Source organism: Lissotriton helveticus, chromosome 5_1 (assembly GCF_964261635.1).
Source record: "Lissotriton helveticus chromosome 5_1, aLisHel1.1, whole genome shotgun sequence".
In the NCBI taxonomy this organism is placed as follows: domain Eukaryota; kingdom Metazoa; phylum Chordata; class Amphibia; order Caudata; family Salamandridae; genus Lissotriton; species Lissotriton helveticus.
Window position 1 is genome coordinate 374,357,847 of NC_136065.1, and position 144,179 is coordinate 374,502,025.

General features: G+C 46.6%; 1 protein-coding gene across 2 annotated transcripts; it reads left to right on the forward strand.

The window, feature by feature from the left end:
* The first annotated feature begins 27,978 nt into the window (after positions 1-27,978).
* On the forward strand, positions 27,979-108,117 carry FBLIM1 (filamin binding LIM protein 1). Of its 2 annotated transcripts, none has more exons than XM_078642527.1 (8): positions 27,979-28,366; positions 74,489-74,781; positions 80,197-80,396; positions 89,244-89,373; positions 92,042-92,211; positions 101,442-101,620; positions 104,462-104,579; positions 106,599-108,117. In XM_078642527.1, the coding sequence occupies exons 2-8, from the start codon at positions 74,505-74,507 to the stop codon at positions 106,710-106,712; spliced, it is 1,188 nt and encodes a 395-aa protein (XP_078498653.1). In that variant the 5' UTR covers positions 27,979-28,366; positions 74,489-74,504; the 3' UTR covers positions 106,713-108,117. The 2 variants fall into 2 exon arrangements, with proteins under 2 accessions (XP_078498653.1, XP_078498654.1); XM_078642528.1 differs by having other exon boundaries at positions 28,082-28,366; positions 89,247-89,373.
* Positions 108,118-144,179: the final 36,062 nt, after the last annotated feature.

Consider the following 144,179-nt stretch of genomic DNA (forward strand, 5'->3'; position numbering starts at 1 on the left):
ACATCCACCACGGTACACATTACACCCAGAGTTCATCACACACTCACCACAGGGCACATTAAACCCCCCAGAGCTCACCACTTACCCACCACGGTACACATTACACCCCAGAGTTCATCACACACTCACCACAGGGCATATTAAACCCCCCAGAGCTCACCACACACCCACCACGGTACACATTACACCCCAGAGTTCATCACACACTCACCAGAGGGCACATTAAACCCCCCAGAGCTCACCACACACCCACCACGGTGCACATTACACCTCCTAGGGGTCACCACACACCTGCCACAAAGCACATTATACCCCAGAGTTCATCACACATCTACCATAGGGCACATTACACCCCCCAGAGCTCACAACACATCCACCACGGTACACATTACACCCCAGAGTTCATCACACACTCACCACAGGGCACATTAAACCCCCCCAGAGCTCACCACACACCCACCACGGTACACATTACACCCCAGAGTTCATCACACACTCACCACAGGGCACATTACACCCCCCAGAGCTCACCACACACCCACCACGGTACACATTACACCCCAGAGTTCATCACACACTCACCACCGGGCACATTACACCCCCCAGAGCTCACCACACACCCACCACGGTACGCATTACACCCCAGAGTTCATCACACACTCACCACAGGGCACATTAAACCCCCCAGAGCTCACCACACACCCACCACGGTATACATTACACCCCAGAGTTCATCACACACTCACCACAGGGCACATTACACCCCCCAGAGCTCACCACACACCCACCACGGTGCACATTACACCTCCTAGGGGTCACCACACACCTGCCACAAAGCACATTATACCCCAGAGTTCATCACACATCTACCATAGGGCACATTACACCCCCAAGAGCTCACCACACATCCACCACGGTACACATTACACCCCAGAGTTCATCACACACTCACCACAGGGCACATTAACCCCCCCCAGAGCTCACCACACACCCACCACGGTACACATTACACCCCAGAGTTCATCACACACTCACAACAGGGCACATTACACCCCCCAGAGCTCACCACACACCCACCACGGTACACATTACACCCCAGAGTTCATCACACACTCACCACAGGGCACATTACACCCCCCAAAGCTCACCACCCACCCACCACGGTACGAATTACACCCCAGAGTTCATCACACACTCACCACAGGGCACATTACACCCCCCAGACCTCACCACACACCCTCCACGGTGCGCATTACACCTCCTAGGGGTCACCACACACCTGCCACAAAGCACATTATACCCCAGAGTTCATCACACATCTACCATAGGGCACATTACACCCCCAGAGCTCACCACACACCCGCCACGGTACACATTACACCCCAGAGTTCATCACACAATCACCACAGGGCACATTAAACCCCCCAGAGCTCACCACACACCCACCACGGTACACATTACACCCCAGAGTTCATCACACACTCACCACAGGGCACATTAAACCCCCCAGAGCTCACCACATCACCACAGGGCACATTAAACCCCCCAGAGCTCACCACACACCCACCACTGTACACATTACACCCCAGAGTTCATCACACACTCACCACAGGGCACATTAAACCCCCCAGAGCTCACCCCACACCCACCATGGTACACATTACACCCCAGAGTTCATCACACACTCACCACAGGGCACATTACACCCCCCAGAGCTCACCACACACCCACCACGGTGCACATTACACCTCCTAGGGGTCACCACACACCTGCCACAAAGCACATTATACCCCAGAGTTCATCACACATCTACCATAGGGCACATTACACCCCCAGAGCTCTCCACACATCCACCACGGTACACATTACACCCAGAGTTCATCACACACTCACTACAGGGCACATTAAACCCCCCAGAGCTCACCACACACCCACCACGGTACACATTACACCCCAGAGTTCATCACACACTCACCACAGGGCACATTACACACCCCAGAGCTCACCACACACCCACCACGGTACACATTACACCCCAGAGTTCATCACACACTCACCACAGGGCACATTAAACCCCCCAGAGCTCACCACACACCCACCATGGTACACATTACACCCCAGAGTTCATCACACACTCACCACAGGGCACATTACACCCCCCAGAGCTCACCACACACCCACCACGGTACGCATTACACCCCAGAGTTCATCACACACTCACCACAGGGCACATTACCCCCCAGAGCTCACCACACACCCACCACGGTACACATTACACCCCAGAGTTCATCACACACTCACCACAGGGCACATTACCCCCCAGAGCTCACCACACACCCACCACGGTACACATTACACCCTAGAGTTCATCTCACACTCACCACAGGGCACATTACACCCCCCAGAGCTCACCACACACCCACCACGGTACACATTACACCCCAGAGTTCATCACACACTCACCACAGGGCACATTAAACCCCCCAGAGCTCACCACACACCCACCACGGTACGCATTACACCCCAGAGTTCATCACACACTCACCACAGGGCACAATACACCCCCCAGAGCTCACCACACACCCACCACGGTGCACATTACACCTTCTAGGGGTCACCACACACCTGCCACAAAGCACATTATACCCCAGAGTTCATCACACATCTACCATAGGGCACATTACACCCCCAGAGCTCACCACACACCCGCCACGGTACACATTACACCCCAGAGTTCATCACACACTCACCACAGGGCACATTAAACCCCCCAGAGCTCACCACACACCCACCACGGTACACATTACACCCCAGAGTTCATCACACACTCACCACAGGGCATATTAAACCCCCCAGAGCTCACCACACACCCACCACGGTACACATTACACCCCAGAGTTCATCACACACTCACCAGAGGGCACATTAAACCCCCCAGAGCTCACCACACACCCACCACGGTGCACATTACACCTCCTAGGGGTCACCACACACCTGCCACAAAGCACATTATACCCCAGAGTTCATCACACATCTACCATAGGGCACATTACACCCCCAGAGCTCACCACACACCCGCCACGGTACACATTACACCCCAGAGTTCATCACACACTCACCACAGGGCACATTACACCCCCCAGAGCTCACCACACACCCACCACGGTACACATTACACCCCAGAGTTCATCACAACCTCACCACAGGGCACATTACACCCCCCAGAGCTCACCACACACCCACCACGGTACGCATTACACCCCAGAGTTCATCACACACTCACCACAGGGCACATTAAACCCCCCAGAGCTCACCACACACCCACCACGGTACACATTACACCCCAGAGTTCATCACACACTCACCACAGGGCACATTACACCCCCCAGAGCTCACCACACACCCACCACGGTGCACATTACACCTCCTAGGGGTCACCACACACCTGCCACAATGCACATTATACCCCAGAGTTCATCACACATCTACCATAGGGCACATTACACCCCCCAGAGCTCACCACACATCCACCACGGTACACATTACACCCCAGAGTTCATCACACACTCACCACAGGGCACATTAAACCCCCCAGAGCTCACCACACACCCACCACGGTACACATTACACCCCAGAGTTCATCACACACTCACCACAGGGCACATTAAGCCCCCCAGAGCTCACCACACACCCACCACGGTACACATTACACCCCAGAGTTCATCACACACTCACCACAGGGCACATTAAACCCCCCAGAGCTCACCCCACACCCACCACGGTACACATTACACCCCAGAGTTCATCACGCACTCACCACAGGGCACATTACATCCCCCAGAGCTCACCACACACCCACCACGGTGCACATTACACCTCCTAGGGGTCACCACACCCCTGCCACAAAGCACATTATACCCCAGAGTTCATCACACATCTACCATAGGGCACATTACACCCCCCAGAGCTCACCACACATCCACCACGGTACACATTACACCCAGAGTTCATCACACACTCACCACAGGGCACATTAAACACCCCAGAGCTCACCACACACCCACCACGGTACACATTACACCCCAGAGTTCATCACACACTCACCACAGGGCACATTACACCCCCCAGAGCTCACCACACACCCACCACGGTACACATTACACCCCAGAGTTCATTACACACTCACCACAGGGCACATTAAACCCCCCAGAGCTCACCACACACCCACCACGGTACACATTACACCCCAGAGTTCATCACACACTCACCACAGGGCACATTACACCCCCCAGAGCTCACCACACACCCACCACGGTACGCATTACACCCCAGAGTTCATCACGCACTCACCACAGGGCACATTACATCCCCCAGAGCTCACCACACACCCACCACGGTGCACATTACACCTCCTAGGGGTCACCACACCCCTGCCACAAAGCACATTATACCCCAGAGTTCATCACACATCTACCATAGGGCACATTACACCCCCCAGAGCTCACCACACATCCACCACGGTACACATTACACCCAGAGTTCATCACACACTCACCACAGGGCACATTAAACCCCCCAGAGCTCACCACACACCCACCACGGTACACATTACACCCCAGAGTTCATCACACACTCACCACAGGGCATATTAAACCCCCCAGAGCTCACCACACACCCACCACGGTACACATTACACCCCAGAGTTCATCACACACTCACCAGAGGGCACATTAAACCCCCCAGAGCTCACCACACACCCACCACGGTGCACATTACACCTCCTAGGGGTCACCACACACCTGCCACAAAGCACATTATACCCCAGAGTTCATCACACATCTACCATAGGGCACATTACACCCCCAGAGCTCACCACACACCCGCCACGGTACACATTACACCCCAGAGTTCATCACACACTCACCACAGGGCACATTACACCCCCCAGAGCTCACCACACACCCACCACGGTACACATTACACCCCAGAGTTCATCACACACTCACCACAGGGCACATTACACCCCCCAGAGCTCACCACACACCCACCACGGTACGCATTACACCCCAGAGTTCATCACACACTCACCACAGGGCACATTACACCCCCCAGAGCTCACCACACACCCACCACGGTGCACATTACACCCTAGAGTTCATCACACACTCACCACAGGGCACATTAAACCCCCCAGAGCTCACCACACACCCACCACGGTACGCATTACACCCCAGAGTTCATCACACACTCACCACAGGGCACAATACACCCCCCAGAGCTCACCACACACCCACCACGGTGCACATTACACCTCCTAGGGGTCACCACACACCTGCCACAAAGCACATTATACCCCAGAGTTCATCACACATCTACCATAGGGCACATTACACCCCCAGAGCTCACCACACACCCGCCACGGTACACATTACACCCCAGAGTTCATCACACACTCACCACAGGGCACATTAAACCCCCCAGAGCTCACCACACACCCACCACGGTACACATTACACCCCAGAGTTCATCACACACTCACCACAGGGCATATTAAACCCCCCAGAGCTCACCACACACCCACCACGGTACACATTACACCCCAGAGTTCATCACACACTCACCAGAGGGCACATTAAACCCCCCAGAGCTCACCACACACCCACCACGGTGCACATTACACCTCCTAGGGGTCACCACACACCTGCCACAAAGCACATTATACCCCAGAGTTCATCACACATCTACCATAGGGCACATTACACCCCCAGAGCTCACCACACACCCGCCACGGTACACATTACACCCCAGAGTTCATCACACACTCACCACAGGGCACATTACACCCCCCAGAGCTCACCACACACCCACCACGGTACACATTACACCCCAGAGTTCATCACAACCTCACCACAGGGCACATTACACCCCCCAGAGCTCACCACACACCCACCACGGTACGCATTACACCCCAGAGTTCATCACACACTCACCACAGGGCACATTAAACCCCCCAGAGCTCACCACACACCCACCACGGTACACATTACACCCCAGAGTTCATTACACACTCACCACAGGGCACATTAAACCCCCCAGAGCTCACCACACACCCACCACGGTACACATTACACCCCAGAGTTCATCACACACTCACCACAGGGCACATTACACCCCCCAGAGCTCACCACACACCCACCACGGTACGCATTACACCCCAGAGTTCATCACGCACTCACCACAGGGCACATTACATCCCCCAGAGCTCACCACACACCCACCACGGTGCACATTACACCTCCTAGGGGTCACCAGACCCCTGCCACAAAGCACATTATACCCCAGAGTTCATCACACATCTACCATAGGGCACATTACACCCCCCAGAGCTCACCACACATCCACCACGGTACACATTACACCCAGAGTTCATCACACACTCACCACAGGGCACATTACACCCCCCAGAGCTCACCACACACCCACCACGGTGCACATTACACCTCCTAGGAGTCACCACACACCTGCCACAATGCACATTATACCCCAGAGTTCATCACACATCTACCATAGGGCACATTACACCCCCCAGAGCTCACCACACATCCACCACGGTACACATTACACCCCAGAGTTCATCACACACTCACCACAGGGCACATTAAACCCCCCAGAGCTCACCACACACCCACCACGGTACACATTACACCCCAGAGTTCATCACACACTCACCACAGGGCACATTAAGCCCCCCAGAGCTCACCACACACCCACCACGGTACACATTACACCCCAGAGTTCATCACACACTCACCACAGGGCACATTAAACCCCCCAGAGCTCACCCCACACCCACCACGGTACACATTACACCCCAGAGTTCATCACGCACTCACCACAGGGCACATTACATCCCCCAGAGCTCACCACACACCCACCACGGTGCACATTACACCTCCTAGGGGTCACCACACCCCTGCCACAAAGCACATTATACCCCAGAGTTCATCACACATCTACCATAGGGCACATTACACCCCCCAGAGCTCACCACACATCCACCACGGTACACATTACACCCAGAGTTCATCACACACTCACCACAGGGCACATTAAACCCCCCAGAGCTCACCACACACCCACCACGGTACACATTACACCCCAGAGTTCATCACACACTCACCACAGGGCATATTAAACCCCCCAGAGCTCACCACACACCCACCACGGTACACATTACACCCCAGAGTTCATCACACACTCACCAGAGGGCACATTAAACCCCCCAGAGCTCACCACACACCCACCACGGTGCACATTACACCTCCTAGGGGTCACCACACACCTGCCACAAAGCACATTATACCCCAGAGTTCATCACACATCTACCATAGGGCACATTACACCCCCAGAGCTCACCACACACCCGCCACGGTACACATTACACCCCAGAGTTCATCACACACTCACCACAGGGCACATTACACCCCCCAGAGCTCACCACACAACCAGCACGGTACACATTACACCCCAGAGTTCATCACACACTCACCACAGGGCACATTACACCCCCCAGAGCTCACCACACACCCACCACGGTACGCATTACACCCCAGAGTTCATCACACACTCACCACAGGGCACATTAAACCTCCCAGAGCTCACCACACACCCACCACGGTACACATTACACCCCAGAGTTCATCACACACTCACCACAGGGCACATTACACCCCCCAGAGCTCACCACACACCCACCACGGTGCACATTACACCTCCTAGGGGTCACCACACACCTGCCACAATGCACATTATACCCCAGAGTTCATCACACATCTACCATAGGGCACATTACACCCCCCAGAGCTCACCACACATCCACCACGGTACACATTACACCCGAGAGTTCATCACACCCTCACCACAGGGCACATTACACCCCCCAAAGCTCACCACCTACCCACCACGGTACGCATTACACCCCAGAGTTCATCACACACTCACCACAGGGCACATTACACCCCCCAGAGCTCACCACACACCCACCACGGTGCACATTACACCTCCTAGGGGTCACCACACACCTGCCACAAAGCACATTATACCCCAGAGTTCATCACACATCTACCATAGGGCACATTACACCCCCAGAGCTCACCGCCACGGTACACATTACACCCCAGAGTTCATCACACACTCACCACAGGGCACATTAAACCCCCCAGAGCTCACCACACACCCACCACGGTACACATTACACCCCAGAGTTCATCACACACTCACCACAGGGCACATTAAGCCCCCCAGAGCTCACCACACACCCACCACGGTACACATTACACCCCAGAGTTCATCACACACTCACCACAGGGCACATTAAACCCCCCAGAGCTCACCCCACACCCACCACGGTACACATTACACCCCATAGTTCATCACGCACTCACCACAGGGCACATTACATCCCCCAGAGCTCACCACACACCCACCACGGTGCACATTACACCTCCTAGGGGTCACCACACCCCTGCCACAAAGCACATTATACCCCAGAGTTCATCACACATCTACCACAGGGCACATTACACACCCCAGAGCTCACCACACACCCACCACGGTACACATTACACCCCAGAGTTCATCACACACTCACCACAGGGCACATTAAACCCCCCAGAGCTCACCACACACCCACCATGGTACACATTACACCCCAGGGTTCATCACACACTCACCACAGGGCACATTACACCCCCCAGAGCTCACCACACACCCACCACGGTACGCATTACACCCCAGAGTTCATCACACACTCACCACAGGGCACATTACCCCCCAGAGATCACCACACACCCACCACGGTACACATTACACCCCAGAGTTCATCACACACTCACCACAGGGCACATTACCCCCCAGAGCTCACCACACACCCACCACGGTACACATTACACCCTAGAGTTCATCTCACACTCACCACAGGGCACATTACACCCCCCAGAGCTCACCACACACCCACCACGGTACACATTACACCCCAGAGTTCATCACACACTCACCACAGGGCACATTAAACCCCCCAGAGCTCACCACACACCCACCACGGTACGCATTACACCCCAGAGTTCATCACACACTCACCACAGGGCACAATACACCACCCAGAGCTCACCACACACCCACCACGGTGCACATTACACCTCCTAGGGGTCACCACACACCTGCCACAAAGCACATTATACCCCAGAGTTCATCACACATCTACCATAGGGCACATTACACCCCCAGAGCTCACCACACACCCGCCACGGTACACATTACACCCCAGAGTTCATCACACACTCACCACAGGGCACATTAAACCCCCCAGAGCTCACCACACACCCACCACGGTACACATTACACCCCAGAGTTCATCACACACTCACCACAGGGCATATTAAACCCCCCAGAGCTCACCACACACCCACCACGGTACACATTACACCCCAGAGTTCATCACACACTCACCAGAGGGCACATTAAACCCCCCAGAGCTCACCACACACCCACCACGGTGCACATTACACCTCCTAGGGGTCACCACACACCTGCCACAAAGCACATTATACCCCAGAGTTCATCACACATCTACCATAGGGCACATTACACCCCCAGAGCTCACCACACACCCGCCACGGTACACATTACACCCCAGAGTTCATCACACACTCACCACAGGGCACATTACACCCCCCAGAGCTCACCACACACCCACCACGGTACACATTACACCCCAGAGTTCATCACACACTCACCACAGGGCACATTACACCCCCCAGAGCTCACCACACACCCACCACGGTACGCATTACACCCCAGAGTTCATCACACACTCACCACAGGGCACATTAAACCCCCCAGAGCTCACCACACACCCACCACAGTACACATTACACCCCAGAGTTAATCACACACTCACCATAGGGCACATTAAACCCCCCAGAGCTCACCACACACCCACCACGGTGCACATTACACCTCCTAGGGGTCACCACACACCTGCCACAAAGCACATTATACCCCAGAGTTCATCACACATCTACCATAGGGCACATTACACCCCCAGAGCTCACCACACACCCGCCACGGTACACATTACACCCCAGAGTTCATCACACACTCACCACAGGGCACATTACACCCCCCAGAGCTCACCACACACCCACCACGGTACACATTACACCCCAGAGTTCATCACACACTCACCACCGGGCACATTACACCCCCCAGAGCTCACCACACACCCACCACGGTACGCATTACACCCCAGAGTTCAGCACACACTCACCACAGGGCACATTAAACCCCCCAGAGCTCACCACACACCCACCACGGTATACATTACACCCCAGAGTTCATCACACACTCACCACAGGGCACATTACACCCCCCAAAGCTCACCACACACCCACCACGGTGCACATTACACCTCCTAGGGGTCACCACACACCTGCCACAAAGCACATTATACCCCAGAGTTCATCACACATCTACCATAGGGCACATTACACCCCCCAGAGCTCACCACACATCCACCACGGTACACATTACACCCCAGAGTTCATCACACACTCACCACAGGGCACATTAAACCCCCCCAGAGCTCACCACACACCCACCACGGTACACATTACACCCCAGAGTTCATCACACACTCACCACAGGGCACATTACACCCCCCAGAGCTCACCACACACCCACCACGGTACACATTACACCCCAGAGTTCATCACACACTCACCACCGGGCACATTACACCCCCAAGAGCTCACCACACACCCACCACGGTACGCATTACACCCCAGAGTTCATCACACACTCACCACAGGGCACATTAAACCCCCCAGAGCTCACCACACACCCACCACGGTATACATTACACCCCAGAGTTCATCACACACTCACCACAGGGCACATTACACCCCCCAGAGCTCACCACACACCCACCACGGTGCACATTACACCTCCTAGGGGTCACCACACACCTGCCACAAAGCACATTATACCCCAGAGTTCATCACACATCTACCATAGGGCACATTACACCCCCCAGAGCTCACCACACATCCACCACGGTACACATTACACCCCAGAGTTCATCACACACTCACCACAGGGCACATTACACCCCCCAGAGCTCACCACACACCCACCACGGTGCACATTACACCTCCTAGGGGTCACCACACACCTGCCACAATGCACATTATACCCCAGAGTTCATCACACATCTACCATAGGGCACATTACACCCCCCAGAGCTCACCACACATCCACCACGGTACACATTACACCCCAGAGTTCATCACACCCTCACCACAGGGCACATTACACCCCCCAAAGCTCACCACCTACCCACCACGGTACGCATTACACCCCAGAGTTCATCACACACTCACCACAGGGCACATTACACCCCCCAGAGCTCACCACACACCCACCACGGTGCACATTACACCTCCTAGGGGTCACCACACACCTGCCACAAAGCACATTATACCCCAGAGTTCATCACACATCTACCATAGGGCACATTACACCCCCAGAGCTCACCACACACCGCCACGGTACACATTACACCCCAGAGTTCATCACACACTCACCACAGGGCACATTAAACCCCCCAGAGCTCACCACACACCCACCACGGTACACATTACACCCCAGAGTTCATCACACACTCACCACAGGGCACATTAAGCCCCCCAGAGCTCACCACACACCCACCACGGTACACATTACACCCCAGAGTTCATCACACACTCACCACAGGGCACATTAAACCCCCCAGAGCTCACCCCACACCCACCACGGTACACATTACACCCCAGAGTTCATCACGCACTCACCACAGGGCACATTACATCCCCCAGAGCTCACCACACACCCACCACGGTGCACATTACACCTCCTAGGGGTCACCACACCCCTGCCACAAAGCACATTATACCCCAGAGTTCATCACACATCTACCACAGGGCACATTACACACCCCAGAGCTCACCACACACCCACCACGGTACACATTACACCCCAGAGTTCATCACACACTCACCACAGGGCACATTAAACCCCCCAGAGCTCACCACACACCCACCATGGTACACATTACACCCCAGAGTTCATCACACACTCACCACAGGGCACATTACACCCCCCAGAGCTCACCACACACCCACCACGGTACGCATTACACCCCAGAGTTCATCACACACTCACCACAGGGCACATTACCCCCCAGAGCTCACCACACACCCACCACGGTACACATTACACCCCAGAGTTCATCACACACTCACCACAGGGCACATTACCCCCCAGAGCTCACCACACACCCACCACGGTACACATTACACCCTAGAGTTCATCTCACACTCACCACAGGGCACATTACACCCCCCAGAGCTCACCACACACCCACCACGGTACACATTACACCCCAGAGTTCATCACACACTCACCACAGGGCACATTAAACCCCCCAGAGCTCACCACACACCCACCACGGTACGCATTACACCCCAGAGTTCATCACACACTCACCACAGGGCACAATACACCCCCCAGAGCTCACCACACACCCACCACGGTGCACATTACACCTCCTAGGGGTCACCACACACCTGCCACAAAGCACATTATACCCCAGAGTTCATCACACATCTACCATAGGGCACATTACACCCCCAGAGCTCACCACACACCCGCCACGGTACACATTACACCCCAGAGTTCATCACACACTCACCACAGGGCACATTAAACCCCCCAGAGCTCACCACACACCCACCACGGTACACATTGCACCCCAGAGTTCATCACACACTCACCACAGGGCATATTAAACCCCCCAGAGCTCACCACACACCCACCACGGTACACATTACACCCCAGAGTTCATCACACACTCACCAGAGGGCACATTAAACCCCCCAGAGCTCACCACACACCCACCACGGTGCACATTACACCTCCTAGGAGTCACCACACACCTGCCACAAAGCACATTATACCCCAGAGTTCATCACACATCTACCATAGGGCACATTACACCCCCAGAGCTCACCACACACCCGCCACGGTACACATTACACCCCAGAGTTCATCACACACTCACCACAGGGCACATTACACCCCCCAGAGCTCACCACACACCCACCACGGTACACATTACACCCCAGAGTTCATCACACACTCACCACAGGGCACATTACACCCCCCAGAGCTCACCACACACCCACCACGGTACGCATTACACCCCAGAGTTCATCACACACTCACCACAGGGCACATTAAACCCCCCAGAGCTCACCACACACCCACCACAGTACACATTACACCCCAGAGTTCATCACACACTCACCATAGGGCACATTAAACCCCCCAGAGCTCACCACACACCCACCACGGTGCACATTACACCTCCTAGGGGTCACCACACACCTGCCACAAAGCACATTATACCCCAGAGTTCATCACACATCTACCATAGGGCACATTACACCCCCAGAGCTCACCACACACCCGCCACGGTACACATTACACCCCAGAGTTCATCACACACTCACCACAGGGCACATTACACCCCCCAGAGCTCACCACACACCCACCACGGTACACATTACACCCCAGAGTTCATCACACACTCACCACCGGGCACATTACACCCCCCAGAGCTCACCACACACCCACCACGGTACGCATTACACCCCAGAGTTCATCACACACTCACCACAGGGCACATTAAACCCCCCAGAGCTCACCACACACCCACCACGGTATACATTACACCCCAGAGTTCATCACACACTCACCACAGGGCACATTACACCCCCCAAAGCTCACCACACACCCACCACGGTGCACATTACACCTCCTAGGGGTCACCACACACCTGCCACAAAGCACATTATACCCCAGAGTTCATCACACATCTACCATAGGGCACATTACACCCCCCAGAGCTCACCACACATCCACCACGGTACACATTACACCCCAGAGTTCATCACACACTCACCACAGGGCACATTAAACCCCCCCAGAGCTCACCACACACCCACCACGGTACACATTACACCCCAGAGTTCATCACACACTCACCACAGGGCACATTACACCCCCCAGAGCTCACCACACACCCACCACGGTACACATTACACCCCAGAGTTCATCACACACTCACCACCGGGCACATTACACCCCCCAGAGCTCACCACACACCCACCACGGTACGCATTACACCCCAGAGTTCATCACACACTCACCACAGGGCACATTAAACCCCCCAGAGCTCACCACACACCCACCACGGTATACATTACACCCCAGAGTTCATCACACACTCACCACAGGGCACATTACACCCCCCAGAGCTCACCACACACCCACCACGGTGCACATTACACCTCCTAGGGGTCACCACACACCTGCCACAAAGCACATTATACCCCAGAGTTCATCACACATCTACCATAGGGCACATTACACCCCCCAGAGCTCACCACACATCCACCACGGTACACATTACACCCCAGAGTTCATCACACACTCACCACAGGGCACATTAACCCCCCCCCAGAGCTCACCACACACCCACCACGGTACACATTACACCCCAGAGTTCATCACACACTCACAACAGGGCACATTACACCCCCCAGAGCTCACCACACACCCACCACGGTACACATTACACCCCAGAGTTCATCACACACTCACCACAGGGCACATTACACCCCCCAAAGCTCACCACCCACCCACCACGGTACGAATTACACCCCAGAGTTCATCACACACTCACCACAGGGCACATTACACCCCCCAGAGCTCACCACACACCCTCCACGGTGCGCATTACACCTCCTAGGGGTCACCACACACCTGCCACAAAGCACATTATACCCCAGAGTTCATCACACATCTACCATAGGGCACATTACACCCCCAGAGCTCACCACACACCCGCCACGGTACACATTACACCCCAGAGTTCATCACACACTCACCACAGGGCACATTAAACCCCCCAGAGCTCACCACACACCCACCACGGTACACATTACACCCCAGAGTTCATCACACACTCACCACAGGGCACATTAAACCCCCCAGAGCTCACCACACACCCACCACGGTACACATTACACCCCAGAGTTCATCACACACTCACCACAGGGCACATTAAACCCCCCAGAGCTCACCCCACACCCACCATGGTACACATTACACCCCAGAGTTCATCACACACTCACCACAGGGCACATTACACCCCCCAGAGCTCACCACACACCCACCACGGTGCACATTACACCTCCTAGGGGTCACCACACACCTGCCACAAAGCACATTATACCCCAGAGTTCATCACACATCTACCATAGGGCACATTACACCCCCAGAGCTCTCCACACATCCACCACGGTACATATTACACCCAGAGTTCATCACACACTCACCACAGGGCACATTAAACCCCCCAGAGCTCACCACACACCCACCACGGTACACATTACACCCCAGAGTTCATCACACACTCACCACAGGGCACATTACACACCCCAGAGCTCACCACACACCCACCACGGTACACATTACACCCCAGAGTTCATCACACACTCACCACAGGGCACATTAAACCCCCCAGAGCTCACCACACACCCACCATGGTACACATTACACCCCAGAGTTCATCACACACTCACCACAGGGCACATTACACCCCCCAGAGCTCACCACACACCCACCACGGTACGCATTACACCCCAGAGTTCATCACACACTCACCACAGGGCACATTACCCCCCAGAGCTCACCACACACCCACCACGGTACACATTACACCCCAGAGTTCATCACACACTCACCACAGGGCACATTACCCCCCAGAGCTCACCACACACCCACCACGGTACACATTACACCCTAGAGTTCATCTCACACTCACCACAGGGCACATTACACCCCCCAGAGCTCACCACACACCCACCACGGTACACATTACACCCCAGAGTTCATCACACACTCACCACAGGGCACATTAAACCCCCCAGAGCTCACCACACACCCACCACGGTACGCATTACACCCCAGAGTTCATCACACACTCACCACAGGGCACAATACACCCCCCAGAGCTCACCACACACCCACCACGGTGCACATTACACCTCCTAGGGGTCACCACACACCTGCCACAAAGCACATTATACCCCAGAGTTCATCACACATCTACCATAGGGCACATTACACCCCCAGAGCTCACCACACACCCGCCACGGTACACATTACACCCCAGAGTTCATCACACACTCACCACAGGGCACATTACACCCCCCAGAGCTCACCACACACCCACCACGGTACACATTACACCCCAGCGTTCATCACACACTCACCACAGGGCATATTAAACCCCCCAGAGCTCACCACACACCCACCACGGTACACATTACACCCCAGAGTTCATCACACACTCACCAGAGGGCACATTAAACCCCCCAGAGCTCACCACACACCCACCACGGTGCACATTACACCTCCTAGGGGTCACCACACACCTGCCACAAAGCACATTATACCCCAGAGTTCATCACACATCTACCATAGGGCACATTACACCCCCAGAGCTCACCACACACCGCCACGGTACACATTACACCCCAGAGTTCATCACACACTCACCACAGGGCACATTAAACCCCCCAGAGCTCACCACACACCCACCACGGTACACATTACACCCCAGAGTTCATCACACACTCACCACAGGGCACATTAAGCCCCCCAGAGCTCACCACACACCCACCACGGTACACATTACACCCCAGAGTTCATCACACACTCACCACAGGGCACATTAAACCCCCCAGAGCTCACCCCACACCCACCACGGTACACATTACACCCCAGAGTTCATCACGCACTCACCACAGGGCACATTACATCCCCCAGAGCTCACCACACACCCACCACGGTGCACATTACACCTCCTAGGGGTCACCACACCCCTGCCACAAAGCACATTATACCCCAGAGTTCATCACACATCTACCATAGGGCACATTACACCCCCCAGAGCTCACCACACATCCACCACGGTACACATTACACCCAGAGTTCATCACACACTCACCACAGGGCACATTAAACACCCCAGAGCTCACCACACACCCACCACGGTACACATTACACCCCAGAGTTCATCACACACTCACCACAGGGCACATTACACCCCCCAGAGCTCACCACACACCCACCACGGTACACATTACACCCCAGAGTTCATCACACACTCACCACAGGGCACATTAAACCCCCCAGAGCTCACCACACACCCACCACGGTACACATTACACCCCAGAGTTCATCACACACTCACCACAGGGCACATTACACCCCCCAGAGCTCACCACACACCCACCACGGTACGCATTACACCCCAGAGTTCATCACGCACTCACCACAGGGCACATTACATCCCCCAGAGCTCACCACACACCCACCACGGTGCACATTACACCTCCTAGGGGTCACCACACCCCTGCCACAAAGCACATTATACCCCAGAGTTCATCACACATCTACCATAGGGCACATTACACCCCCCAGAGCTCACCACACATCCACCACGGTACACATTACACCCAGAGTTCATCACACACTCACCACAGGGCACATTAAACCCCCCAGAGCTCACCACACACCCACCACGGTACACATTACACCCCAGAGTTCATCACACACTCACCACAGGGCATATTAAACCCCCCAGAGCTCACCACACACCCACCACGGTACACATTACACCCCAGAGTTCATCACACACTCACCAGAGGGCACATTAAACCCCCCAGAGCTCACCACACACCCACCACGGTGCACATTACACCTCCTAGGGGTCACCACACACCTGCCACAAAGCACATTATATCCCAGAGTTCATCACACATCTACCATAGGGCACATTACACCCCCAGAGCTCACCACACACCCGCCACGGTACACATTACACCCCAGAGTTCATCACACACTCACCACAGGGCACATTACACCCCCCAGAGCTCACCACACACCCACCACGGTACACATTACACCCCAGAGTTCATCACACACTCACCACAGGGCACATTAAACCCCCCAGAGCTCACCACACACCCACCACAGTACACATTACACCCCAGAGTTCATCACACACTCACCATAGGGCACATTAAACCCCCCAGAGCTCACCACACACCCACCACGGTGCACATTACACCTCCTAGGGGTCACCACACACCTGCCACAAAGCACATTATACCCCAGAGTTCATCACACATCTACCATAGGGCACATTACACCCCCAGAGCTCACCACACACCCGCCACGGTACACATTACACCCCAGAGTTCATCACACACTCACCACAGGGCACATTACACCCCCCAGAGCTCACCACACACCCACCACGGTACACATTACACCCCAGAGTTCATCACACACTCACCACCGGGCACATTACACCCCCCAGAGCTCACCACACACCCACCACGGTACGCATTACACCCCAGAGTTCATCACACACTCACCACAGGGCACATTAAACCCCCCAGAGCTCACCACACACCCACCACGGTATACATTACACCCCAGAGTTCATCACACACTCACCACAGGGCACATTACACCCCCCAAAGCTCACCACACACCCACCACGGTGCACATTACACCTCCTAGGGGTCACCACACACCTGCCACAAAGCACATTATACCCCAGAGTTCATCACACATCTACCATAGGGCACATTACACCCCCCAGAGCTCACCACACATCCACCACGGTACACATTACACCCCAGAGTTCATCACACACTCACCACAGGGCACATTAAACCCCCCCAGAGCTCACCACACACCCACCACGGTACACATTACACCCCAGAGTTCATCACACACTCACCACAGGGCACATTACACCCCCCAGAGCTCACCACACACCCACCACGGTACACATTACACCCCAGAATTCATCACACACTCACCACCGGGCACATTACACCCCCCAGAGCTCACCACACACCCACCACAGTACGCATTACACCCCAGAGTTCATCACACACTCACCACAGGGCACATTAAACCCCCCAGAGCTCACCACACACCCACCACGGTATACATTACACCCCAGAGTTCATCACACACTCACCACAGGGCACATTACACCCCCCAGAGCTCACCACACACCCACCACGGTGCACATTACACCTCCTAGGGGTCACCACACACCTGCCACAAAGCACATTATACCCCAGAGTTCATCACACATCTACCATAGGGCACATTACACCCCCCAGAGCTCACCACACATCCACCACGGTACACATTACACCCCAGAGTTCATCACACACTCACCACAGGGCACATTAACCCCCCCCAGAGCTCACCACACACCCACCACGGTACACATTACACCCCAGAGTTCATCACACACTCACAACAGGGCACATTACACCCCCCAGAGCTCACCACACACCCACCACGGTACACATTACACCCCAGAGTTCATCACACACTCACCACAGGGCACATTACACCCCCCAAAGCTCACCACCCATCCACCACGGTACGAATTACACCCCAGAGTTCATCACACACTCACCACAGGGCACATTACACCCCCCAGAGCTCACCACACACCCTCCACGGTGCGCATTACACCTCCTAGGGGTCACCACACACCTGCCACAAAGCACATTATACCCCAGAGTTCATCACACATCTACCATAGGGCACATTACACCCCCAGAGCTCACCACACACCCGCCACGGTACACATTACACCCCAGAGTTCATCACACACTCACCACAGGGCACATTAAACCCCCCAGAGCTCACCACACACCCACCACGGTACACATTACACCCCAGAGTTCATCACACACTCACCACAGGGCACATTAAACCCCCCAGAGCTCACCACACACCCACCACGGTACACATTACACCCCAGAGTTCATCACACACTCACCACAGGGCACATTAAACCCCCCAGAGCTCACCCCACACCCACCATGGTACACATTACACCCCAGAGTTCATCACACACTCACCACAGGGCACATTACACCCCCCAGAGCTCACCACACACCCACCACGGTGCACATTACACCTCCTAGGGGTCACCACACACCTGCCACAAAGCACATTATACCCCAGAGTTCATCACACATCTACCATAGGGCACATTACACCCCCCAGAGCTCACCACACATCCACCACGGTACACATTACACCCAGAGTTCATCACACACTCACCACAGGGCACATTAAACACCCCAGAGCTCACCACACACCCACCACGGTACACATTACACCCCAGAGTTCATCACACACTCACCACAGGGCACATTACACCCCCCAGAGCTCACCACACACCCACCACGGTACACATTACACCCCAGAGTTCATCACACACTCACCACAGGGCACATTAAACCCCCCAGAGCTCACCACACACCCACCACGGTACACATTACACCCCAGAGTTCATCACACACTCACCACAGGGCACATTACACCCCCCAGAGCTCACCACACACCCACCACGGTACGCATTACACCCCAGAGTTCATCACGCACTCACCACAGGGCACATTACATCCCCCAGAGCTCACCACACACCCACCACGGTGCACATTACACCTCCTAGGGGTCACCACACCCCTGCCACAAAGCACATTATACCCCAGAGTTCATCACACATCTACCATAGGGCACATTACACCCCCCAGAGCTCACCACACATCCACCACGGTACACATTACACCCAGAGTTCATCACACACTCACCACAGGGCACATTAAACCCCCCAGAGCTCACCACACACCCACCACGGTACACATTACACCCCAGAGTTCATCACACACTCACCACAGGGCATATTAAACCCCCCAGAGCTCACCACACACCCACCACGGTACACATTACACCCCAGAGTTCATCACACACTCACCAGAGGGCACATTAAACCCCCCAGAGCTCACCACACACCCACCACGGTGCACATTACACCTCCTAGGGGTCACCACACACCTGCCACAAAGCACATTATATCCCAGAGTTCATCACACATCTACCATAGGGCACATTACACCCCCAGAGCTCACCACACACCCGCCACGGTACACATTACACCCCAGAGTTCATCACACACTCACCACAGGGCACATTACACCCCCCAGAGCTCACCACACACCCACCACGGTACACATTACACCCCAGAGTTCATCACACACTCACCACAGGGCACATTACACCCCCCAGAGCTCACCACACACCCACCACGGTACGCATTACACCCCAGAGTTCATCACACACTCACCACAGGGCACATTAAACCCCCCAGAGCTCACCACACACCCACCACGGTACACATTACACCCCAGAGTTCATCACACACTCACCACCGGGCACATTACACCCCCCAGAGCTCACCACACACCCACCACGGTGCACATTACACCTCCTAGGGGTCACCACACACCTGCCACAATGCATATTATACCCCAGAGTTCATCACACATCTACCATAGGGCACATTACACCCCCCAGAGCTCACCACACATCCACCACGGTACACATTACACCCCAGAGTTCATCACACCCTCACCACAGGGCACATTACACCCCCCAAAGCTCACCACCTACCCACCACGGTACGCATTACACCCCAGAGTTCATCACACACTCACCACAGGGCACATTAAGCCCCCCAGAGCTCACCACACACCCACCACGGTACACATTACACCCCAGAGTTCATCACACACTCACCACAGGGCACATTAAACCCCCCAGAGCTCACCCCACACCCACCACGGTACACATTACACCCCAGAGTTCATCACGCACTCACCACAGGGCACATTACATCCCCCAGAGCTCACCACACACCCACCACGGTGCACATTACACCTCCTAGGGGTCACCACACCCCTGCCACAAAGCACATTATACCCCAGAGTTCATCACACATCTACCATAGGGCACATTACACCCCCCAGAGCTCACCACACATCCACCACGGTACACATTACACCCAGAGTTCATCACACACTCACCACAGGGCACATTAAACACCCCAGAGCTCACCACACACCCACCACGGTACACATTACACCCCAGAGTTCATCACACACTCACCACAGGGCACATTACACCACCCAGAGCTCACCACACACCCACCACGGTACACATTACACCCCAGAGTTCATCACACACTCACCACAGGGCACAATAAACCCCCCAGAGCTCACCACACACCCACCACGGTACACATTACACCCCAGAGTTCATCACACACTCACCACAGGGCACATTACACCCCCCAGAGCTCACCACACACCCACCACGGTACGCATTACACCCCAGAGTTCATCACGCACTCACCACAGGGCACATTACATCCCCCAGAGCTCACCACACACCCACCACGGTGCACATTACACCTCCTAGGGGTCACCACACCCCTGCCACAAAGCACATTATACCCCAGAGTTCATCACACATCTACCATAGGGCACATTACACCCCCCAGAGCTCACCACACATCCACCGCGGTACACATTACACCCAGAGTTCATCACACACTCACCACAGGGCACATTAAACCCCCCAGAGCTCACCACACACCCACCACAGTACACATTACACCCCAGAGTTCATCACACACTCACCACAGGGCATATTAAACCCCCCAGAGCTCACCACACACCCACCACGGTACACATTACACCCCAGAGTTCATCACACACTCACCAGAGGGCACATTAAACCCCCCAGAGCTCACCACACACCCACCACGGTGCACATTACACCTCCTAGGGGTCACCACACACCTGCCACAAAGCACATTATACCCCAGAGTTCATCACACATCTACCATAGGGCACATTACACCCCCAGAGCTCACCACACACCCGCCACGGTACACATTACACCCCAGAGTTCATCACACACTCACCACAGGGCACATTACACCCCCCAGAGCTCACCACACACCCACCACGGTACACATTACACCCCAGAGTTCATCACACACTCACCACAGGGCACATTACACCCCCCAGAGCTCACCACACACCCACCACGGTACGCATTACACCCCAGAGTTCATCACACACTCACCACAGGGCACATTAAACCCCCCAGAGCTCACCACACACCCACCACGGTACACATTACACCCCAGAGTTCATCACACACTCACCACAGGGCACATTACACCCCCCAGAGCTCACCACACACCCACCACGGTGCACATTACACCTCCTAGGGGTCACCACACACCTGCCACAATGCACATTATACCCCAGAGTTCATCACACATCTACCATAGGGCACATTACACCCCCCAGAGCTCACCACACATCCACCACGGTACACATTACACCCCAGAGTTCATCACACACTCACCACAGGGCACATTACACCCCCCAAAGCTCACCACCCACCCACCACGGTACGCATTACACCCCAGAGTTCATCACACACTCACCACAGGGCACATTACACCCCCCAGAGCTCACCACACACCCACCACGGTGCACATTACACCTCCTAGGGGTCACCACACACCTGCCACAAAGCACATTATACCCCAGAGTTCATCACACATCTACCATAGGGCACATTACACCCCCAGAGCTCACCACACACCGCCACGGTACACATTACACCCCAGAGTTCATCACACACTCACCACAGGGCACATTAAACCCCCCAGAGCTCACCACACACCCACCACGGTACACATTACACCCCAGAGTTCATCACACACTCACCACAGGGCACATTAAGCCCCCCAGAGCTCACCACACACCCACCACGGTACACATTACACCCCAGAGTTCATCACACACTCACCACAGGGCACATTAAACCCCCCAGAGCTCACCCCACACCCACCACGGTACACATTACACCCCAGAGTTCATCACGCACTCACCACAGGGCACATTACATCCCCCAGAGCTCACCACACACCCACCACGGTGCACATTACACCTCCTAGGGGTCACCACACCCCTGCCACAAAGCACATTATACCCCAGAGTTCATCACACATCTACCATAGGGCACATTACACCCCCCAGAGCTCACCACACATCCACCACGGTACACATTACACCCAGAGTTCATCACACACTCACCACAGGGCACATTAAACACCCCAGAGCTCACCACACACCCACCACGGTACACATTACACCCCAGAGTTCATCACACACTCACCACAGGGCACATTACACCCCCCAGAGCTCACCACACACCCACCACAGTACACATTACACCCCAGAGTTCATCACACACTCACCACAGGGCACATTAAACCCCCCAGAGCTCACCACACACCCACCACGGTACACATTACACCCCAGAGTTCATCACACACTCACCACAGGGCACATTACACCCCCCAGAGCTCACCACACACCCACCACGGTACGCATTACACCCCAGAGTTCATCACACACTCACCACAGGGCACATTACACCCCCCCCAGAGCTCACCACACACCCACCACGGTGCACATTACACCTCCTAGGGGTCACCACACACCTGCCACAAAGCACATTATACCCCAGAGTTCATCACACATCTACCATAGGGCACATTACACCCCCAGAGCTCACCACACTCGCCACAGGGTATATCTCACCCAACCCGCCACCTCGTCCACAGTGCTCATATCACTCCCAGGCAGTGCTTAATTTGAGCCTGTGGTTTCTGGTGCTTGGCACCGACAGTTTTAATTATTAACACCGGCACTTATTACAGTCTGCCACATGATGACCCTGTTTGTCTAATTTATAGCTGAGCACAACAGTTGTTTATTAATTCAATATACATCAGAAATGCATAATACCTGCTTCCCAAGCCATTCTTATAGCTTTGTGGGCCTGGAATAGTCTGAATTGTCACAGCTCATCTCACTCACTGCACAGGAGCCCATCTCATGCTCAGCACTCATCTCAACCTTTTTAACTCCAGGACATCATCTAATCCATATGACCCACTTCAGCCCAGACCCGGGCTTTACGGACCCCAGTGGTTTTCTCACCTCATGCACTCTATTTCACACATGGCCCAAATGACCCCCGAAGCCCAAAGCTCCATCAAACCCAAAGGATGTCCTTAGCAGCAGCGCCATGGCTCCTTCCCACTCGTACGGTTTATCTCGCTCCAACTCAGCTTGTAAGCTCGGCAATGGCCCCCACTGCACCCCAGTAATTCATGTCATTCCGAAGCCCAGAACCCCAGATGAACCAGGTTCTGCCTCACCCTCAGTGTAGAAGAGCTCAGAATAATACTGTAGTGACAACAGGCACTGCCATTAGGTCAAATAGCATCCTCTCTCCTCAAAGATGGCCAACATACAACACGTGGTTTCCTCTGTGAGGTTGTGCGTGTTCTTGAAAATAAATGAAGCTGTGGCCAGCTAATACCAAGCAATTCCAAAGACAGAATAAAACTGTGGGTAACAACTCCCACTGTCAACTAAGCCTAAAAGAAAAGGAACACAACTGTGATCACATACCCACAAGTAGATGATTGTTGAACATCTTTGATGAATGCATGCCTATGCCTCTGGGTGACACTTTCTTTTTGATAGGAGACTGTGTGAAGTAGGTAATCCGGGAGTGTATCTGTCCTACATATTGTCTAGTGGGGTTTTGATTCCATTTGTAGTCAACATAACATTGAAGTCGTTTGCTACTATTGAAAAGAAGGTATGAAAAGTAAATGAAAGAGTGGGAAATAGAAACAAGCATTGACAAACAATTGCTTTCTCTATACAATGCACTAATAAGAGAAATAATTTATTGTGTGATGATACAGTGTACTTTTTAGGTCTCGCCTAGGCAGCACTTGCGTTGTCTCTTCAAGACATGCTGTAGTCAGGTATGGACTTGAACCTCCGCCCACTTTTGGCCCATCTTTTTAATTGGCTCTTTTCACTGTCCTTTGTAAACTGTGGCTTTTCATTGGTCAATAGGCTTAGTAGTCCCTCCTTAGTATCACCTCCCATGAGGACACCCCCTGTTACGTGTGTTGCTACTCTGTAGGCTTGAATCACAGCCTCCGAGCCCTATTTGGTTAAATGTTTTTTCTTACCTGCTGTTGCAGGCAGGACACGCTGTCTCGCAACACTTCATTTTTGTTTTTCATAGCACGGCATGCCTCATGGTGGCCGTGCCTTTGGTTTGTTGTTTGCGGCGCGAACGCGGCTGCATGTTTTTTTCTTTCTATTTGTTAACTTTTTTGATCTTAAAGCGCCTCATTCCGCTCTTACATTTTAATGGCGGCCGCGCCCCTATCTTTAGACAAGCTGCGTCTAAAGAAAGGGGCATGGCCGACATTAAAGTGAGCGGCATGGGGGTGCTTTTACAAATAAAAACATTTGTCTATCAACATAACAAACAAATACCTTTTTTTTGTAAAAGCGCCCCATACCGCACTTTTACTTTAATGGCAGCCGCACACCTTTCTTTAGACGAGCTGCGTCTAAAGAAAGGGGCGTGGCCACCATTAAAGAGAAAGTGCGGCATGGGGCGATTTTACAAACAAGCATTTGCAATGCAATAGGTCTCGCATTTGTGAGAGTTTAAACTATTGGCATTATAAATGACAATGCCTTTTATTTACCATTTTGAAAACCAAATCATAAATAAAAGGCAATGTCATTTACAATGCCAATAGCTCAAACTCTTGCAAATGTGAGACCTATTTCATTGCAAATGCTAACTACTCATGCACTGCAATGCAAGCACACCAAAAGAAGTTAAATTGTGTAGCAAACAGCCAATTCCATGAGTTGAGCGATGCTAAACTACTTTGCGTTGAGCCAAACCCCCGTTTATGTATAATATAATGAATGTGTAACCATAGGTAAACAGGCAGCTGCGCTGTCAAGCCAAACGGAAAACGTCAAGAGAGAAACAAAATTGAGGAAGAAAGATTGAAGGGAATAAGTGGTTCACAACATGGAATACATTTTGGAACAAAGACAAAATGAAACCGAAATAGTGAATGTGTCAAGGGGAAATGGGGAGGGAAAGAATGAGAGCAAACAAAATGGAACAAAATAGGGAGGAAATGTCGAAAAAGGAGTTAGAAACTGAGGGATGAGGAAAGAGCGTGAGAGGGAAAGAGCGAGAAACCGAAAGCCAATCCCAAATTCAGGCAAGAAAGAGAAAGACAAATGATATATCCCAGAAGAGGAAAAGGGGAAGAGAAAAGTCAATAGGCAGAGCAGAGGATAACATGCGAAGAAAACTGAGAAAAACTGAAGGAAAGAAATGTAGAGGAAAAATTATTCAAACGGCGGCCGTAAGGGATTGAGTGAAAAAGAGGGCAGGTGACAAATATTTACAAGGGAATGGAAAACAGAGAAATAAGACGGGAGGACCTAGGAAAGATCCAAATAATTTGGACGAAATACAGGAAATATGGAAAGATTGAGAAACGAGGTTAATGAGACAGAGAGACGGGAAAGTGACCATTTGGAATAAGAAAGAGGAGAAAAAGGTGCAACTCTAGAGAAAGAGAGAAGGGGAGTGAGGAGCCAGCATAAAGGGCGGAGTACAGAAGGGGTGACGTGAAAGGTAGAGGGGTGAGAAGACAAGACAAACAGAGAACAAAGGACAAAGACAGGAAAGATGTGAGCAGCGTTTGGACTGCGCTGAGCAGGGAGGGGCGGGGGAGTGCAGGGGGAGGCATGTACCCACCCCCATCCAGCGGGCAGGTAATGGGCCATTTCCTGCCAGAGCATGGGGGGTTGTGCAAGAATGCGTTCACCTTTTATGGTCAACGGGGTGGGGGCAGCCCAGCAGCAGGGGGTGGAGAAGGTGGCGATAGAGGGAGGGGGAAAGGAGGTAGGCGGAAAGAGGGCGAGAGGGGAGGTTCGAGGTGCAAGGAGGGAGGAGAAGGTGGGGAGGGAGGAAGCGGGGAGGGGGGGTAGCGGGGAAGGGCGGTGATGTCAGCAGGACTGGCCCTCGTAAAAACCACAGCAGAAGAAAGGGAAAGCGGAGAGAGCCTGGCATTGTCTTGCGTCCAGGGGGGCACTGGGGGAGGCGGAGGACAGCTGAGCCACGGGCTGAGGGCACGGGGTGCTGACAGCAGAGGGCCCTCGCCGCACAGGGCGGAGAGACGTCTGCAGCAGAGCACGGGAGCCCCCGCAGCATAAGAACAGAGGGACCGGCGGACGAGGGCGGAGGCGGCCCGGCAGCAGCGAGACCCCTGCAGACAGCAGTGCCCAGGCGGAGTCCCTTTGTGTCCGGCCAGGTAGGATGCCCTGCCGCCCGGGCTTTTTCTCTCAGTCTCGGGGTGGGCAGTCTCAATCCCAGCTCCTCACACGCACCATCTGGACATACCGAGGGGAGATGGGTGTGTACTGTGTGTGTGGGGTAGAGGGAGCTGTGTTTGTGTATGGGGGTGGCTCCTACACGCACACTCCTTATTTTCACATGGGATCTCAGGGGGCAGATCAGTTACAGACGTGTTATGGTACAATCGTACAGCTACAAACTGAACTGCAAAGGAGACCACTTATTTCAATGTATACCGTGTTCACGGGGCTCGGTGCTCCCTATAGCCCCAACTTCCTTAGTCGGTGTTCTCTCCCATGACTCCATTATTTAGGTGACTTGACTTCCCTTATAACTCTACCCCCCAAAATATTCTCTATCTTCTTTTATTGCCCCAGATCTTAGGCATGCGTGCTCTCCTATTCCAGTCCTCAGTTCTGTGCCGCCTTCTTTGGCTCCAGTCCGTAGGTGTGTCTGTCCTCTCTCCTTTAACTCCATTTCTCAGGTCTGCGTCCTCTCCGTTGACTCCAGTTCTCAGGTCTGTGTCCCCTCCTTAAGATCCAGTTCTCAGGTCTGTGCCCCCTTCTTTGGTTTCATTTCTCAGGTCTGTGTCCCCCTTTGACTCCAGTTCTCAGGTCTGCGGCCTCCCCTTTTGCTCCAGTTCTCAGGTAAGTGTCCCTCCTTTTGCTCCAGTTCTCAGGTAAGTGTCCCTCCTGTGGCTCCGGTTCTCGGGTCTGTGTCCCCTCCCTTTGCTCAAGTTCTCAGGTCTGTGTCCCTCCTTTAGCTCCAGTTCTCAGGTCTATGTCCCTCGTGTGGCTCAAGTTCTCAGGTCTATGTCCCTCCCTTTGTTCAAGTTCTCAGGTCTATGTCCCTCCTTTTGCTCCAATTCTCAGGTCTGTGCCCCCTGTGTTGGCTTCTTTTCCTCAGGTCGTGCCCCTCCTTTAGCTCCAGTTCCAGGGGCTGTTCCCCCCACCTTGACTACAGTTCTCAGGTCTGTGTCCCCTTCTTTGACTCAGGTCTGTGTCCCTCCTTTAGCTCCAATTCTCAGGTCTGTACCCACTTCTTTGGCTCCTTTTCTCAGGTCTGTGGCCCTTCTTTAGCTCCAGTTCTCATGTATGTGTCCCCTTCTTTGGCTTCAGCTCTCAGGTCCGTGTCTCCCCTTCAGCTCCAGTTCTCAGGTCGGTATCCCCTTCTTTGACTTCAGTTCTCAGGTCTGTTTCCCAACAGTGGCTCAAGTTATCAGGTCTGTGTCCCCTCCTTTTGTTCCAGTTCTCAGGTCTCTGCCCCTCTTTTTGTTCCAGTTCTCAGGTCTGTGTCCCTCCTTTGGCTCTAGCGCTCCAGTTCTCAGGTCTGTGTCCCTTCTTTGGCTTCAGTTCTCAAGTATGTGTCCATCCTTTGACTCCATTTCTCAGGCCTGCTTCATGTCCATCTCTTCAGGTTTGTGTCACCCCTTTGGCTCTAGTTCCCAGGTCTGTGTCCTCTTCTGCGGCTCCAGTTCCCAAGTCTGTGTCCTCTCCCGAGTCTCCTGTTTTAAGGGGCGTGTTCTATTCTGGTTTCCGCTTCCTACTGTACAAGTTCCCATGCCTGTGTATTTTCCCAGGGCTTCAATTCCCACGCCTGGGCCCTGTCCTGCTGTTCCAGTTCACAGGCGTCGGCCTTCCTTGGCATCCCATGGCTGCAGTTCCCTGGCTGCTGTTCCCGGGTCTCTCTTCTCTGGCCCCAGGTCCAGGTGTTGTCCTACAGTCTCCAGGTCTGTGTCCTCTTTTGACCTTTGGTTCATGTGACCCCAGTTGCAGTCAGTGTCTTCCTGCGGCTCCAGGGCCCGTCTCTCGTCCCTCTCTGCCGTGGAACGCACTTCCACGTTCTTTACCTCCCTGGGCGACGCCCCCCTTCGGATGTACCTCTTCCTCACAACCTGCTCCGTAGACCACTCATTCTCCGTTCTGTTACGTCATTATAATGCTTAAAACTGAAGCAAGAATCCATGGCCTCGGTCCCTAACTAGGGTCTTGTATTCATTCACTGGTCTCGACCTGCCCTTCTTGAATTCATTATCCATGCACTCGCCCAGTCCGACACCTTCAATCACTCACACATTAATCATCCACAGTCATACATGCTTAGGAGTCACCATTATTCGTGAATTCATGTATTCATCCCTCCCTGGCACACACATCTGCCAGACACGCCTTCAAAGGCAGAAAACGTACACAGGGGTATTAGGAGGAGGTGGGGTGCAATGGTAAAGGCATTGACAGTAAGTCACTTATTTCTGGGGTTGAAATCCCAGCGCCCAACTGACAATCCGAGATCTTGGCCAAGTCACTTTGGCTTTGACTCTTAGAAGCTGACTCTATTTCTAAAAAGCAGTGGGGAAGGTTGCTGCACGGGGGTGTTATACAATGGGCGCCATGATGGATAATGTAATAGAAATGAAAGAAGGAGGTGGTGAGTGCGAGGTCAAAGGTAGGACGAGAAGTTATAGGGGAAGTAAACAAACGATAAGAGCACACCCTGGGATCACAATCTATTAATTCCAGGGAGGAGACATACCCAGTTAACGCCCCCACTTCTGAAAGTAGCTGTCACATACTGGAAGAGAGCTATCAGATACACCGTACACTGGTCCCATACGCCACTAATATTCCGCTGATGGGTATACCTACGCCGACGAGAGTGGTTTCCACTAGGTATCTGAGTAAATGGACAGCGGAGGGAGTTGACACAGTGGGGATGCTGTTCGCAGACAACATACTTATGGACCATGATAACTTTGTACGAGCACATGGAGTACCCAATACACTATATATTCTCCATGCCAGTCTTATAAGATTCATAAAACGTACTTGGTCACCTGAAGGCACCAAGCCTAAGCAACATGAACTAACGCATATGTTTTTAATGGAAAGTGGGAGACACCTCACCAGATGGATATATAGAAGTATCTGCACTCATGTGGCCAGGCCGCTATCAGACCTGTGGGATAAATGGGCTAGAGACACAGGGCGTGACTTATCGGATAAGGTATGCGACAGAGTATTTGAACATCCAGAGAAAGTGTCTAGGAACCCTAAGTTGAGGATGATACAGCTCATGCTACTACACAGAGCATATCTGACACCTTACAAACTGAGCAAAATGTTCCGTGGCGTTACTGATTCCTGTCCCAGATGCCATCAGCTGACCTAATACACATGATGTGGTCATGCTCACGTATAGCCACATTCTGGGGGACTGTACATGAACTGCTTCATGGGTCCTCACCTGAGGGGAGGAGCGACACGATAGAACGATGTCTACTAGGCATAGCCAAGACGCGCAAAACACAGAGCACACATATCAAAGTTGCTAATCTGGCACTACTATTGGCGAACGTTCCATCACAATGAAATGGAAGTCAGCGAAGCCTCCATCGACACTGACCTGGCATGAGGAGGTGGTACAATGGGGAAGGGCTGAAAGCATGGCGGTTAGAAGAGAACAGAGGGATGAGGAAGAACACGATCTCATTAGAGTGCGGCGCTATTCTTGAAGCTTTTGTCTCTGCGAAACCCTCCTCACATTGAGTAATTCATGGTACATATGCTATTTAGGAAGCGGAGCACATGACAAATATAGGTTCTGTATGAATCCCTAAAAACAGCCAGACGGAGTGGAGTTGTAGATTGAACACCAACTATACTGGGGATTCCTTGTGTGACTGAAACTATATGAGATATGTTACTACAGAAGAGAGCCGGGACAGGGTGGGGGAGGGAATAGAAGGTTGCTGCTCAGACTGTGAGATGAAAATGCAATATTGTGCACTTGATAATATGTAATCAATTACATGCAGAATGCGCTAGTCAACTGTTGAATGGTAAATATCTGGATGCTGACCTATGTCATGTAATAAAATATGCTTTAAAAAAAAGCACACCCAGGGATAACTGAAGAGTTTTTGCAGGACAAGAGCACCAATGGTTTAATTGTGAGGAGCTGAGTGAAAGGAATTGTTTTTAATTTCAGGAAGAGTAGTAAACATAAAGAGTGGTGTGGTCTGTAACACAGCTCCAAGGTTCGGACTAGAAAGTGCTCACATTGGTTGGAAATCGTTCAATTTAGTGCAGTTATTCACTTATATTTTTAACCCATGGCCCCAGCTGATGCATTTGTATATTCTGGGGAAGTGGCAGGCCTTGCAGCTACTCACCCAACCCTACCCTTCCCTCACCAAATGTCTTTAGTCCAGCCAATGGCAGCTGAGTGTCCCTCCCGGGAGTTTATAAAGCGCCCTGGTTATGTTGAGTGTCAGCATTTGTACAGCGCTTTTCACCATTCGTATGGCACTGTAGCACCGGCTGTGATTTCCGTCCACCAGCTCTGTACTTACTGTTGTGTGGTTGTCCATGGTTATTATCCATTTCATGCTTGACTGAATGATGTATATAGAGCCAGCCTGCTCATTTCTGGTAGCTGCAGGGTGCTCAGTGGCACCTTAAAGCCTGTGAAAAAGAAACAAAAACAATTAGAGAATGCATGAAAAAGAAATCGTTGTAGCAAGCAGAGCGCGAGAGTAAAGGTTGCCAGGTACGAACATAACGAAGAGACTGAGAGTAAAATCTACAGCCATGAGCATAAAGCAGAAAGTGGGAATACAAGCTGCCAGCTAAAGCAGAGTGTGAAAGTAAAAGCTGCCTGCCAAAGCAGAGTGTGAAAGTAAACGCTGGCAGCCAAAGCAGAGTGTGAAAGTAAACGCTGGCAGCCAAAGCAGAGTGTGAGAGTAAAAGCTGCCTGCCAAAGCAGAGTGTGAAAGTAAAAGCTGTCAGCTAATGCAAAGTGTGAAAGTAAAAGCTGTCAGTTAAAGCCAAGCCCGAGAGTAAAAGCTGCCAGCAAATGCCGACCGTGAGAGTAAAAGATGCCAGCCAAAGCCGAGTGAGAGTAAAAGTTGTCAGCTAACGCAGAGTGTGACAGTAAAAGCTGCCAGCCAAAGTCGAGTGTAAAATTAAAAGCTTTCAGTTAAAGCCGAGGTGAGAGTATAAGCTGCCAGCCAAAGCAGAGTGAGAGAGAATAAGCTGCCAGCTAAAGCCGAGTGTGAGAGTAAAAGCTGCCTGCCAAAGCCGAGTGTGAGAGTAAAAGTAGCCTGCCAAAGCAGATTGTGAGAGTAAAAGCTGCCAGCTAAAGTCAAGCGTGAGAGTAAAAGCTGCCAGGTACGAACATAAAACAGTGTGAGAGTCAAAGCTGCCAGCTACGAACATAAAACAGTGTGAGAGTAATAGCTGCCAGCTAAAGTCGAGCGTGAGAGTAAAAGCTGCCAGCTAAAGTCAAGCGTGAGAGTAAAAGCTGCCAGGTACGAACATAAAACAGTGGGAGAGTCAAAGCTGCCAGCTACGAACATAAAACAGTGTGAGAGTCAAATCTGCCAGTATGAACATAAAACAGTGTGAGAGTCAAAGCTGCCAGGTACGAACATAAAACAGTGTGAGAGTAAAAGCTGCCAGCTAAAGTCGAGCGTGAGAGTAAAAGCTGCCAGCTAAAGTCGAGCGTGAGAGTAAAAGCTGCCAGGTACGAACATAAAACAGTGTGAGAGTCAAAGCTGCCAGTATGAACATAAAAAGTGTGAGAGTCAAAGCTGCCAGCTACGAACATAAAACAGTGTGAGAGTCAAAAAACAGTGTGAGAGTCAAAGCTGCCAGTATGAACATAAAAAGTGTGAGAGTCAAAGCTGCCAGCTACGAACTAAAACAGTGTGAGAGTCAAAAAACAGTGTGAGAGTCAAAGCTGCCAGCTACGAACATAAAACAGTGTGAGAGTCAAAAAACGGTGTGATAGTCAAAGCTGCCAGCTACGAACATAAAACAGTGTGAGAGTCAAAGCTGCCAGCTACGAACATAAAACAGTGTGAGAGTCAAATCTGCCAGTATGAACATAAAACAGTGTGAGAGTCAAAGCTGCCAGGTACGAACATAAAACAGTGTGAGAGTAAAAGCTGCCAGCTAAAGTCGAGCGTGAGAGTAAAAGCTGCCAGCTAGTCGAGCGTGAGAGTCAAAGCTGCCAGTATGAACATAAAAAGTGTGAGAGTCAAAGCTGCCAGCTACGAACATAAAACAGTGTGGGAGTCAAAAAACAGTGTGAGAGTCAAAGCTGCCAGCTACGAACATAAAACAGTGTGAGAGTCAAAAAACGGTGTGATAGTCAAAGCTGCCAGCTACGAACATAAAACAGTGTGAGAGTCAAAGCTGCCAGCTACGAACATACAGTGTGAGAGTCAAAGCTGCCAGCTACGAACATAAAACAGTGTGTGAGTTAATGCCAGCTACGAACATAAAACAGCGTGAGAGTCAAAGCTGCCAGCTACGAACATAAAACAGTGTGAGAGTCAAAGCTGCCAGCTACGAACATAAAGCTGAGGGTGGGAGTAAAATCTATAGCTATGAGCTTAAAGCCGAGCATGAGAGTAACATCTACAGCTATGAGCACAAAGCAGAGCTTGAGTTTAAAAGCTGCCAGTTACGAACATAAAGCAGATAGTGGAAGTACGAACATAAAGCTGAGGGTGGGAGTAAAAGCTGCAGCTATTAGGGTAAAGCAGAGCAGGACACTAACCCCCAGATTCATCAAGAACACATTTTGCTATTCCTTAATAGCGAAAAATACGATTCGCTATTAAGGAATAGCAAGTCGCAATTAAGGAATCTCTCCCCATTCATTCCTATGAATGGGAAGACAATCTCAATTTGCTAATCGCAATTAGCGATTCGCATATTGAGATTGCGATTTCAAGGGTGCAGGGGTGTCCAAAGGACACCCACCCTGTTGCACCCCTGAAATTGATGTGTGCACATATGTTGCGCACACACATGCCCTTAGGGCATGTGTGTGCGCAACATGAAACTTTGAAAATGCACTTTAGTGCATTTTTCAAAGTTTTTGCAAATTACCACGAAGATGTACTTGGTAATTTGCGTACCCTAATAGCGAATTCACTATTTTTTTCACTTTCATGCATTGCATTTAAGGAAACTCAATTTGAGATTCCTTAAATGCAAAGAATCGCAATTTAGCAAATTCTTATTTAGCGATTTTTGCATTTGGGATGATGCATCCCAAATGCAAAAATAGCGCTCGCAAAGGGCCAGATTCTCAGAATCTGGCCCTTTGCGAGCGGATTTAAGCTTGATGAATCTGGCCCTAAGAGCTGCCAGCTACGAGCATCATGCAATGTGTGGAGAAGAAAGAGCTGCCAGTAGGAACATAAAGCAGAGCGTGAGAGTTAAAACTACCAGCTAAGGGCATAGTTACTGTCTTGACACATTCTTTTCTTTTTTGCACATTCGAGGCTAATACTGTATAGAGTCCAAAGGAGGAACCTTCTAATTCAGCTGCAAGAGTCTGTCAAATAGAACAAAAATCCCCATGTCTAGGTCAGATGGGGCGCCCAAACAGCAAAATATAATTTTACAAGTGAGGTAAACATCCTTTTTTTTTTTTTTTTTTTTTTTTAATGTTTTTACTGAGCATGTTCAAAGCGAGAAAGCGACAGTTACATCTTGAAATCGAGTAAATCGTGCCAAAAAGCACAGGTAGATATTACAATGCTTTCTGACAATAAAAAGTAAAAGAAGATGCCATTTTCAATTTTGTTTAACAGTTCCAACAACAACATTGGTGTACGTCAGTGCGATCATGAATAAAGCATTTCCATCAGAATGCGTGTATAAAAACACATAAATACATTATTACTCCATTGCAGGTGAGGTAAACATCCTTGACCCGGAGCTGGGTGAATCCATTTACAACTGATGTTTCTTGTGTTCAAAATTCAGTTTTACACCTGGATGGAGATTAAGGGAGAGGCAAAAGGACTGTAGTATGGTTTAGCATTAGGTCTGTGAATTGATCCCAGGGTGCCGGCGGCCCACCAACCATTACACACGCCTCATACTTACAGGTGCACGGTACCAGCCTAGCTGGGGATTTGCAGTTCCGCTCCATCAGCATTTAGTAAAATAAAATAAAATCCCTTATTCTAACAAGTTTTGTAAATGTCAGTTTTCCCTTTACGACGTGGAGTGCAATAACAAAAGACACATGAGAGAGCAGATTGTGTTCTCTTAGCGTTACCTGAACCCCCCTTCACCTGCCATGTATTCCTGGGCATCCAAACGAAATTCTTATTTTCCAGGTGTGCACCCAAATGCTGACAGCACAGCACATAGCGTATCACCATGTTGCCTATCCTGTGCACAGCTGTTATCCTCCCAAAGCATTCTGGTACATGTATTCTTCTCAGATTAGTACTGTTTCGCTGGAAAATAAAGTCAGAGCACAGATTCTGTGTGATGCGTGTAATTTTCAATTAGTTTTGCATCCAGTACTGCACTATAAATCTTATGTATATTTCAAGCTTTTTGGCACTCACAAGACAAAACTAATATAACTTTTCAGATCAAAGTGTGAATAATGCGCCTCCTTTTATCAATTTGGATTTAGTACAAGCCAGGGAATATAAGTGCACATCCAGAGGGCTCGACCATTCCAACAACATTAAAGAGATGAAGTTTCTGGCAGGACATGCCTTAATGTTTTCCAGATGCGGTCTCTCACAGCTGATATTAAATCCTCATGCAGTGATATTTACAGCAAAGCAGAAGATACACAAGGCTGAGGCACCGGTGAAAACCCTGCAATTTACCGCTCTTGCTCCGAGAGCAGACAATGTTTTGACTCCTCTTCCCTGAATAAACACATCTATTGCGTGATCCTGTTATGGATCTCAGCTGCTGTTTGCAAGCGAAGAAACCGTAGTACCAAAGCGCTCAAAAAGTAGTCCGGAAAAACAATTTAAACCTTCCCAAAAATGTATTTGGTTATGTTATTCTAGCCAGATGGATGGTTGTAGACCGTAAACGTGTATTGAAACCAGGAAAAAACAGCTGACACGTGTTTCTTCACGAGGTGACTTCTTCAAGGTTATACAGTTAGTCAGTCAGAGGTTGCGCAGTTGGTGTGAGAAATAACTAGTAGCCTTGATATGTCATTTTAATGGAGATTGTTCCATGTTCTTGAAGTTGTAATAAGAATGGGTGTGTCCGAAACAGTTAATCGTGCTCCAGTTCAAGTCAGTGCCCTTCCCGCCCAGAAACAGGCCATAGAAACTCTGGAAAATTAGATTTGCCATCTATGGAGTTGACACAGTCCCGATAAGCCAACATGGAGAAACCCTGCTAAACCTCCTTGATTTGCATTTGAAATATTAGTGTCATGGAAGCTGTTTCTAAGCTATTGGTTGAATAATTTATCCAAACAAGCAAAGAAGATTTACTCTTCCACCCCCTTCGGGATATTTTCAGACTACCCCAATGCCCCCGAAATCTGTCACAAATAAAGACCTGTTAGCACCCATGAAATCAGACATGAAGAATACAACTAAATATTAAAGGTGTGCAAAGAAGTCATACATGCTCTCCAGTCACATCTAACTTTTCTACAGGTCACATTCAGTAACATTGCCTCATTCAGTGGCTGAGGCTTGGGGGCTGTCCCTTCAAGCATGTGAACGCCAACGTTGGGTGAACTGATTTTCTCCTCCAGTCAATGTGGACTCACCCTAAACAGAAGTTTGTAGTGGTTGTCTGATCCAGGCAATGTAGGATCAAGTGACAGGGGTGGTTTGGGTGGTTTCTCTCAGTGTTGGATCTTCCTTTAGGAGATGGTTGTGGTTGTTGTCAACTCTGGGTAGTGTTGCCTCCTTCCCCATGAAAGGGTTGGACTAGAGCCTCCTCTGGCCACGGGCTGACTCTCAAAACTGCACCCAAGGAGGCAACCATCAAATGACCCCCCTCCCCCCAACTGTATACCCGGACCACCACTTGGGCGATGAGTTTAGCTAAGCATGGCTGCTGTATGCAGGTGGAAGAGTGCTACTGACCAGTGTAAAGGGTGCCTTCAGATCAGGTATCCTGTAGGTCTGCAATGCACTCTTTTCATTGTGCTTTCAGCATCTCTGAAGCCCTGCCTCTCCCTTACAGCTTTCCCAGGGTGGCGGAATTTGTTGCTGGTTGAGTCCTGCAGCCATGATTCATTCTGAAAGAGCAGGCAATGACTTACAATGATGCAATCTTTCGACATGTGGGTGCATGTTCCATACTTTGTCCTCACTCACTTTCTAACTACAATAAGAGGACGCTGCTTAGTTGTGGAATTTCTAAAGGTGAGGTTTACCCACCGCCAGCCTCAAATGGCTTCAGTATGCTTCGGTGCAGACCTAGGTAGGCCTCGTTTGGGCACGCTTCTTCCTGGCCTAACATTTCACTAAGTTGTATACAGTCAAACCTCATGGGCTCTCCAGGAAATGCAGTACATTAGCAGTTCCTGTGGGCCTTTGTGGTACTCTGTCAGCCTCATTAGGGATGAGAGACCTGCCTAAGCCCCAGTAGACCTTGTTTTGGGTAACGTACTTCTTCTATTAACCATCACATGGGGGGATGCACTAACCAATGTGTCAGTCAGAGATCTTGCTGTGGGGAGCGGGAATTGAGAGAGCGGGATCGCTTATGGTCCCGATGCTTGAGGAGACATATTTTATGCCCTACAGGAAGGAAAGGTGATTTGTAGTTCTGTGATGTGGAGTACTAGGGAATTCCTAGATTTGCTGGCTTGGACCTATGACAGTCCAGTTGTTTTGTGTTGAGGCGCGACTTGTAAGAGTGTGTGAGGAAGGAGGGTGCGAACAGGGCAGTCAGTGTGGCATCTTTGTTAGATGATCCCTGGCCTTTCTCATTCTTTGGAGTGCTCGGTGTGTTATGCATAGTGCCTCGAAAGGGATCCTTGTGTGAAACCGACAGCCATTGTAGAGTCAAGAGAGCTGGATTAATGTGGTCCCAGGGTTTAAGATCTAGAAGCCTGGCTACTGGATTTTGGACTTGTTGCAGTTTGATCAGGAGGAATTTCGGCGCTTCTAGACAGATTGTTCGCAACACTGAGGCAACAGCGTGTAAGGGTAGCTGTTGACCGAACTCTGTAGGGAAATCCTAGGTGACGGAAGACCCATTTTAAGATGATGAGCCTATTCATATAGGCTCTTGATATGCATATTGTATTTCGGATTCAAAGTCTAAAAAGCCTGAGGGTATACCTGATCAGCACAGATGACATCCACTACCAACTAGTTTCTCCATCCAAAGATTAAAGTGATCCAGTCTTTGACGGTGAGAAAGCGAGGTGGCAGTTTTGATGGTAATGCAGACGGCCACCTCCCATTTTAGGTCTTGCCCCACATTTTGACGCTTTCCTCCAGACCTGACCATTCACCATTGACTGTTTGCCAGAATATCGACAGTAAAAATACCATCTGAAATAATTAATTTGGCCTGGTTACCATTTGCAAAAAATCACCCCATGGGTTGTAGATTTTCTTGTCTCAACTCCAAACTTTTGTACACAATATTTTTTACACAATATTTCTGAGATAATTAGGACTTTCCGGTACCACATCTAACCACAGGGTGGGTGGGGGGGGGGGGGGGTCACACAGCTCTAGGCTCCATGTCGTATAAACCAGCATTCACCAACAGCTAAGGGAGATTAAAACAAAAAAGGGGGAATTTTTTATTTCTCCACTCATTTGGAATAAAATGAAGGGATTTTAAAGCGGTAGACAGTTAAAGAACTTTCTTGCTTACAAAATGAGGAGGGTCCCGCCTAAATTGTATGTGTGTGTTGACAATGTATCTGAGGATAGGTACAGCATTGACAGACACTGTCCTTTATGACAAGGAACATGTTTCACAGTGAACTGGTTACAGGCCAGACACTAAATTCACGAATGAAAGCCGTACGCCTCCCAGGCGGCAGGCACAAACAGACTCGCCCATGGCATCATCTTAATAGTGCCAGCCAGTTACTGAAATACCATCTGGGGGCTCGACCCTGTTGGTTGACCAGAGGCAAAGTTAACGTGGCCACCCAGAGATGTTTGACCATTTAGGAAATCGGCAAAAAATCGTGGGCACCGCAGAAGTTCTCTCTTTCTATCGGAAATGGCGGCGCTCCCTCCCAGACACGCGGGCTCGCCAGGGGCCCTTTGACCCGGAGCATCTGCATTGCTTAGGCCTTGACAACGAGAGATAGTAACTAGGCGGAGGAGTTCTGTGTGCGGGCACAGACACATTGCCTCCCACCTTTCTCGCTCCAACTCAGCAATGAACAGACAAGCCAAGGGAAGGACTCCGAATAAATAACTCGACCTCCCCTTTTTTTATATAATTTATTTATGCACTTTTAGATAGCTCAAACGTGTCTCTTGGGCGTTAGAGCTCTTTACATAAGAGTCCGACGTTACGCTTTTTTCCAGGCAGGAGAAGGTTGAGGGAGTGAGTTGCCAGGAATGACAGGATGTTAATCTGACTACTGAGGCCAGGACAAGAACCTGGTAGACCAGTTCCAACTGTTGACAGCTCTAGCCGTCAGGCCACTAGCCCAGTTTAGACCTGGGCCAGGAAATGCCAACCCTTCACTAGGACCTCTGGATTGATGCGGTTGGGGTGGACCAAGTTATATGGCGAGGTTGACTAAATTATGCGGCAAGAAAATATAATTTTGCTGCTCGTTTTGTGATGGCATTACTTAATTGTTTCCATTTTTTTAACACCGAGTATACATTTCACCATATTAGTACCCGTTTAACACTCAAATTCAGCAATAAGCAACAGAATGGTGACCAGTCAACCTTTGCGAAGGGCCTTCCCCTGCTCAGCATCGTGTCACAGCTTTTTAAATAACATTTAATCAACATTATTTTGTTAAAACGCTGCGGATCGTACAGCAGATTAAGAACAATGTGGCAAATGCAGAAAAAACATAATTATGGGGAAGCGCCGCGGCTGTAAAATCGCATAATTCCAATGGCCCTGCCCTACACATATTTGGTCGCGCAGGTTTTTGGCGGGTATGTGTGGTTCATATCAAGTTAGAACTTGCCAAGCAGCTGATCCGGGCCGCAGCCATGGAGGTCACCGCGGGGTCAGAGTTCGTCGCTGGGCCCTGGACTTCTACTGCCCTGAGCCGGATTCAGGTGACGACGACGACGCCGCCTGCCCAGCGGGAGTTCGCGAGATAAGCCCATCACTGTGTTACCCCCACAACCCATCGTCCCAGGTAGCCTGTTTGCTTTTGCCAGCCGGAGTGAGTGGCTTATTTTAGGTGTCTCCTTTGTGCTCAAAGCCTTCGCTTTCACTAAGCCTGACACGTGGCAAGATTGTCCGCCAGCCCGTGCCCCCCAGGAGACGTTGGCCTGATAGAAAATCCACTCACTCATCAGCAGGCCAGAGTATCAGATTGTCACACGCCACCACAAAAGTGTAGGAACAAGCAAGGTGGCAGTGAAAGTGATACAGCATTGTTTATAAGGCGCATACGGCCAGCCTCGCGCCGCTTGGAAGATCTGCTAATAGCAGGAGGGTGTGGTTATGAATAATATTAAAGAACAAGGCGCGGGCTCATCGGGTGCTTGGCATTAAGTCTGATAGGAATCAGAAAGGAGACGCAAAATGTAGCCAGCGAGGCTCAGGACACAATAGCAGACTCTCGCTCTAATCTGTGACCCGTCGTGACCTTTCAAACAATGCTAATCTCGTCACATTGTTTTACAGAACTACCCTAAACAGTGAACTAATACAGGACACATCCTATCTGCCTCTCCTTCGATAAACCTCCCACCAACCTTCGTGCCCCACCCAGACCTACTAGTTCTCCCCTTTTAACCAAGCCTACACGTCAAGTTCACAGGTATGCCAGTTATATGCAGGTATATGGCGCTGAGAAACCACTGAACATTCACACCTGAACAATTAAATTACTGTACATCGAATTATAAACGACATAAACACAGCTCACTTTCTCAAACAAGAGGTAAAGGCATATTTTCTTCAACGAGCGTTCAGAAATTGGTTACATGGGAGGTTGCAAAGTTGTACACTTGCAACCCTATGATTTACTTATTGAACCTCCCTAGGGTGGATTAAATAACTAAATTGTTGCCTGTCTACAGTAAACTGTGTTTACTATTTGCATGCTCTTTTGGGAAAGTTATGAACGCACCCTTCAACTTGCCCTAGCATGCTTCCTATGTGTTGCTTCCGGTCCCCATGTTTCTTCAACCCCCACCAGTCCCTGCTGTTGCATCCGCAAACCTGCCACCATAGTTGATTCCCCCACCCGTTTTACCTACCCCCTTGGTGATTCCATACCCCACCTGTACTTGCTGCTAGCCCCACCCACTTTGTAATTTAAAAAAACACTTTCTCAGATTTTTTTTCTCCCTATTATTAGTCAATCCGAGTTGGAACAGCCAATAAAAAGGGGGGAAAAGCAGCCACGTCACTTTCTAGGCTCGTGCAGAAATTGAATCCATAGGTGTTTTAGGTTTTACCTAGCACTAATTCTCTTGTAAACAAAGAAGAAAGCTCAAAACGGGCTGAGCCATCCCATTACTTGCCATTACTTACCTATTGGTTGGTTTCAACTTCACTCTCATTTCCTAGCTTCTTATCACTCAGCACCTACTGCTTACCATTTGCTTCTCCCAAATGTTTCCAGTGTTTCTCTATGTTGTGGAGCATGGACCAAGCACAGTTTTCTGTCTATGGCCTGTGTCGGATGTATGACGTTACAACGCATACTTTTACAACGCATTTTTTACACCGCAACATCCATTACAACGCACACCATTACAACGCATACCATTACAACGAATTCTTTGAAACTACCTTTACAACGCATTCCACTACAACGCATACTACATTTACAACGCATACCATTACAACGCATTACATTACATTGCATGTAAGGTAAGTGTTGGATAGTGTAGGGGTAAAAATTACTATACTAACTCCAGGGGGTGCAACAGTAGGGTAAGTGTTGGATAGTGTAGGGGTAAAAATTACTATTCTAACTCCAGGGGGTGCAACAGTAGGGTAAGTGTTGGATAGTGTAGGGTACTATGTGTTGTAATGCTATGCGTTGTAATGACTGCGTTGTAATGGCATGCGTTGTAGTGGTGTGCGTTGTAGTGTCATGCGTTGTAATGACTGCGTTGTAAATGCATGCGTGGTAATGGATTTTGCGTTGTAAAAGTTTTGTTGTAATGGTAGTGCGTTGTAAAAGTTGCGTTGTAAAGGTTGTATACCCCTGTGTCTTTCCAATGGCTGCACACACCCTGTAGGTTCTTTTTCACTTTTTGGCATGCACTCTAAAATGTACACGTGTCTGCAGTCCCTCCCAACGTCCATGCTCTTGCCTCAATCTCCCTCCTCCCGCTGTCCATTGTGTTGCTGCTCCCTTCCTCATTCCTCGCACTTCCGGTGTTGCTTGCTCTCTGCTCCCCTCCCACTGTCCATTATGTTTCTACTCTCTCCCTCCTCCCCGCACCTACCTGCTGTTCCCTTGTGTTGCTTCCTCTGCCCTCGGCCCGATCTATTGCTTTTCCCTCCCTCCTCCCCTGCACCTCCCTCATGTTGCTGTTGCTTGCCCCCTTTTTTTAGACACATTATACAGTAGTGTGAGATGCTGTGCAACATGGCTTAAAGGGGGGAAACCGCTATGTTGCGGTCAACGCTGACCGAGTCATTACGCTAATTTTCATAACTTTACGCCATGTTGCACAGCAGCCCATTATCACTGTGCTTAATAACGGTGATGGATCAAGCCCTGATCTTTGGACTGGGTAAGAGTGGTCTGCTTAATTCAGGCACTCTGTTCATCACCACCCCCTTTTCTGAATCGTTTTTGGCCACTATAGGTGTGGCAGGGTATACTCAGACATGAGTCCCTTGCTCACTGCTCCATCAGGATTCAAGCAAGCCGGGCCGACGATGGCTGAAATGCCAGAAACCGGTCCCCGGAAGCTTGTCTCCTTTCTGGTGAAGAATTGGCTTGGTAGTTTGGTCTGCCCTGTTCCCATGATGCACTGGGCCAGGGACAGACTAATTTGCATATAGCCAGGTTCTGAGCTGGGATGGGGCAGTGAGCTAAATAACGGTGATGGATCAAGCCCTGATCTTTGGACTGGGTAAGAGTGGTCTGCTTAATTCAGACACTCTGTTCATCACCACCCCCTTTTCTGAATCATTATCACTGTGCAGCACGTCTAAAAAACATTGATAAAGCCAATAGATCATCTCGCATAGTTGAAACCTTGAAAAAGCTTGTTTTTCTCTTATTTAGCCATACTGTACAACATTGCTAAAACGTATAGGCAAAGCCAAAAAGTCCCAAAGTTGAGACCTGGTCTCTCCTTCAACATGCAATTGTGTGCAGATAAGGGCAAAGCATTCTTCCAGGGTGGCAGTGACTTTATCAACATATTTCCTGTGGGGCTGAATGCCTTGAGCTCCTTTGAACTAGCACCCCTGCGGTCGGTCCTCATACTCCCCTCTGGGTCTACTGTTCACCTGCATCCCAGCGCTTAAGGGCTGACTGAAACACTGAAACATGCTCATCCCTTCAAATACCATGCCTAACAGAAACAAACAATCAATAGAAATGTACATCTTACCTCTGCATCAAGGATAACCCCGCCTCCTGAGTTTTTCTGTCCTATCACAGAAAGTTTCACTTTCCATCTAGAACCATATTCACCAGCTCCTTCAACTATATCAGGTAACATTCTACCAAAAAACGACAAGTGGTTCGTGTCCTACTTAAAGTATCAGACGGCTCATAAGGATCCTCTCCATGACTCAGACTCCAACATCCCTCCTTTCCTGCAGAACTGCTACCTCTCTTTATGTTTCTGTGCGACTTATTAATGGGAGATGACCAGCAACACCCCTAAAAACCCTGGTATTGGAAAGCTTTGTTCGCATAATACAGATATGTGCCCGTCACATTTATCACTCTTAGGTCTTGTTTAAATTTCCCAAAAAGGGAGACCCCTGGTGCTTGATCCTGGTTCTACTTTTGACAACAGATTAACAAAAAGTTGAGACAACTCCAGCCCTTGCTATTCTCCACTAAGGTTTTGGCTCCAGTACAAACCTCTGGAACCAAAGCAATGTACGTGGTCATCGACCAGGCATCTCTACCGAGCTGCTTCATGTCGTTAAAAACTACCCAATGTCTGTGTCTTCTTGCCTGCCTGCCTGATCTGCCTCACTGCCCGTAGATTGTAACGTGGGTGTAGGGAGAAACAAAACGCATGTTAAGAGGGCCATACAAGTCCGGTTGACTCTCGCAACCGTGCATAAGGAGAGGTCACTGGATATATAACCATTAAGCAACTGAAAATGTGTTAGAACTTTCCCACTCATGCCTCAAAACCATCCCTTCTAGTGTGCTCGCTAATTCCTCGAAGTCGGAAAAGTACGCAAAGAGTGCAGCATAGAGTGCAGAGATGCTTGCAACTTAACCTCACTAGTCTCTCGTTTTTTAACTTTCTTACCCTAACTAGCATCCCCTCTTACATCATGTTCACAGCGTCCTAAGCATGCATAATAAACCATTGCCACCAAGCAATTCTGAAACTCTGACATCCTTTAAAAACATTGTACATTGTAAAACAATTGTACTTTACCTCCTCCCTCAAACCAAACAAACCACTTCCAGTGCACTACACATGCCCTTCTACATGGTTACCATAACCAGCCTTCTCCCCTCGTCTTTTCATTATATGAGGTCTAGCTTGTCAGCACAGCTGCCTACACAGCCTACTACCGATTCTTTAAACTACACATAGCGTGCTCTCTGGCTCCACTAAAAAGAGTATTCTCTCTCCCCTTGTGCTAGTGGCTCTTCAGTGTATCATTCTGATGCCTATGGAATGCTTACACTTCGATGCACGCGGCACTGTTTTACATCTCAAAAGAGTCACCCTACACTAAATTATTAATCTCTTAGAAGTACTATGAGCAGAAAACCATTTTTGTTTTGATGTTTCACTGCAGCAGACTTTGACAAAATATTTTAGTTAGGCTCTGCCAATGCTTGTTTTCGCTTGCTCACTCTATCAGCAGTCTATAACCCATTTGCCCCGCCAATGGCCTCAAAACCAATTCCCATAAACAGCCAAAACCAAAGGTTTGTTTCCAATAATAACCACGGGCAACTACCTGCTCCAAAGTATAAAGACCTGCATCCGAAACAATTCCCGTTGAAAAGCATGGAAAACTTGGAAATCCACTTTCACTGGGTCTTCAAACCACACCAACAATGTGAATTAACCTACCGGCCACCACCAATCTCTAACTCCCTCAAAATTCCTTTGTATGCACATGGGGTATTCTTTCCAAGTGGGGCAACTGCCCTGCACTCTACAGGCTCCATCACCAAGTCATCACCTCATCTACTATGCAATCCATAGACATAGGGGAGGCAGGTGTCTGGCCTCCTCCTCCTCCTTGTGGCCTGCTGTCACTACTCTACAGGCGGCCTAACTCAACTACACTTTTTTCGTCTTCAAAGCTTCTTCCATTGAAGTCATGTTTCTCACTACCTTCTCCTTTGTAGTGTGAGCTCAGATTTCTGAGTAAACCTCAATTAGCAGAAAAGGTACCCTTAAAATATCCATTGTCTTTTGTGAAGCCAGCAGCTAGTCAGGCTTCCGTACAACTTGTTGGGCGGCCTGACATAATCTTCTACATTCCTCCAGCACCTCTTACCTCCTGACAAACAAGAATTCATTCAACTAGCCCATGGCTATTATCTACTGATGTAGCAGACAACAAAGCCCACTGAAGGAATGTTTAGCGCCTTTCAAATAGGGTGCTGAAGACAAACCAGCCTGTCAGGAGGGCCTTGTCAGCATAAATCCGTTCATTGTACTGCAATCCAAGCAAACAAATAAACACCAGGAGGAAAACTGACTTGATGAATTAGTTCATTATTACACCCCTGCTCACCAGTACTTGCTGTACGCATGTATAAACTACCAAAGAGTAGCCCAGCCCATATAAGTCACCCACCAAATGTCTTTTAGGTACCTTATAACGTTTAAGATACCACCAACGAAAGGATCCAGAAATTTCCCTCTCTTCCATCTCTGCATACAACATTTTCGTTGCCTCTCCATGCCCTTGGCTGACAAGAAATTATCCCCCAGCACACGTCTCACAAATCCCTTTAACTGAAGTGGCATCTGTCTTCTCTCCACATTAAGCAGTACTTTGTTATCCCCTGCTTTACTCACTCAGTTCCTCTCAGCTTCCTGCCTCCACCACTGTCCTTCACTCCTGGAAGCTCTTTGAGATACTAAACCTGTGATACAACCTGTACACTTCTTGCCATCTTCTGCCATTCTTCTCTACCTGCCAAGGATACGTCGAATTGAATTTTGCCTTTCTATCCATTCTCTGTCCATTGTTTGGGTAGGATGATCTTTCTTCTTGACTTGATGGGTTCACTCTCCAGGGTCACACTCAATCCTCTCTCAACCCCTTGCTTTCCCAACCCCTATTATCATTATCCACCTGCCCAATTCGCCTTCCATCAGCCCAGTCCCTTGGTCTGCCCGCTCTCCAACTACCAGCTTGATGCCCTCTCCACCGTGTAGCTCTGATACATCTGCTGTTGGTTTCCCTGGGGCACTGAAAGTCAACTGTATGCCGTTATGAATATTGTGAGCCTGCTTCACGGGTGTGTCCATAGAAGTATACTTGTGATGAGTCAGTGTATCAGTTGGGAAGACATCTTCCCCTTTCACACAACAGGGTTAAGATTGGAAAGGCAGAAATAATGTAAGAGAGTGGGAGAAAAGATAAAGAACAGTGAGACAGGGGAAGACAGAGAGAAGACAAAGAGGGACATGAAGATAAAAAGCCACGGGGTCTGATTTAAAGTTTGCGGGTAAACAAGAATCTTAACATTTCTGGAGGTAATGATAAAGAAGGAGACTACACCAGCTGAATTTACTTCACCCTAGTTACAATATGGTAGAGGAAATAACGACAGTTGATTGTAATATATACATATAAATATATATATAGTTTCAGACAGAAATTGCAGGCTTTTTATCTACAAAACTTTAACTCAGGCCACTAGCCTTCATGCACAATGTGAGTGTCAGATTTCATATATAACTGAAACTTATGCTTGAGGCTTAAGCTTGCTGCCTAAGGCCCCAGAATGTTATGGCTGTGTAATACGAGGGAGAAGTCTGCTGCCTGAGACGTACGACTGCCGGCTGATGGCCAAGCTTATATATTTTGCATCAGCTGAGCGATCACTCAGCTATCCGGTGTCGGAATCTGTAAATTCTGTATGGCCACATAGATCACTTTTCCAGACTTCGTGCTTTGTTCCACATAAGGGAAAGCTCTAGTGTCCAAAGCAAACATCTGTAAGATCTCTGTAAACTTAAAGTTCAGCTGTTGAATCTCAAATCCTACACTTCTGGGTCACTTTGAGGGTTGCTCTGCTATTTGAAGTCAGAGCCTGTATGGTGTGTGAAACAAAGAATGCTGTCAGAAAGCTAAAACCTCTGAGATCTGTGTATTTTATGGCATGCTACCTGAACCGTGTAGTAATTTTCTAGCATTTGTTGTGTGCCCTTTTTAGTTATAGAATACTCATTGACCAGAGTAAAAGTGGTCTGTTAATATTACAAACTAGCCTGGAGCGCACCAAATAAAAGGTTAAAGTCCAAAGTAATCATATCAGTAACTTATAAACTACCCACAAGGGATACAGTGGGTCAAGTTTTCCTTTCATTCAACTCCTGTAGAAATCATGTTTCAAATAAAACCAGTGTCTATGGCTGATGTAGCGGCATATATACTAGACTTCATTTATAGTCAAAATCGGCAATATAATACTGCAAACATAGGTAGATGCAGTCGATGGCTTCTTAAGAAACAGTTTGTAATTCGGGGACCAGTTGTGTATACAGTTGAAGACCTCTTAACCGGATAATACAGCCGACACGTTTCTTGAGGACTTGCATTTATTTGGGGTGCTCCAGGTTACTTCGTAGTTACATTGAGTGCGGTATTCAACTGCACTCTGGCTGCACTCTTTAGTTAGCACCGGTGCCTCCTCACATACACAGTTTCTCTGTTACTATACTTTATGTTCTTCTCTACTGCCTTGCATTTGATGGAATGTGCGGTTAACAATACCCACTGCTATTAATTGTAAAGTTGGTCTGTTAATATTGTATTTGTTTTAGTTTCATATTGTTTAGAGGTGACTGATGCTGGATCGTTTCCGGCAAAGCTAGAAGGGACTAATGTATTGTTTATTAATGGATTATATTTTATAGAGGGTCAACTTCAACATAATCCTTTTATGGAGCTGTGTGGATTAGTTTGTGTAAAGATGTGTCTGTGCCACAGGAGTTTGTTGTTTGTTTTGTTCTGCTGGGGCGTAAGGTTGTCAACTACTCAGCTTCAGGTGGCAATAAGGTGTCAAGGCATCTTTTTAAATTATGTGCCTGTGGTGCAATGCTGTGTGCAAGAAGGTGTGCTATATTGAGTTAACTTCTTCAAAATTGCTAATAGGTATATTGGTGAGGAAGTGAATGTGCTTTTGAAGTGAAAACGCATACCCAAGTATACAGATTTTATGGCAACTGGCTGTTTGAATGCCTAGTCTATATTTTCAATTCACAAAAGTGCATTATGATTTGTATTGAGTATTATGAACTGTAATCCATGCATTGTGATCCCTGGTGAGTCACCAGGGAAAGATGAGGGCTGTGGAGAATTCCTCCATCTTTGCGAATCGCAGAACAATGCACAAATACCTTGTAATCATTTTGGGGCTGCTAAGTATGACATTTTAAGCTCCTACCCTACACGGTATGCAGGCTGCAGCATCAGCAGGTGAAGATTGGGATCATATGGACCGTGCACTCAATGTGGCATTCGCAATGTGCCTTATTAGGTCTGAGGTTTGGCAGGGCAGATGTCAAACAGATCGATTGCTAACAATATACGTAGAGTAGGCATTGTGTCGTCCACTTTCAAACAGTGGCTTTCTTTGAACAACCTATTTCAGTCAGTGGCTTCAGACTTTGTCAATTCTTGCTCAACCCAGTAGAATATGTATAACTCAACTAATGCTATTGGCTGTTTGGGTGTATCCTTTCGCTTCCACTCAAGTCCTTGCATTGAACTGCACGAGGGACTTCTTTACAACAATGGTCCTCTCTTTCCATTCCTGCTGGCTCCGTCCTATGTGTTTGTCTATTGTGATGAGGATGCATGTGTTAGCACATTAACCCGTTGGGCGCTCATGACGAGCTCAGCTCGCAATGAGACACAGTGGCGCTGTGCTCATGACAAGCTCAGCTCGTCATGACCGCCGCGGAACGCCCACGTGGGGATAATTCCCCTGCTCTGCGGGGTTTTCCATTAAATGGGCGTGGTCATGATGAGCTCAGCTTGTCATGAGCACAGCGCCACCATGCTGCGTGACGAGCCGCGCTCGTCACGAGCACCGCGGCGCCGCGCGCGTCCCCCCCTCCCCCAGCACCGCGGGGGAATTAGCCCCGCAGGGAAGGGGTTAAATACACTGTTGGCTTTGCCAAGGCATGTTTGGTATCATTACCTCAGACCCTTAGAAGGGAGGCACAGGTGTTCCAATGCAGGCACATTTGATATGCAGATGGTGGGAAGGAGGTCTGTTGTCCATTGCAGGATTCCATCCCCACATTCTTATCCTATCACAAGAAGGGAGTCGCAATAAAAGTATTTTATCATTAATATTCATGAGGAGGGACTATTGTGTGTTGCCAAAAAATCTTTTGCGGTGCGTGTGCTTTGAGCATCCCTCACACAGCAAAGGTAGAGGCTGGTCACAGAGCAGTGCCAACATTTTTCTGTTGACAGACTGCTTTGTGCATCAGTCCCTAAAGCCATGCATCGCTCTCGTAACTATGCAAAACAGATCCTTTTATTGAAGATTGTATCAGCACTGAGACAGGGCGAAAACGTAAACTAAATAAATACAAAACAATTCAATAAGAGGAGACAGTCCCTGTCCACTGGGGTCTGGACTCAGTTCATTCTCTGCTGTAACTTAAGCCTGGGCTGCAAAAATATTTCCCAGCAGGGTCTGAACAGTGATAGGAAATTTGGAGATTAGTCCCCAGACAGACTTGAGCAGACATTTAATTCAAACCTTGGCCATGACCCCAGACTGCCAGGAAAATCCCTGAGGGATCCAAGGACAGTGACTTGTTGAAAGTCTGACTCTCTGAAGACTGAGCATTCAGCGCTGTTCCTCTGGGAGACTGGTGCTGCATGCTATGTGCCTCTTCTGTGTGCCATGCCTGTTTGCCACTGCCGCTGGCCATGTTGTACCTGTTTGGTGTGTGATGGGATACTACAAATGTCTCTACTTGGGTGCGGTGTATCCAAGTTTGAGATTGGACAATAGAAGCGCCTGTTTACAACAGCGCTTTGAAACGGCAGATATGCAACATGAAGTGCTATACTTTATAAAAGTATTCTACCCATGTTACTGTAATGCAAACTGGAGATGGTCCAACAACTGCTGGACCTTTATCAACAATAACACAAAAAATCCTCGGGTCTGTGCTAGCGTGAAGAAAGCTGCAGGGTGTCGGGCTAATGTCTCACAAAGTCTTATATGGGTTTCTCCTCCCAGTGGGAAAACCTAGTCCCACTGAGGGCTACAACCTCCTCAATGTTAGGAAGGAACTCAGGGATGTTTTTAAGGTATTAGGACACTGTCAAGGATGCTAAAATCCCATAGATGAGCAATAGTATGGTGAGAACGCAGCGCAAAAGAAAATTGAATAAAAAAGGGTGAGATTAAAACTACCTAGTGGGTGCAAAACAGAGAACTTTATTCACTTGCTCACACTGGTAGAGTTAAAAACAGTGCTGCGAGTCGACATGTTTCAGCCTAAGTGATCTCAATAAGTATCTAGGCTTTCATCAGGACCAAAAGAACCAAAGCTGCTGCTGTGTTAAAGTGAAAATATGGAAAAAATATAATGATACCAAACCAGTAATCATATTGGCTTTTTGTCGGATTTAACTGGATGTACCTAAAAGAGTGAGACAAAAATGAAGATGCAACAGATCAAACAAACAGTAATCCATCACCTACAGTATAAATCGTGCTATTCGAGAAGGAATATCATTTTATCCTCTGATACCCATCTGGGCATTTGTGTATGATTCAATAGATACAATTACCCACGTTTTTGGCTAAGCGGCCTCACCTCAACCTGGCAACAGCTCATGAAAAGAGGACCCGCTTTAAGAAAAAAATGAAATAAAATCATGTGTCAAGCACTTTGACATCTATGTGCTGACACTGAAAAGACAAGGTGTATTGGTCAAGAAATTACAGTTTGTGCAACATCAGTGCAAGGAGAAAGTCAAGGCTACTTATGGTCATTAAACATTCAAAGGCAAGGGTTCCCTATTTGTCCAAAAGTGGGTTGGGGCTCTGACCCTCAGTTTACTACGACGGATACTCCCATGACAGGTCCTAGCACCCCAGCATCACCGATCAGCGCCAGCCAACAAAGAGGAACCAACCACCAACACAGAAGTCACAGAGGCTTGAACCTTTTCTGTCACAGCTACAAAACACTTGGAGACCCACGCTAAGTCACAAAGGACCATGTTTCATGAAGACTGCACTGACCACCCGTAGTTCCCTGAGAGAGACGTGGCTGCCTTATAAGTCCTACCCTGGCCATGATTTATTGTTAGTTATTGAAGCTTCTGCTGTTATTGCCAAATCATTCCTGTAAGTGAAGGAAGCTTGCATTGCTGCTACACTTGTTTTATAGTTGCCAAGTAACCCAGTGTCATATGTAACCCATTGTCAGCCCACACTTCGAAGTCAGGTGCTGATACAGGGTTCATCCAGGTTTCTGTAAGGAAAAATAGGTCCAAGGGGGTGTTGTGCAGCAGGTAACAGATCTCTGTGGAATGTCTGGTGAGAGAGCGGGTGTTGAGGAGCATGAATGTAAGTGCAGAGTGTTGTGTGGGTCGTTGCAGGAATGAGTGGGGTGTTGGGTGCTGCTGGTGCAGTGAGTGTTGGGTGTAGGTAAACGCATGAAAACTTGCAGAAAGTTCACAAGAATGCTCCCTCAATGTTATGGGGTGTAGCAAGGCAGCAGAGTGGAGAGCGGCAGCCAGAATTGAGGACATGGAGGGTTGCAGCAGGGTAGCAGTGGGAGGGGGGCAGCATCACTGGCGCTGGTCGCAATCCAGGCGATGACTGGCATAGACCAGCTTGCCTTTGTGCGCCACCAACTCAGTAGCGCTGCAACCCCATTAAGTAGGTCCTGGGAGGGGGAGAATTTACATCACTGCCTAAGAGGGGATGATGGCAAATATAGTTATGCCATTTCCTGTGCTGATGGATGATGGGAAATCCAGTCATGTAAATTCATGTGCAGATGGATGGTATGAAATCTAGTGATGTCACTGCAACCCTGGTCTCTTTCATTGTCCTGTGTTAGTTGCTTACTCTGGGCTTGTTTCATCCTGCACCTGAATTGGTAAAGTCCTTCGAATACACACACCAGACACCTCTTATCACTCCAGCACACATACAACCGAACACATACATGAAAGCTGAGAAAGAACCCAACTACACTGTTGATCCAACTCCACCAGAAATCAGATTTCAGCATATGATAGAATCCTCAAGACCAGGGCACAAAGTTTCCTGAACGCCCAATGGCACTTCAGGGCCATACAATTGGCAGAACGTGCAATACAGATCTCTGATAACATAACATAATGTATCACTCTTATTCACATAGTGTGGTACTCTGTGTTTCAATCGCTTGTATTGTTCTGCACCTGGATATGACTGCTTCATTATCTTGTGATGCTCTTATGGTAGCGTGCTTTAGTTGCTGTCTGCTTGTGTGCTGAAGGAGTCATTAGACAAACAACTCTAACTATCTACAGAAGGCAAAGTACATCTCTTATCTCAGCAATATGGGTTGGTGAGGGTGCTCCCCATCACACACCTGCTGCAGTATTGACATTCACGCCCAGGTGATCAACGCCAGCACGACAAGGCACAGGACATCTGCTTATAAGGGCAGAAACTCAGCTGATAGCTTCTACACCACAAAGATGTTGTAAAACTCAAGGTTTTCTCCTCTATTTATTGCTACAGTATCACATCTTTCTCCATTTAACTTTCCTCTCAGATAATGTGAAATATTTCAATGACATCTTTGGGCAGCATAGCTCCTCACTGCTTCATAAACCTTTGCCACTTAAAATGTATACTCAAAGCATCAATATACAGGGCACACATGAATAAATTAATAAAAGAGCCACCTGTAAAGTGCACAGCTACCTGCAGGTGAGCAATTTTTAGACAAAAGGCTTGGTCGAGGTGGTCATGAGACATTTTTTAAGCTGTTTCCAAAAGTTAAGATGATTTTGAGTCAGTCACAGAGAGAAAAGCTAAAAATGCCAGAATTTTGTAGTGACCTTTGTAGGAAAGTCCCCTTTTTTGACATGATCACCCCCACTTTGTGCTCGGTATTTGATGTGATTTTGACTGGAAGTGCATTGGGTCCCTGCTAACTAGTTCCCCAGTGCCAGATCTCTTTCCCAAAACTGAACAATTGTTTCCCCCAATTGACAATACCTTGAGCACTCTCAGTAAGTCCCTAGTAAATGGTACCCCTGGCACCTAGGGCTTGAGGTGCTAAAGAAAGTATCTCAGGGCTGCAGCATGAATTATGCCACCCTAAGAGACGCCTCACCAAACACATGCAAGCATTCCACTGCAGGCTGCGTGTTTTGGTGCAGACGGAAAACAAGACATAGCACTCATCCCTGGGTGTCATGTCCCCTAACACTGCATATAATATTTGTAAGTCTCCCCTACAGCAGGCCTTACAACCCTATGGCAAGGTGCATTTTATTGTATGTGAGGACATATCTGCCTGAGCAGATATGCTCCTGTGCTGGGCAGTCCCATTACTGCCAGTGCAAGTGAGCAGGGAAGCCATTTTAAAACATGTGGTGGACAGTGGCGAAAACTAGTTCCCCAGCTACATGATGGCTTCACTGAAAATAGGGATGTTTGGTATCAAACATCTTGTATCCATAAACTTGCACTAATGCCAGTGTTGGATGTATTAATACATGCACCCAGAGGGCACCTTAGAGGTGTCCCTTCAAAACCTACCAGCCACTGGTGTGTCTACAGACTGGTTCCTGCCAGCTCGCCACAGGAGATGAGTTTCTGACGCCGAGGGTGAGGGCCTTTGCTCTCAGGAGGTCAGAAACAAAGCCTGCTGGGGAAGAGGGTGCTCACACCCCTCCAACAGGATGATCTGCTGATTAGCATTCCCAAAAAGGGGAGCTTCAAAGTACCTACCACCTTTGAAATACGAGGCATGCTTCCCTCACAGGAGAAGAAGCCAACCCCCTTTGTCCAGAGCCCTTTGACAGCTGAACAGGCTGAAAAATTAGCTAGTCCGGTAGGTGGGCCCCAGGGTAGTACCACCCTTAAGATGGCCTAACCTGAAGTGGACAGAACTTTACAGAGTTGCCCATCTTTGTGATGGTAAACTTAGGAACTCTGGGACAGGTTTACGCCCACTTCCCACAGGAAGTGGTCATATAGGGTGTGTAGTGACCCCAGGGGTAGGTATCCTATTGGCTACTACCCTACACTCCCCTAACATCCCTAAATTCAATATTTTGGGTAGTTGCTGATGCCAGAAAAACAGATCCTGCTGTCCTTAAAGAAGAAGACAGATGTGAAGAGTTGCAAAGAGCAAGAACAGAAAACCCAGCAACTGACTTGAAGGCAACTCTGCCAGCCTGTCTGCAAACTTTGACAATTGCACCAAAAAATGACCTGTCCTGCAGCTGCTGTGTCTCCAACGCCTGTGAGACCTGCCAGCACCTCACCCAGGAACCAAGAACTCCCACGAACATTGGACCTGCTTCCCTGCATCCTGTAGGCACCCAAAGAGACCTAAGAGGATTTCAAGACCGAGAAAGCCCGAGTTGAATGGGCCAACGGTGCCAGCTGGTCCCCAACCCTCCAGAGACTGAGTCCACTGTGGTTTCACTCCTCATGAACTCCCCAATGTCGTCTGTTGCCTCTACTGCAACTGCTCTCGATAAGGAAAACCCAACACCTAAAGACACCTCTGCACCCATCGCCCTGGGCCATGGAGAAGAGGACCAACGGTGTCCCTACGTCCCTGAACATCATGAGGCCTGAGCCCCCCTGTTGGTTCAGTCTGACTGGCCTCCAAGTCAAAGCCTGCAACCTCTTTAAGCGTAGACCAATCACATAGACTAACATTGGGCACCAAACGCTGTTCTGCACCCCTGCACCCAGGCACCCTCATGCAGCTGGTGGTGTTCTGTTGGTGCTGCCCTGGACCTTGCCCTCCACTCACCTTAAGTCCCAGAGGTTGGTCCTGTGTGTCGCTGTACTGTACCTGAATGCTGCACTTGCTTTTCCTCCTCATATGATAACATTGCAGCTTTGGCGAAATGCACCCTCGCATAGGATAATATTGCAGCTTCTGAGAAAACCGATAAGTGTCGACTTTTGAATGCAAAAGTATTTCTACTGAAAAACGTACCTACCTGATCATATTGATTCTGGTGCCTAAATATATATAAAGATACGTGTTATTTTTATAAATTGGTGTGGCTCCCCGTATTGAGTTGTGTGCATCATTTATTGACTATTGCTTGTATTTGCAGACGTCTAACACTCGTCTCTGATAAGCCTAGGGCTGCTCGACCACACTACCCCATAAAAGAGCACCTTGGGATTGCTAGAGCAAGCCCTGTCCACTAGTAGGGAAATACCTGGACTCTTTGCACCATGTACTTCTTTTTGGTTTAGCATATAAAGAGTCCGCTTCCTACAACCGCTAAAAGAACCCTCCACCAACAAGGGCATAACAATATTTAGACACTATCAGAATGCCCCTCTAGAAAGAGCATAGTGTTGTTTAAAGGTGATAATGACGAAAATAGCTGCGCAAGAAGACAGTAACAGTAGCTAAGCTGGGCCAATGGCAAATGCACAGAGCTTGAAGGCAACACAGTTGGCCACGGGGAACAATGAAGGTGTGCAAGATGGGAGGAATTTAAGTTGCAGCACTGCAGCAGCAGAAGATTTAGAAAATTCTGGTTGCATTGTTCTGGAGAGTTTGGAGCCTAAAAAGGTGGAACTTAGCATACCCATTGTTCAGCCCTAACAGTCCTCCTGGTATCCACACGGAGAAAGCTGAAAATCTTCCCCAGAGCTCTTAAAGCAGAAAGCAGGTGGAGGCAAGTCTGTTGACTTTGGAGGATCATGGAGAGGCCTTAATTAAAAAAAAATATATACCCAGGTTCCACACCTTTATGACAGGAGTCGGTAACTCAAGATCGTCAGTCAACCACCAACCATCCAATAAAATGGAGAGTAGGCCATCAAGAATGTGCACATTAGCCATGTCACGATTAAGCTTCAGAGAATTTTTTGCATTCATGGAAACAAGGAAGTCATGCATGGATGGAGTAGGGAACTCAATTTTGGCAGGCCCCCCTCCCCCCCCCCCCCGGTGGATGACGTCTTGCATTTTCTGTGTCTAGGTGACAATCAACAAGAATAAACAAGAATTGGAGGATAACTGCAGGTAGAAGATCTATTTGATTTGATTTGAAATATATAAAGTGAGGCAATTACCCATTGGCATCAAGGTGCTATAGTTCACTGTCCAGAAGCGGACCACTAGTACACCAGCTTCAGAAGGAACATTACACAGAGAATAGCCATGTTTTAAGAGCCTTCCTAAAGGGCAGAAGCTGAGGGATGGCCCTTATATTTAGTGGAAGGGATTTCCAGAGTTTGCTTGCAGCCGTTGAAAATGCTCTATCACCCCATTTCTTTTTTTTGGTTGTCGGTACCACAAGCAGCAGTTGAAGAGATGAGTGTAGAGGGCTGCCTGGGGAATGCCAACTGAACACGGTTTTTAATCTTGTTGGATATGGACGATGGAAGAGTGGGCATAGAGAGGAGCCCTGCAGTACTCCACAGTCAATGTTTTGATCGGTGGCTCGAAATGGGTGACATCAAACATTAACACAAAATGATGAAGAAGGGTCCCAGGGCATATTTTTAGACCTAGCATGGACACAGCCCCCATTTGATACCTTGTCTCAACATCTCCCAGTGTACCCCGTGTTTTATAATTAAGATGGTGGACGTATGCATCTAGTCCTTATTCACATCTTTTATGATTCATGATAAAAGGGGTTTAAGGAAGCCCAGATGATGACTAGGGCGGTATCGGACAGTGACTGATGGGTATCCTTATCCATTAGGCATACCTCTGGGGCACTCTACTCACACTCTGACTTTGTTGATTTTGTTGGTTCATGTCTTATTAAGGTTTATTTGTTATAGACTCGTGGACACTTTGTGTTTACTACGTTGACATCAAACATTGTCATGACACATAATGATGAGGCACACTAGTTATGTGAAAATATATATGTGATACTCTCAATGACATAATAGTAAGCGTCACCATTACTCTTTGCCAAGAATTAATTACCACATTTTGTTTATTTTTCCTCGGTAGTCATTCCCAAACCATCCCACACACATTCCTCTGGAGGTCACAGTTTGTGGCCTCCACCCAATATTCATTTGTGGTTATTGTTCTCTTGGAAATGTGGGTTATGTTAGTGGGTTTATTGGTTAAACATTTACTAGCATAGTCGTGGTGATCAGACTATGACTGGCAGAATTTCATAAGCTTTCGTGTCTGCAATAGGATTTGTTAGATTGCGCCATGATGAGCATCAATCAACCTCATTCTTGAGTCTTGGCGTGTTGGGGTAAAATGTTGGGTTGCTAATTTCATAAATTATTTGCAAGTGCTCTTATCCTCCACATTGGACCAATACACTTTGTTTAGGGGTTACACTGGCACTATGACATGTCCAGGCGCGCACTGAAGTCGCCCTTAATTTCTCCAGATGTACCTTCTAGATTGGTGCAACACTGGTTCTGTTAATTTATTTTTTATTTTTATGGAAATTTTATATAGCACAAACTCGACCTGAAGGTATCGGGGCGCTTTACATGAGCGCCAGTTGCTACAGACCGACACCTTCATTTTTAGGTCTCGCTGAGATAACGCGCATGCGTTCTCAGCAAGACTTAAGTAAGGGCTCTGAAAAATGCACCCAAAGGCGGATTGCCTACAGTGCATGTGTGCGGGCACGTGCACATCATTTGGCAGCCTGTGAGCCTCGGCATCAGACTTTAAAGGAATCCGCTGCCCCGCCCCCGCCACGAAATGCCGAGAGCTTGTTATCTTCTACTGGTGTCTGGCTCACCCTCTCGTGCATTTTGTTCCTCTGTCTCTTCTTTTTCTGTCCTCTCTCCCCTATTACACCGTCTCCCTCCCACCTTTCTTCTCCCTCCCCTATCTTCCCCTCCTCCTATCTCTCTCCTCTTTCATGCTCTGTCCCCATTTTTATTTGTCTTTTCATAACCCCCCCACACACACACACACACACACAATCCCCCACACACACACAACATACACTCCAAATACCACTCAGTGCCACATAGTTACACACCACATAATTACACTGCACTCAATGCAACATACACTCCAAAGACCACTCAGTGCCACATAATTACACACCACATAATTACACTGCACTCAATACAACATACACTCCAAATACCTTTCAGTGCCACATAATTACATGCCACATAATTACACTCTACTGAATGCAACACATACTCCGCACAATACCACTCAGTGCCACATAATTATATGCTACATAATTACACTGCACTCAATGCAACATACACTCCAAACAATACCACTCAGTGCCACATAACTACCCTCTACTGAATACAACATACACTCCACACAATACCACTCAGTGCCACATAATTACACGCCACATAATCACACTGCACTCAATGCAACACACACTCCAAATACCACTCAGTGCCACATAATTACACACCACATAATTACACTGCACTCAATGCAATATACACTCCAAATACCACTGAGTGCCACACAATTACACGCCACATAATTAAACTGCACTCAATGCAACATACACTCCAAATCCCACTCAGTGCCACATAATTACACGCCACATATTTACACTGCACTCAATGCAACATACACTCCAAATACCACTGAGCGCCACATAATTACACATCACATAATTACACTGCACTCAATGCAACATACACTCCAAATACCACTCAGTGCCACATAGTTATATGCAACATAATTACACTGCACTCAATGCAACATACACTCCAAATACCACTCTGCCACAAAATTTAACGCCACATAATTAAACTGCACTCAATGCAACATACACTCCAAATACCACTCAGTGCCACATAATTACATGCCACATAATTACACTCTACTGAATGCAACATACACTGCACACAATACCACTCAGTGCCACATAATTATATGCTACATAATTACACTGCGCTCAAAGCAACATACACTCCAAATACCACTCAGTGCCACATAATTACACTGCACTCAATGCAACATACACTCAAAATACCACTCAGTGCCACATAATTACACTGCACTCAATGCAACATTCACTCCATATAACACTCAGTGCCACATAATTACACGCCACATAATTACACTGCACTCAGTGCAACAAACACTCCAAATACCACTCAGTGCCACATAATTACACACCACATAATTACACTGCACTCAATGCAACACACTCCATATACCACTGAGTGCCACACAATTACACGCCACATAATTACACTGCACTCAATGCAACATACATTCCAAATCCCACTCAGTGCCACATAATTACACTGCACTTAATGCAACATACACTCCAAATACCACTGAGTGCCACATAATTACACACCACATAATTACACTGCACTCAATGCAACATACACTCCAAATACCACTGTGCCACATAGTTATATGCAACATAATTACACTGCACTCAATGCAACATACACTCCAAATACCAGTCAGTGCCACATAATCACACGCCACACAATTACACTCTAGTGAATACAACATACACTCCTCATAATACCACTCAGTGCCACATAATTACACGCAACATAATTACACTCTACTCAATGCAACATAAATACACTCCACATAGTACCACACAGTGCCACCTAATTATATGCTACATAATTACACTGAACTCAATGCAACATACACTCCAAATAATACCACTCAGTGCCACATAATTACACACCACACACTTACACTCTACTGAATACAACATAACCTCCCCATAATATCACTCAGTGCCACATAATTATATGCAACATAGTTACACTACAGTCAATGCAACATACACTCCAAATACCACTCAGTGACAGATAATTACACACCACATAATTACACTCTACTGAATGCAACACACACTCCACACAATACCACTCAGTGCCACATAATTATATACTACATAATTACACTGCACTCAATGCAACATACACTCCAAACAATACCACTCAGTGCCATATAATTATATGCTACATAATTACACTGCACTCAATGCAACATACACTCAAAATACCACTCCGTGCCACATAATTACACGCCACATAATTACACTCTACTGAATACAACATACACTCCCCATATTACCACTCAGTGCCACATAATTACATGCCACATAATTACACTCGTCTCAATGCAACGTAATTACACTTCACATAATACCACTCAGTGCCATATAATTACACAACTCATACTTACACTCTACTCAATGCAACATAAATACACTCCACATATTACCACACAGTGCCACATACTTATATGATACATAATTACACTGCACTCAATGCAACACACTCCAAGTACCACTCAGTGCCACATATTACACGCCACATAATTACACTCTAATGAATGCAACATACACTCCACACAATACCACTCAGTGCCACATAATTATGTTACATAATTACACTGCACTCAATGCAGCATACACTCCAAATACCACTCCGTGCCCCATAATTACACTCTACTGAATGCAACATACACTCCACACAATACCACTCAGTGCCACATAATTATATGCTACACAGTTTCACTGCACTTAATGCAAAATGCACTTCACACCATGACACAATTTCACTAAGCATAATTTCACAGAGCACCACAGTTCCAGGCCACACAATTCAACTCCACACATTTCCAATGCACACCGCATAATTACACACCAAACAACATATTGAACTCCAAAACTCCACAATCCACAATGTACCTCCAATCCACACCATGTAGTGTCACCATCTGAGCACCAAACATCAATCACCACCACCATTATGCATCAGCGCACCACCTAAACATCAGTCTGCCCTTGGAATCTGGCATCTGATGAGTCTCCCCTAGTGTCTGCCCGCTGCTCGTGTTCTAATTAAATTACTGTTTTCAAACATCCACTCCCCCGTTATTTATGTCCCGCTCCCCCATAACAACAAAATTATAACAAACAAGCATGAGAACAGGCAGGAAGTAATTGCCAGCAGTGAAAGCACAAAAAAAGTAGAAGACAATTTTTGTGTTAAAATCTTTTTTTAATCAGGTTTTTCAGTTGCATATAATGTTGCCTTTGTTTGTATAAAGGTAACAAAAATGCTTAACACTTTTTATTATAAGTTTTCAACATAATGCACAGCAGCCACAATGCTCTACAACATAGCCAAAAGTTCTGGCTAAACACCTAAGGTCCCAAAGGCGAGACCTATAGGCTATGCCACACACACTACCACACACACACACAACCACACACACAACCACACACACACTATCACACACACAACCACACACACAACCACACACAACCACACACACCACACACAACCACACACACAGACACACACACACAAGCACACACACAACCACACACACAACACACACAACCACACACCCACAATCACACACACCCACAACCACACACACATAAACACACACACAGACACACCCACAAGCACACACACACAACACACACAACCACACACCCACAACCACACACACAACCACACACACAACCACAAACACAACACACACAACTACACCATCAGTGCACACTTACACCAGACACAGACACCATCAGTCGTCAGTTCATGCTTTCACCGGGCACAAACACCACCAGCCGTCAGTGCACGCTTCCACCAGGCACACACCACCTGACGTCAGTGCAAGCTTTCACCAGGCACACACACCACCAGCCATCAGTGCACACATCAATTGTTAACGCATCCACAATTAACTATTGTAGCAATTGCAGTATGGCGCACTTTACTTTTAAACATATTCATCTAAAGCGCAGCATGCCACCATTGCTACAAAAACAAATCAAAAATGTTTTGGCCTACAATTTATAGACTTTTGTTGCAATTGGTGTTGCAATATTTAGCAATGCCAATAGCTCAAACCTAATTAATGCTAGACCTATTGCATTGCAAATGCTTGTTTTGATTTAGTGATTTGCCCAGAATCACAGGACGATGAGCGTCCTCGCCAAGACTCGAACCTGGTTCCCCAGCTTCAGGTCGAGCGCTCCAATTTCACACTGGGCTCGCACTGGCATTTCCTAGTATTTCATGATCACACGTTTCTTTCCATTCAAGTCTGGGAAAACTGATGCTTATATGTTTCGTGCCGTGTTTCAAGTTTTCAGTGTTTTTATATGTGTCGTTTGGGGCTTTTTTTTGGATCTGTTCATACTGCACTGTCACAAGTGATCGCACATTGGTTTCCGTGCAGTCCCAGTCACCTTTACACATTTAAATATGGAGTCGGTCTTTTAACTTATGTCAAATGTTATTTTCTCCACTGCATGCCTATTTTTACTTAGGTAATTGTATGCTGTGTGAAGTTTTTATGGGTAAGAGGAAACGTATGCTGCCAGACCACGGAACACATGTGTCAGGAAGAAGACACACAGAAGAAATTCTTCGATCAACGCTGAAGATTAGAAATTTCAGCATACCCACAATGAATGTGAATTTTATTTGACTTGCACTGCCATTGAGGATTTGGCACTTTGTGCCAAATGTCCAACGCCTTGCATTTTGCAATTCGTAAAATGCAATTTACAACAGTGTCTCAGACACTGTTAGCGATATCTAATGGGTTCGCAAATTGCCTGCCTCATTAATATTCATGAGACAGGCACTATGTGCGACCCCATTAGGAATGGCTAGCACTCATAGGGATGGTGGCCTGCTGGGGTCAGCAGACCACCATGTCTGTGACTGCTTTTTAAATAAAAGTTGGTTTTTTTTAGTGTTTTTTTTAAATGCAGCTCCTTTTCCTTTCAGCCCGTTTTCCTTAAAGGAAAACGGGATGCATTTAAAAAAGAAAAATGAAACGTTTCTGTTTCATTTTTCAAGAGCAGGCAGTGGTCTCTGGGACAAAATCTCCCAACCTGACTAAACAAACCTTTCATACTTATCGAAGCTACATGTTTTAGCAAAAACAACATGCACATTTACAAGTGGTTAGCTGATCTAAATCCAGACCTCCTCTTGATCACTGAGAGCTGCACTCATATTCCACTCATAGTCAATACACCATTCCTGGGTAAACATATTAAAAAGGATGCTTTTTGCAGATTCCTAGGTCCCTTCAACCTCCTCTCAGATAGTCAGACTTGGAAGAAGCACTGAATCTGAATTACTATCTAAGATGACTTTAGGATACTAACAGAGTTCTGGCACCTCTCCCTCTCTACCAACCAGAAGACCAACACCAACTATTGGAAACAGGAATCTGACCTCAATTAGAGAATATCCTACCTCGCAGACCTAGCCCAAATTATCATATCTCCACTATTCCACTCTTTGATATTCACCTCTCGAATAGGTGCACTCCAAAACTCTCACAACTATTGCCCCTCTTCTCTTCAATGTATACAAGTCCCACTCCCTGATCTCATCAACTAATTTAATCTCACAAATAATGGCTTTATTTAGGCGGAGATCATGGCCTCTACCATCTTGGCAGAGAACCATCTGCCCTATTTAGAGATCTCTGCAGTAGTATAGTTAAAGCATTTTCCCTTGGAGATCCCTGCGGTGTGATATTTTAAGTCCAATGGAATGGGTTGAATGCGATGTCAGTGTGAGGGAGGTAACTGAGGTGGAAGGTGTTTGGAGATTCAGGAGGTATAACCATGGCTGAAATGAAGTACTGGAACTCATTCCAGTACAATTTTACAATTTTGGTGACAAATTTCCTGCTGTCCAGCGGCAGATCTACAGACCATAAGCGTGCTGCTTTCGTCATTGCTCATGGGTACACAGCATGACCTTTCACTGGTAACCATTTTATGATCAGTAATTTACAGAGGCTGTTCTTCAACGATTGGCTGTACATCCTCTTCAGAGTACAAGACCTGCCAACTACCTGAATCCCATTATACCACACTGACATAAATCCTGATCCTGTTCCTGCAAGTGTGCTGCACCACAGTGTGCTGGTAGATTCATCTCAATTGGGAGTTCCAACCACTTTAATAACATTGCTCACATAATCTAGGGGCTGCTTATTTTCGCACCAGTGTTTCTTGTTCTTACTAACTGCAAACAAATCATAATTGTGACAAAGGCAAGGTTAATATTTTAATTACTCATATGTGCAGCACAAACATTTACTTTAGACCACCTAAGCATTTCCTTTCAATGCCATGTGAATCAGCATTCTTAAGAGTGGAAGGAATATTGTCTGAACTGCATCCAAATGGAAATAACCATGGAAAGGAAAAACAAAGTATCTTACACAGTTCTTTAGGTCTGGAGTGCCCAAGTATCTACAAACAAACTGTTTAGTCAGAGCTGGAGAAGTAGATATATTCTCTATTACGTTCTCTATTATTTTAGTAGACTTAAAATCCTACTATTCTACCGGTGTGTGCATAACCTTTTTCCCACTACAACTTATCCACAGAAAATAAGGAATACAGAGACTATAGATTATTATATTTCTTCATCCAAAAAGTTTGCTATCAGTTGAGTTTTGGTCTGTTACATGATGAGTTAATATAGAATCAGATAATCATACACACAAACAGTGGGAGTGTGAAAGAGAGATGTGGATGGACAGGGATTCAGCTCTTAAGAATTTCATAGTCATTTTGAAGAAAGCTCAAATCCTGAGGATGAGTGCCAAAGCTGTAATGGGGAGTGAACATGCTCTTAATAAAGAAGTGGTCAGTAAAGTGAAGTAAGGGAAACATAAAAGTAGAGAGGAACAGCTGAAAAGATTTTAAAGAAAGAAGCAGCACTCATGCTAGTGGGCATGGTAAGAGGTACAGTGAGCAACAGAAGGGAAACGGTATGCATAAGTGCTAGAGATATGGGAGACCTGAGCATTTACAATCTAACAATTTTTGCCTAGTCATCAACCAAAAATGCTCATGTTGTGGGATCATGTGTGTAAAAATAGTAGTAACAGGTTTTGGTGAAGTATGCGAAGGACAATAAGCAATTGAGACATTTGATACGGATGATGCCAGTGACACAAGCATTAAGGATTGCGTGCTCAATATTGGTAGTAGTGGTAACAAAGTGTGTAACCCGAACACAATCTCTAGAAACAACCCAATTTGCAAGATAAAGATTGGAGAGTAGAAGCTGTCGATTGTCGGTGCCCCAGGTTTACTGCATACTATAATTTATAAAGAAGTATGGAAGAGTTAATTTATAGGAAGTATTGGGGCAGTGCATTGATATTAATGCTAATAGTTTTATTAGTGACCCTATTCCCATACTGAGTTGTAGAGCAGTTACGTTTGAGACTAAAATAGGAAGGTCACGGTGAAATTGTACATGGCTAAGATGGGCCCTTCATTGTTGAGTCGGCTGCATCAAAGCACACTTGATATTTTGGGTCCAAAGAGCTATGAACAAGTTGTTGTAGTGAGGGAGAGTGTCAATATAGATGAAGAAATGTTGACAATGTATCTGAAGGTGTTTTGGGGGAGATCAGAGAGTTAGAAGGGTTTGCATACAAGGTAACTCTAAAGGAGAACACCCCCCCCCCAAGGTGGTGCATAAGGTGGGGAATATACCAATGACCGGAAGAGAAAAGGACACCCAAGAGATAAATAGGTTGCAAGCAGTAGGTCTTATTGAACACATATGGTCCTCAGAGTGGTTGGCTCCATTAGTTGTGGCCAGGTGTGCCAAAGGGAACATTAGGTCAGACATTGACCATAGGTACGTAAACAACAATATTGTGGTTGATACATTTTGTGCCCAAATATTAATGACATGCTGTCTATGCCTAGGGAAGTGAATTGGTTTTCGACAATCAATCTCTCCTCAGGTTATCATCAGGTGCGGCTACATCAGGAAAGAGAATCGTTCAGGGTTTTCATTTCACCTGCAGAGTGTTTCTAGTTTGTGCCCATGCCGTTTGGTCTTGCATTGGCTGTTGCCATTTTACACAAGTTAATGTACCAGCTGTTCAAAGACATTCAAGGACCAATATTTTTCCGGGATGACATTTTAGTCATGCCGTAACCGTAAGTCAGAACATGATGTGAGGCTGCAGGAAATTGAAGATCTTAAAACTGAGGAGTATGCGAAATGAAAATTTGCTGTCCAAAGTGTCACCTACCTGGGACATGAAATGAGATTCTCAGGGATAAAACCTAACAGGGGGACTAGTGAATGCCCTAGGGAAGGCATCTTCAGTGCGAAGAAAGGATTAGATGAGGTCTTTCTTATACCTGGCTGCCAGACTGTTGCTAAAAAAAAACTATTCCCTTAGACAACTGTTAAAAAGAAAGTAAACTTTTGTTTGTTGAGGCATTACCAAGAGGGGTTTGCCAAACTTCAGAAGGGAATCTGTGAAGCAGGGGCATTTCAGGGATGCGATCCCATTGCCAAGAGTATCATAACAATGATTTGAGTTGTAAAGGTCTTAAGTTATTCCTTACACCGATAAGAACTGATGGAAAGGAAATTGCAAAAGCTTTTGCTTTGTTTCTCTTGACACCTACAGAGGAACAAATCTATGTTATTGAAATAGAAACGCTTGTTATATTAAAGTGCGATCACAATCTGCTAGCCACAGGTGCTCGGATTTTCTTAATCATCTAAAATTGTCCATTCATTCATGAGGTTACAAAAATTCAATTACAAGATACAGTACAATCCTGGAATACAATGGCTGACTGTTGGAAGAGACTGTAACTCCTGTTGCAGGAGTGTATCCGCAAGATGAGTGGGAAGAGTATTATGTCACCAGGCCGACTGCAACAATTAGAAGCCATAGACAAGCTGGAATGGGCAGAACAGAAAAGAGATGGGTTGAAAGTTATTTGGGACACCAGGCAAGAACTGACAGAATAAGACTGTGTTTTAATTGAGGAATGGTCGAATCATCTCAGGTGTGGAAATTAGAGAAAGGAAATGTAATTATGCTACGAAAGACATTTTGGTATTGTCAAGAGCAAAAAGAGAATAACATATATACACTGGTGGTGAGTAAATATATGAAGTGGGAGAGGGTTGATAAGTCAAACATAGGCCTCCCCTGTGCCGAGTTAACTGCCCTAGCTCAATGTGAGAGATGTTAGGAGTGCGTTTAATGGGTCCTACCACCGATGTCAATGGCTCCATATACTTAGTTGTAGTCCTACAAAATTGTTTGAAATAGTCAGAAGTTGAGTTTGTAGATAGGGCTGTTAATGTTTAGATAAGCCCTTCCAAAATGAAGGTTTAACAGAAAAGGATCATTAGTGATAGTTTTAGGCAGTTTGTAGAGAATTCCTTTCAACATAAAGGTATGCAATACAATACGGCTTCGGTGTATCATCCAAGTGCCAACAGTTGAGTTGAAAGATTCAATAGAGTGAATAAGGAGATAATAGAACTAGAGATAATAAGAAGTGGTGGGGAAATAAAATGATGAATACAGTGTGGCCCAACTTCTTTATGCCTAGTTTAGCAAAGTACAGACCTTTTGCCATCTTGACATTCTCAATGCTGTTTAGCAAGGACAATTTAGGATGAATGTTTGAAAGAAGATTATTATTGTGGTTACAGCAAGTACTTAGAGAAAACCTTAAGGAAGCACAACCAGGGTACACACAGTATGGTAATGTCAAGAATGATATAAAGAATGTTGTATTGAGAGTGTTTGTGTCTCAAGCAAGATGCTAAAGTTTTCAAACGTGGGAGTGTTTTCACTAACCCATTGAAAGTTATTAACGTTATGACAAATTCAGCCAAACTTGTGATGGGTACATTTGGCCCATCAACTGGTTGGTCACATGTAAGGGTCATGGAAGCATAATGCAGAACCCCAGACGGTGCAAAGATATGTGGTGGTTTCTGAGTATGTACCACAATGGGTAAGCACTTAACTGACCGGCTTGAAACTGATTTGGGGACTCATGGAGAGGTAGAAAAGTGCAATCGAAATGCTATTATCATTGTATACCTTTTCTAATGGGCACCACTGTTCACATGGCTACAGTAAAATAATCATAATTTTCACAGAACACCACCTACACAAAGGGAAAGCAAGCGACCCCAGCCATGCGAGACTAGCTGGCATTTACCAAGGCGGCAGTGGCACAGAGATGAGTTGATTGGGCAGGAGCCATTGTCATTCAAGTTATGGGTTCACTTCAGGTCAGCAAGGATTAAAAAACACCACAGCAAAACATGATGCACCTGCAGTGGACTTTCAGATTATTAAGTTAATTGGAGGAAAAAAATAGGGCAGGCCAAAAAAAAAACAGCACTGCTGGGCACAGCTTTCCAAGGCACACAAAATACTTTTACACTGACTGTCATATAGCGCCTGATGTACTATTCCCTTTCACAAACAAAGAATATACAGTTTGCGCAACAACTGGTTTGCGAATGGGAATACAATTTGAGATGCAATGTATGTACTAATAGGTCGCATTGCAGACTGTTCGTAGCGGGTCATTGGGCAGGTCACTATTTCCGACTCCCTGTGATTGGCTCCAAATGCAGGGATGGATGCCTCTAGTGACAACAGACCTCTGTCCTTGCATTTACAAGTCCAACCAGGCCACTTTTCTTTAACAGCAGCCCATGTCTATTAAAGGTACATGTGTTGCTTTGAGAAAAAAAATATTTCCTGTTTGGGATAAGTTTGTGGGAAGCAGGAATTTGATCCTCTGGAACACTGTAATTGAGACTGTATTTGTGGTCACAACCCACTGATACATTCCATTGATACATCCCCTGTGATCACATCCCCGCCTATTTACAATTAGTAATGGATCGCAAAAGCACTTTTACAAATTTCCGACTCGTAAAACAGCTCTAATGCATTTTAAAAAGGAGTTGTGCAGCCACAAACTTTGCGTTTTTGTGAATCATAGGATTTGCAGCTACAAAACACCATGATACATGAGGCCCATAGGGCTTTCCATCACCCTGACAGCTCAGTGGGTACCTAGGCCCAGTTTCAGCCATCTGAAAGTTGTCCAATAGCTCGACAGTGGCTGAATACCTGAGCCTTTCTTTGGAATTATCAATAAACAAGCCAAAGAAGAAAAACTGGAAAAAAGAATGCAACACATGAATAACTATGTTATTTCATACACTTGAAGACACCCAGGAGAGCAAGCTAAGGCCCACAATCCGCTCCTTAAGTGGTTACGTTGCCTTCTGGTGGACACTAAAGCTCCCTATTATGGCGCGCCTGATGCTCGCGAAGATGATTATATTGCCCCGAGTACTGTATTACTTTACTAATCTCTCTGTGTGGATCCCGGAGGGGTGGTTATGGCATATTGACTTACTCCTCCGAGAACTCATATGGGATCGGAAGTGCAACCGAGTGGCACTGGCTATATTAAAGAGGGACATTTTGGAGGGAGGTTTGGGGGGTACCAGCTTTTAAGACTTATTATCTAGAGTCCCAGCTGCAATAGATTGCTAAATGGCTGGCCGGCACAAACTTGCCGGAACTTGAGCCACGTATCCGGGAAGGAGAGGGCTAGTCTCTTGCTGTCCATTGCTCTCCGCTGTTGGTGGTGCTCTGTGTCAGATTTCCCAATTTATGCCCCGACCCTCCAGTTGGTGGGCCGACTCCACGGGGATCCCCCCTTCTGCTTCTCGGTGGCTCAGATGGTCGGTTGGATGGATGTAGGACTCGTCACAGTGGTAGACTGCTATGAAGCCTCTACCCTGGAACCGTTGGCAACACTGATTGAGGATCATGGTCTACCTCAGAGGCAGTTTCTCAATTACGAGGTGCTCATCAGGACATTCCAACCACTCTGGAGCGGAGGCACGGATGTGCCACAGACGCATGAGGTCTTCCAGCTGCAAAGGTCCAAGGTGGATGGGAGTCATTTGGTGAAGTGGTTTTATGGCTCCATTAGTAAAATGGCTAGGAGGCTGTTGCATGCCTTGTGAACTAGATGGGATGGGGAGATGGGGCGAGATATATCAGACTGTGACTGGGAAAGAATTTTGGAATACCCACACTCTCTCACGTAACACTCGCGTCAAATGTATACAGTTTAAGTATCTCCATCAAACATACCTCATCCCAAAAAGTTTACAGCTATTTATGGGGGAGAAGCCAAGCTTTGTCCCAGGTTGCATTGGTGGAGACAAATTTCTGTCAAATGACCCGGTCTTGCACATATATCCAGGTATTTTGGGCATTAGTGATACAGTGGCTGGCTGGGCTACTGTAGTGGGATATAACCTGTACCTGGGAGATGTGCTTGGTAGGGTCCTTTCCAAGGTCTAAGCCCAAGAATTTGGGGAATTGTTCCATTGACCTAGCACTAGCAATGGCCAGACACCAGATTGCCATGACTTGGAAGTCGGCAGTGCGGCCAATGGTGACTCGTTGGGAATCCTCGGTTAAGGAATGGGTATGGGCAGAAGAACTGGCACTGCAGAGAGAGAAAGAAAGGGGAGTGAAGAGATGCTTCATTGTGCATGAGGTACTGGAAGCCTTCGAAAACCCAGATGGGGGCGTGTCCTCTTCTGATGCAATGCGCTCTGGGGCAGATGGTGAGTCGCTAGCCTGACAAACACCTGTTCCACCTGAGTAGCCTCTCTGTGACGTGTGTGGGCAGGGGAATGCCTGGAGGAGAATTGTGGGCCATAATGTGAGTTGGCCTACCTCGGAGTAAGTAATTCCAGGCGATGTGTGTGTATGCAGCTTTACTGTGTGTATGCTGGACTACCCCAAGTGGACCTGTTGGACTGAGATAATGACTCATTGATTATGTAGAACCAATGTTCTTTTTGTTTTCCGTTGTTTGATTACGATTCAAAGTATGCTTTTGTGGTATACAAAGAATATATGTCGTACAAAGTTTAACCAGAGATGCTGAATTATGGGACAACCCATGCCATAAAGCCCTTTGTAGACATAACTGATTAAGGGGTTCTGTATATAATTGTACTCGATGTGCAAGTCTGTGAATGAGAACCCACATGGGCATGGTGTATAAATCTCTCTCAAATGCTGATGTTACTTGTGTACGGTTGAATATGCGAAAACTTAATAAACATATATATTTTTTAAATAAATAATTGTTATTTACAAAATAACATGGGGTCTTAAAAACTGAGAAATGGCAAGATTTGTCTTTCCCTTTTTAAAATTAGAGGAATCTATAATGGGATACGTTTGAGACAATCTTCCTGACAGATATGTGACTCAGTAGTACCTGTAATGAGTAAGAATGATAAAATAAAGAACCAGCCTTGTATTTCCACTAAGAAATTTCTGTCTGGATTGTTTAAATTCGGAGCCTCCCCCACGCTCAATAAAAAGTGTTCGTCCTAAAATAATTCAGCTATCCTCATGCTTCCACCAAACGATTAAAGCTTCCACCAAACCATTAAAAAAATGTTACACACGTGATGGAAATTACTGTTGTTCACTAGCTGGACAACTTTACACTGAAAATGTATACTTACCTGCATTCCACTTTGCATGAGTCCTTATGGGTGATCCACAAACTGATATTGTTGAGTGCCGACAAAATCAACTGATTGACAAGAGGCCATAGGTGGATGCTGAGTAGTTTTGCGATTCTTTTTATCCATAATCATACATGTACTTCACTTGACATATGTTGACAAGAGTCTGTCACATAGCATGATATAATAATCCAATCATACTCATTTGATTTGGCTCTGCCAAAAAATAATGTTTTAATTAAGTTTGTAGTCTTAATATGCTGTAAATAACTTGCAATACTATTAATATTCTTCGATATATCAATCTTACAAGCAATTAAAGCTGCTTTGGACCTGCCTGGATTTAAATTTGTGATCTGCAGGGCAGAGCTGATGTCAGCGGCAAGTAATTAATTCCCTACCCATCTTGACCGTGTATTGATGTAATTAAACATGGCTTTGAATAGATTGGGCTTCAGTTCAAGTGTACTTCCCATAGCATCTGCTCCACAGAAATGTTATATCTGTGTCAACGGGACTATCTATGTATGTCGCTTAGCAACAGTAATATAGTTAATTGTAACTATACTTGCCAAGTCACTGATATATTTATCCAGTTAGGAAGAGTTTTGTATTTACACCAAATGTCGATGCTACGTAATAGCATAAATGTGGTATTGGCTTCATTTGATAATGAGCTAATTAATTAGATGAACATTACATGCCCAGCAGGATGTTAAAGTTTAGATGCTTGTTTTTAAATGCATCTTTCTAAGTCATTCTTTGCACCATGAGGAAGCCTTCCTGTGCCTACCCTGGTGTGTGTATATATATATATATATATATATAGCATGGTATACATTCCGCACAGGCAGATGGGTATCTAGTGATGCATCTGGCATACCTGCTGCAGTTGGGTGTCTATCTCAATACAGCAAGGGTTACTTCTTGTGCAGGTAGATTTATCTGTGGTGCAGCCTGGTGTATATCTGGGTGTAGATGGTGTATGTCTGGGCACACATACGACATATAATGAATGGGTTGCAGGTTACTATCCATCTCAATGTCTCTCAAGTTTGAGGTGGTGTTTTTAGTGTTGAACCAGCGGGACACTATGTTATAGAAATTACAGTACGAAGACCTGATTTTTATACTGTTAGCCTCATCACAAGACCAATTACATCACTTTCTTGTGCCCTTTGCTTTACAGACACAACCTGGTGAAAATGTCGGAGAAACGGATGGTGTCCTCTGTCTTTATCACTCTTTCCGCACCACAGAGAGGCCCGCCACCTGTTCGTAAAAATGCTGGACAGGAGAATCCAGGACCAAAGCTGAGCCAAGTCAAGGATAGTCCCAAGCCTGCTGGAGTCAGCCAATGGGAGCCATCAATCCTACCTCCAACCAAGCCACTACCCGATGGTTACAAAAAGGGCAAGCAGAGCGAACGGTCACGTGGCGTTGTGGAGTCCTGGTTGGAGGAATCCAACTTCCCCAATGGAGGTAAGATGAAAGTGACTGTAGCAGGTACTGAGGGTCACCTAGAGGCAGTCTAACAGTATGTCTTATGCTCGGGCACTAGCAGGCGGCTGACCCTGTGGCAGGGGGTTCGCGCCTGTAGCTAAAGGAAGCTGCACCACTTGACTTGTTTCCAGGAAGAGACGCTGTTTTAGTTAGCGCTCCTGCACAAAGTGCAGAGGCGCGCTTTTAATTTTCCCTGCTCACCTCTTCCCTCACGGAATCCTGACGCTCACTCTCCACTCCTTCTGAGCGCACCGGCACGGCACAGCGCTGAACACAGCGGCGGCTCGCAGCGGCTGGGGCCGACATCTTGCATTGGGCTGCTCGGGTGAGGCGAGGCCACGGCCATCTTGGCCACACCCCCACGAGTACCGCCCCTACTTAAACGGGCCACCATGTGTCAGCGCAGCGGACGAGCGCAGCGGGCGCGACGGAGGCGCGCCGGAGTTGCGCCTGAGTTAAGCCCGTCTGCGCCCGTCCGCGGCCGACCGGGACCCGGGCCTACTCCCCCTGGCCACTTTTTAAAATACTCGTCGCTGGAACTTCTAAACCTACGCCCTTACACTCTCCAGGGTTCCTGCAAGCACTCTCTTGCCCCACGTACATTGACTTGCATTCAACGTTTGGGTCTTTCCTCTTTCCCCACTTCTGTGCCTCATGCCCAGGCTTTAATTCAACCCCTTCCTGAGCCTCAATCTGCATCTACGGCAAAGCACAGTTTACGCTGTTACTACCTCAATACTCGGTCCCTGGTTAAAAACCAAATAGACATTTTTCTTTTCTTGGAGGAGGTAAAACCCGACATTTTCTTATTAGCTGAAACCTGGCTAACCCTTCACTCCCTCCCCGATGTACTTGTTGCACTGCCCGCAGAATATTATATCTTGACAGCCAACCGTACACCTGGGAGGGCGGGAGGTGGAGTAGCAGCTATAATTCTGAAATCTCTCCATGTCAGGGAATTACCTTCCTTGACTCTTCCGGATACCGAGAACCTAGTGATTAACCTTGACACTGAAAGTGGGTCCCTTATTTTGGTTCTTATTTACCGGCCTCCCCAATATATGGCCAATTATCCATCTCTCCTGGCGGAGCAGCTGGCTTCATACGTAGTCAGCCACTCTAAAATCATCCTCATTGGGGACCTAAATTACTGGTTCGACAGCACAGACATAGACACTCAAGCTGCTGAACTGAAAGACCTGCTTACAGATCTCAATCTAAATCAGCAAATTAATGTACCTACTCACCAGAAAGGCCACAGCTTGGACCAGATTTGGACGCATAATTTATCTTTATCCGACCCAGTTATCAGCCCTTGTATATGGTCGGACCATTTTACTATCTATTTTACACTAGAAACACGTGGAAATGTCAGATCCAAGCCATGCAAGAGCAAAGAATTCCGCAAGTGGAAAACCATGGACCTTCCAGGATTTATTGACGTTTTAAGTAAAACCGTACCACCACCGTACGATGACCTGGACACCAGTGAGAGAGCGCTGTCTAACTGGCTACTCAACGCAGCTGACCTCTCAGCCCCCCTGGTACTGGTCCCTAATATCAGAGGGAATGAAGCTCACAAATGGTTCTCCCAAGAACTGAAAGAACTTAAACTGGGGGTCCGACAGAAGGAACGGAAATGGAGACAAGGTTACTCCTCTCAAGCCAGGATAGTGTACTGTACCGCAAGAAAGGAGTACCAAAAAATCTTGCTCCAACATAAATCCAACTACTTCTCCCAAAAAATTTTAACTTCTTCAAACAAAACTAAAGTTGTTTTTAATATAGTCAATGAGCTCTGTGACGATGACAGGACAGCTCTCTCAATAGTTCCTACCCAGAAGTTGTGTAACTCTCTGAATGAATTTTTCAGAGAAAAGATTGTAACTATAAAACGCAACATTGCTAGCTCTCCTAAATCGTCCCCTTTGGATGATATTTTTAATAACCCTATTACATTAGATACCCTTCCTGCCATAGACCCTAAAATCTTTTCCACTCTCTTGGCACGGGTCAAGTCTGGTTCACCCGATGACATTTGCCCACCCCACATTTTCGCAGAGATTGGGCACTCTATTCCTCATGGGATCCTCCCTTTGCTCAACGACTCTCTTGACCAGGGAAAGGTCCCCGCAGGGTTCAAACATGCTCTATTGATTCCCCTGATCAAAAAACCCGGTCTTGATCCTCTTGATCCTTCTAACTATCGTCCGATATCCTTGTTGCCATTCCTTTCCAAAATCCTGGAGGCACATGTTGCTAGTTGTCTCTCTCACTTCATTGAATCTACTGGATACCTGGAGCTTAATCAAGCTGGGTTTCGACCGGGGCACTCAACCGAGATGGTGACACTGGCGGTCCAGAATGTACTTAGATGCAATGCAGACAAGGACATTCCCCAAGCACTGGTACTTCTTGACCTGTCGGCCGCATTCGACACGGTCGACCATACTATCTTGGTCGACCGTGTCGAACAGGCTGGCCTGAGAGGCTCGGCACTTAGATGGCTGAAGTCATTTATCTCGGAACGCACCCAGGCAGTGAGATTAGGAACCTTTACAGCCCCTAAAATCAAAAATGAATGTGGAGTCCCTCAGGGCTCGTCTCTGTCCCCACTTTTATTTAATTTGTATTTACGACCCTTGCTATTCTCATTAAAAAAGTTCAGAGCCTTAATTTTTAACTACGCAGATGATCTGCAATTGATCTTCTGTTTAGACACACCTGGCGCGGTCACCGAATTTCGGGAGACCATGGTTCACATTCAGAGATGGATGGGCCTAAATCACTTAAAACTCAACCCAGGCAAAACTGAATTGATTTTGCCTGGGAAGAGTGCACTGTACTGGGGACCACATTTCTGGCCTCCAGAAATGGGTGACCCCCCGGCTAAGTCCCAAACAGTTAAGAGCCTTGGAATTTCTTTTAATGAAGATCTATCGCTCAAAAATCAGGTAGGGACTGTGGTATCTGCAAGTTTCTTTCAACTTCGCAAGATTAAGAAGATCGCCCACCTTTTAACCCACCCTGCTCTGATTCAGGTCATTATCGCTCTTGTGTTGTCCCGTCTGGACTATTCCAACAGTCTGTACTTGGGTCTTCCAGCGGGGCAGCTCAAGAGACTTCAACTGGTCCAAAACCAAGCGGCCAGGTTGATCTGCAAGATCCCTAAGTGGCAGTCCATTAGATCAGGACTGGCCAGTCTCCACTGGTTGCCAGTAGCGCAGAGAGCAGCTTTTAAAGCAGGATGCATTATCTTCAGGGCTCTACAAGGTAAGGGTCCCGGATTTATTAGCAGCCTGCTTGTTAGTTACACTCCCTCTCGCGCTCTCCGCTCAGGTCAAAAGAACCTGTTAGTGGTGCCGCGAATCAGGAAACAACGCCAAGGAGGTGGATCTTTCCATTTTTTGGCCCCCTCCCTGTGGAACTCTTTGCCATTGCCGTTAAGGCTCCATGAAGATCTGTTAGCCTTCAGACAGGCTTTTAAAACTTGGCTCTTCAAGCAAGCTTACCCTTAGTTAATCCCGTTTTCTTTTTTCTGTTACATGTTATGTTGTGCCAGTTTTCCACAGCGCCATGAAGCCTATGGGCGTACGTGCGCTTAATAAATTTAATTTAACATAACATAACATGCTGTTCACACTCGGTGAATAGTGGTGACTTGTTGGAACTAGATATGGTTAAAATCTCCCCATCCTTGTATATGGATGATCCTACGTTGTTGTTGAAAGCATTTGGGATCTGGTCCCTTTCACTCAGGCACACAATATCTTTGTCATAATGTGCACATACATATATATTTATCTCTCTGGCTCTCTCAACCACGTGTAATGCTTTATACACAGCTTCCACCTCAGATTTTGCCTAGCATATAAAATGACAGATCCTTCATAACTTTCAATCCCCTGACCACTACACAGAAAGAACCAGCAGCACTGCGGATAACATGGTTGTGACAGGAGATGGTACCCTGCAAAGCAACAAGGATCAAGTGATTCTTCTCAATGCATAATGGTGACATGGCCTCCCAGCTCAAAGAATCCTACTATCCTGTGTTTCCTGAAACCCACAAAAGTCACAAGGCTGACAACAAAAGCAAAGGTTCAGCTGAATCTTAAGACCATGCCAGTTACCATCATATATATCTTACTTAATTTTCCCAAGCAAGAACAGTGAAAGAAAAGTGACCACAATTTCATTGTGACCATAGTATTGTGTACAACCATCAGCAGCTACAGAATTTAGGGTCAGATGTATGTGTATCCGGTCGCAAAATACTGATCCCATTTTGGTGACCAGTAAAGATTTGTAGAAACCGATCTATATACTAATAGGTCGGTTCCTGAAAATCCGAATTGTAGTTGATCATAATAAGATACTGATTAGATATTTGGAAGTGATGCCTACAACACACCCCTTCCTGATATCGAATCGGTATCTATATGTAAAAACGTTTCCAACTCCTAAAATGGAATTAGTATATGAGAAAATGCCTCCCTGGATGAGAGAAAGCTGTGTCATAGTGGCTCTAAAAACCCAGTTGGAAAGTGAGAACATTGCCATCCCTTTCTTATGGCAAAAGACCATGAAAGACTCCCCAATCCTAGTGGACAAGGCCAGGCACATGGGCATCAGATCTGAAAACAAGTTATCATTCACTGCACTGAACAGTTATGGTATGAAGTGTGTGAACCACCAATTAAATTCGTAAACAACAGTCATCTCACTGTGCACCATGGACCACCTAAATAACTCACAAGATGACGTATCCTTTTGATGCTCAACTAAGGGAATGATGTTTACTAGCCTCACAAAATGTCAGATATCGGTTACATTATACCAGCACAGCTGTGAGAATACTGCTAGAGCCAAAGAAGTATGAGCGTGCCATTAAAGCCCTCGAGATACTTCATCGACCCTCGCAGAAGTAATTACTTAAATTCGAGGTTGTCTGCCTTGGCTCAACCTCATTATAACGAATGCCAAAAATGCAGCGTGCTAGCCAGACAAAAATAGGATGATGAAACTCCTTTGTGAGGAATTGTCAAATGACAAAATGCATTGCCCACAAGTTTTTGTGCTGTGATTCTTCCACTCGCATAGCTCTTTTGATTGACCATTACAGCAGATACCTGCCACTAAAGCGTCGATAATGGGCTTGATAACATGCCCTGGAGAGTTCCCATAGAAGCCTATGTTCACACCAGAACATGGACTTCTATTGGAATTCTCAAATGCATATTATCAAGCCCATTAACGCCGTTCTTGATAATATGCCCCCTGTATGCATAGATCCTGTATAGCAGTGTTGCTCTGCGAAAGGCCTAGCACCAAAGCAAAATATTGAATTGTATGACACTGCTCCATGATGTGATTGTCACATTCCCTTTACAGATTTGCCATGTTTACCTCATCCCTTCCTGGACGACATCCCAGCACCGAAAGATCACGTCCTGGAACTTCTTCCGCCTCCACCTCCTCCTCCACCCCCACCACCTCACAATAATCGTCCGGACTTGCCTCCTCTTACACTAATTGAACCTCTCGGCTCTAACTTCCAGAAGCTGGACTTGACCCCATCTCCAGGCTATCAGGTACTGAGTTAGCTTAAACACGTCAAATATTTCATGATTATTCCTAGAAAGAACTTTGTAATTGAATTAGAAGAATAGAGATGATGACCGTCTCATTGGAGACGAAGTGTCCTTGGTGAATATAAAAAGCATCCCTTTGTGACTGAGGATGGTTGTGCATGACCTGGAGTAGGGTGTGTCATGTCAACAGGTGCAGGATCCAGGGTGAATTTAAAGTAGATCCCAGGAGTCTCTTGTGAATGGAGACAGTAGATCCCTTCAGAATATTTAGAATAGATTTCTTATGAATAGGTTCAATAGATCGCTTGAACTGGTAGAGTAAATTACCTGTGGACAGTTCAAGTAGACATCTTGTAAATGTTATGATGCAGGCCTTTGGAATGGTTGGAGTGAATCCCACAAGATTAAGCGGAGTGGATCAGTTGTGCCTAGTTTAAGTGGATCTCTTGTGAATGTTCACTGTGAATTTTCTTGTGAGTGGTTATAATGAATTAAAATTGTAACATTTAGGTTAGATCACCTCAGAATGAGTAGGATGTATCCTGTCTGAATGGTTAGAGCAAACCCCCTCTGAATACCTTGAGTGGATCCCTTTTGAATAGTGTGTTTACCTCTTGTGAGAACAGGGTGGAGTATGATCCTGCAGTATTGTTGCAGACTCTTGGCAGGCTGAGAGTAACATCTGGCGGAACAGTGCAGGTTCTATGTAGCTATTGAAGGTTCCTGACTGATTTAGGCAGGCTCTTTGTGGAGTGGGCTTAGCTCTTGATGAGGCAGTGCAGTTCCATGGGGATGGAATGTGATCCAGGTGGTGTTAATTGTCTTTGTACAACCAACTCTGTAAAATTTGCCATGAATTTACCATACCTTCTGTACCAATATGGTGCCTTTCATAATCTGCAGTGTACAGAGGAACCTTACTAATTATTGCTGTCTTTTAGTATCCAACTAAGGGGCAGTGAGCGAGGGGAGGATTGTATTTGTATGTATTAGTGTCCATGGTGCTCTTACTATGACTTTGATTTGCACCAGTAAGTTACCCCAAACAGTGAAATGTACCAGAAAGTGCTTGTTTATTTCCAGAAGCTGGAAAGCTGAGTCATCAGCAAAGAAATATCTGCTGTGCCACAGCCATTCCAAGTACAATTGTAGTTCAGGAATGCACACTCTACCTTCAAAGCTAGCTCTATTGACAAACAAGGTCGTTGCACATGGATGGTCTAGGGTGCTGGATGGGTTAATAGTTGTTTGCATGGATGTAGAAGGATCCACTGAGAGGCAGCACATATTTGTTGGGCCACAACGTGAATGGAGATTTATGGTGAAACAATCTAACTCGCAACCTCGAGTGAGCTGGCAGCAAAAAGGGATGAGGGGCGAATGAGGATTGCATCAACAAGCTGGAAATCACACATTGAGAGGTAATTTGTTTGCGTCTGTGGGCAATCGGGGGTAATCCGGCAGTATTTGCTGTGAGTACTGTCACTTGCTAGTGCTGTCCCAGGATCACAGCTACTCGTGCACTCCAGGTGGGTGACGAAATGGTTATCACCTACCAGGAGTGGATCCAACCCCTAGAAGACAGAATAAATGCACAACATTTGAATCCAGAAAAGAATCACCCTGCAAAACCAAGATACTCCCTTTGGACAGCGAAATTGAGTGGTCATAGCGCACTCTAGTAGCTGGTAATGGAGAACATGACTCCGTAATAATACTCAGTAAACTGAATGTCCAGCCACAGCTATTGCTTCTGTGAATAACAGGTCTCCTAGCTTGAGGATACCATAGTTAAATGATTTGACTATGGAGTGTAATAAATGCATTTTGTTTGAAACATTGTGTTAGTGTTCTGTTTTCGCATAGGAAAAAAATTAGTTATATTCCAAAGGATTGATGGACACAAGTAAAAAACAAACATTTGCAAATTCAATAAGACCGGGCATGCCAGGGTGGTGCAATAGTTACCTTTGTTTTGCTTTTTTATTACACCCACATGCTACAAAAACAAAAAAAAGAAATCATCCTGCCAACTAAATGTGACTGCCATACGCCTGCAATAAAAATGTTTAATTATCAAAAAACAATGCATATAATTTTGATCGAACATTACGGGTGCTTCTTTGGAGGCAGGATCGCTTCACAGGAAATAATAATTCGTATTGGTGCAAAGAAAGGCACTACAGCTTTTGAATTATTGTACTCTGAAAACATCAAAGAAAAAAAACATTGTTAAGTAAGTAGCAGCCCACCGGCCCTGGCACTGAATTGCATTTCTTTTTATGGGATTCTTTTTATAGGATGTGCATATGTGGCCAGGTAAAATGCCAGCACTCCCAAATTCCAGAGAGACAATGTCTAAAAGAGCTGACCCATTGCCCCATGCCCTATGCTGTGCTGGGCAGGAGTAAAATGTGAATAACAGATGAACAGATCAATGGATGAAGAGGACTGACCCAAAGCCCCTCTAAGTGTGTTTATATATGTGGGTCCTACTTTGTATTGTGGGGCCAGGGAGTCGGCGCATTTTGGGTTCTACTGGTCGAGCTGTTTGATGCTGTGGTTTAGGTTGTGGCAGTGCTTAATATGAGCTGGTGGTTTCCGGTGCTCGGCACCAGCACTTAATTGTCAGCTCCCGTGCTTGTGACAGTTCGCCACAGGGTGATGCTGTCTGGCTAATTTAGAGATGACCGCACTTAAGTTTTTTTACAAACTAAGCACTGGGCTGTGGGTGGGGTTGGGCAGGTTCTCGTGCAGGCTGTCGGGCCATTTGGAATACGAGAAGCTGCTCCAAGTAGGCCCAGATCCAGACAGTGGGGGCACTTGCCACATATCTGTTTCCATCAATTACCACATTACCACTGGTACTTAGTGCAAACCTGTATCAGTGGGTTGCTCTGAAACACTTCCTTGTCCTACAGGTGAGCACCACTTAACGAAAAATCATTAGCAAAGAATGTGACAGGTGTGATGAGAAGGAATTCTACAATTTAGATGCAAAACAGAGATGGCATCTATCAATTCTTGAAAAGCAATGGCATGTAGGGACCTATAGAGTGACATTACACCGTGATGGAGGCAGTTCAAGGCTAGAGTGACATTAGACCGTGATGGAGGCAGTTCAAGGCTTGGGGCATTCAATTTTATTTAGAAGACGTGCGGTCTTTCTTCAAATCAATATTACCGCACGTTGAGGAGATTGGAAAGAGGGAAAACAGCAGCAGTAGAATTCACACACTTTATATGCGCACATTTCACTCTTTCTGACTTTTTCCGCATGTAAAATTCACCACATATTATTTAGCATAATTTGCAAGGGGGAAACACTGGAATGTGCAGTAATTTTTCACAACTTGTAATACCAAATCGGGCACACGTAAGTTGATATCAGCAGGCCTCTCTTAATGAGGCCATAAAAGGCCAGACGAAGGCCACTGCCATTGTATCTGCCAATTAAAAGGCTTCGAATACTGCCTTCATGATTGTTGCGTTTTAAGTTCAGAGTAAGTTGGAAGCAGGGATGTGAGGTGAATGGGTTTGTGTTTCTGACTGTTGGGGACTCCGGGTGGCGGAAGCTAATCGATTTATTGCCCACATTCTGCCGGGTGTTAACAGCTGTTAATTGCGTTCTCCTGATTATCTTCCATCATCCTTAGGGAGATGGGATCTTAAAAACGGAGGTATAAGAATGGTGTGCCGTGTGGAAGAAGGGCCATATTACTTTGTCCGCATAGATACATTTCGCCTTTTCATCTTTGTCCCCGCGTTGTCTCTGTGGTCCGGTAGGGAATGTAAAGTGTTTTCCTCCTCGAGTTGTTGTGGCTTTGCTTGGCCCTACCCTTCGGGCTTTAAAACAGAGAGGCCCTGAGAGAGGACTTCTCTGTTTGGCCACCTAAACCCTAACATATATCTGTGCGATGTGGCAAATAATTTGCGTCCGGCTTGGATGGTCGGATGCTGTGACTGGAGATATTTTGTTTCAGGCATTTCATTGCTGAGTCAGGATTTGCAAACGCTTCGCCATCAATCCACTCCAAGCCCTGCATTCAGCAGCAGGGAACCCTTCCCAGGAGGCTTATTTAGACCGTGTATGTGGAGGTTGCCTATCTAACTTTAAAAAATGTCAACGTAATATTTCTACAAAAAATGTGAATTATTTACCTGGATGATTGTGAATATGTCTACCGTCGTTCATTCTTCACCCTCTCCTTTTCTCACGTTATTCATGAATATATTATGTTACAACGCAAACAATTACATCGCATGCCGTTACAATGCAGTTTTTACATCGCAACTACCATTACAACGCCTGATTTTACAACGCATGCCATTACAACGCATTTTTAGAAACTACCATTACAATGCATACCATTACAACGCATAATACTTTTGGGGCAACAGTGGGGTAAGTGTTGGATAGTGTATGGGTAAAAATTAATATTCCCACTCCAGTGAGTGCAACAGTAGGGTAAGTGTTGGATAGTGTAGTGGTAAAAATACTTTCCCCATGTACCCCAAAACCCTTAACCACCCTAAAACAAAAAAAAATCCCCATTAGTTACCTTATAATGCGTTGTAATGGCATGTGTTGTAATGGCATGCGTCGTATTTGCATGCGTTGTAGTGACATGCGCTGTAATGGCATGCGTTGTAAAGGCAGCTGCTTTGTAACAGCTGCATTGTACAGGTAGTGCATTGTAATGACTGCATTGTAATGGTTGTTTCCCGTAACTCTTAAGGTTCCTTTTAAGCCGCCTTTAAACTCATCTTGCATTAAATCCAAGCCTCCTAGCTTTCAGCCACTTCTCTTCATCTGCCTGCATAACATTATTCTATTACACATAACTTTACTCAAACATTCAATTATCTGGATCATTTGTTAGGACACAAAACACATTGCACGTATGCAAAAACCACCCTAGGTGAATACAGGTTTGGCAGAGAGCCTCAATCCCAAATCCTGAACGTACACCATGATGTAGAGAAAATTGACAAGGCACCTAACAATCATATTATGCTCTCTCTATTGTTGGTGGAGAAGTGTGGCTCACCGATTAGAGCGGCAGACCCTGAGGCAGAGGTCTGGCCCGGGACCAGGGTTCAATTCCCGACGCGGCAGGGTCTTGGGCTCAATGTCCACGGACTCGATAATTCTCGCCTCGTGCCTACTCTAATCATGGGTCCCACTCAGCAACTCTGGGCAATAGCTTGCTTAATCTCCACAACGGCCCCGAAAGCGCTAGGATGCCTGGCCTCACCTTGCGGGTGCCCAGTAGGGGGCATCTCACAGGGAAAGCCAGGAAGGGTTCCACAGCGGTATATAGCGCCAGGATGCCTGAAAGGTGATAGTGCGCTTTACAAGTATACATACGTACATACATACATACGTTTGAGGGCCTAACCTATGTTGACATTGTGAGAGATCCAGATTTCTGTTTCCGCGCCACAGGGTTGTTCACCACTTTTTTACAGGAGATACATTCTGTGCAATTATGCCACAGATATCCCCCGACACCTCCCAGAATAAACTTGATGGCTCATGACGTATGTTATAAGGGTCCGGACTTCTAGTCTCCATGGCTTTCTCTGTTAAATTTGCTGTGATTGCTGCGTCTTGATGGATAATAATTTCCCTTGTAACTCTATCTTTGGTGACTTTTGTCTGAATAGTTTTCCCCATATATCTGATGTGTAACTGTTATACCCAAAAGTCCTTTTTCCAGTATGTATTGGACCCATCTAGCTAGTGTGAGGCAAAGAGTTGGTCTAGACAACACACCCTTCTCCGCGTTTCACATCTACTAATTACACATGACGTACAGGATGTACAGCGGCCTGTCAATCGCTGCTCCAATTCTTTGTCCCCTCCTGTGACTAAACTCAAACAAGGAACACATTACTTTACAAAGGGTCAGCCGAGCTCCATGAAACAATCCCCCTTATTTGGCGCAATGATGACTTGTGGTTTTACGCTGCCCAACCGAAGTGCCAGTCAATCGATCTCACCCAAAGTGAACTTAACAGCTCCAATCATAGCAAACTCAAGATATAACTTTCACTCCACATCCCTCATGCTAAGTAGAAGTCATTGGGACTATAAGTACCCTTAATCAAGACGTATGTGAGATTGACAATTAAACTACTATAGACAGAAACGGGAGAGTTCCAGAAAGGCTAGTAGAGCCAGGACATAGTAAGTCATAGGTCAGGCTTCTTTATTTTTTATTTTTTGTATTTATTTATTTTATTTTAGTAGTTTTGTATAGCGCTAGCTAGACCAAGGGGTATCAGAGCGCTTCACAACATATACAACATATAAAATAGTGAGAAGACTGAAAATCAATCATACAGAATCTGTCAACAGAATGTTTGTATCCAGAAGATATCTTGAGCTGCAACCTTGTTGTCAGACTCGGAATTTAGGTAAAGCTGGAGTGACAGATTGTGGACAGTCCAGGGTCTTTCAGATCTCTCAAGTATGGTCGAGGAAGAGGTCTTTGAGTAGTCTCTTGAATTTTGGAAACAAGGAGGTTGTTCTAATGTGGGGAGGAATGGAGTTCCAGATTTTGGGAGCGTTACCAGCAAAAGATTTGGCTGTAGTTCTGTGCTTGCGAGATTTGGGAGGGATGAGCAGTAGAGAGCTGAAACTCCTGAGGTTTCTGGACTGGCCTGCCCTATTGAGTTTGGCGGCCAGGTATTCTGGTTTACCTGTATGCAGGGCTTTGTGCGTGATGCAGGCTGTTCTGAAACTGGCTCGCAACTCCACTGGGAGCCATCTGAGATCTTTGAGGGCTGGAGAGATGTGCTCAAATTTCTTAATTCCGGAGACCATTCTTGCTGCTGCGTTGAGTGTCGTCTTCAAGGGGGCAAGGTGAGATTTTGCTTTACGTGTCAATGACTCACAGTCAAGTTCAACCAGCCTTTTAGAGACACCATCTTTTCTGCAAAATCTTACAAATTCTAGGAAGGTGAGTCCCCTTTTGAACAAATCTGGCTAATATCTAACTTGTGCCATAAAAACAGTGCCACTGAAATTATGCAGCAATGCAGGACCAAATTATGTGGTATGGTTGACTGAATTTCACAATAAAAAATGCAAATTATTTCTTGCATAAAAGGGCAAATGACAAACAAAGGCAACAAAGCCTAACACGTAGATGTAACCCTGCCACTCTGGCAGGAATGTCTTTTTAGAGCTGAACCAAGACTGAATTGCATATTATTGATCCTCACCTGAAATTGGTCAGCTGATGAGGCACTTATTTATGTTATCTACGTTTATAGGTTCAATATATTAGAAAGAGATGCACAATACTTGGACATGTTCTAAATTCGGGGTGCCCTTTAAAAATAACTACTAGTTTAATAACTTTCTGATGTAAACTTGAATTGCTACTAACTCTGAAAAACTGTTACAAAAATTCATAGCAAGAAACAAATTTTTTTAAACTTTTAAAAATATTTTAAAAAGCAGAGTTTTTATCTTCTGCTGTAAAATTATAATACAATAATATAAAGCAGGCAGGCCCTTCATACTGCTCATTAAGCAATACTTCACATCTGTGGACAGGTATTATGCCACTTCACGGGTGTGCTTGGTTGGAAAAGTGTAAGTTTCTGGTGGGGCATAAGTGGCACTTGATTCAGTGCCCTCCCTGCTGTCCAAAACTGTGAAGCGAAAGAAGAAAGAGACAGGATCCTTAAATGGAGCTGGTATATAAATGAAGAGACAGGTAAATATGTGGGAAATGTTTTAATGCTAATCGTGTACGTCAAAGGTGGCTCAACCATAAAACCGCAATTCTGCATGGAGTGAAGCCAATGAGAGTGAGAGGTTGCTGTGCCTACCTTTCAACTGGTACTCTGGAAAGAATTTTTAAAGCTTAAAAGTAATATTGCAGCCGGGGGCCATTGACCAAATACTACACTGCACCAGTGAGCTAGTAAAATGGCTGGCAAATGCAAACAACCAGTGGAATTGGGTGCTTGGGATGGGCAGGTCAGTTACCCCCAGGAAGGGGATCCAACAGAGACCTGAGTCAACCAATAAGACGTTCATTTAACATACACATTACACCCTTAATTGAGACATTAGCAAGGATACATTTGCAACGTACATGTAGACTTCATAGCTCGTTACCACTAAATAAAACTTAGCAGAGAGGAGAAAAGCTACTGCCAAGACTTGGGTATACCAGGCATGTAATGACGAAACAAAAGGAAGGAACAAATGGATTGCTTTAAAGAGCTATATAATCTTATATTTGTATTTATATTTCAAACTCATAAAGTTGCTGGAAAAAAATGCGTTAGAAAATATATCCATTAAAAAATGCATTTGACTTTTATATGAGATTTGTGCTCATTTTATTTTTTACAGGAACTTTGAATCAGTCTCCTTACTGCTTGAGTGCTGAATTAAAAGTTGCAAATATAAACAATAGCTTCAACCACATAAAGGAGGAAAGAACATGTATTATTTCAGTTATAAATCACATATATCCCTTTCACAAATAAAGGCATCAGTGAAAAAAATGTAAAACGAACAGAAATTCACCATAACACTATTAAAATGAGTAAAAAAAATCTGACAATGAGCTTATGAAATGTGTTTTGTTTGCATGTTTTTTAAAAAGATAACTGTTTGGTGTGTTAAGAGAGAGAGGGATGGAGTGAGGCTGTGCTGGATGGCTTTTCTTGAATGAAAGGACTTTTGATATCCTGCACCTACCGCCGCCCTAAGCAAACATTTGGGTGTGGATAGGTTTAGGCGCAGATCCGCAGTGAGCCAGCAAACATGCAGTGCAGGAGAAAGACCTTTGCACTCATCCCTGCTCCTTTCCACAGCAGATCATCTCACCACTTCTGGAGGAGTATTCGCTGATCAAGCCACCACCGGTCAGTTTCATACAAGCCAATCAACCGCAACCACCCAAGAAGAGCATCAACGGATATAAGGAGGAGGATGGCACTACAGGTACAGTAGAGGGGAAAAGGATGCATGAGTGTCAAGAGGGTACTGTGGTGACAGAGTGCAGTGTCAGACTGGCCTATTGGGCAATCAGTCAGTGACCAAAGGGCTAGTCTGTCAGGTCAGTCTGTGGGCAGGTGTTTTGGCAGTTTGTGGGCCTGTTTTATGGTTCGGTTTTTACTGTTGTTTTCCCTGATATTACCACAAACATTGCCTGCAGCAAGCACAAATGTATGCCATCTCACATACCTTGCACAACTCTTACACAACATGTCTTATAAAGTTCAAAACTACCCTGATTTGCAAATGTGGGCCACTTTTTTAGATATCTCATTCGCTAATGAGGGCCACTTGTATTTTGGTGCCAGGGCATATTTTCTGACATAGTACAACCCTGACAAAGTGGTTAAGATAGGAAAGAGATTGAGAATGTTTATTATACTCTTTAATGATTTGATTTTCACACAAAAAAATAAGACAGAAATCCACCACAGATGCGCAGTCCCCCAACTATGGAAGGAGTGCCTACAATTAACAAAAACAATAAGAACCATTCCCCTACCCTACCTCCCACTTCGCTCCGTCATTTTTATTTCAGAAATGCCAGACATATTCCGGTGTCTAGCCTGGCTATTGAGGGGCGAAACCCCGAAACCGGTCCTATGATGCTTGTTTCCGGTCCCGGGAGAACCTGGCCTGGCAGTTCGGGCTGGACTTTTCCCACTGGGAGCAGGGTCAAGACTGATTTGCATATGGCTGGGTTTAATCTAGAATGGCATGGGGAGCAAAAATGATGGATGTAGGCCCACATCTCTGTACTGGGGTGAATGTTTGACATTGTTCAACATTCTGTCCATCAATTGTTCTTTTTGCATCTGTACTGAGACACAACATTATTTTGTACTCAGGCAGCTGTTTAGAAGAAAAGGGTGAGTGATTGTAAACACCATATGGACATTGCAGGTACTGCACTGAGGTACAACAAGAGTACAAATGGATACAGAGAGGAGGATGCCACCTCATATAGTACCGACAGAAGATTAACTGAAATAGTGTGTGAGAAGTATGAAGGGCATCTGCTTTCAGAGTTTGCTTTGTTTCTGAAAGTCTTCACTAAGATGGTTGGGTGCGTGAAGTTAATGTGGCGTTTAGGTTCTTAGCAAACCATAACTTTTACCCTAGGCCAGATTAGTTTCCCAATGTACACTACAGATTCCGCATGGTACTCTAAATTGTACCAAGTTACTAAAGTTGGCCCCATGTGAAAATGCACCAAGCCCGAGAACAGCTCCTACGGCAAACCAATAAAACATTTGTGATGAGAGAGGTCTGCAAAAAACACAAACGGGCTCCTCTTACCATTCCAACATTGCTATCCTGTCAAGGTGGTCCATGAATAATCACAACTAAGCAGGACTGATAGCTCATGGGCAGGATCAGGAAACTCCAGGCAGTCAGGACCAGTAAGTAATGTGTTGGGGAGGACTAGGTAGGACAATTATTCAGAAGGTCAGGTTGAGCCAAGATTCTTCCTAAATTAATGTCATGTTTTAATTTTATATATTTTTTTGTTTACATTTGTTTATTAAATTTTCACATATCACGCCCCCCTGAAGAAGGGGGATAAGGCACAATGAAGAACATGTTACACATTATCGCACACAGTAGGGGATTACATTGCAGTGAGTAGTAGTACCTGTTAAATTGTTTTCAAATATTTTTGTTATGGGTGAGAACACCACACCCCCATTGCTTGACTTTAAAAAATAGTGTTGTTGTATATTGTTTAATTTACTTGTTTTGTATTTTTGCTAATTAGTTTAATTAAGGGTGGTACCTACCAATACTCATCTTCTCTCTTTTTGTATACTATTACCGTCTTTTCATTAATTTCATTTAGTTTTCTTTCTTTTATTCTCCTAACCCCTAATACTGCCTCTCTCTATGTCCTTGCTTTGGCATACCTTCCTGTTGATGAGGCATAGATGGCTATGCTCTTTCTCAAATGTAATCCTAAAAAAGAGATTCTCTTCTGCCTCAACCATCATTTCTGCTTTCCTTTTCCCCTTTGTAACTGCCTTTTCTTCTTTTATTGATAACCTTGGTTGTTAGTTTGATTCTTCTCATAACTGCTCATCAAAACTTTAGCTCTTTCTGTCCTTAACTATTGCTGCTCCTTACATGTTGGTCTTCCCAAATGTACTACTGCTCCCTTTCAGGTCAATCAAACATCTTGTACATCACTCGAATATTTGCCCTTATCTGTCTCAACTTCTTGCTACATTTTAAATGTTTTAAGTTTAAATGTCCCTGTTTTCAATCTTCTATGTTTATTCTTCTGCCCAGTCTTACTTATCTTCTTTGGTCTCGCTGTATTCCGCTTCTTGTTATGTGATGCCCTGTCTCAATTACTGTTACTCATTCCCATCTGCCTCTTCTTGCTTTCACTGGTTTTCTCGTTTAGCTCCTTAATCATGGAATGAGCTACCTGTTTCTGAAGAATAGTATCTTTAATTATCACACCATCCCAGTCCTGCTGTATAATCTTTATTGTAAATTAATCTTTGACTTAATTTTGTGGACCATACTATTTTATGCACGGTGTTTAGGATAAAAGTGCTCTTATAAATACACTAAATCAAGATTGGAGTTAGATTTTCTCTTTCTATTCCAGAAATCTGTGCCTTCTGTCGCAAAGGCATCTCTGCTCAGGCTGCTGTTGTAGAGGCCATGAGGAAGCAATACCACGCCGGCTGCTTCACCTGCAGAAAGTGTCAACTTCCACTGGCAGGGCAGCGGTATTACCAGATGGACGGTCAGCCAATCTGTGACGCCTGCTATAAGGTGAGATTTCATTCCCTCCCACCACCACCCTCTGCCCTGCCCACCCAACCAGCTTTCCATCCCCCGACAAAGCATAGGTATGTATGTAGAACTTATACCATTCCGAAGAACAATTCCCAATCACACATGAGAAAATGGGAAGTCTGTATATATTAATGACTATTATTTCTCCCGACAAACCATCATTGGACCCTCAGCACTAGGGGAGAGGTATTGTTGTGTTAGGATCCCAGAGAGGATAGATTAATTATGGTTATGCCTCTTTTTTGACATTTTCGTCTGTATTTTCACATATATTTTTTTTTCTTGTCTTCTTGGTATTTATTCATATTTATTTTTTGGGTGAATAAAAAATTTATTAGAACTAGTATATTTCCATGGTTAACATGTAAATGTGCTCTCGAAATTTGTAATCTTCAAGATCTTATTGATGTAGGTAGCCAAACACAAAAAAGCGATACAATCACCTAAAAACATTGAGTGTAGCACTAGCATTTTGAGCACGTCTGCAGCTTTTAAGTTTCAGATTATTATTATTTTTTAAATAAATGGAAACACGAAAATATATTGTGCCCTGTCAGCATTTGTAGGTATACATTAGTAAAATAGAAAACTTGGAACCTTAATTATGAAATGCTTGTCACACCTATTACCCATCAGACACAGTGGCGGAGATCTCCCATTGGTAAAATGTAGGGACAAAATAATACAGTTTAATAATTCTTAAAAAATGTAACAAATATTTCAACGCACAATAACATTGTAAATTAATTTAAAATTATTGTTTACCTAGAACTAATACAAATCAAACGTAATGGCACATAAAGTCATCAAAGTACATTTTTAATAAATAATTGCATGATTAAAATATGTTACTTTAATATATTATTTTTCATCAAAAATGTAAACTATCTTTTAATATTTCATTTTTTAAATTTAAATAATAGCTATTTGCTTTGTATTCATTTAAAATACTTTTCATTTTTTGAAAGACGATTGTAAAGTGTAGTTGAATTCTTTTGTATTAAAAAAATTAGAAATTATTCATTTTTAAATGATTGAATATTTACTTCTGTGTAACTTTTTAACACAAAAATATTTTTATATGTTTTTCATTTAAAAGTCGAAAAAATTTGATTGAATATTTTCTATGGGATGTTACAATTTGTATCTATGGGAGTGAGTGGGGTTATAGGCTGGATCCAGTAGGGCGCCCTATATTTCTACACTTGTCAGCACACCTGGACTCGTTCTGTTAACCGTCTACTGAGACTTGCAAGTCAGTGCCAAAGACATATACCCCCATACCGGATGAGCACAGGTGTAGCGTGGGCACCATGTATCGGTAACAGGGAACTGCAAGTACATCAGCATAAAATGAAGGAATAGAAAGCGAACCATGATCTGCCAAACTCAAGACATAGGTAGCACCTGAGAGACGCCCCTCAGGCTCAGCAGTGCAAAACTAGTTGGCAGCATGTTTAGTGCTGAGTGTGTGAGGCATTTGGGAATTTGTTGAATGCTTCAGCCTAGAGGCATCCAAGCATGTCTGTTCCTGAAGATACCACTTTGGAAGAATGTGTTAGCCACTGGGAAATTTTTGAGGGGCTGCCTATGTTTTTCTTAGGTTGAAAATATGTTCCAGAAAACCTTCAAAGAAGAATGCACTTGATGGAGGGATATTTCAAGAGGTCTTTCTAATGGTTGCCGATGTAATCCTTACACTGAAGGGGCCCCTTTTGATCAAAATGTATGAACTGTCCAATGTAAGCACAGAGAAATCTGTTGCAATCTGGTACAAGCAGAGAATTCGAGAGGAAGAGGCAATAATTATGCATCACACCGTGCAGGGTTTACCAGACTAGACCTGAACTCCCAGCTCCTACACGCAAAACCCAGAGACACAATCCTGAAGTTGACCTCCTTAGATTTAACCTCCAGAGAGGGGAAAATCTGTAGAGGCAATGCTTTAGTTTTGGAGATAGGAAATTTGCCACATAAAAATGCTCCCACTAGTTGGCAGCTAGAGCGGGTCACTGTCAGTCGGGTATAGCAGTGTCTGCATTGTATGTCCTTAGGAATACAAAGCACAAGAGACACAGAAGTTTGTCTCTTTATATTTGTAATCTGAACCAGCCTTACTGCCTTCTTCCACACACTCAAAGAAAGCGGTTAATACATCTTAAGATCAGATGGCTTGGTAGTGTTCCAAGATAATACCAGCCCCCACCACCTTGACTTCAAGATACCACACACATAAATGCAGTTGTATGTACAGCACTTCAAGCATGAGCTGCTCTTTCTGACAGAAAAGGTGTCTTTGTAAAGGGCTCTGCTGCCCTTTGAACTTGGATTTACGGTAAGTTAAGTACCTAAGATAAAAGTAAAGTAAGCTTATTGTCCCTCTCTCACTTTCACCAACCAGTCGTCTTTCTGGATTTGAAATGTGGGACCAGTAGTTACACATAAACACTGCTGCAAAAGCTCCACCTTCCTAGCTATCCCATTGGAATAAAGTAGCTTTAAGTGCCAACAGCCTCAATTTAGATGAAAGCAGCGTATTGCCTCCGCCCAGTGCTAATGCCAGTCACCACCCTAACTTTCCCACATACTGGCTTTTGGGTTTTAATTGTTCTTGATTACTGAGGCAGCTGTGCCATTGCAGGTGAATGGCAGAGCAGCTGCAGACTTTTGTAAGCGCCAGAGGAAACAATACCTGGAATAGACTCAGTGTGGGGTGAAATCCTAGGGCATTTCGGGGAGGATTCTAAGGAAACTCCAGAGCATGGGGTCCACCCATGTGTAATACATGCCACCACTCAAACCTTCCTACATCATGGTCACTAGCTGCAATTGTCCTTGCATGTCAAGGTGGCTGTGCCACAGAAGGAAAATGGATAGGCAGCAGCAAACATTTGGTGGTGCAAGCACTGGTTGAAACAGCACCCGGTGTAGGCTTAGTGTGTTGGGGATCCCAGAGCAGTGCAGGGACAATCTGGCAGATCCTAAGGGCTCGGGGTTCCCAAGGCACCATTCTGTTAATCCCATGAATTACTTTCTCTGCTGTGAACCCACCCAAAATAAAAGGGAAATTCATTTAGTGTAATGCCCCTTTTATCAGGATGGGCATACACACCCCAGGGTACCCGGATAGACCTTTCATGGGGTCACCATGGTGTATTGAGTGAAGGAGTGACAGGAGCTATCTCCCACTTCTCAGCTCGGGAATGGATTATAATGCACCTGTCTAAATACAAGCACTGCAGGCCATGGAGGAAATCTTAGGGATTCCATAAGCCCTGAGGAAGGGAAGATGGGGGCATATCACCATTCCTAAGCCGAAGGACCCCACTGCCATTCTTTCACCTTGCTAGGCCCTGGAAATGATAGGGGTTTAGCAGGATACTGGTGTTGGGGCAGTGGTACCGGTATACAATTGGTGCTATCCTATTTCTACTTTGTAATTGGTGGATGGGTCGCAGGTTATGGTACCTTGGTGGAGGGAGTTATCCCCACCCTCTGCCAATGTCAAAATCTGAGACAAAACTTCAGTGGCGGATTTTATAATTTCTGAAGCTCTTTTTGTATAAAACCAGATGTCTCAATGCTTGAATGGATATGAAGATATTTATATTTCAAAATATATTTTTTCTCCAACTGGCACCCCTTAAAACTTCACAGTGTCAGTCTTTTCAGTGAAACATATACTTTCCCACACCTGTCTCGTAGGATCATGTTTAAGTTGGGTATGCCATAGTCAGAATATCTCAGGGTCAAACGCCCGCCACCCCCATTTTCACTGTCTGAGAAATGTTCCACAACTTGGTCCCCAGAGTGGGTGTGGTGGGTGCCAGGTATGGAGGTATGGAGAATGGCTACAATATCTATTTTGGTATTGTACAGGTCAGGTTTGTAAGTGGAGGTCTTTGATTATGTGCCAGGTCTACCGAAAAAAACTGATCACTTATCTATAATTTAAAACTGCTTTGCCGGGGTTGTTACCTAGATGAATTAACACATAACTGCACTCCTGCACCACTTGCACTGAGCCCTAGACCAAACACAAAGACTCCTTCAAACGTGTCAACATAACACTCAGGATTTTTTCCCAGGAATAAGTCACTATGAATCTTGCCATGTCACACACAGGATCGTCTAGCCAAGAAATAGTTTGAAATAGTTATGTTCCTAATTTTGCAGGTCATTTGTTGCAACATAGTACATGCTACTTGAAAAAAATACATCTTCTTTGAGATGTTCTAGACTTCTTCCTATTTAAGTACATTTTATGTAGATGCCATCAATGACCACCAAAAGTGTGAACCCCATTTGGTTGAATGACCACTCGCGAACTATAGTAACCATGAGAAAGGGAACGGATCGCCTTTGGATACGGCAGCCGTGCTGAGTAGCATTGTTCAGAAATATTCACCAACGGCTTCATGTTCTCATGTTAATCTGCGTTAGCGTGTCACGTTCATGTAGTTGATACAGTCCCAGTCGTCTCTATTTGTAACACTAGTTTGCTTGTAAAGTACCAATAATGCACATTTTGTTTAATTCCGAATCCTGTCTCATCGAGGAGATAACATAATGGATGCATACTTAGATAATGTTTCGTGTTCAATGACAGTGAGATAACATGCAAGTTGGCACAATGCATATATTATGTTTCTCATCTGTTTATTTTGAAGTAAGTTTTGTAAAAGCAAGACTCCAAGTACCACAATACAAAGCTGGTAAAAAGAGCATAGCTAGGTGATCTGCTGCCCAGCCGATAATATGAGAAGTTGCCCATCTATGAAGTCATAGTGAGGTGGTAGGCATCGCTGAGGCATAGCTTATATAGCTGGCCGGACCAATGATAATGGGCAAAGATAGTAGGTGTGTGTTCTGGTAGTTGCCCCAGCGTTAGTAGTGGTATAGGCGAATGCCACATGATGTAGGCAACTATGTGCCTAATTTATATGTTGGTGGGAAGCAAACTCTGTTGCCGTGGCAACAGAGTTTGTTCCCTGCCTACATAACGGTGCACCTGCCCGATCTTTATGCTGGCGGACCTTAAGTGTGGCCATGGCAGACTACTTTGTCTCCACCATAAGCAAACATCTCCAAAGGCCCTGGGGCGTAAGGGCCGTCGGCCAAATGGCATATGTCCACCCGCCCAATTAGGAGTGGCAGACATATAGCCATTTTTTTATTTCTTTCACCGCCAGGCAAACCTTGGTGGTGAGAGACAGTAAAATGCACATTTATCCTCCCCCGACCATGGAAGATGACTCTTTTGGCAAGGGGAACATTACTTATTTTGTCCCTTTTCGGAATTTTCCTTTTGTAAAGAAAAAAAGAATAAATGGCTCCTGCTGACATAGCCCTGTACCACAGAGTAACATGCACTGACTAGAACCGCTGTGACAGTGGTTCCTGGCCATGCTTTCATAAAGGACCGCCGGTTTGGCGGAACCTTAGAAATTTGGTGGGCGGCACCTCCATCATGGGGATGAAGTAATTTACTCCATCCCCATGGCAGAACAGCAAATCAGGGCCTATGTTTCCAATGAACCTGTTGTCTACCTGCCAATTATGTTGAAGCTAATCAGATACTGTAATGTACATCAGCTGCAATGGCACACAGGGAATTGACCTTAAAGTAGGAATTTTGACAAATCGGATGCCCTTTTTTTGTTACCTACACTCACCTTTTGGGTCATAACTGTTTTATTTGACAGCCATTGCCTGGAAAATATATGAAAATACACGAGAAAGAGAACTGAATTGAATTTGTTTGTGTTCCAATATCTGTATTATCATTTTAGAAGAATTAATACAAATATAATATAATGTAAAACAACATAGTTAATGAGATATCCAATAAGTTAAAGTCGAATAAATACAGGCTCGAGAACAGAATTCATATCAAAGAATAAGGACCAACCTATTGAATTGATATGAAATAAAGGTGGAACGGGGAGGGATATGATTGTCAGGTGATTCATATGATTACAGCACTTCAGCTCTACCACATATTCCATAGTGACTTAGCATGTTCAGCAGGTTTCAGTTTGCTTTGCCATCACCTGTGTTTGAATTCTTTACATTGTATGCATTGGCTAGCAGAGGTCAGTGACAGTCCCGGAATGAAAGAATTCCATGCATATAAAATTGACAGTGCAGCACACCGATAAAGCAGACCACGTTTAAATAACACAGTGAGAACCGTTCAAATGCAAAAGCACAAGAACAGGCCACTCTGGTGGAGAAAACTTCAGCTGGTGGTGACTGTGGGAAAGGGGTTCCTATCTAGCCAGCAATTTATGTTAAAGTCCGGAAAACCATCAATTTATTTACATTCAAACATTAAGCAACAAATACAAGAATCAATCACATCAAAGGGTTGTCTAAAATATTCCTAAATGCAAGTGATACAATTGCTAAACTAGAAAATAAGCACTGTATTTTCCAGATACTCCTATTCCAGTACAAGCTCCAACCCATTCCAGAATGTCAAAACATGATGACCTGGCGGCTTTTCATTGAAGAACAGTGGCAAACCGAGATGGGATGAAATTGTCAATAATGCCGATGAGTCAAAATTGAGCATTGAAATTGTTTTCAGAAGTTAGATGATCTAACGCTTAACTTGAATTTTTCATAAACGGACAATGATGCAAATGCCCCGTGGGATGATGGAGTCTAAAACTGGAGTGGGAACAACTGTAGGCCGATGTCAAACACATGTAGGAACAGCTTGTCAAACAAAAAATACTTTTAGAATTGCCTGCCTTGCTTAATCAGCAAAAAGTCAAGTAATGCAAACATTTTCACATGAAATACCTGTTGAGCTTCGTTTTCCGACCTTCTCATTGTTGAAAACACCCCCCATTCCTTGTGGTATGCCATGAGCCAGGTATACCTTCTTCTCTGCCTATCACAGCCTGTTTCCTCATTTAAAATGTCCAGGAGAAAGAGGAATTGGTGTGTGCAAGCTCAAAGGCCTTGGTTTAGCCGGATTTCAATATTGGTGTCTACAATGCAAGAAAAGATTTATTTCAATATCACGAAGTTGCAGAGAGCAAAGCGTTGAATAGTGTTCGATGTCTTCTGCTATGTTGTCAGTCACACTTGGTAGGAAGGATCACTAGTTTACCGTACAAAATAAAAGTGAAGCGTTTCATTAGATAGAAGCATCCCAGACACTGTCCTAAAAACACTGAGATTGAGATGCTATGTCGTAAACTAGGGAAGCCTTAACATGTTTCAAAGTCTTAATACACTCTAACACAAGCAACCTAAGGTAGGTATTTTTATATGCTGGTTAAGAAAAATAATAGCTGTTTTAGCAGGTTTGCAGGCTGTCAACGGGCTACCTCAATGAGTGAAATGCATTTAGTACCCAAAAATGGAATGCTGCGATTGGCTACGGCAATTAGACTGCCAATAATGTTAACACTGGGTACTGTTTGCCTCCATTTTTGTTTCAGTGGCACACATTAAACAATCCATCTGTTTATATGCCTGTGTTAGGTGAGATTTGGGGGATGGGTGCTAATCACCTTATACCCACATGCTGTTGGGCTTTAACAGCTGCTATTTGCTATTCCCCTCCTGCGTCCTCATCTTTGGCAAAGGCCCAGAACTGCACTGCAGGCAATTAACTGCAATTTACATATTCTGCAGAGATTAACTAGGTTAACTCCCTGAGTTCGAGCAATAATGCTTAATTAGGTGTTCATTAGTTATGTTAAAACATGTATTTATGTAATGCCGCCGGCTGAGGGTGGGTACTCTGGGCGGAGGAAGATGAGTTGCTGGTTTGTGGTGGTGCTGGTAAGTCTCGTCTGAATTCAACAAATCAAAACATCCAATTGCCAACAAGGCAGATGGTAGTAATGGGGCAGCTGAGTAATATGAAGGGCAGTGATGTAAGTCTCATGACTTAGAATGAATAATACATGTCATGTTGCAATGTAAATATATTAAAGGATTAATTTAGGGTTTAACTTGTTTGATCTATTATTATCAACGTAGTGCGAGTAGTGTCATGAATATAGTGTGTATATTTTAATGTTTTTGTGGTGGTTTGCTGAAAAAAATAATGACATTTGGAATGGATCATGAGATGCGGTAATAATCATGTTAAGTCTTGAAAAATGTGTTCAATGGTTATATCAATAGGGGTATTTAAACATTGTCTATACTTCACCTTAAGTCCTGTTCTATAACTGCAAGCCTGGCTTTGAGACCCCTGGGTTATAATGCGCTATACAAATCAAATAAATAAATAAATATTTGAGAGTTGCATTTCCTGGTTTCCCATTGGTGCTATGTGAGCTCCTTTAATGGCAGTATTGGGATGAATTCTGAGCTGTCAGTTATAGTCTGATTGACAATGCCCTTATATATCAGTAGGGTGAAAAGAAAAGGGAAATGCATTTGAACTATAGCTCAAAGCATGGTGCTTGTCCTAGAGGTAATCAATAAATGTAAAAGTTAGCACAGAAAGTACTATATAGATACGTATTTAGACAAATGTGAATCTATAAGGTCATAAAACTGCCATAGGTACGCCTTTCTGGAGCCAGTTGTTTTTACAACTTGCACAGGGCACCCCATAAACAATAGTATGGGTGAGTAACTTCAATGGATGTTCTAGGCCTTACTTGGCTGGATGGCTGAAAGACTTAATGCTCGACTTTGACTTCTGTTGTGATGTGCAGGTCACAAGTTTGGGCCCCAGCAAGGTGAACTCAGCCCTCCATCCTTCCGAGATCTATAAATTGAGTATCATTAACTTGGGTAATCATATAACCTGTACTTTACAGCTATTAGAAACAACAGAAATGTGATATGAACCATTATATAAAAAAACAAGCTATTAGTACTGAGGGATTCTAAAACTGCGAAGTCACTTGCTTCGTTAGAATGGCCACGCTGTTAGGATGTTCTGAAAATACACTTGGTATAAGTACTGTCTTCCTACATGAAAACTGGCTCTGTGACCTCATGCATTGTAATAGCAGAAACAATCTGTTTATCTAAACGATGCCTTGGTAATGTTAGAAAGGTGCCTTCTGAATATATCTCCGCGTAACACAGACCAGTGTCAAACTGATAGTCACGTAATTTTTGTAATCAGTTTCTGTAAACATATGTAACTTTTATATGGATACAGCATACAGTTCAGAACCTTTTGCATGTTACTCACCATCTTCTTGTACTCCCGCACGTAGGACACACTCGATAAATGTGCCAAATGCCAAGCAGTTATCCTGGACCACATTGTGCGTGCCATGGGGAGTGGCTATCACCCAGAGTGTTTCACCTGTGTGGTTTGTCAGCGGAGAATCGCAGATGAGAGTTTTGCAGTAGATGACTACAACGAGATTCACTGCGCCGAGGATTACTATAGGTGCGTCAGAAGAAATCTGTATAAAGAGACTGGGAAATGCTGCTCTGAGTCAGGTGAAACATGCTACATAGAGTGGAGAAAGCAAGGCAAGGGTGCAATGGATAGGCTGCTCTTTGCAGTGTAGAGAAGCTCGAGTAGGGGATTGAGGAAGCCTGCTCAGGGAAGTGTATACGGCTTAACAAGGGTGACGCCACAATTGTCGAGAATCTGGGGTAGTATGCTATATTAGAAAACAATGGTACGCTAAGATTTTAATCTGGGTAATAAACACAGGGGAACTCGCTTCTCGTAGTAGAATACCGAGAGTATATCTACTTTATACATTACAAAGGCATACAATATATATAGGCAGTTTTTTTTGCAATTAATTTGTTTATTGCAAAGCATAGTATCAAATTACATTTATTCGTGTAAAAGATCCAGTGCTCAAGCTTGTGGTGAAGAAGGTTGAAGAAATAACAACAAAGAATAATGTAAAAAGCAGCCTGCCTTTAGATTATGATTTGGTATGATTGACACACTTGCCTCGTATCAGGGAAGGTGATCCTGTTGAGATAAGCAGGAACTTGCAATGGGGGGGACAATAGTGTCCTAGATATAATGAAACTTAAGGTATTTACCTTAAGCTTCATTTTATCTATGATACTTTTCTATTCTTTCTCTTGCTTCTCTCTAATTTTTAACCGATCCCCCAGGATTTTGCGGCTTTGCGTGGCAAATTTTGCAGCAAAAAAAACTAAATTGCGGCCTAAAATCTCAAAATTCGCTGTATTTTTGCGGTGGGCAAAGAATGTGCCCGCCACAAAAATACCGAAGGGTTGTGCTCTGTCCCTGCTAGAGACTGTGCTATGTCACTGTCTGTAACTTTGCAGAGTGTCCAGCAGCGCAGAGCCTGGAACTGGAAGGTGTCTGATACCAAAGAGAGCAGATTACCATATGAAAAATGCTCTTTTTGGCATCAGACAACTTATGCGTGCAGGGGTGAAGGGCTGGGAGGGGTGGGGGTGGTGGCAGAGAAGGTTGATGGTAGGTAAAAAAAAAACAATAGGAGACGTGGGAGATTAGGGGTTAGTCTGCAAGGGGCAGGCTAATTGCTCAGGAGGGGTTCTAGCTGCATTTCAAAGGCAGGCAGCAGAGGACCTCTGCTGCCTGCTGCTCACCCTCTCTTTACTGGCTCAGTGGCAGCACAGAGCCAGTAAAGAGAGGGCGAACAACATTTTTTTTAAAACATATTTTGCGGGCACTTTTGTAAAAATCACGGCATTTTTACAAAAGTGCCGATTTCGCAATTAGTTTGCAAATCGCGAAATCCTGGGGGGTCTGTTTAAATACCAGGTGCTCCTGCTCTAGTCCTGATGATGACCTTTCATTAAACAAAGTCGAAACACCGTCGAAAACAGACCTCTACAGACTCCCATCATACTGTTAAAACAACCAAAAAAAGGAGCCGCATGTCTTTTTAATTGTGATGCTCTTTGTTTTTATAACTTCTCTCCTCAGTGAACTTTTCTTCATCACAAGCATGAACACTGGATCTTTTACAAGAATAAACGGAATTTGATGCAACAATGTGCAATGAATAAATTAATTGCCAAAAAAAAGCCTAAATTGCATGCCTTGTTATTTTATAAAGTAGATATACTCTCTGTCTTCTACTACGAGAAGCGAGTTCCTCTGTGTTTATTACGGAGATTAAAATCTTAGCGAACCAATGTTTTCTAAAATATGCTCAGGGAAGTGGGCAAGGTTCATTATAGCGTCTGTAGAACGTTGCCCCCTGCAGTAGTGGAAGCTTAGCAAGAGTGCCAGTTGAAGAAGCATCTTCCATGGCATGGCCAGAGTCTCTGGAGAAGGCTGCTCACTGAATTGTAGAGAAGCTTGGCTCTAGTATAGAGTAAGCCTGCTTACTGCGGTTGGGAAAGGTTCATAAGAGTGTCAGTAGAGGCTTAACCACTTCAGTAGTGGAAGCTCAGCAAAACCATCAGATGAAGCATATTTTATGGTGTGGGGGAAGCTTGGAAAAAGTGCTTGGAGAAGGCTGCTCACTACATCGTAAAAAATCTTGACTCGAGTCTTGAGGAAGCCTGCCTACTGCAATTGGGAAAGATACATAAGAGTGTCAGTAGAGTCTTGACCACTTCAGTAGTGGAAGCTCAGCAAAACCATCAGATGAAGCATGTTTTATGGAGTGGGGGAAGCTTGGAAAGAGTGCCTGGAGAAGCTGCTCACTACATCATAGAGAAGCTTGACTTTAGTACAGAGGAAGCCTGTTACTGCAGTTGGGAAAGGTTCATAAGAGTGTCAGTAGAGGCTTGACCACTTCAGGAGTGGAAGCTCAGTAAAACCATCAGATGAAGCATGTTTTATGGAGTGGGGGAAGCTTGGAAAGAGTCTATGGAGAAGGCTGCTTACTATATTGTGGAGAAGCTTGACTTGAGTATAGAGCAAGCCTGCCTACTGCAGTTGGGAAAGGTTCATAACAGTGTCAGGAAAATCTTGACTACTTCAGTAGTGGAAGCTCGCAAAACCATCAGGTGAAGCATTTCGTAGAGTGGTGGAAGCTTGCTAGAGCGTATGAGGAAGGCTGCTCTCTGCAGTGTAGAGAAGCTCAGCTAGGGTGTCAGCAGAAGCTTTAATGACTGCTGTGGGGGGATCAAATCTGGGGTGTCAGGATAAGTCTGCTCACTGCAACAGGGGAGGCTTGGCTACAATGTCAGAAGAAATGTGGTTACTTTAAGTAGGAGCGAGCGACAGTCAGAAAGCATTCATGGGTTGTATTACATATGGACTGTGGATGTAACATTTTATCACTTTGTTTCTGGGTGCCTCTTAACCCCGTAGGAAGTATTCGCCTGGATGCAGTGTATGCCTCAACCCCATCATTCCCAAGGATGGCAAAGACTCCTACAAGATCGAATGCCTGGGCAAAAACTTCCATGAAGATTGCTACCGCTGTGAGGTAAGCTGGACTAAAATGGGATGTAAATATTCTTGTTAGGTATATGTGCAAACGCATGGTTGTGACCCTTGATGAGTAAGATGGCACGTGTGCCAGGCATAGACCATAGCTGATATCTAACTGAGTGAGTTCCATCTCTCGACGGCCTTTTACAGGCACATGTGTGTCAGGAGATTCCCACATTTCTATGTGAGTCATCCTCTATTACATAGTCAGCTAGGGGCACTACCGTAAAAACATCCATGCAGGATACACAATGACGGATGTGTTGACCATGAGCTTTAATTAAATTCTCACATATTTCTCTCAGGAATGAGCCTTGAATGTCCAAGTGATCCATTTATATTTTGGACATCTGAGTGTGGAAAGAAGTCACATAAGCCATATGTACATTCACCAAGACACCTCTGTCAAGTGTGAGGGATTACAGGCAAGGATTCAAACCTCCACCATGCAGATCTTTCCCCTGGGCACAGTGTTCTCACAGGTGTCCTTGGGGTGCACTGAAGCTTCCAGAAAAAGACCTTTGCTACTTGTATATGTTTTTCAGGTCCTTGCTGGTCAGAGAAGTGCTGTTGTGGGAACAGTAATACAAGCTAAAAAGCAGATTTTTGCTGGGTTAGCAACACTTTCCTCTTGGTGTTACCTCTATGTGTGTGCTTCTCTGCTTAGTTTACCCTTGGCTCGGGATGTTTGGACTGCCACTGTTGCAAGGAAACAGGTTGAACCACTTTTGAACAAAAGGAATTTCCTTATGTGCAGTTAGGGCAAAGACGGCATCGGTGCCTTTGAGGAGTCCTTCTAATAGAGGTGCTTAATGTAGTTACTGTAAGGTGGTACACAGGAGGAGATCTAGATGTGTGGACAACATATAGACTTTGTAATAGCTGACCTGTGGGCACTGATGAAGAGCTTATAATTGGTTATTGTACTGCTCCTTACATACATTATGTTACAACAATCTATGCAGATTGTTGCAGGTACCCTCTGTATTTACAATTCGAACGTGTGGAAAATGTAATGTCCATAGGGTAGGTCTACCCACAGTGGGTAGGTAAGCTTTGGGAATGTGTTGTGTTTGAATTTACGAAGAAAGGGGGGTTTCTCTGATAGGGCTATGGAGGACATTTCTTGCCGGACAGATCGGAACGTTGTAGAATGCTTATGAACAACAACAAAAATGTAGATTAGTAAGTCATAGCAAGTAAGCTGGAGTGTTGCTTGTCACCAACTGAGATAAGCAGGGTGCAGCTGATTTATGGTCACGGTGAGTAGCCTCTGCTATGACACATACTTAGTTGATAGCCACCACCTGTCCCTTTTTATATGGCCAGTATTACAAATCTTTTTGTACGCTTTGGGCATTCCGGATACTGGGCAGTACTTAGATGACGAGGAGGATGCTAAATGTTCTTTTTGTAATTGTGGCATTACCACCATTCTCTTGTAAGTTTTTAGGCTTTCGTGATGCTGTAGTACATAGATCGAGAGGATGTTAAATGTTCTTTTTCATACGAGCAGTATCACCATCCTTTTGTAAGTTTTAGGCATTCGTTGTGACCTCTCGATCAAAAGACCACTTTGGTCAAGCGATGCTAAAGAAATATTTTTGAGGTAGTGTCATTATCTTTTGTGTTCCCCTCACTGGACTAAACAGTCTGTGGAATCTTCCCAGTTAAATGATGAGAGCTGGATGTGGTATGAAATGTAACATGACTCTTGAACCCCTCTATGTCTCACATGCCATCCATGCTCTTTGTCTATGTAGACAGTTTTCTGGCTTTGTTGTGTGTGGAGAGAAAAGGAAATGAATTATAAGGAAGCTGCAAGCATGCTTGGCAGCAGGCCCTAGGCACTGAAAGAACCATGATTGTCCGTGGACTTCCAACATTTGAGGGAAAGTTGGAGAATAGCATGCCGAAAGTCTCAATAAAGGGGATCTGGAGACCAGAACTGAAAAAATTGCGATGTTAAGGAATGTATGTGTAGTGTTAACATGTTTTCTGTCTCCTCTTGCAGAAATGTCGAATCCTGCTTTCAGTGGAGCCGACGGATCAGGGATGTTTCCCTCTGGAAAGTCATATCCTCTGCAAGAAATGCCACTTGGCATGGGACAGAGAATCCTCCTGCTGAGGCCAGACCCAGCGCTGAGTGGTGTATCACAATGCTGGCCACCCAAAGTGGATATGGCAGCACCCTAACAGCGCATCCGATTCTCCATGGACAAGTTTGGCTGCCAGCTGTTAAGTGACTTACATTTTTGACTCTCTACTTGAATCCCCTGCAAAAAAATCTGTCTTGAAAATCCAAAAGGGAGAGAATTGGGAAAGAGTTTGGGCTGGCCCTGAACTAACAGGGAACGACCAAAGAGAACAGGCGAGCTAAATGCACAACAAAATGCAAAGATTTATGCAAAGTAGGTATCTGAAAGATCTGACTTTGGGTGGTAGGTTATGAGGTGCCTACTCTCTACCTTCACTGTCTTTCGATCTGCAGTTGTGTTGCCTGCCTACTATATCCGTAACCGAGTGTCCATAATGTCATGGTGAAGCCAGGAAGGACAACAAGGGATGCCGGCCACCGCCTTGACCTAATGTGTTGAGAATGATAAACCATGATTGTTAAAGGTTTTTGGGGGGTTCTTTGGCAATAATACAAAAATGCATTTTTGTTGAGGCAAATTTTGGACTTGGGAGAAGCCATTTTATTTTCCATCGGCAGAAGATAATAGTCCTGTGATATTGCATGTTCTCGCCGTCCTGTTAATGCCAGGCAGACACTCCAGATGCAAGGACTGGCTCTTAGAAATGTACCTTACTAAGTCCCTCATCCCTTCTTATCCGATCTAAGACTATACTTGGGGACAATAAGGCAAATAACATCTCCCTCAACCAGACTCTGATGTACCATGTACCACAAAGTATTCATAAAAAAAATAACTGAGAGTGTCTGCTACCAAAATACTAAGACACTAACTTGGCTAACCTGTGCCAGAGGTACTCACCAGGTACTTGGGGGCCGGGGGTGTCCTCTGCTAAGTGCATTCAAAACCCACAGAGGTGTCTCTTCTTTCTTCAAAATAAAACAACCACGACTATTCGAAGGATTATTCTGTGTGAAACTATAACCACCGATCCCAGGCACAAGTATGCCCTGTGCCGAATTGTAGCCACTATGAGTCACTAAACCTACCTGTGCCATATGCAGCCAGAATGCACAATGAATGGGGTGTCTCCACAAACTTTGAGGTGCACTGAGCCAAAATGCAACCAGCAGGATCGTTCGTTGGTTAACATCGTCTTATGTTCTGCTGTCATATATGTATAAAGTTACAATGTATAGGACATATAGATAGATGATCAATACTTGAAATAATCATTTGTATATTTTAAGGCACAACATGTACCACAAACACTACATTCTTTACTCAGTGCCAGATTTGGGGCAAGGCTGTACCACACAGTTGCCTCTTCAGCTACAAGCTGAAGGTCTGAAGATTGCCCTTAAAATCAGCCAAAAATAAAAGGCTTCCCATGTCCCATGGTGTTGTGGTCTGTGTTTGGGGTGGAGGGCGGCGAGCAAGGTCAGGTGAAGATGTGGACAGTAAAATCGAATTTTCCACAATGGCAAAAATCCTTGGCAAAGTTGTAAATCTTTAAATGACACGCAGATTTCAACGTTAAGGGTTTTCTCTGCATCTAACAAATAATGGCTTATTCTCCCTAAAATACAAACACAAAGACGCTGTTTGATGTGACTGTAAATAGAGGGCGTTGCTGGGCTCTGAGAATATTGGGGGGGAGCTGGGAATGGGGACTGTGGGACTGTGCTACTGCTTTACTTGTTGGGATGGGAAGCTCTCCCTTCTGGAACTAGCACTCTTTCTACAAAAGACATCTCTGCCTGGATGAATAAGAACTGCCTGAAATTAAATGCAGAGAAAATGGAAGTCCTGTTTTTTAGCCAAGCGTCCCCCTTCTCTACCCATTCTGTGGTGGCCATCAGAACTGAACCCACTCCCACCCCCCTCAGAATCCGCCAGGAATCTGGGAATCAGGCTGGACAAGGATCTCTCTTTCTACACCCAGATACAACATATCTCATCCACTTGCTTTTGGAGAGAGCAATAAGGACATACTTACGCTTTATGCCGGAGGACTATCGGAAGACAGTGGTCCTTGCGCTAGTGCTGTTCTCACTTGGACTATGCAAATAGCCTAAACTTGGGGCTACCTGAAAACCTATTGTGCAAGCTACAAATTATCCAAAACTCTGCGGCAAGGCAAATCAGGCAGGTACCTTTGCGCCACCACATCTTGCTGCATTTGAATCAACTTCTTTGGCTCCCTATAATCAGGAGGATAGAATTCAAGTCATTGATTCTTACATTTAGAGCCACCAGTAGCTTGGGACCTAAGCACCTCCAAAAAAGGCTGCAGCTGTACCATCAAAAATGAGTCTTGAGATCCGAAAATCTACGACTCCTGAAAGTCCCACGATACCGTACAGTGCAACTGGGCGGCAGATCTTTCGCAGTGCAGTCTTCTAAACTATGGGACTCTCTCTCGCTCCATCTATGCCTGTAAGAATCACAAACAGAATTCCCGAGAGCTTTAAAAAATTGGCTCTTCAGGCAGGGATAGTTGGCCCACACGTGAGTACTTCGCTAGCGCCAGGACACCCCCACCGAGGTAGCTGTTGCGCTTTAAAAAATCCTCATTCATTCAAATGAGTATACGTTCGGTTACAGGAAATTCTGCCCTTGGATAGCGTTCTAGAAATAGCACCGATTCAACACATCTTGGGGTTTTCCCTTATCAGCCAATTCTAAAGCAGCCCAGAGTATTCCTTTACTGTAAGCCATGGCCATTACAGTCATGTTGTCCGCGCCAGTTCCTTGTATGAAAAATAAACTATTATTATGCCCTATTGATCCCATATCAGAGCCTTTGGATTAACTGAAACCCATCACACAGTGTTTCGGAAAACCCCCAAATTTCGGACAAGTATAGTCTCATTCACAAAATCGGCATCTCACAATTTGGCAATTGTTGGATATGAGTCTCACAGCAGTCTTTGGAGTACAATCTTAAAGAAATGTCCACTGTATCAGTAACAAATGTATTCTAAGTCTAATTGTATTTATAGTATGTATGTATGCAAGGAGCGCAGCCTAGCCCAGTGGGTGTCAGTCTCACACGGTGGACAGCCTCACTCATTGGGCATGCATCTCACACCTAGGAGCAGATTTTTGAATGGGGTTAACATAGTAGAATCATTATTATCATATTCGAACATCTGTCTTTTGTCCAAACAAGTCTCGCTCCTCAGGAGCTATGCACATTGATATCCTTCCTTAATCTTACTATTGACTGGTTTGTTCTGCAGACATTCACTCTAGAGTACACCAGGGGCAGTTCCTCATCTAAGGCAGAGAATAGTGTCGCCCCACTGATTAAAATACCCCAGAGACAAGAAATAAAATGGTAATACAGTTAAAGTAATACCATTTTATTTTTCAATATCCCCGCCACGAGCCGAGTGTCAGGATGAGGGAGGGGCAGCTGCTGACTGGCTGCAGCAGAAATAAGTTATTTTTAAACTTTGCATGTCCCTTTGGCCGGCCATCTTGCAATGGGGAGCCAGACATGCGCACTTTAAACCTCTCAGCTCATCTATCTAAGATAATGAGCTGGGTTGAGACTGAGCAAAGGCCTCCTGTGCTCTTTGGAGCGATGAGAGAGCCTGCTCCATCCAATCCTGATGCAGCTCGCATGCAGAGAGCAGCACTGGGATTGGTTAGGGAAGTAGCCTGGGGCCCGCACTGGAGGAGTGAAGGACAACAGATGGGAGTGCAACATACACAAGGTGGGTGAGTTTTCTTTTATGTCTTAAATGTATTTAATGTGCACCAAATCACCGACATGCATTACATTACTCTTGTAAAGTTACGATAATGTAATGCATGTCGGCAATTTTGTTGATGTAATGTTGCGGTGCACCGGCGCCCACCTGCCATTTGCTCAGCAACTGCGAACACCAAGTGAACCGCCAGCCTGGAACTCCAGAACCATTCAAAAGAATACAGAAGGCAACACTAGAGTAAACATCAATAACATTCTATTACATCATTACATTCTATACTATTACACTGCCCGACCACTCCCCGTAGGTGGTAGCCGCCACTGGAGTACACAGACAGAACCCTGACATTTCCTGCGCTAAAACACCGCACCTCCAGGAACACAACACACAAACTGCTTTACATACAAGCCAGTATTTGGGAAGGTGAAAGACAGATTTTGAACAATAGTCTTTATTTAATTTCCATTGACTTGTATTGAAATGTTGCCAATTTCAGGCGGGGAAAAAACTAAATGAAAGACATTTTTTGACTTTAAAAATAGACATCCTCCAGTCTGAACCTGGTCTGTTGCCATGCATGTTTAAACCTACTGTTGATCAAGAAGCAAGAGCAAACTACCAAAGTAATAATTAAGCGGCAATACCTGTTACGTCTTGGAACGAGTATGATTATGTACTGTAAACTGAAGTTGTGCAATGCCTTCTGCGTAAGTATTTACTGTTTCGTCTTGGACCGCGCCCGCTCGCACGCCGGCGGCAACTGCTGAAATAAATGCTTGTATCTGGTAGTGCCAAAGGAAACTTACTGGAGGAAGCATTCGAACACATACTTTAAAATCTGCTGCCACCTGCAGGTCAGCACTAGGAGTTCCCTCGAGGTTCTATCACAGGAAAAAATAAATATTCGACCTTCAAAACTGCATGTGACAGCTCTTTTAACCCCTTTGCTGCTAGGCCTTTTCCCCTCCTGTGCTAAGCCTTTTTTTGGCGTTTTGGAGTAGTGCGCGCTTAGGCCCTTGTAACTTTTTGACCACATAAGGGATCCGCGCCAAATTTGCGTCCTTTTCTTCCAACATCATGGGGATTCTAAAGGCGCCCAGGGTTTGTGGATTCCCTTGGAGGGGTCCCAGAAATTAACCAAAATATAGTGATATTTTTGTTTTTTTCAGAAAAATGGGAAAAACGGGCTGCAAATGAAAGCCTCTGGGTTTTTCCCTGAAAATGGTATCACAAAAGGGTTTGTGGGGCTGAAATCTCCATTTTCTCAGCTTTCAGGAAATGACAGACTTTTGTCAGAGAACCGAAATATTTCACTCAGTTTTGGCATTTTTCTGGGACATAGCCTATTTTTGCTATTTTTAGAGCTTTCCACCTCCTTCCAGTTAATGGTAGAAATGAGTTTGAAAGCAATAATGGATCCTGGAAAGCTTTACATTTTCGAAAAGTAGACAAAATTCTGAATTCAGAAAGGGGTCATTTGTCTAAATCCATGAAGGTTTCGTTATAGAAACTAACAGTTAGATATTGGAATATTTGAAATTTTGTTGAAAAAAACAGCCTTTTGTCTCAACGTTTTCACCTATAACTTTTTCTAATTTTGACAGCTCTTGGAAAGCAATATACCGTTACATTTGTTAGACCTTCCTGGTTGTGGGGATATATAGGACTTGTAGTTTCACCAAGAACCCGACGAACCCAGATCCAAAAACTGAGCAGCAACTTGCAATGGTATTTTTTCATTTACTGGGTAAAGTGCACTTTGTCTTGGAAAATGTATACATGGAATAATCTGTATGAAAGACACCTATGTATTTCTGAATTGGGTACAAATTATAGAGTTCAGAAACAGTATATAATTGCACATTTTCAAAGTTGGGAATACTCATACTAGCATGAGAATTATTGGTCATTTTTCATAAAGATTTTTTTTTTACACAATGTCTTTCATTGAAAGGGAGAAATGCATGAAAGCTCAATTGGTAATAACAGTTGATTTACAAATCTGAATTACCCCAAGTGTCCCGATAAAAACGGTACCTCACTTGTGTGGGTCGGCCTTGTGCCTGCGACAGGAAACGGCGCAAAATGCAACGTGGTCACACCTAAATTTAGCAGTTACAAATTGACCCTTTTTTGGCAAAGTGCCTACCTGTAGTTTTTGCACCCTAGCACTGCCGGCACCTAGGGAAACCTAGCAAACCTATACATTTTTGAAAAGTAGACACCCAGGGCAATTCAGGATGGGGTGACTCGACTGCCTACCACCAGGTTTGTTACCCAGAATCCCTTGCAAAGCTAAGATTTTGACAAAATAAACACATTTTCCTCACATTTCTGTGGTGGAAAGTTCTGGAATCTGCGTGGATCAACAAATTTCCACCCACCCAGCGTGCCTCCAGGTATCCCGAAAACAATGGTACCTCACTTGCGTGGGTAGGCATAGTGGCTGCGACATGAAACAGCGCAAAACGCAGCATGGTCGCACCTCAATTTCCCAGTGAAATTTAGCACGATTCGGACAAAAAGACTCCCTTTTGTTTTTGCGCCGTAGCTCTGCCAACACCTAGGGAAACCTAGCAAACCTATACATTTTTGAAAACTAGACACCCAGGGCAATTCAGGATGGGGTGACTCGTCTGCCTACCCCCAGGTTTTGTTACCCAGAATCCCTTGCAAACATAAACATTTGACCAAAAAAACACATTTTCCTCACATTTCTGTGGTGGAAAGTTCTGGAATCTGCGTGGATCAACAAATTTCCACCCACCCAGCGTGCCCCCAGGTCTCCCGAAAAAAATGGTACCTCACTTGCGTGGGTAGGCATAGTGGCTGCGACATGAAACAGCGCAAAACGCAGCATGGTCGCACCTCAATTTCCCAGTGAAATTTAGCACGATTCGGACAAAAAGACTACCTTTTGTTTTTGCGCCGTAGCTCTGCCAGCACCTAGGGAAACCTAGCAAACCTATACATTTTTGAAAACTAGACACCCAGGGCAATTCAGGATGGGGTGATTCGTCTGCCTACCCCCAGGTTTTGTTACCCAGAATCCCTTGAAAACATAAACATTTGACCAAGAAAACACATTTTCCTCACATTTCTGTGGTGGAAAGTTCTGGAATCTGCGTGGATCAACAAATTTCCACTCACCCAGCGTGCCCCCAGGTCTCCCGAAAAAAATGGTACCTCACTTGCGTGGGTAGGCATAGTGGCTGCGACATGAAACAGCGCAAAACGCAGCATGGTCGCACCTCAATTTCCCAGTGAAATTCAGTACGATTCGGACAAAAAGACTACCTTTTGTTTTTGCGCCGTAGCTCTGCCAGCACCTAGGGAAACCTAGCAAACCTATACATTTTTGAAACCTAGACACCCAGGGCAATTCAGGATGGGGTGACTCGTCTGCCTACCCCCAGGTTTTGTTACCCAGAATCCCTTGAAAACATAAAAATTTGACCAAAAAAACACATTTCCCTCACATTTCTGTGGTGGAAAGTTCTGGAATCTGCGTGGATCAACAAATTTCCACTCACCCAGCGTGCCCCCAGGTCTCCCGAAAAAAATGGTACCTCACTTGCGTGGGTAGGCATAGTGGCTGCGACATGAAACAGCGCAAAACGCAGCATGGTCGCACCTCAATTTCCCAGTGAAATTTAGGACGATTCGGACAAAAAGACTACCTTTTGTTTTTGCGCCGTAGCTCTGCCAGCACCTAGGGAAACCTAGCAAACCTATACATTTTTGAAAACTAGACACCCAGGGCAATTCAGGATGGGGTGACTCGTCTGCCTACCCCCAGGTTTTGTTACCCAGAATCCCTTGAAAACATAAAAATTTGACCAAAAAAACACATTTTCCTCACATTTCTGTGGTGGAAAGTTCTGGAATCTGCGTGGATCAACAAATTTCCACTCACCCAGCGTGCCCCCAGGTCTCCCGAAAAAAATGGTACCTCACTTGCGTGGGTAGGCATGGTGGCTGCGACATGAAACAGCGCAAAACGCAGCATGGTTGCACCTCAATTTCCCAGTGAAATTTAGGACGATTCGGACAAAAAGACTACCTTTTGTTTTTGCGCCGTAGCTCTGCCAGCACCTAGGGAAACCTAGCAAACCTATACATTTTTGAAAACTAGACACCCAGGGCAATTCAGGATGGGGTGACTCGTCTGCCTACCCCCAGGTTTTGTTACCCAGAATCCCTTGAAAACATAAAAATGTGACCAAAAAACACATTTTCCTCACATTTCTGTGGTGGAAAGTTCTGGAATCTGCGTGGATCAACAAATTTCCACTCACCCAGCGTGCCCCCAGGTCTCCTGAAAACAATGGTACCTCACTTGCGTGGGTAGGCATAGTGGCTGCGACATGAAACAGCGCAAAACGCAGCATGGTCGCACCTCAATTTCCCAGTGAAATTTAGGACGATTCGGACAAAAAGACTACCTTTTGTTTTTGCGCCGTAGCTCTGCCAGCACCTAGGGAAACCTAGCAAACCTATACATTTTTCAAAACTAGACACCCAGGGCAATTCAGGATGGGGTGACTCGTCTGCCTACCCCCAGGTTTTGTTACCCAGAATCCCTTGAAAACATAAAAATGTGACCAAAAAAACACATTTTCCTCACATTTCTGTGGTGGAAAGTTCTGGAATCTGCGTGGATCAACAAATTTCCACTCACCCAGCGTGCCCCCAGGTCTCCCGAAAAAAATGGTACCTCACTTGCGTGGGTAGGCATAGTGGCTGCGACATGAAACAGCGCAAAACGCAGCATGGTCGCACCTCAATTTCCCAGTGAAATTTAGGACGATTCGGACAAAAAGACTACCTTTTGTTTTTGCGCCGTAGCTCTGCCAGCACCTAGGGAAACCTAGCAAACCTATACATTTTTGAAAACTAGACACCCAGGGCAATTCAGGATGGGGTGACTCGTCTGCCTACCCCCAGGTTTTGTTACCCAGAATCCCTTGAAAACATAAAAATGTGACCAAAGAAACACATTTTCCTCACATTTCTGTGGTGGAAAGTTCTGGAATCTGCGTGGATCAACAAATTTCCACTCACCCAGCGTTCCCCCAGGTCTCCCGAAAAAAATGGTACCTCACTTGCGTGGGTAGGCATAGTGGCTGCGACATGAAACAGCGCAAAACGCAGCATGGTCGCACCTCAATTTCCCAGTGAAATTTAGGACGATTCGGACAAAAAGACTACCTTTTGTTTTTGCGCCGTAGCTCTGCCAGCACCTAGGGAAACCTAGCAAACCTATACATTTTTGAAAACTAGACACCCAGGGCAATTCAGGATGGGGTGACTCGTCTGCCTACCCCCAGGTTTTGTTACCCAGAATCCCTTGAAAACATAAAAATGTGACCAAAAAAACACATTTTCCTCACATTTCTGTGGTGGAAAGTTCTGGAATCTGCGTGGATCAACAAATTTCCACTCACCCAGCGTGCCCCCAGGTCTCCCGAAAAAAATTGTACCTCACTTGCGTGGGTAGGCATAGTGGCTGCGACATGAAACAGCGCAAAACGCAGCATGGTCGCACCTCAATTTCCCAGTGAAATTTAGGACGATTCGGACAAAAAGACTACCTTTTGTTTTTGCGCCGTAGCTCTGCCAGCACCTAGGGAAACCTAGCAAACCTATACATTTTTGAAAACTAGACACCCAGGGCAATTCAGGATGGGGTGACTCGTCTGCCTACCCCCAGGTTTTGTTACCCAGAATCCCTTGAAAACATAAAAATTTGACCAAAAAACACATTTTCCTCACATTTCTGTGGTGGAAAGTTCTGGAATCTGCGTGGATCAACAAATTTCCACTCACCCAGCGTGCCCCCAGGTCTCCCAAAAAAAATGGTACCTCACTTGCGTGGGTAGGCATAGTGGCTGCGACATGAAACAGCGCAAAACGCAGCATGGTCGCACCTCAAATTCCCAGTGAAATTTAGCACGATTCGGACAAAAAGACTACCTTTTGTTTTTGCGCCGTAGCTCTGTCAGCACCTAGGGAAACCTAACAAACCTATACATTTTTGAAAACTAGACACCCAGGGCAATTCAGGATGGGGTGACTCGTCTACCTACCCCCAGGTTTTGTTACCCAGAATCCCTTGAAAACATACAAATTTGACCAAAAAAACACATTTTCCTCACATTTCTGTGGTGGAAAGTTCTGGAATTTGCGTGGATCAACATATTTTCACCCACCCAGCGTTCCCCCAGGTCTCCCGATAAAAACGGTACCTCACTTGCGTGGGTAGACATAGTGGCTGCAACAGGAAACGGTTCAAATCGTACGGTGGGGAATTTACATTACCTTATTGCAAAACAACCTTGATTTTGAGGGGGGGCATCTGTGTTTGTGGCCCGGGGCTCGGTGGTATTCTTTGCAAAGTAGCAAGCCCAAACAGTTCTGAAAACTAGACACCCGGGGGAGTCCAGGGAGGTATGGCATGCATGGGTCCCCCAATGTTTTCCTACCCAGAACTCTCTGCAAACCTTAAAATTAGGTAAAAATTGCACTTTTCCAAACTTTGTGGCGTGGGATCGCCGGGCTGGCAAAAAAGTCATACCACCCTGCGTTCCCCTTGTTCTCCCGAGTAAAAGGATACCTCACTTGTGTGGGTGCCCCAAAGCAGAACACGCCAAAAATGAATTTTGAAAAAAGTAGTTTTTACTCATATTTACGTTTTACAAATTAAGCACCCCAGCCTAAGTCACATGCCTTTGGCCCACCCACACAAGTGAGGTATCATTTTACTCGGGAGAACAAGGGAAACACTGGGTGGTAGGACATTTGTTCCGGCAGCGAGATCCCACCCAAAAAAGTATGGAAAAGTGGGTTTTTTGACCAAAATTTCAGGTTTGCATGGGTTTCTGGGTAGGAAAACATTGGGGGACCCACGCATGCCATACCACCCTGGACTCCCCCGGGTGTCTAGTTCTCAGAACTGTTTGGGTTTGGTAGTTTCCAAAGATGCCTGCCAAGCCCCGGGCCAAAAGCTCAGGTGACCCCCTCAAAAAATAAGATTATTTGGCTAAAGGTAATGTTTTCGTCTCCACAGTATGAATTGGGCCTTTTCCTAAAGCAGCCGCTATGCCTACCCACGCAAGTGAGGTACCATTTTTATCGGGAGACCTTGGGGAACGCTGGGTGGGAGGTAATTTGTGTGTGCCCAGTGATGCCACGCTTTCCCACACTAAAACGTGTGAAAAAACTGATTTTTTCCATGCAAAAAATGAGGTTTGCAAGGGATTCTGGGTAAAGGAACGTTGGAGGATCCACGCAAGCCATACCTCCTTGGAAGCCCTCGGGTGTCTACTTTTCAGAAATGTGTGGGATTGGTAGGTTTCCCTAAATGGCTGTCTCGCACGGGGCCAAAAACCCAGGTAACCCCTCTTGCAAAAGCTGGTGGACTTAAGATTTTCACCATTGTTACATTCACCAGCTTTTGCAAGAGGGGTTACCTGGGTTTCTGGCCCCGTGCGAGACAGCCATCTATGGAAACCTACCAAACCCACACATTTCTGAAAAGTAGACACCCGGGGGCTTCCAAGGAGGTATGGCTTGCGTGGATCCGCCAACGTTCCTTTACCCAGAATCCCTTGCAAACCTCAATTTTAGCAGAAAAAAATCAATTTTTTCACACATTGTAGTCTGGGAAAGCGTGGCATCACTGGGCTCACACAAATTACCTCCCACCCAGCGTTTCCCCAGGTCTCCCGATAAAAACGGTACCTCACTTGCGTGGGTAGACATAGTGGCTGCAACAGGAAACGGTTCAAATCGTACGGTGGTGAATTTACAATACCTTATTGCAAAACAACCTTGATTTTGGGGGGGGGGCATCTGAGTTTGTGGCCCGGGGCTCGGTGGTATTCTTTGCAAAGTAGCAAACCCAAACAGTTCTGAAAACTAGACACCCGGGGGAGTCCAGGGAAGTATGGCATGCATGGGTCCCCCAATGTTTTCCTACCCAGAACTCTCTGCAAACCTTAAAATTAGGTAAAAATTGCACTTTTCCAAACTTTTTGGCGTGGGATCGCCGGGCCGGCAAAAAAGTCATACCACCCTGCGTTCCCCTTGTTCTCCCGAGTAAAAGGATACCTCACTTGTGTGGGTGCCCCAAAGCAGAACACGCCAAAAATGAATTTTGAAAAAAGTAGTTTTTACTCATATTTACGTTTTACAAATTAAGCACCCCAGCTTAAGTCACATGCCTTTGGCCCACCCACACAAGTGAGGTATCATTTTACTCGGGAGAACAAGGGAAACACTGGGTGGTAGGACATTTGTTCCGACAGCGAGATCCCACCCAAAAAAGTATGGAAAAGTGGGTTTTTTGACCAAAATTTCAGGTTTGCAGGGGTTTCTGGGTAGGAAAACATTGGGGGACCCACGCATGCCATACCACCCTGGACTCCCCCGGGTGTCTAGTTCTCAGAACTGTTTGGGTTTGGTAGTTTCCAAAGATGCCTGCCAAGCCCCGGGCCAAAAGCTCAGGTGACCCCCTCAAAAAATAAGATTATTTGGCTAAAGGTAATGTTTTCGTCTCCACAGTATGAATTGGGCCTTTTCCTAAAGCAGCCGCTATGCCTACCCACGCAAGTGAGGTACCATTTTTATCGGGAGACCTTGGGGAACGCTGGGTGGGAGGTAATTTGTGTGTGCCCAGTGATGCCACGCTTTCCCACACTAAAACGTGTGAAAAAACTGATTTTTTTCCATGCAAAAAATGAGGTTTGCAAGGGATTCTGGGTAAAGGAACGTTGGAGGATCCACGCAAGCCATACCTCCTTGGAAGCCCCCGGGTGTCTACTTTTCAGAAATGTGTGGGATTGGTAGGTTTCCCTAGATGGCTGTCTCGCACGGGGCCAAAAACCCAGGTAACCCCTCTTGCAAAAGCTGGTGGACTTAAGATTTTCACCATTGTTACATTCACCAGCTTTTGCAAGAGGGGTTACCTGGGTTTCTGGCCCCGTGCGAGACAGCCATCTATGGAAACCTACCAAACCCACACATTTCTGAAAAGTAGACACCCGGGGGCTTCCAAGGAGGTATGGCTTGCGTGGATCCGCCAACGTTCCTTTACCCAGAATCCCTTGCAAACCTCAATTTTAGCAGAAAAAAATAAATTTTTTCACACATTGTAGTCTGGGAAAGCGTGGCATCACTGGGCTCACACAAATTACCTCCCACCCAGCGTTCCCCCAGGTCTCCCGATAAAAACGGTACCTCACTTGCGTGGGTAGACATAGTGGCTGCAACAGGAAACGGTTCAAATCGTACGGTGGTGAATTTACAATACCTTATTGCAAAACAACCTTGATTTTGGGGGGGGGGGGGCATCTGAGTTTGTGGCCCGGGGCTCGGTGGTATTCTTTGCAAAGTAGCAAACCCAAACAGTTCTGAAAACTAGACACCCGGGGGAGTCCAGGAAGGTATGGCATGCATGGGTCCCCCAATGTTTTCCTACCCAGAACTCTCTTCAAACCTTAAAATTAGGTAAAAATTGCACTTTTCCAAACTTTTTGGCGTGGGATCGCCGGGCCGGCAAAAATGTCATACCACCCTGCGTTCCCCTTGTTCTCCCGAGTAAAAGGATACCTCACTTGTGTGGGTGCCCCAAAGCAGAACACGCCAAAAATGAATTTTGAAAAAAGTAGTTTTTACTCATATTTACGTTTTACAAATTAAGCACCCCAGCCTAAGTCACATGCCTTTGGCCCACCCACACAAGTGAGGTATCATTTTACTCGGGAGAACAAGGGAAACATTGGGTGGTAGGACATTTGTTCCGGCAGCGAGATCCCACCCAAAAAAGTATGGAAAAGTGGGTTTTTTGACCAAAATTTCAGGTTTGCAGGGGTTTCTGGGTAGGAAAACATTGGGGGACCCACGCATGCCATACCACCCTGGACTCCCCCGCGTGTCTAGTTCTCAGAAGTGTTTGGGTTTGGTAGTTTCCAAAGATGCCTGCCAAGCCCCGGGCCAAAAGCTCAGGTGACCCCCTCAAAAAATAAGATTATTTGGCTAAAGGTAATGTTTTCGTCTCCACAGTATGAATTGGGCCTTTTCCTAAAGCAGCCGCTATGCCTACCCACGCAAGTGAGGTACCATTTTTATCGGGAGACCTTGGGGAACGCTGGGTGGGAGGTAATTTGTGTGTGCCCAGTGATGCCACGCTTTCCCACACTAAAACGTGTGAAAAAACTGATTTTTTCCATGCAAAAAATGAGGTTTGCAAGGGATTCTGGGTAAAGGAACGTTGGAGGATCCACGCAAGCCATACCTCCTTGGAAGCCCCCGGGTGTCTACTTTTCAGAAATGTGTGGGATTGGTAGGTTTCCCTAGATGGCTGTCTCGCACGGGGCCAAAAACCCAGGTAACCCCTCTTGCAAAAGCTGGTGGACTTAAGATTTTCACCATTGTTACATTCACCAGCTTTTGCAAGAGGGGTTACCTGGGTTTCTGGCCCCGTGCGAGACAGCCATCTATGGAAACCTACCAAACCCACACATTTCTGAAAAGTAGACACCCGGGGGCTTCCAAGGAGGTATGGCTTGCGTGGATCCGCCAACGTTCCTTTACCCAGAATCCCTTGCAAAACTCAATTTTAGCAGAAAGAAATCAATTTTTTCACACATTGTAGTCTGGGAAAGCGTGGCATCACTGGGCTCACACAAATTACCTCCCACCCAGCGTTCCCCCAGGTCTCCTGATAAAAACGGTACCTCACTTGCGTGGGTAGACATAGTGGCTGCAACAGGAAACGGTTCAAATCGTACGGTGGTGAATTTACAATACCTTATTGCAAAACAACCTTGATTTTGGGGGGGGGGGATCTGAGTTTGTGGCCCGGGGCTCGGTGGTATTATTTGCAAAGTAGCAAACCCAAACAGTTCTGAAAACTAGACACCCGGGGGAGTCCAGGGAGGTATGGCATGCATGGGTTCCCCAATGTTTTCCTAACCAGAACTCTCTGCAAACCTTAAAATTAGGTAAAAATTGCACTTTTCCAAACTTTTTGGCGTGGGATCGCCGGGCCGGCAAAAAAGTCATACCACCCTGCGTTCCCCTTGTTCTCCCGAGTAAAAGGATACCTCACTTGTGTGGGTGCCCCAAAGCAGAACACGCCAAAAATGAATTTTGAAAAAAGTAGTTTTTACTCATATTTACGTTTTACAAATTAAGCACCCCAGCCTAAGTCACATGCCTTTGGCCCACCCACACAAGTGAGGTATCATTTTACTCGGGAGAACAAGGGAAACACTGGGTGGTAGGACATTTGTTCCGGCAGCGAGATCCCACCCAAAAAAGTATGGAAAAGTGGGTTTTTTGACCAAAATTTCAGGTTTGCAGGGGTTTCTGGGTAGGAAAACATTGGGGGACCCACGCATGCCATACCACCCTGGACTCCCCCGGGTGTCTAGTTCTCAGAACTGTTTGGGTTTGGTAGTTTCCAAAGATGCCTGCCAAGCCCCGGGCCAAAAGCTCAGGTGACCCCCTCAAAAAATAAGATTATTTGGCTAAAGGTAATGTTTTCGTCTCCACAGTATGAATTGGGCCTTTTCCTAAAGCAGCCGCTATGCCTACCCACGCAAGTGAGGTACCATTTTTATCGGGAGACCTTGGGGAACGCTGGGTGGGAGGTAATTTGTGTGTGCCCAGTGATGCCACGCTTTCCCACACTAAAACGTGTGAAAAAACTGATTTTTTCCATGCAAAAAATGAGGTTTGCAAGGGATTCTGGGTAAAGGAACGTTGGAGGATCCACGCAAGCCATACCTCCTTGGAAGCCCCCGGGTGTCTACTTTTCAGAAATGTGTGGGATTGGTAGGTTTCCCTAGATGGCTGTCTCGCACGGGGCCAAAAACCCAGGTGACCCCTCTTGCAAAAGCTGGTGGACTTAAGATTTTCACCATTGTTACATTCACCAGCTTTTGCAAGAGGGGTTACCTGGGTTTCTGGCCCCGTGCGAGACAGCCATCTATGGAAACCTACCAAACCCACACATTTCTGAAAAGTAGACACCCGGGGGCTTCCAAGGAGGTATGGCTTGCGTGGATCCGCCAACGTTCCTTTACCCAGAATCCCTTGCAAACCTCAATTTTAGCAGCAAAAAAATCAATTTTTTCACACGTTGTAGTCTGGGAAAGCGTGGCATCACTGGGCTCACACAAATTACCTCCCACCCAGCATTCCCCCAGGTCTCCCGATAAAAACGGTACCTCACTTGCGTGGGTAGCCATAGTGGCTGCAACAGGAAAAGGTCCAAATCTAACAGTGGTGAATATAAAATACCCTGAAGCAATATAACTTTGATTTTTGGGGGGGGAGGCACCTGAGTTTTTGGCCCGGGGTGGGTGGTATTCTTTGGAAAGTAGCAAACCCAAACAGTTCTGAAAACTAGACACCCGGGAGAGTCCAGGGAGGTATGGCATGTGTGGGTCCACCAATGTTTTCCTACCCAGAACTCCTTGCAAACCTTAAAAATAGGTAAAAATAGCACTTTTCCAAACATTTTGGCGTGGGATCGCCGTGCCGGCAAAAAAGTCCTACCACCCTGCGCTCCCCTTGTTCTCCCGAGTAAAAGGATACCACACCTTAACAGAGTTACTCAAAAGTCAAACATTCAAGCACGGCTATCTATTCCTCAAAGACACACACATACAGGTTGGATTTGGCACGAGGGCGAGTGATGGTTCAGTACATAAAATTTTATTAACAAGATATTTCAAAAAAATGAAATGCTCTGTCAATAAATAAATGCATAAAAACTGAACCAGTGACTCGCAACTCGTGAGCTGTAAAGCCACGACAAGGCACCAACCGTTTTACAGGCCATTCACGCACCTTTCATACCTGATACAAACCAGACCATTGACACCATCCGAATGGAAAAGCAACACATAACAACAATCACAATAAGGGGCAAGGTACACCCTACTGCAGAAAGAGAAAAAAAACAATTATTACTGCACACCCATCTAATCCGCAAGCACACACACATACTGGTTGGATTTGGCACGAGGGTGAGTGATGATTCAGTACATACAATTGTATACGCAAGTAATTTCACAAAAATGAAATACACTTTGTATAATTGAAAGTATGATAAACTGAACCACTGACTCACAGCTCGTGAGCTGTAAAGCCACGTCAAGGCACCAACCTCTTTACAGGCCATTCATACACCTTTCGTACGCGTGACACATACAAAACATTCACACCGCCAGCCGCGGACCCATCACATTCCAACACTCACACCAGCAAACAGCGCCATTCAAGGGCCCATCACTTTCACACGCCGACATTTCGGACACTGCAACTACACAAAATGATGGACTGTGTGGAGTGTCACTCAACTAGCAGTGTGTGTAGTGACCAACAGAAAGTAACTACTCACACACCGCCTGCCGAGCGCCAGTCCACCCACACCACCATCCAAGCACCAGACCATGCACACCGCCAGCCAAGCACCACTCCGTGCACAGACAGCCAAGTACCACTCCATGCACACCACCAGCCAAGCGCCCCTCCACACACACCACCAGCCAAGCGCCACTCCACAAACACAACACCAGCCAAGCACCACTCCGTGCACAGACAGCCAACTACCACTCCACGCACACCGTCCAGCCAAGCGCCACTCCACACACACCCCCAGCCAAGCACCACTCCACACACACCGCCAGCCAAGCACCACTCCGTGCACAGACAGCCAAGTACCACTCCATGCACACCACCAGCCAAGCGCCCCTCCACACACACCACCAGCCAAGCGCCACTCCACAAACACAACACCAGCCAAGCACCACTCCGTGCACAGACAGCCAAGTACCACTCCACGCACACCGTCCAGCCAAGCGCCACTCCACACACACCCCCAGCCAAGCACCACTCCACACACACCGCCAGCCAAGCACCACTCCGTGCACAGACAGCCAAGTACCACTCCATGCACACCACCAGCCAAGCGCCCCTCCACACACACCACCAGTCAAGCACCACTCCACGAACACCACCAGCCAAAGACAAATCCAAACACAACACCAGGCAAGCGCAAGAGCACGCACACCGCCAACCAAACACCAGACCACGCACACCGCCAGTCAAGCACCAGTCCGCAGACACTGCCAGACAAGCATCTGTCCACAGTCACCGGCAGTCAAGCGCCAAACCATGCACACAGTCAGACAATGGACACTACACGCAAACCAACATCATACATTAGTTTTTTTTTTAAATAAAAGAGAAACAAAAACAAATTGCAAATTGAAACAAATCTACTAACTCGACAACTAAATCTAAAAAGACTACACAAATACAAACTTTGAAACTGAACAATAACTATTACAGAATAAAGACCAACCAGTTCACTTTACCACTCATTGATACTCCCAAAAATTCTTTTGCGTGTGGTACAATCTAAAACAAGCAGGTACACACAGCCCGGGGTTTGAAGGGCAGTCGGGGCAGTACATGCGAACCTCCTTCCGCAAACCTCTTCGCCAACAGACTCTACATCTCCGACTGGGAAAGTCTTTTGAGGTTGTAGGAGGAATTGTATCAGGAAAGTGGCGATCTTTCAATCTGGCAACATCCTCCACCACTCCAACTCTAGGAACACTTGCCTGTTCCACTAAAACAAGGCTGCCTATTACAGACTCCTGAAACTTTACAAAAGTCAACTTTGACTGGGGACAAGATTTCTGGAACACAATAAAAGCATTAAAGGTTGCCAAGTGGAAAAGATGGATAGCCAACTTCTTGTACCAAATGTAAGCCTTACGAAGAGCAGCATACGGTTCCAACCTCTGATCAACTCTGTCAACACCACCCATGTACTTATTGTAGTACAGTATGCACACAGGTTTGCGCACTTCTGCAACCTGACCCCAAACATTCAGCGGTTCAGTGCTTTCATCATGTATTGTACTCAACATGTAGACATCTCTCCTGTCTGTAAACTTCACAGCTAGAAGCTCCTCACAACGCAAAGCACTGCACTGTCCCCGAGCAAGCTTTCGACAAACAAGTTCTTTTGGGAAACCTTTACGGTTTGAGCGGATTGTGCCACAAGCAACAGTGTCCACTTTGGCCAATTCCCTGAACAACCGCACACCAGTGTAGAAGTTATCGACATACAAATGATGGCCTTTGTTAAAAAATCCACGACCAAGTTCCCACACAATTTTCTCAGTCACTCCAAAAGTCGACGGACAACCAGGGGGGTTAATCCTGGATTCCTTACCAGTGTACACCCTGAAATTAGAGACATATCCAGTCTCACTGTCACACAGCATATACAGTTTGATTCCATAGCGTGCCCTCTTACTAGGAATGTATTGCCGAAATACCAAGCGGCCCTTGAACAACAGCAAAGACTCATCCACTGCAATTTCTTTCCCAGGATAAAAGATCTCAGAAAATCGATCAACCAAATGATCAAGGACAGGCCGAATCTTGAAAAGACGGTCACAATCAGGGTGATCTCGTGGCAAAGCAAGACTATTGTCAACAAAATGCATCATCCGCAGCAGAAGCAAATACCTATCACGACTCATGACTGCCGGAAATATAGCTGTTGCCATCAAGGGACTAGTAGACCAATATGAAGCCATTGATGGTTTCCTAAGCAAGCCCATCAAAAAAGTTAAACCCAAAAACTTTTTCATCTCCTCCAAATTTGTGGGAGTCCACCGGGTAGCTCTAGCGTGGGGCTTAAGGCTGGCACTGTTCACCCTCAAAAAATTTTCAGCATACAAATTAGTCTGCTCTACAATCTCTGCCAAAAACACATCATCCATAAACAACTTGAAAAAATCAATAGGCAAAAAGTTTTCAGTGTTCACCCTACACCCTGGAACACCAGTAAATTCGGGCAATGCCGGCTGCACCATGCCTGGTGCAACCCAGAGGTCAGAACTTTCATCGTCAAGTCTTGCAGCCGCAGGCCGCCGCCCAGCTAACCCTTGTCTCACAACACCAACTGGAAGTCTAGCAGCCCCAGGCTGCAGCCCAGAGGTCTCTTGCTGCACAATTGGCACATCACTGTCCTCCGCAACCACAGGCACAAGCATGTCCTCCAAAACCGTAAACACAGCAATGTCCTCCCCAACCACAGGCACATCATCCACACCAAAAGTAGCTTCATCAGCACTCAAAGTGTCTTCATCATCAGATGAAGCCATGTGTAGAGAAAACTCACTACCTGAATCTTCCCCTCCCACCTCTGGCTCAGAATCAGAGTCAGACTCTGGACCATGGTCAGAGGAAGAATCAAAAAGCATTCCAACAACTTGCTGAGCAGTAATCCGGCGGCTAGCCATTATCCTTACAAATAAAGGAGTCTGCACAAACAACTCAACAACCCCAACACTGCGCAAAGTAAGATAAAAAAGTAAGACTTTTTCACCGAAAAATATATTTAGAAAAAATATACAATTCACTTACAAGACACAACTACACTCACCAGCACCTACTCTGCAAAGACACAGCAAATAGGCAACGATATCCCACTAGAAAGAAGAAAAAAAAAACCTTACATCTACAGAAGGACACATCAAAAACAAATGCAAAACATGTTTTACAATCACAACAAACAGCAACAACACATACTCGTATTACTACACACTTTGCAAAATAAACAATTACATTACAATTGAACAAAAAAAGTCTCTTACCAAACACATGCAACTACAGAAACAGCAGAACAACAGAACCACCAGCAACAGAACCGCACACTGCAACAATCTAAAGAGAAAAAAAAACAATACACATTAGAAGAAACAAAAACAACACACATTACAACAGGGTATGTCACAGGGTATGTCACAAATGGGGTGTCTGTCCCCAAGGGGGGAAGATTATAAATCATTATAAACGTGGGCCCCCTGGAAGCAACCCTACGGAGGGCAGAGAGGCCAAATAAAGACACGGCAGAACATACTGAAAACAAATGGGCCCAAGGAAGCAACCCTTGGCCAAGGGGTCGCTCCCTATAAAAAACAAAAACCTGGAGTACAGTGGGCTTTTCTCCCCCCCCCCCCCCCCCCCCCGGGACCAGAAACTGTAAAAAAAACAGCCACTCCGCCCCCGGGGGGGGGGGGGGGGGCAGAATAGTCTACAATATTTATAATGCGCCCTGGAAGCGACCCTTGCCCAAGGGGTCGCTTCCGTTATAAATATACTAAAATCCCTGGTGTCTAGTGGGCTTTTCTACCCCCCCTGGGTCCAGATGTGGCCCAAAAAATGGGTGATCTGCCCCCAGGGGGGGGGGGCAGATAAGTCTACAAAAAATTATGGGCCACTAGGAAGCGACCCTTCCCCAAGGGGGTCGCTTCCTTTACAATTAGAAATAAATCCCTGGTGTCTAGTGGGCTTTTCTGCCCCCCCCTGGGTCCAGATAACGCGCTAACATGGGCGATCTGCCCCCAGGGGGGGCAGAAAAGTCTGCATTGAAAAATGATGGCCCTAGGAAGCGACCCTTCCCCAAGGGGTCGCTTCCTTTACAACTATACATAAATCCCTGGTGTATAGTGGGCTTTTCTGCCCCCCCTGGGTCGAGATCGCTCGCTAAAACGAGCGATGTCGACCCAGGGGGGGCAGAAAAGTCTGAATTATAAAATAATTGCCCCTGGAAGCGACCCTTGCCCAAGGGGTCGCTTCCTTTTCAAACATAAACAATCCCTGGTGTCTAGTGGGCTTTTCTGCCCCCCCTGGGTCGAGATCGCTCGCTAAAACGAGCGATGTCGACCCAGGGGGGGCAGAAAAGTCTGAATTATAAAAATATTGCCCCTGGAAGCGACCCTTCCCCAAGGGGTCGCTTCCTTTACAATTATACATAAATCCATGGTGTCTAGTGGGCTTTTCTGCCCCCCCCTGGGTCGAGATCGCTCGCTAAAACGAGCAATGTCGACCCAGGGGGGGCAGAAAAGTCTGAATTATAAAATATTTGCCCCTGGAAGCGACCCTTGCCCAAGGGGTCGCTTCCTTTTCAAACGTAAACAATCCCTGGTGTCTAGTGGGCTTTTCTGCCCCCCCTGGGTCGAGATCGCTCGCTAAAACGAGCGATGTCGACCCAGGGGGGGCAGAAAAGTCTGAATTATCAAAATATTGCCCCTGGAAGCGACCCTTGCCCAAGGGGTCGCTTCCTTTCCAACAAAAAACATCCCTGGTGTCTAGTGGGGGCATTACTGGTGCAGGATCGCGACGCTGTGCGCGATCCTGAACCAGTAATGCCCAGCATTGGGACATCAGGGGAGAGGAAACAGTGTTTCCTCCCCCCTGATGCCTCAAGGCACCGAGAAATGGCCCCCCCGCCCCACCGGAGCACCAAACACCGACCTTGTTCCTGGACGCGCTGGAAACAAATGGCTTCCAGCGCGTCCAGCGCTTCCTGATGACGTCGGCGCGCGCTGTGCGCGCTGACGTCACCAGGAAGCGTGGGGGGGCCAGGGGGTGGCAGCGGAAAGTCTTCCGATGCCACCCCTGCAAAAAAAAACAAGATCGCTGCACAGGGGGGGGAGCGCCAGCGCTCTCCCCCAGGGCTGTACTGATGACGGAGCGGTTCCGTCATCAGCACAGCCCAACCGATGCTGATGACGGAACCGCTCCGTCATCAGCATCGAAGGGGTTAACCGTCTTTACCCCCCCCCCCTTCCAAATACAACGTTTTAGAGTTGTTCCACTTAAAAACTGCGCAGCTCCAAATCACGGTAATGGGAAAATTAATTTCTCCCATTTTTTTAAATCTTCCTCCAAGTGCCTGACTAAGATGGCCTCGTCGGATGTAATACTTATCACATCCAATACCATCATAACGATTTCCCGAATCCGGGCAAAAGATTAACGGAACCCCTGTTGGGCACAGCTTTACATTTATTACATATTTTTAGCTGACACAAGCTATCAGGAAGCCAAACAATATTTAATTCATAGGTTAAACTTTTTCAGAAATAAGGCACGTAAAAATAGCCCCAAACGATAGCTTACATAAGCAATAAAGCTTTTTAGGTCTCGCCTGTCAATGCGCATGCGCATTGAGCGGAGCGAGACTATAGGGGCTTAAACAGAGTTTACCTAGACTGGCGATTTGATGCAGTGCATGTGCACTTTTAACTCAATGCGCAAGCGCAATGAGTTAAAATGCGCGTGCACAGCATCAAATCGTCAGCTTGGTGCCGCCAGCAGCTCTTCCCGCTCCGCCCCCTGCTGCATCAAAGGCTTTGCGCTCTGCCTCAGCCCAGCCATTCTCCTCCCCTAATTACCCCCTACTGCATCAAAGGCCTTTTCACGGCCGGCCAGACGTGCTTTCAGTTTCACAGCCGGCCGGCCGTGTTTCCTTTTCTTTTTTAGGTCTCGTGACCTATCAATGCGCATGCGCATTGAGCGGAGCGAGATATAAAGGGGCTTAAACAGAGCTTACCGAGATCGGGCGATTCCATGCAGTGCCCGTGAAAAGCTCGCTCAATGCGCATGTGCATTGCCATAAAAAGCACGTGCACATACACCAGCCTCCCTCCCACAGTCATCCCCCCAGCGTGCGCTGTGCCAACAAGCCTTTGAAGTGAAGCTTCGCTTCACTTCAAAGGTATCCGCTACCCCCGCCCCCTGCTTCACACTTTTCTCGCATTTCTCCTCCCACCCTCGCCCTTCAGCGTGCCTTTTCCTAATGTCCAAAGAGTCTGCGGCTATGTTTCTCCTCAATGTCCTTCCTTCTGTTGTTCACCCTGCTCCCTTTCTTCCTTCGTTCTTTCCTTTCCTTCTTTTGGCCCGTCAGCCTCCCTTTCATTCATATTGTCTGCTCTCGTCTTTCTCTCTCGCAATCTCTCTGGCCCACTCGTACCTTTTTCAGACTCACTATCCCCTTCTTTCATAGCACCTACAATCTAGCTGCCACTGCCCTTCAGTCTCTCTGTGCCCCTCCTCTCCCCGTGCTCTGCCTGCTCTATGCCTGTGCCTCTCCGCGGCTTGACCTGCTCGGTGGATCGTCGTCTTCCATATCTGCCTTTGCCCCTCCTGTTTCTCACCGCATGATCTCTGTCTGCGGCACTCTTCTTCCTCAAAGCCTGCCATCCTTTCTCTCTTACTCCTTCTTTGTGTCTGTTTCTCAGGCAGTTTCTGCCTTCTATCTCCCCTCCTCTCCCTCCTTCCCTCTCGTCCTCTCTCTCCCTCCCTCCCCTCACTCTCTCACTCTCCCTCTCTCCGTCTACCTCTCTCCCTTTCCCTCACTTCCCTCTCCCTCTCTCCTCTCTCCTCCTCTCCCTCTCTCTCTCCTCTCCCCCTCTCTCTCCTCTCCCCCTCTTTACCTTCCCCCTGCTCTCCTTTTTCTCCCTCTCCCCATCTCCCCCTCTGCCTGCTCTCCTCTCTCTCTCCCTCTCTCCCTACCCGCTCTCTCCCCTCCGTCCTTCGCTCTCGTCCTCCCCCTCTCTTCTTACCCTCCCTCTCTCCCTCTACCCTCTCTCCCTTTCTCTCTCCCTTTCCCTCACTTCCCTCTCCCTCTCTCTCTTTCCCTCTCTTCCCTCTCCTCTCTCCCCGTCTCCCTTTCCCTCACTTCCCTCTCCCTCTCTCCCTTTCCCTCTCCTCTCTCCCCGTCTCTGTCTCTCTCTCCTCTCTCCCCCTCTCTCTCTCATCTCTCCCTCCCTCTCCTCTCTCTCTCTCTCTTTACCCTCTCCCTGCTCTCCTTTTTCTCCCTCTCCCCATCTCCCACTAAGCACCACCACAGCATCACTCAGCACCACCACAGCATCACTCAGCACCACCAAAGCATCACACAGCACCACCACATCATCACTCAGCACCACCACATCATCACTCAGCAGCACCACAGCATCACTCAGCACCACCACAGCATCACTCAGCACCACCACAGCATCACTCAGCACCACTCAGCACAACCACAGCATCACTCAGTACCACCACAGCATCACTCAGCACCACCACAGCACCACTCAGCACCACCACAGCACCACTCAGCACCACCACAGCACCACTCAGCACCACCTCAGCACCACCACAGCACCACCACAGCACCAGTCTGTACCACCACAGCATCACTCAGCAACACCACAGCATCACTCAGCACCACCACAGCATCACTCAGCACCACCACAGCACCACCACAGCATCACTCAGCACCACCACATCATCACTCAGCACCACCACAGCATCACTCAGCACCACCACAGCATCACTCAGCACCACCACAGCATCACTCAGCACCACTCAGCACCACCACAGCATCACTCAGCACCACCACAGCATCACTCAGCACCACCACAGCACCACTCAGCACCACCACAGCACCACTCAGCACCACCACAGCACCACCACAGCACCACCACAGCACCACTCAGCACCACCTCAGCACCACCTCAGCACCACCACAGCACCACCCCAGCACCAGTCTGCACCACCACAGCATCACTCAGCAACACCACAGCATCACTCAGCACCACGACAGCATCACTCAGCACCACCACAGCATCACTCTTCACCACCACAGCATCACTCAGCACCACCACAGCATCACTCAGCACCACGACAGCATCACTCTTCACCACCACAGCATCACTCAGCACCACTGCGCCATCACAGCATCAATCTGTGCAACCATTCAACAACAACTGGTTCAATTATATTCTCTCAATGTTTCAAGATTTATTACAAATATCACAAAAAGATGTTAATATTTCACTTCTGTTCTTGGATTTTCGTCACAATAAAATACACTGAACATAATCTTCACAAAAGTTTTTTACAAAAGTTTAAGCTATTGCCATTATAAATTACAATCACTTTTACTTAAGTATTAATTACTTAAAAAATTAAAAGCCATTGTTATTTGTAATATAAATACATCTAAGTCACGTAAATACAAATCATGTTGCATTACAAATGCTATAGGTGTCACATTTGCGAAAGTTATAACTATTGGCATTGTAAATTACAAAGATATTAATTTAGCTATTTTCAAAACAAAAACAAAAATAAAAATATTGTCATTTACAAGACCAATAGCTCCAACTTTTCTAATGCGAGACCTTTTGCATTTCCAATGCTTGTTCATTAATTGAATGCGCTCACAGCTGCAAAGGTCTGCGCCCTCCGTCACTGGTAATCTCCCCATCTCTTGCCCACAACGAATGGATAACCAAAATGTATAAAACCGCCTCATGAGTGCTGCAAAGCCCACGGCCCCCCTCCCCTCTGACAAACTTTAAGAAATCCAGGAATGCTGTTGATTTCATCTCAGACGTTAAGAGCCCGCAGCGTCTCAGAACCAGCTTGCTTTTTTTTTAGTCATGCCATAAGTATGCGCTATATCCACATCCACATCCACCACCACATCCACATCCACCACCACTTCCACCACCACATCCACCACCACCACATCCACCGCATCCACCACCACCACCACCACCACCACATCCACCATCACCTCCACATCCACCTCCACATCCACCACCACATCCACCACCACATCCACCGCCACATCCACCACCACATCCACTGCCCCATCCACCGCCACATCCACCACATCCACCACACCCACCACCACTACATCCACCACCCCATCCACCACAACCACCCCATCCACCACCACCACCGCATCCACCACCACCACCGCATCCACCACCACCACATCCACCGCATCCACCACATCCACCGCATCCACCACCACATCCACCACCACATCCACCATCACCACCACATCCACCACCCCATCCACTACCACATCCACCATCACCTCCACATCCACCATGACATCCACCACCAAATCCACCACCACCACATCCACCATCACCACATCCACCACATGCACCACCACCACATCCACCACATGCACCACCACCGCATCCACCACATGCACCACCACCGCATCCACCACCACATCCACCACCACATCCACCACATCCACCACCACATCCAACACATCCACCACCACATCCAACACATCCACCACCACTTCCACCACCACCGCATCCACCACCACCACCGCATCCACCACATCCACCACCACCACATCCACCGCATCCACATCCACATCCACCACCACATCCACATCCACTATCACCTCCACATCCACCATGACATCCACCGCCACATCCACCACCACATCCACCACCACCACATCCACCACATGCACCACCACCGCATCCACCACCACATCCACCACACCCACCACCACCACATCCACCGCATCCACCACCACCACATCCACCAGCACATCCACCACCACTTCCACCACCACATCCACCACCACCACATCCACCACATGCACCACCACCGCATCCACCACCACTTCCACCACCACATCCACCACCACCACATCCACCGCATCCACCACCACCACCACCACCACATCCACCATCACCTCCACATCCACCATCACCTCCACATCCACAACCACCTCCACATCCACCACCACATCCACCACCACATCCACCACCACATCCACCACCACATCCACCACCACATCCACCTTCACATCCACCATCACATCCACCGCCACATCCACCACCACATCCACCACACCCACCACCACCACATCCACCACACCCACCACCACCACCCCCTCCAACACCACCACCACATCCACCACCACCACCGCATCCACCATCACCACATCCACCGCATCCACCACCACATCCACCCTCACCACCACATCCACCACCACATCCACCACCACATCCACCATCACCTCCACATCCACCATGACATCCACCGCCACCTCCACCACCACATCCACCACCACCACATCCACCACCACCACATCCACCACCACCACATCCACCAGCACATCCACCACCACATCCACCACCACATCCACCATCACCTCCACATCCACCATGACATCCACCGCCACATCCACCACCACATCCACCACCACCACCACATCCACCACATGCACCACCACCGCATCCACCACCACATCCACCACCACATCCACCACCACCACATCCACCACCGCATCCACCACCACCACATCCACCACCACATCCACCACCACATCCACCACATCCACCACCACATCCAACACATCCACCACCACTTCCACCACCACCGCATCCACCACCACCACCGCATCCACCATCACCACATCCACCGCATCCACCACCACCACATCCACCACATCCACCACCACCACATCCACCGCATCCACCACCACATCCACCACCACATCCACCATCACCTCCACATCCACCATGACATCCACCGCCACATCCACCACCACATCCACCACCACCACATCCACCACATGCACCACCACCGCATCCACCACCACACCCACCACCACATCCACCACCACATCCACCACCACCACATCCACCACCACATCCACCGCATCCACCACCACCACATCCACCACCACATCCACCACCACATCCACCACCACTTCCACCACCACTTCCACCACCACCGCATCCACCACCACCGCATCCACCACCACCACCGCATCCACCATCACCACATCCACCGCATCCACCACCACCACATCCACCGCATCCACCACCACATCCACCACCACATCCACCATCACCACCACATACACCACCACATCCACCATCACCTACACATCCACCATGACATCCACCACCACATCCACCGCCACATCCACCACCACATCCACCACATCCACCACCACATCCACCACCACATCCACCACCACAACCACCACACCCACCACCACACCCACCACCACCACATCCACCACCACACCCACCACCACCACATCCACCACCGCATCCACCACCACCACATCCACCACCACATCCACCACCACATCCAACACATCCACCACCACTTCCACCACCACCGCATCCACCACCACCACCGCATCCACCACCACCACATCCACCGCATCCACCACCACCACATCCACCGCATCCACCACCACATCCACCATCACCTCCACATCCACCATGACATCCACCACCACATCCACCACCACATGCACCACCACCACATCCACCACCACATCCACCACCACATCCACCACACCCACCACCACCACATCCACCACCACATCCACCGCATCCACCACATCCACCACATCCAACACCACATCCACCACCACATCCAACACATCCACCACCACTTCCACCACCACCGCATGCACCACCACCACCACCACCGCATCCACCACCACCGCATCCACCACCACCTCATCCACCACCACATCCACCACACCCACCACATCCACCACCACCACCGCATCCACCACCACCGCATCCCCCACCACCACCTCATCCACCACCACATCCACCACCACATCCACCACACCCACCACCATCACGTCCACCACCACATCCACCACCACATCCACCACCACCACCACATCCACCACCACCACATCCACCACCTCCACCACATCCACCACCACATCCACCACCTCCACATCCACCTCCACCACCACCACCACATCCACCACCACATCCACCCCCACATCCACCATCACCACCATCACCACCACCACATCCACCACCACCATATCCCCCCAGATCCACCACCACCACATCTATATGTGTGTGTGTGTGTGTGTGTGTGTGGCTCTGTGTGTGTGTATAGGTGCAAATGCAATGTTCTTGGATTTTCGTCACAATAAAATACACTGAACATAATCTTCACAAAAGTTATTTACAAACGTTTAAGCTATTGCCATTATAAATTACAATAAATTTTATTTTAGTATTAATTATTTACAAAATTAAAAGCCATTGTTATTTGTAATATCAATACATCTAAGTCACGTTAATACAACACACATTGCATTACAAATGCTATAGGTGTCACATTTGCGAAAGTTAAAACTATTGACATTGTAACTGACAAAGCTATTAATTTAGCTATTTTCAAAACCAACAGATAAATAAAAAAGTGTCATTTACAATACCAATCGCTCAAACTTTCCTAATGCGAGACCTATTGCATTTCCAATGCTTGTTTAACTTGGGTCTAGATTTATTTTATCCAGTGGGTCTAGATTTCTTTTATCCTGCAACAGCTATAGTTTATGTGGAAATCTTTGTCCAACCAGACTTTTGATCCCATTGTAGGAAGCATGGTAAGGGTGACTAGATGGATTTTTATTTTTTTTAATAATCAAAAATGGTATTGTTTTACAATGGAAATTAGCACATGATCAGAGATCAGAATATTCCTGTAGAATTCTCATTGGAAATCGTTAGGGATTTATTAGAAGCCCTCACTCACCACCCTGGGTGGTGACATGCTTCATCATCGGGCCCACCAGGAAAAGCCGAGTGCCTCCCTGGTGTGCTACAACGCCAGATTACTGCGGAGCTGGATTTTTTGTGACAGTGATGTGAAAAAACGTGGTATTAAAATTGACTAAGAGCTGTACCAGAAAGAAAAATGTATTCAATGGTCAGTCTGACAAGGTTAAAATATGTGTAGGGAAATGTGCCTATTAATCAATTGGTTATTTCCACTTAGAGTGGGGTCGACATGTTTCATCCCTTATGTGTGAGATTTACTGGGCTTTCTTCAGGACCATGTTATGTGTACCTCGGCGGTGTGGGCGCGCTAAGGTCCACCCTACCAGAGGACGTGAAAGTTAAAATTGGTTGTGTAAAATAGTGCAGAAATAACAAACCAACAAGTTGTGGGAATTACCTCTAGTTTAGAGGAACCTGTATAGTTTGTGTGAAAAACTATCCACGCCCCATAGGTCTCGGGAGGTGGGTGGGGCGACAATGGCACACAGCCCGCAACGCCCTGCACCCGCTTGGTACCTAGCGTCCCCTGCTACCGGACCTCGTGGTCCGGTAGCAGGGGACAGGTTTTCACACAAACTATACAGGTTCCTCTAAACTAGAGGTAATTCCCACAACTTGTTGGTTTGTTTTTTCTGCACTATTTTACACGACCAATTTTAACTTTCACGACCTCTGGTAGGGTGGACCTTAGCGCGCCCACACCGCCGAGGTACACATAACATGGTCCTGAAAAAAGCCCAGTAAATCTCACACATAAGAGCTGAAACATGTCGACCCCACTCTAAGTGAAAATAACCAATACATTAATTGGCACATTTCCCTACACATATTTTAACTTTGTCAGACTGACCATTGAATAAATGTTTCTTTCTGGTACAGCTCTTTGACAATTTTAATACCATGTTTTTTCACATCACTGTCACAAAAAATACAGCTCCGCTGTAATCTGGCGTTGTAGCACACCAGGGAGGCACTCGGCTTCTCCTGGTGGGCCCGATGATGAAGCATGTCACCACCCAGGGTGGTGAGTGAGGGCTTCTAATAAATCCCTAACCATTTCCAATGAGAATTCTACAGGAATAATCTGATCTCTGATCATGTGCTAATTTACTTTGTTTTCTTAATACTCTCTTGTTGTTCTACTGAGATTGCCCGGGGGACTGAGGGTGTCCCTTTCCCTCTCTCTCATATTGTTACTACTAACTATTGTTTTACAATGAACACAGTAAATAAAACAACAAATGTATTGTTGCCCAATCAAGTCCCACTATTTCACCCACCCAATTTTAGTGAGTACATAAATGTTGAGTCATTTGTAGGTACATCATTTCAAACTGTGGATAAACCACAGTATTCCCACAATTTATCCCAAATGTTATGAAATTTTTTAGGGCAACCTCTTGCGATAGAGATCTGTTCCTCTTGTTGAGCACACCAATCCATGCCAGATTTCAACATTGCAAGGCTAGGTGGTTGTGCTGAATTGCAATTTTTTGCAATATCCTTCTTGGCCACCAGCGTAGCCAAGCCCGCAAGTGTCCATTCACTAATAACTCCGCCAAGTTCATTAAGGAACCCTAAGAGAGCAATTTTCTGTGTTATAAATGTTATGGGTTGAGCCAAAATTCTGGACAGTGATTTACCAATTCCAGACCCTTATTTGGTAATCATTGGGCAAATTGCCATGCCTTTGGAAAGAAGTTCCGCCTCAGGGGAGGAACAGGGGGTGCACTTTGATTCGGCAAAGAGGTCCGCATGCCATAGCGCCTGAGGAGTGGCTGTATTTAAAGTGCAAATAATGTAGTTGATCGATCTGAATCACAGTTGAAGTACCTCCTTATGAGTGGAGGAGCGTGACCCCCCCGGCCCCCCCACACCACCACCACACTGCTGCGCAGAAAGCTGCAAAAATAAAATGGTGATATAAATTATTCTATTACCAATTTACTTTTCCAGCTTTCTGCCGAACAGAGAGGGCAGGGCAGGGCCTGTGCGTCATTGCTGCTGTTTGTTAGCAATGGCGAGTGGCCCATTCACTTTGAAGTGTGCATGTCCCTTTGGCCGGCTAACTGCTATGGCCAAAAAGACATGCGTTGTTCAAACTCAGAAAGCTGGGTTGGGGAGCAGGCACAGGGCTCTAGTGCCTTTTGGAGTGCTGAGGCAGCCTGCTCCAGCTATTCTAGATTCTGCTCTCATGCTGCTTGAAAGCAGCGCCTGGATTCGATAGGGTGTAGTTTGCTTTGGCTACATCACCTCATGCTTGTAAGAGTAAGAGCCACTGACTGCAGAGCGTGAGGACGTGCTGCAGGCAAAGTTCCCTCAGAGTTCCCTCAGAGCCATACAAGGCTTCCGCCATGCCATGTCATCTAGATCGCAAATCCATTTTTCCCATCTCCGCCAAAGGCTGTCCAGTCGCATCGTGGCATTACAGACCAAGGGGCAGTAGAGATGGGAGATCCCTACCTGACTCAGGCTGCCCATCAGTAGTTTAGAGTCCAGGGGGCCAAATTCTGGTAAATAAATTAATGCAGAATAATAGTTTTAGAGCACGTCTCAGTTTTAAATATCTATGGAACTGGGAGGGGGAGAGTGGAAATTGGGTCTGTAGGTCTGCAAAGGAGCATATATGTCTGCCTCTCCACACATCACCCAACATTGTGATTCCGATACATTCACACTGTCGGAAACCCTCCAAACATGCAGCATGTTCCAGCCATCGCCTCCTCCAGAGGCGGTCTGTTGGGTCAATTTCTAGTCCAAACTGAGGAATCTATTAGCAGATCACCACACAAGAAAAATCGTCTTTGTGAGTTCTGGAATGGAAAGTGGGATGGCCCTGCCATAGAGAATGCATCACCCCATCCAAGCCGAGAGGTGCTAGCTCCAGTCAGTAAGCTGGGTCTCTTCAGCCCCCAGTCAGCCAATCATTAATGGCCAAGAGCTGGAATGGCCAATAATATAGAGGGATATCAACAGCTCCCATGTCACCGTCATAGACGGAGCACCGACACTTGGCAAAATCAATGCGTGGCGGCTTATCATTCCAGAGAAAGGAATTAAGTTGTGCTATCAGTATGACAAACCAGATGTTAGGGATGTGAAGCGGAAAGTTCTATAGGGTGTATAAGACGAGCGAGAGCAGCATCATCTTATAAGTGCAAGGCGACCAAGAACGTTAAGGGGGAGAAAAGAACATCTTCCGCATAGAGGGCAATTCTATCCCCATCAAATCATACAACTTTCATCCCATAATCGGGAGTCGCAGAGTACTATACAGGCTAGGGGCTCATAGGCAAGCACAAAAAGGAAAGGGGATAGGGGACATCCCTGTTTGGTCCCTCATCCAATCGGAAATTCGCTGGATAGTATGCCATTAACTAATACTAAACCCAGCACCAAATTCCATACACTGCAGCACTGCATCAAGGTAGCCCCAGTCCACAGTGTCGAAGGCCTTTTCAAAGTTTTAGAGCATCAGAGCCATCGCCCCTGCAACACTGGAGATCAGCCAGGGTGGTGTGGACTCGGCAGATAGTGGTGTGTGCCATGATTAAGCATAAAGCCGCACTGGTCCGGATGAACTAACGTATTGAGCATTGGTTGCAGCCCGTCTGCCAATCTCTTGGCATGCATTTTTATGCCAGTGTTGGTTAGTGAAATTTGATGGCAAAGGAAGATTTGGACATTCGTGATCTGGTTTAGGGAGAACCACAATGTTAGCTCAATCCATTTTACTTTCTCCCCTTTTTCAGCATATAAACTGAGTAGATCCGGGGCAACAATGTCACGGAGACTGGAGTAATATTCAAGGGAAAATCCCTCTGGACCTGGAGTTTTTCATGGCTTTAGGTCACAAATCACATCCAGGACCTCGTCTGCAGTAATGGGTGCCTCGAGAGTTGATCTCTGGAAACATGTGAGACAGGGAAGAGGGACAGCTGGCAGGAGGGGGTGAGCAGTCTCCCAAGGAGGCCTAGGATGATGGGCTTATAAGTATTCATAGTAGTTTGCAAAGACATTTGTAATTGTTCCTGGAGCAGTAATTGGGGACCAGGTAGAATTGTTAATAGAATAAAGTGAGAGCTAACATCTCTAGTAGCGAATCTGTAGAGGAGCGTGCTGCTCTTATCTTTGAGTTCATAGACACACTGATGGGATGCATACCAACATTAGCAAGCCTTGTGGAAGGCAAGCTAATACAAGGAAGCCTGGTCATGTTCCATCAGCCGGCTTAAGGACTCGGTCATGTTGGAGGCGACAGCTGTTCCGTAACAAAATATTGGGGTTCAAGGTCTACTATGTGGCGATAGCGTTCCGTATCTGAATGTTTAAGGTATGTTTTGGCTGGATATGAGATGTTCCATTGCATGCGCTACAACGCATGTGATTACAACGCGGTCATTACAACGACTGCGTTGTTACAACACTAACCATTACATCGCAAGTCGTTTCTACAACTTGCTGCAGGGGGCGTGCTGGATTTGGGAATAGTATAATTTACTATTCTAACTCCAGCGTATGTAACATTAAGGAAGGTGTTGGAATAGTAAATTATACCCTGTCACTGGCACTTGACCCACCCACACAAGTAAGGTACATTTTTTATCGGGGGAATGCTGGGTGGGAGGACATTTGTGTCAGGACGGTGATCCCACACCGAAATGTGAGGATTCCAATGTTTTGTTTTTTTAAGCCAAATTTGAGGTTTGCAGGGGATTTTGGATAAGAAAATATTCGGGGATTCATGCATGCCACACCTCCTTGGACTCACCCAGGTATCTTGTTTTCAGACATTTCTGGGTTGGGTAGGTTTCTCTAGATGGCCGCCAAGACCAGGACCATAAACACAGGTTACTCCCTTGCAAAACCAGGTCGTTTTGTGATTGATCATTTTGATGTCTCCACAATAAGTTTTGGGATGTTTTCTGTTGCTGGCCCTAGGCCTACCCAAACAAGTGAGGTACCATTTTTATCAGGAAACTTGAGGAATGTTAGTGGCTCCCAGCAGATTCATGAACTTTCCATCACAGAAATGTGAGAAATATCTGTTTTTTAGGAGGTTTACAAGGGATTCTGGGTAACAGAACCTGGTGAGAGCAACACAAGTCACCCCGTCCAGGATTTCCCTGAGTATCTAGTTTTTAAAAATGTACAGGTTTGCTAGGTTTCCCTAGGTACCGGTTGAGCTAGGTCCCACAAACCACAGCTAGGCACATTGCAAAAGCAGTGGTTAGTTTTCAGTGGAAAAATGTAATGTGTCCATGATACGTTTTGAGCTGTTTCCTATCACATGCACATGGGCCTACCCACACAAGTGAGGTACCATTTTTATCAGGAGACTTGGGGGAATGCTGGATGGATGGGAGTTTGTGGATCCCCGCAGATACCAGAACTTTCCATTACAGAAATATGAGAAAAATGTGTTTATTTGACAAAGTTTGAGCTTTGCCAGGGACTCTGAGTAACAGGGTATGCCCAGGCATGGAACCCTTGCTCACTTTGCCACTGGATTCAAGCTAGCCTGGCTGATGAGGGGTGTTACCACGAAACCGGCTCCAGGATGCTTGTTTCCGGTCCAGGGAAGTCCTGGATTGGCAGTTCGGGCTGGACTGTTCCCATGAGGCACAGGGTCAAGACTAATATGCATATAGCTGGGTCTGAACTAGGGTAGCGAAGTGAGATAAAGAACGATGATGGATTAAACCCAGATCTGTGACTGGAGGTGAGTGTCTGAAAAGTTTCAGTGCTCCGTTCATCATCTCCTTGTGTTTACTCTGAGTAACAGAACCCGGTGAGATCTATACAAGTCACCCCATCCTGGATTCCCGAGGGTGTCTAATTTTCAAAAATGTACTAGCAGCAAAGGGGTTAAGGATTAGCTTTTGTAGTAAGTAAGTAGCACTACTGTAGTGCTAATTCACTCAGTACAAAATGAAGTTTGTGAATCAGGCTCAAAAGAGGTTTGGTTATTGAGAATCCTGTTTCTGGAGGACATGTTTACTGACCTTAGGCAGACCAGACATTAGAGCAAATAAAGTAAGCAAATAAAAGTCTAAAGAAATACAGGCTTTGCAAAGGAGATAACTCTTTAAAAGAAGGGGTTCCTCAGCTTGCAGATACCAAGAAAGACAACCTTACATGACATATTTTCAAAGACATGTGCAAGGTAATTCTTTTAAACACACAGGCTTGTGGCAACAATGTACACATCTAAAACAAGCTTTTTGAGGTAGAGGCAAATAATCAGACCACATTTCAGAGGACACAGGCAGGCTGAACCTCCAACCATGGAGGTCGAAGCTGCTCTCCACTGTTGTTCTTGGGTCGGTTCTACTGTGGCTCTGCTTTATGAGGCCAAGTGCACCATGTTCACACTTAACTCTCAAGGTGGCAAAAACGAGCAGTCAAAGGCTTCTCACAGAAATAGTGTGTGGGTGGGAGGGACAAGAAACTCTAAACCCAGCTGTCAACCAACTCATACAATAATGTATTATCTAGCCCAGTACTTATCTTTTTTTGTTGTTGCACTTTTTATATAACGCAAACTCGACCCAAGGGTTTTGGAGCACTTTACATGAGCACCGGCTACATAACTCTAGGTCACATTCATGTTTTGTTTTTTTAGGCACATGGAGATTATATGATGTTCCCAGATTCACAGGATGCCGAGATTCGAACCTGGTTCTCCAGTTCCAAAGTCAGCAGCTCTGGCCATTACACCAGTATTAAAATCACACAACATGACGTAGTACTAAACAGCACAACAAGAAGATACATACACAGAACTGTGATCCTGTTCTTTGGATAACACGGGACATGAAACTGATTAGGAACGTACAGTTCACTAATAAGACTCCCAAGGCATAGATGTATAGTTCAGTATGTTTTCACCTCTTTAAGGTCACCCAGTAAAAGTCTCAAGTTCATATAGCAGACACAATTCCACACCAAATAATTCTATGCCACACCACATCATTTCACTGCACTGCACATAATTCCCCCTCCCATAATTCCACTCCATGTCACATAACTTCTTTCCACTACAGTAAGTCTACACCACTCCACATAATTCCACTCCGTACCACATAATTTAAATTTACTCAGCGCAACACAATTCCATGCCGCACCACACAATTCCACAAAACACCACATAATTCCTCACTACATAATTAAACTCCCCATCACATTTCTATTCCATACCAACTAATTTAATGCCATGCCATCGAATTCCACAACATGCCACATAATCCCACACCACATCGCATAATTCAACTACACTCTATTGCTCTCCATGCAACACAATTGCACTCCACATCACACAATTCCACGTCACACAATTCCAATCCATGCTACACAATTCCACACTATTCCACATAACTTCACTCCCAGTCACATTATGCCACTCCACGACACATAATTACACTCTGCGACATACAATTCCACACCATACCGTTGTCTACATATTTCTGCTCTTAACATA

Excerpts from the sequence above, each read along its gene's own strand:
- FBLIM1 (XM_078642527.1), top strand. The coding sequence starts at position 74,505 with ATGTCGGAGAAACGGATGGTGTCCTCTGTCTTTATCACTCTTTCCGCA. Across the intron at positions 80,397-89,243 it reads CCCCATCTCCAGGCTATCAG|CAGATCATCTCACCACTTCT; the intron begins GTACTGAGTTAG and ends TCCTTTCCACAG. Across the intron at positions 89,374-92,041 it reads GGAGGAGGATGGCACTACAG|AAATCTGTGCCTTCTGTCGC; the intron begins GTACAGTAGAGG and ends TTTCTATTCCAG.